This window comes from Salvelinus namaycush, chromosome 13 (assembly GCF_016432855.1).
Source record: "Salvelinus namaycush isolate Seneca chromosome 13, SaNama_1.0, whole genome shotgun sequence".
Taxonomy (NCBI): Eukaryota; Metazoa; Chordata; class Actinopteri; order Salmoniformes; family Salmonidae; genus Salvelinus; species Salvelinus namaycush.
In genome coordinates this window covers 13,328,714-13,472,892 of record NC_052319.1, presented here as the reverse complement: position 1 = coordinate 13,472,892, position 144,179 = coordinate 13,328,714, and the positions used below count along the sequence as shown (strand labels likewise).

The window sequence follows — 144,179 nt, the reverse complement described above, 5'->3', positions numbered from 1 at the left end:
GTGTCATATTTGTGCTTGCCTAAAACCATCAGCAAGCTTTATCCACATCCTGCTCAGTTGCATCCTGAATAATATTGCAGGTGGCAAATAGAAAACAATTGCATATTTGAAATGTTGTATAATAATTCCTATTGAACTTCTACAATTGATCGGATGTTGTAATATTCATTTCTTGCAAATCAAGTATTTTTAGTGAAGAACTATATCATCGTAAACTGGTTTTATGGTATCTCAAACTCCAAGCTCTTTTAAATGGCTTTTTAAATGTGTATAGTGTAATATTCAGATGTGTTTATTTTGTAAAAACATGATTTCTAAATGATTCGCAATTTAAAAAGTCGAGTCATTTTTAGAGAGAAAAAAAGCCATGCTAAGGGGTTGAATTGCCAAATTTGACTTTAATCTCAGGGTGACTTGGTCATGCACGGTAGAGCAATCCTCCCCTGTAGCCCCTAGAGATGTTGTGGGGTGTTGTGTAGAGATGTGTTATTCGATGGACCAAAAGCATAGTTGAATTATGCTGTCACCGTGTTACCTATGCTCTATAAACTGTATGTCAGGGTCCTTAGAGGACAACCCCCCTCCCTCCCCCTTACCGTTATGAAATAGTTCGGTAAAGAGATGCGTTCTGTGTCCGCGCCTCGCTCAATCAGCCCTCTAAGACAGAAGTGAAATGGTATCGCAGTAGGCAGTACTCTCTTAATAGCACTCTTCTCTTCATCTGTAGTTTGATAATTCTCTTTTTGTATAAACGTTTTTGTATACTGCCCATGTTGGTTATCATCTTTTATCTCTGTCAGTAAATGTTTCTGTCTCTGTCTTATTTCTTTTAATCGGAGTGTTATTTTGACTCCTTTTTCTGTAGTAATATATCTATGTTTTTATTCAGATGATGAAATGTAAGATTGAAGAAAGTGAATTGTGTGCGTTGTATCTGCTGTTGTAGTGACTGGTTCTGGGAAGTTGTTTTCAACTCAGAAGGCCCCCAGTGGCTTTAAGTCCACCATGATATCGTTGAAACGTATTATACCATGTGTGGTTATTAACAAAACACTATATTATACCTCACAGATTCACATTTAGAAGTGAACATGTCATTTTTACAATCTCAAAAAGTTTCAATCCAGATGTTTGTCATGAATCATTCTAAACATTTTTGTAACGTGGTATTCATTTCAATGATTTTATTCTGTTTTGCGGGAAACAATTGTACAATGTCCACTTTTTGAGGGCATCTTGTTATTTCATACAAAAATGACTAAACATTACCTGGTAGTACGTTGTCTTGTTATTATTGTACTATTATATTACTATGATGTTATGTTATACTATGAAGCGGTTAGTTCTGGGCACGCAATCTGATTGGTCAAAAATACGTTGCATATGTGGTGTTACGACTGCATTCAAGTGGCATAATTCTTAAACGAGAAATTCAGTATTTGTGAAATATGATAATGTTAAATATGATAATGTTGTTGGGGTAGTGCCAGAAGGGCCGGCAGTTCACATAGATTTTCTGCACGCTTTCATTGGTCTTCTAAAGTGTTGGCACCTCTCTGTTGGCAGTCCAGTCCAGTAGATGTCACTGCAGCCAAAGGAGCAGGAGACAAACTGACCCTCTGACCTTCCTAGAGCCCCCTGCCGTTTCACTCATCAAGCCACTGAACCCTACAGGAGGTAAAAAAGAGTTAATGTAATGTCCATGAATATGCCTTTCTTAGTATATGAATTCCAGTTTCCTGACTTTGATGTCTTTAACTCTATAGTGATTCCTCACGAAACAGGGAAGAGGGATTTTCACAAAATGTAATCCATAGAATTGTCCTTTGGAGGAAAGATTGTTGACATACATTTAACATTTGTATTTTAAAATTTCAATGAGAAATTATTTATCCAAGTAGGCAGATTTATTACATTTTGGGCTTACCCAGGCCTTTAAGACACCATAATGTTTCATCTGTAGGTGCTATAAAGCAACAATTGGTGTCATATGAAGCTTTACCTCTTGCTCTGTAATATGAGTAGTATTTTGATTTCAATAACTTGTTTAACATTTAGTTATGAATATTGAAAAATATAAACATGAATATTGAACATATGCCATTTTTGATTTGGCTCATTTTTCAATATATTGTTGAACATAATCTGCTCTACGGGCATATCAAAGTTCCAGAGTGGGATCTCTGCTACTTTTAGAATTATGATCCAATTTGCAAGCATTACCAACAGTGAATGTGAAAATGGACTCAAAATATTCGCCCTCTGCTGGTCTTTAGCAGGATGTGCAATGAAACAAGTAAAAGAAGGGCTGTGATTGGTTACGTTGCCTACTATGCCAATTTCTCTGTATAAAATGGGCCATAACTTTCTCAACGATCCCATTCTGGAACGTTGATATGCCCGTAGAGTATATTATTTTCAACATTATATTGAAACATTTACCAAACCAAAAATTGTATAATTTCTATATTCCTGTTTTATATTTTTCAATATTCATAAATGTATGGTGACATTTTTTTTATTGAAATCAAAATACTACTCATATTACAGAGCATTTTTTGCTGTGCAGCATCTACAGATGAAACATTATGGAGTCTTAAAGGAGGCCTGGCCAAAATGTCATAAAAAGGCCAACTTTGATTCATTATTTCTCAATTAGGCTTTTAGATACAAAGGTAAAATATATTTAAACAATCCTTCCTCCAGAAGAATATTGTATGGATTACATTTTGTGAAAATCCCCCAAATCATGGTATTTCTTTTGTCTGGGATTCTTGTGGAATCAATATAATAGGATAAAGGTTTGAAAGGTGTCCAAGAGGCGTTTGAAAGGTGTCCAATAGGCGTTTGAAAGGTGTCCAAGAGGCGTTTGAAAGGTGTCCAAGAGGCATTTGAAATGTGTCCAAGAGGCGTTTGAAAGGTGTCCAAGAGGCGTTTGAAAGGTGTCCAAGAGGCGTTTGAAATGTGTCCAAGAGGCGTTTGAAAGGTGTCCAAGAGGCGTTTGAAAGGTGTTCAATAGGCGTTTGAAAGGTGTCCAAGAGGCGTTTGAAAGGTGTCCAAGAGGCGTTTGAAAGGTGTCCAAGGTCCAAGAGGCGTTTGAAAGGTGTCCAAGAGGCGTTTGAAAGGTGTCCAAGAGGCGTTTGAAATGTGTCCAATAGGCGTTTGAAAGGTGTCCAATAGGCGTTTGAAAGGTGTCCAAGAGGCGTTTGAAATGTGTCCAAGAGGCGTTTGAAAGGTGTCCAAGAGGCGTTTGAAATGTGTCCAAGAGGTGTTTGAAAGGTGTCCAAGAGGCGTTTGAAAGGTGTCCAAGAGGCGTTTGAAAGGTGTCCAATAGGCGTTTGAAAGGTGTCCAATAGGCGTTTGAAAGGTGTTCAAGAGGTTTTTAAAAGGTGTCCAAGAGGCGTTTGAAAGGTGTCCAAGAGGCGTTTGAAAGGTGTCCAATAGGCGTTTGAAAGGTGTCCAAGAGGCGTTTGAAATGTGTCCGAGGCGTTTGAAATGTGTCCATGAGGCGTTTGAAAGGTGTCCAAGAGGCGTTTGAAAGGTGTCCAATAGGCGTTTGAAAGGTGTCCAATAGGCGTTTGAAAGGTGTTCAAGAGGTTTTTAAAAGGTGTCCAAGAGGCGTTTGAAAGGTGTCCAAGAGGCGTTTGAAAGGTGTCCAAGAGGCGTTTGAAAGGTGTCCAAGAGGCGTTTGAAAGGTGTCCAAGAGGCGTTTGAAATGTGTCCAAGAGGCGTTTGAAAGGTGTCCAAGAGGCGTTTGAAAGGTGTTCAATAGGCGTTTGAAAGGTGTCCAAGAGGCGTTTGAAAGGTGTCCAAGAGGCGTTTGAAAGGTGTCCAAGGTCCAAGAGGCGTTTGAAAGGTGTCCAAGAGGCGTTTGAAAGGTGTCCAAGAGGCGTTTGAAATGTGTCCAATAGGCGTTTGAAAGGTGTCCAAGAGGCGTTTGAAATGTGTCCAAGAGGCGTTTGAAAGGTGTCCAAGAGGCGTTTGAAAGGTGTTCAAGAGGCGTTTGAAAGGTGTCCAAGAGGCGTTTGAAAGGTGTTCAAGAGGCGTTTGAAAGGTGTCCAAGAGGCGTTTGAAATGTGTCCAAGAGGTGTTTGAAAGGTGTCCAAGAGGCGTTTGAAAGGTGTCCAAGAGGCGTTTGAAAGGTGTCCAAGAGGCGTTTGAAAGGTGTCCAATAGGCGTTTGAAAGGTGTCCAATAGGCGTTTGAAAGGTGTTCAAGAGGTTTTTAAAAGGTGTCCAAGAGGCGTTTGAAAGGTGTCCAAGAGGCGTTTGAAAGGTGTCCAATAGGCGTTTGAAAGGTGTCCAAGAGGCGTTTGAAATGTGTCCGAGGCGTTTGAAATGTGTCCATGAGGCGTTTGAAAGGTGTCCAAGAGGCGTTTGAAAGGTGTCCAATAGGCGTTTGAAAGGTGTTCAAGAGGTTTTTAAAAGGTGTCCAAGAGGCGTTTGAAAGGTGTCCAAGAGGCGTTTGAAAGGTGTCCAATAGGCGTTTGAAAGGTGTCCAAGAGGCGTTTGAAAGGTGTCCAAGAGGCGTTGAAAGGTGTCCAAGAGGCGTTTGAAAGGTGTCCAAGAGGCGTTTGAAAGGTGTCCAAGGTCCAATAGGCGTTTGAAAGGTGTCCAAGAGGCGTTTGAAAGGTGTCGAAGAGGCGTTTCAAAGGTGTCTAATAGGCATTTAAAAGAGGCTCACTTTAAAGACATGCTCCAAAACTTTGGCTACTACTAAGTATTTTTAAACTTCCCTTTGTCAGCTGGATGTGTCAATGTGTAGTTTGTACATGCATCTATACCTTAAGTAGCCACGAAATCCCTAGTTTGAAAGCGACTGTTTTTCTGTAGGCTGTGCTGTGCCATTTTCCCTACATTTTCCTCAACGTGGGCCAGTCCCTTAACAATTCGAGTTCTAGCCAATGAGCTTCAGCCCCTCACCATTTGAGTGACAGCTAGCAAGATGCACACAGCAGAGCGAGCGAGAGAGAGAGAGAGCAATGACATGGTGCACATATCTGCACATATGTGATGTAGTACGCAATTTTCGGGGACCACTCTTGTCTCTTGAGCGCTACTTTCAGAACTACTGGCTAAAAAGTATACAAAAGTACCAGAGAATATTTTCAATTTAACTCTGAAAGTATGCATTGTTTCAGTCACACTACACTGAGTATACAAAACATTAAGAACACATTGCATCGCCTGACCAGGTGAAAGCTATGATCTCTTATTGTCACTTGTTAAATTCATTTCAATCAGTGTAGTAGATGAAGGAGACCGGTTAAAGAAGGATCTTTAAGCCTTGAGACAATTAGGACATGGATTGTGTATGTGTGTGTGTGGGAGGGTGCAACTCAATATTAGTAAGGTGTTCCTAATTTTTTGTACAGTCAGTGTATATCTGTCATACCTCGACATGATTATTTTAGATTGCTCCACAATTTAAGGTTGTTTTGTAGTGGTTTGAATTTGAAACTTCTCGTGTGTGTGGAAAAGCTCTCCAGCATAGTGTTACAATCAAGCCTTTCCTCTGGAGCTGATAGAAAGCATATGCATTGTGTCTGGCCACAGTTATCTCACCACTGCATAGGAACATAACTGTATGAATGCCTATATTGGCAAATCAGAGTGAAAAGCACATATGATTTTAAACATTGAAAGGACACATCTATTTTGCGGTACCTTTCATTTGAATTTAATGAATTCAATACATTGTAATGCAACACCAAGTGCACCACGAACATAGAATGACAGTTTGAGTTAATGAAATGTGTCAACAGTATCATCATTTACTTGTATGTTAATTAGTCTAATTAATTTCCCCTGCTCAGTAATACGAATATTGTAATAATCTCTTGCTCCCCTGCAGGAATGAAATCTGCGATACACCGAGGTGTGGGGAGAGGACAATCTGCAATACACCGAGGTGTGGGGAGAGGACAATCTGCGATACACCGAGGTGTGGGGAGAGGACAATCTGCGATACACCGAGGTGTGGGGAGAGGACAATCTGCGATACACCGAGGTGTGGGGAGAGGACAATCTGCGATACACCGAGGTGTGGGGAGAGGACAATCTGCAATACACCGAGGTGTGGGGAGAGGACAATCTGCGATACACCGAGGTGTGGGGAGAGGACAATCTGCAATACACCGAGGTGTGGGGAGAGGACAATCTGCGATACACCGAGGTGTGGGGAGAGGACAATCTGCGATACACCGAGGTGTGGGGAGAGGACAATCTGCGATACACCGAGGTGTGGGGAGAGGACAATCTGCGATACACCGAGGTGTGGGGAGAGGACAATCTGCGATACACCGAGGTGTGGGGAGAGGACAATCTGCGATACACCGAGGTGTGGGGAGAGGACAATCTGCGATACACCGAGGTGTGGGGAGAGGACAATCTGCGATACACCGAGGTGTGGGGAGAGGACAATCTGCGATACACCGAGGTGTGGGGAGAGGACAATCTGCGATACACCGAGGTGTGGGGAGAGGACAATCTGCAATACACCGAGGTGTGGGGAGAGGACAATCTGCTCAGAGAATCATGGACTTTCCAGTCATGGCACACATCGTCTTGAAGATGTACCTATAGTATCCTTTATTATTGGTTGCAATTAAAGCATCCCTACGAAGTAATATAAAATACGTTTGCAGTTCGAAAATCTTGTAAAAGACGGGATGGTCATCCATTCACAAAAAATGACTAAGAGGAACTGGCTGGGTTTATGGTAAGTAGCCCAATATTGATCAGTTGAATTTGGACAATAATGTGGCATTTTATAAAAATCAGTGGTGTTGAGAGACTCGTCAGGTGCCATAAATAAGTTCTTCATTGTGTTCTGCACTCATTTGTCCTATGTGGGGGAGGTGGTGTAAACATTCACCCAAAACTAGTAGGTCTTCACCTGCGAGCACCTCAACACTGATAAGTAGAAGCGCTTCAGTGCAACCAAGGAGAAGACGTTTCTGCTGGACTTCCCAGATAAAAGCTGCCATCACCGAACGATCCTCCTCGGCAGCCCAGCCAGGAGGGTGAAGGAGGAGTAGAGATCGTTGCGTAGCTGAGCATGACACCGGACTATACTGGCATTCAGTTTCTACAGAAGCATTTACAGTCGTGTGAAAGTTCACTTAGTGTTCACTCGTCTTGCCTGAACCACTCATTTTATCACAGGAGTAGAAGTGTCTTGATTTACAAAAATGAATTGTGTGTGTGGTGGAAATATTGAGATTTTGTGGAGAGACAATACCTTTTTTCCTAACACAGTCTTGACCTTCATCCAAAGTTCATGAGCTATTCAAGGCTATATAAGCTGTATTTTGTAACTGTTTGACCTGAGCCATACAGGAACCATCAGGAAGGCGTGTGCTCCATCCACTGATTGTCTCAGGAGAGTTTTCAGTCCAGAGATGGCGCTGCCATTGAAGTACCTCTGTTGTTGTGAGTATATTTGAAAGCGTTGCACTTAAAGAGATGGGCACTTACTATCCTGTATCCTGAACATTTGGTGCAGGTAGGGCAATCTGCTGCTTGGATTGACTGTAGCAGACTGTAGCACCAAGTCACGAATAGGACACTTTCTCAGTGTAATACTGTAAATATCTTATGAAACATGACAATGCTATAGTGGAAAAAGTCTAAGAATCTGTGGACAAGGGAAATCTTAAGTAAAAGATGCATACTTGAAAGAGTAAAAGGAAAGATTTCCTAGCGGTTGCAATTTAGTCTGATTTAGGATATAAATATATGTGTTCATCCTTTAAGTTGTTTGTGGTTTGTAGGGCAAAATGGCTTTTCTATGATAGATTCCTCTACATGCCTACTCTATTTGAATTGCAATGTAATTGCACATGGTGCTCAACTTCAATCATTCCAATTCATGTGCAAAATACATAAATACAATAACTAGAAAGAAGGCATAGACCACATGCTATAATAATGTAATGACTTTTCCCACTGTATTTGTGATAGAATTTTGAAATACCATAGGGATTATGGATCTCTGCCACGGGGAAGGTAATGAGAACAGTTGGCAGAAATGACTTATTTCATTATTCCATCCAAAAGATACAGCACCCTTCAAAAAGAGGAGTGTTTCGTCTCTATCCATGACCCATTTTGACTAACTATGTCCCACGGTGTTGTTGAAAGATATGCCTGCAATTTGACACAATCACTACTATTCTGCTTTTCACAGGGAAGAATCAACAATGTCAAAGTACAGTGCCGAGAATCATCGAGGCACAACAGCTGTGCTCATTTTTAACGTATGCATATCTTGTTGAATTACTGTGCTGCGAACACACATAGCATTTAAAGTCCTTTTCTATTTGTTCTTTAAAAAATGTATAGGTATACGGCTGCTTTATGCTTTACATGCAATGTTGAGAGCTTGGGACTATTGGGTTCTATCTGCAATTTTGTCAAAGTCGAGTTATTGACAGAGCCCTGTTCTGTTTAATGTTCTCTACCTACAGTTGAAGTCGGAAGTTTACATACACTTAGGTTTGAGTCATTAAAACTCATTTTTCAACCACTCCACACATTTCTTGTTAACAAACTATAGTTTTGGCAAGTCGGTTAGGACGTCTACTTTGTGCATGACACAAGTCATTTTTCCAACAATTGTTTACAGACAGATTATTTGACTTATAATTCACTGTATCACAATTTCAGTGGGTCAGACGTTTACAAACACTAAGTTGACTGTGCCTTTAAACAGCTTGGAAAATTCCAGAAAATGATGTCATGGCTTTAGAAGCTTCTGATAGGCTAATTGACATCATTTGAGTCAATCGGAGGTGTACCTGTGGATGTATTTCAAGGCCTACCTTCAAACTCAGTGCGTCTTTGCTTGACATCATGGGAAAATCAAAAGAAATCAACCAAGACCTCAGAATTTTTTTTTGTAGACCTCCACAAGTCTCGTTCATCCTTGGGAGCAATTTCCAAGCCCCTGAAGGTACCACATTCATCTGTACAAACAATAGTATGCAAGTATAAACACCATGGGATCACGCAGCCGTCATACCGCTCAGGAAGGAGACGCGTTCTGTCTCCTAGAGATGAACGTACTTTGGTGCGAAAAGTGAAAATCAATCCCAGAACAGCAAAGGACCTTGTGAAGATGTTGGAGGAAACAGGTACAAAAGTATCTATATCTACAGTAAACCGAGTCCTATATCGACATAACCTGAAAGGCCGCTCAGCAAGGAAGAAGCCACTGCTCCAAAACCCCCATAAAAAAGCTAGACTACGGTTTGCAACTGCACATGGGGACAAAGATCATACTTTTTGGAGAAATGTCCTCTGGTCTGATGAAACAAAAATAGTACTGTTTGGCCATAATGACCATTGTTATGTTTGGAGGAAAAAGGGGGAGGCTTGCAAGCCGAAGAACACCATCCCAACAGTGGAGCACGGGGGTGGCAGCATCATGTTGTGGGGGTGCTTTGCTGCAGGAGGGACTGGTGCACTTCACAAAATAGATGGCATCATGAGGCAGGAAAATGATGTGGATATATATATATATGGAGATAAAGAGAGCAGAGCAGAGCAGAGGTCATGATCAGATGAGCTCCTGCATTTTTCAGCATTTTCTTAATAAAAGATAGATTTAGAGTTAGATAAACTTGGATTTTTTGTCAAGAACACATACAGGATGCTACCCTCTACAACATAACCCTCACTTCAAATCAAAACTCAAAACCTACAACCTGATTTTGGACGGAATTACGGAATCACCTGGAAGGTTCACATCTACCAAGGATTAATTATTCTATACAGCAAATTCTCTGGAAAACAACAGAAACCTGAAAACACCACCCAACCTGGAACTGAGTGAGTAATGTTTAGTCTGAAACTATATTCTATTTCCAAAAGCCAAGAAGAAAAATACATGACATTACTCTATAAGGACTGAATGGTAACATAATTCTGCCAAGCTTGATACAGCTTCAACTAGCACTTACGTGTCAAGTGAGAGGTGTCAAAGACCATTAGCCCAACAATGGCAGGAGAGTCGAATAGTCTACCCCAACCAAATGGAGAGGCCTTAGAAGCTCCCTCCTGCTGTTCAGAGGTAATTAAAATACAGTACCCTGTGTATGTAAAGAATGATAAGGCAAGAAAAGATCACAAAATGAAGCTCCTTATGGAAAATCAAGAGACACTTTTTGCTGACTATTACAAAAATGGGAACATCAGCAACCTTATCTTCCACACAAACCATCCCCTGGCATGGCACAGTGCTATATTAGCACACTACCCCTCTGTTAAGAGAGGGGGGGTTAACGAGGGGTGGAAACTCAGGATTCTTGACAACGAGGACGAGGAGTCAGCTAACATAAATCTTTATAAGTCTGGAACAGTAATGGTACAGGGCAACCCCAAACAGTTTCAGCTGGACTTTCACCTAATCAAAGAATTAGCCCAGCAGGAGAAGCTCTCCCTTGATAAAGATACCCCCACCCCAAGCGGGTCAGACCAGACCTCTTCATCAGGACCCACAGACGAGCAACCCTCAGCAGACAGTCAACCTCCCAGCACAGAGTACTTCTCCCTCATTGAAATGAAGGATAAATTCACCCAGCTGGAGGTAAGGCAGGTGGAGCTGGAACAGCAGGTGATTACACTCCAGTCAGCACAGACCCAGACAACAGTCCAGCACAACAACACCCCTTTAACCAGACCCGGTTTGCTGGAGGTGGAGAGAGACATATCTGCACTCTGGACAGTGGTGAGACAACTTCAACAGGAGAAAGAGCAGAAGCAGGAGCAGGAGCAGAACAGAGCACTAGAGGAGAGGATCAGACTGCTGGAGGAGAGGGAGAGGGGGATGGAGGAGAGGATCAGACTGCTGGAGGAGAGGTGGAGGGGGATGGCATGTGACAGAGAACAACCCACTAGGGAGGTGGCCATCCCCACAGAGACGCCAGCAGAACAGCCCACCTCAGCACCCGACAAAAGTCTCAATACCACAGCAGAACAGTCCACACCAGACCCTGACCATAGAGTCGACATCACAGCAGAACAGACAAAAGAAAAACCCCAAGCCCAGCAGCTCTCACCCCCTCTGAGCACCCCCCCTGTCAGCCACCCTGATAGCCCTCCTGACAACCCCCCCACACCCACTGAGGACAAACACAAGACACAGATTGTCCTCCTTATGGACTCAAATGGGAAATATATAGAAGAAAAAAACCTTTTTCCCAAACACAGTGTGTCTAAACTCTGGTGTCCAAACACCCAGCGCGCCCTAGACCTTCTGTCTGAGGACAAACTAGGCTCACCTAGCCACATAATAATACACACAGGCACAAACGACCTGAGAGCACAGCAGGAAAGGGTGGCCACAGCACTGAAGGGAGTGATTGAAAAAGCTTCTTCTACTTTCCCCAACGCACAAGTGGTTATCTCCACCCTGCTACCACGAAAAGACTACCACCCTGCTACAATACAGCGGGTAAACGCAAGCATTTCCCGTGACTGTGCCTCAAAACCAAATGTCTTTCTGGCCCACCACTCCACCCTGGACTTGAACAGCCTCTATGACCAGGTCCACCTCTACAAGGCAGCAGTGCCCACCTTTGCCCGGACTCTAAAGGACATCGCTCTCAAACGCAGCCCCAACACTTCACACAGGAGCAACAGATCAATAGACACCCCACCCAGACCAGCGAGACACCCTCCAAGACCTTCAGGACCCCCCCCCCCCTGGACCTACACATAGAGGACCCACGCCAAGAGGACTTACATCCAGACCACAGCACCCCCAGACACATCCACACCCCCACCCCAACCAATCAACACCCCCCCACATCAACCATGCCCACACCCAATTTAGGCCCCCTCAGATCAGACCTATGCCACTCCTGCCCACCCCATGCACCCCACCCCCGCAAAGAGGGCATCAACATGGAAGTCACACATACGCCCAGGTAGTGAGCGGGCAAACAGGCCCAACCCCCACTCTTACACTCGCCCAAGCCAACGGCATGTACCAGATGCTCAGCAGGCTCTGCTCACACTTACTGGCCTGAGGCCAAACCACGACCAACAACATTGGACACTTTATGGAACAAAAAGCCTTCACTATATCATCCTGGAATATCCAAGGCCTGAGGTCATCTGCCTTTGGCCTAAAGAGCAGGAACCCGGACTTCACCAAAGAAATCGGTAATGCAGACATTGTCATCCTGCAAGAAACATGGTATAGAGGAGACGGACCCACTGGTTGCCCTCTAGGTTACAGAGAGCTGGTAGTCCCATCCACCAAACTACCAGGTGTGAAACAGGGAAGGGACTCAGGGGGAATGCTAATTTGGTATAGAGCAGACCTAACTCACTCCATTAAATTAATCAAAACAGGAACATTTTACATTTGGCTAGAAATTCAAAAGGAAATTATCTTAACAGAGAAAAATGTCCTCCTGTGTGCTACCTATATCCCCCCACTAGAATCCCCATACTTTAATGAAGACAGCTTCTCCATCCTGGAGGGGGAAATCAATCATTTCCAGGCCCAGGGACATGTATTAGTCTGTGGCGACCTAAATGCCAGAACTGGACACGAACCTGACACCCTCAGCACACAGGGGGACAAACACCTGCCTGCAGGTGACAGCATTCCCTCCCCCATATGCCCCCCTAGACACAACTATGACAACATAACCAACAAAAACGGGTCACAACTCCTGCAGCTCTGTCGCACGCTGGGTATGTACATAGTCAATGGTAGGCTTCGAGGGGACTCCTATGGTAGGTACACCTATAGCTCATCTCTTGGCAGTAGCACTGTAGACTACTTTATCACTGACCTCAACCCAGAGTCTCTCAGAGCGTTCACAGTCAGCCCACTGACACCCCTATCAGATCACAGCAAAATTACAGTCTACTTGAACAGAGCAATACTCAATCATGAGGCATCAAAGCCAAAGGAACTGAGTAACATTAAGAAATGCTATAGATGGAAGGAATGCAGTTTGGAAACCTACCAAAAAACAATTAGGCAACAGCAAATCCAATCCCTTTTAGACAACTTCCTGGGTAAAACGTTCCACTGCAATAGTGAAGGTGTAAACTTGGCAGTAGAAAATCTTAACAGTATATTTGACCTCTCAGCTTCCCTATCAAATCTAAAAATCTCAAATAGAAAACCGAAGAAAATGAACAACAATGACAAATGGTTTGATGAAGAATGCAAAAATCTAAGAAATAAATTGAGAAACCTGTCCAACCAAAAACATAGAGACCCGGAAAACCTGAGTCTACGCCTTCACTATGGTGAATCACTAAAACAATACAGAAATACACTACGGAAAAAGAAGGAACAGCATGTCAGAAATCAGCTCAATGTAATTGAAGAATCCATAGACTCTAACCAATTCTGGGAAAATTGGAAAACACTAAACAAACAACAACACGAAGAATTATCTATCCAAAATGGAGATGTATGGGTAAACCACTTCTCCAATCTTTTTGGCTCTATAACAAAGAATAAAGAGCAAAAACATATACATGATCAAATACAAATCCTAGAATCAACTATTAAAGACTACCAGAACCCACTGGATTCTCCAATTACCTTGAATGAGTTACAGGACAAAATAAAAACCCTCCAACCCAAAAAGGCCTGTGGTGTTGATGGTATCCTTAATGAAATGATCAAATATACAGACAACAAATTCCAATTGGCTATACTAAAACTCTTTAACATCGTCCTTAGCTCTGGCATCTTCCCCAATATTTGGAACCAAGGACTGATCACCCCAATCCACAAAAGTGGAGACAAATTTGACCCCAATAACTACCGTGGAATATGCGTCAACAGTAACCTTGGTAAAATACTCTGCATTATCATTAACAGCAGACTCGTACATTTCCTCAATGAACACAATGTACTGAGCAAATGTCAAATTGGCTTTTTACCAAATTACCGTACAACAGACCATGTATTCACCCTACACACCCTAATTGACAACCAAACAAACCAAAACAAAGGCAAAGTCTTCTCATGCTTTGTTGATTTCAAAAAAGCCTTAGACTCAATTTGGCATGAGGGTCTGCTATACAAATTGATGGAAAGTGGTGTTGGGGGTAAAACATACGACATTATAAAATCCATGTACACAAACAACAAGTGTGCGGTTAAAATTGGCAAAAAACACACACATTTCTTCACACAGGGTCGTGGGGTGAGACAGGGATGCAGCTTAAGCCCCACCCTTTTCAACATATATATCAACGAATTGGCGCGGGTACTAGAACAGTCTGCAGCACCCGGTCTCACCCTACTAGAATCCGAAGTCAAATGTCTACTGTTTGCTGATGATCTGGTGCTTCTGTCACCAACCAAGGAGGGCCTACAGCAGCACCTAGATCTTCTGCACAGATTCTGTCAGACCTGGGCCCTGACAGTAAATCTCAGTAAGACCAAAATAATGGTGTTCCAAAAAAGGTCCAGTTGCCAGGACCACAAATTCCATCTAGACACCGTTGCCCTAGAGCACACAAAAAACTATACATACCTCGGCCTAAACATCAGCACCACAGGTAACTTCCACAAAGCTGTGAACGATCTGAGAGACAAGGCAAGAAGGGCATTCTATGCCATCAAAAGGAACATAAATTTCAACATACCAATTAGGATCTGGCTAAAAATACTTGAATCTGTCATAGAGCCCATTGCCCTTTATGGTTGTGAGGTCTGGGGTCCGCTCACCAACCAAGATTTCACAAAATGGGGCAAACACCAAATTGAGACTCTGCATGCAGAATTCTGCAAAAATATCCTCCGTGTACAACGTAGAACACCAAATAATGCATGCAGAGCAGAATTAGGCCGATACCCACTAATTATCAAAATCCAGAAAAGAGCCGTTAAATTCTACAACCACCTAAAAGGAAGCGATTCCCAAACCTTCCATAACAAAGCCATCACCTACAGAGAGATGAACCTGGAGAAGAGTCCCCTAAGCAAGCTGGTCCTAGGGCTCTGTTCACAAACACAAACACACCCCACAGAGCCCCAAGACAACAGCACAATTAGACCCAACCAAATCATGAGAAAACAAAAAGATAATTACTTGACACATTGGAAAGAATTAACAAAAAAACAGAGCAAACTAGAATGCTATTTGGCCCTAAACAGAGAGTACACAGTGGCAGAATACCTGACCACTGTGACTGACCCAAACTTAAGGAAAGCTTTGACTATGTACAGACTCAGTGAGCATAGCCTTGCTATTGAGAAAGGCCGCCGTAGGCAGACATGGCTCTCAAGAGAAGACAGGCTATGTGCTCACTGCCCACAAAATGAGGTGGAAACTGAGCTGCACTTCCTAACCTCCTGCCCAATGTATGACCATATTAGAGACACATATTTCCCTCAGATTACACAGATCCACAAAGAATTCGAAAACAAATCCAATTTTGATAAACTCCCATATCTACTGGGGGAAATTCCACAGTGTGCCATCACAGCAGCAAGATTTGTGACCTGTTGCCACAAGAAAAGGTCAACCAGTGAAGAACAAACAGCATTGTAAATACAACCCATATTTATGCTTATTTATTTTAACTTGTGTGCTTTAACCATTCGCACATTGTTACAACACTGTATATATATAATATGACATTTGTAATGTCTTTATTGTTTTGAAACTTCTGTATGTGTAATGTTTACTGTTAATTTGTATTGTTTGTTTCACTTTTGTGTATTGTCTACCTCACTTGCTTTGGCAATGTTAACACATGTTTCCCATGCCAATAAAGCCCCTTGAATTGAATTGAATTGAATATATTGAAGCAACATCTCAAAACATCAGTCAGGAAGTTAAAGCTTGGTCTCAAATGGGTCTTCCAAATGGACAATGACCCCAAGCATACTTCCAAAGTTGTGGCAAAATGGCTTAAGGACAACAAAGTCAAGGTATTGGAGTGGCCATCACAAAGCCCTGACCTCAATCCATTTGTGGGCTGAACTGAAAAAGCGTGTGCGTGCAAGGAGGCCTACAAACCTGACTCAGTTACACCAGCTCTGTCAGGAGCAATGGGCCAAAATTCACCCAACTTATTGTGGGAAGCTTGTGGAAGGCTACCCAAAACGTTTTACCTAAGTTAAACAATTTAACGGCAATGCTACCAAATACTAATTGAGTGTATGTAAACTTCTCTCATGAAAGAAATAAAGGCTGAAATAAATAATACTCTCTACTATTTTTCTGACATTTCACATTCTTAAAATAAAGTGGTGATCCTAACTGACCTAAGACAGGGAATTTTTACAAGGATAAAATGTCAGGACTTGTGAAAAACTGAGTTTAAATGTATTTGGCTAAGGTGTATGTAAACTTCCGACTTCAACTGTATATAGTACTCTAAATACCCCAATCCATGTTCTTAAGTTCAAAAGAATACAAGATAAAAAATCGCTGACACCATTCAAATCAATGAGTGCTCTGAACTTTAAAGCCAATTATCTCAGAACCATATTTTTGCAGATAGAACCTTATAGTCCCAAGATCTCAATGTGCTGCTCAATGTACCTCTTGTTCCGCTAGGGCACTCTGTTTCTGAGTCAGTTAGGAAAGTGAAAACTCTCTGAAAGTCTCCTGCTTGGTCTTTCTCCGTTCTACATTCCAGACACACTCTTGCCCTTGATCAGCTGCAAAAGGCAGCAGACAGTGGAGCAGATCATTTTCCCCTGGTAAGGAAACACAGCATGGATCGACTCAATAACCTGATATTCCCTGTCTACTGAATATGGCCAATTTTGCAGAAGGTCAGTGATTCTTTTTATTCCAGAGACAATTTGGTGACCTCCCTCTGGAGTCCCAGCAGCGCTATGGGAGAGAGTGGAGAGGTAGAGGAAGAGAGTGGCTGTGTTGACATTGTGTTTATGGCTGGCCTCCTCAAGGTGAACAGATACCTGTGGTTGGACAGGGGGGCTATTATGCAAACCTGATAGTGGCCACCAGCGGCGGCCATATTCTGCACTTTGTTTTGCTCCTGTTTCCTGCCATTATTTGTCATCAACGTTTATCTGAGGTGTCTGGGTGGATGTTAAATTGAAAGATGCAGACTGTGGAGGAGGGAAGGGGGTGGAGGGGGTTGTAGTTGTGGGGGGGAACAGCCCAGCTGCAATTGTTTCATCTAGCTTTCCCCAGCAGAGCGAGGTGTGTTATTCACAGGGTCTAATTAGGCGCTTTCTTGTTTCAGGAAAATTGCTGGTTTGCATCGCTGTTCTCTTACGGGAAGGAGGAATTTCAATGATATTATTCTTTGTCATCCTTGTTTGTTTAAGAGTTGTTAAGTGACATCTCACAAGTATTTTAAAGCTGTGCTTTGTGAGTGTTTTTAGTTTCTTACAGAATAGATTCTGAGAAATTTGTTATAGATTTGAATGTATTGTATTCCATGCCCCTTTAGTGTTGCCAGATGTCCTGTGGTTGGTGATGACCTTCTGTATTCTAGAGCTAAAGTATTCTTGATGCTGAAGATCAAGCATGAACATTTTTCAAATTGTGAATGCAGAGGAGCCCGCAAGCCCTCTATGTATGTGTTCTAGGTTCTCCACAAGTGGCAAGAGCTGAGCTTTAATAATATTCAGCTTGATGAAAACAATTTTAGTGTAGAACGGAACAGTTTCTTTCTGTGAAAATGTACATTAAACGGTGTCAACAATATCCCAGGGGTCAGCGTGGAGTCCCCATGGAGACAGATGGCGGCCGGGTGGCTCGGACTCAGGAGGCGGCGAGATTCGACACCCCTCTGAGTGGCGGAGCCGTGATGGCTCTCAGTATCTCTCGTCACGTCCCTGGCAGCTTTGACACAGGTAATATGCATGCAGTCTGACAGAGCCGGAGATGTGCACCGGCAACAATGATGTACATATCATTTTCCTCCCTGGCTGATTGAAGACTGTAATCTGTGCTGGACTTTCTCTCTGATTACACACGTCTCTGTCTCGGGGAGCAAAACAAGGACTCTGAACTGCCGATGGGCACCGGGCTCATCCTGGGCTTTCAGCCTTCGAGAGGACTGCTCTCTGCCTCTAAGGTGAGCTCAATTTTAGTCCCATTTACACTATTGTTACAAGTGGCGGATGGAACGCATTGCGGTGCATAGTGGTCAAACAGTGACTGTCTGCAGATGAAACAAGCACAGAGATGTATCTGACTCCCAAGGTCATCCCATTCTCTCTCATCATTACGTGTACTGCACATGCACACTCCCTCAAAGCAGCCACTCACGAGTAGGAAGAGACAGTGTAATGAATATTACATCCGTGACATTGTGTTTTGAACGGCTGAATGGTGGGTAGAGTTCTGTTCTGGGCCCACAGGCCAGAGAAAGATGACCCTGCCTCTGGCCAATAGACCAATCTACAAACAGCTGAAAAGGAGGTACAATCTCTTGCCTAATATTATGCTGATTTACTGTATTTGCAACACTGTCTTTGTTTGCCAGCAGACCTCTTCCTTTAATATGTAGTCTGAAGAAATTACAGAGGCCTGTGCCTAATATTTCATTTGTATGTAAACTACCGTACTTGGGAGCAAACTTCAGCTTTTTTCTACCATGTCTAACATGCACTTTACTGTCCCTGTAACCTTGTTTCTTACATTAGTCTCTTTAAAATGAAAGAGATTTCTCTGTTGACAATAGGTCACTCCTTTGCAGAAGGTACCTAGCACATTAGATGGTTAGTCTCCAGGGAGAAGTAATGGGTTCTGGGCAATTGACCAACCTGCCACGGTTTACTGCACCTGCACTGAGTTAGAGCTGTCATCATTACCACTTCCTCTAACGTTCCCACGGCAACCCGGGTCCTCCCACTTAAAGCCATGCAGAACAAAATGTAAAAGTATCGCAGCACTGTCGTTTTAATGCTCTCATTTGCTGCGAGCAATGCTCACCGGCCTTCTTCCTCAGGGTAGGTCTATGCTCCCTCCAAATGAGAAACAATCCAATTAACACATTGAAAGTTTATGACAAGATTTTTTTTCTACCCCCCCCCTTTAAATTGTGAAGCGTGAAAGAACAATGTACACCGGAGATTGTAAAAATGTGGTAAAAATGTGGTGCAGTTCTTATCTCTTCAGTGGCTGTCTAAATACATTTTTCTTGAAGGTAGCTAATTTGTACAGGACAAAGTGATGCCGTATTAAAGGCTTACCAGCTAACCTCATAGCATAGACATGTCAAAAATGTAAGAGAAGATTTTGGCCGACAGAGCGAGTTTGTAACTACTTCACTTTGACTTCCAGATGTCTTATATCAGTCTTTTCTGAATCCAAACGACCAGCTTGAAAGAGAAAGGAGAGGAACTTTACATTGTGCCAGAAAAGGAATAGAAAATTACGGGCAGTGTCAGATAATTGAGCTTGTCTTAAGAGACATGTTAATAACAGACGTAGACGCGGAAGACATGTCACTCCGTACCCCGGGTGACAGACTCTCTCTCCTGTTGATAAGCTGTTTAGAGGGGAAATTGTTCCACGCAAACACCATCGTTATTACAAGCTGGCAAGCTGCTTGCATGTGTACCCAATTCAGCTTGAACTGACAGAATCCAATTGACCGGCACATATTCATGCACTTTATTTTCTTTATTCTCACCAACAATGCAGATAATTACTGCACCAAGTAAAACTGAAAATAGAATTTCGCAGGGCACAAGAAAACAAAGCCGGAGCTGTCTCAGCAAGCCTCTTTTAATGTCTGCTGAAATTGCTGTGACTGGTATTCACGCTTGGTTGGGAGAAAGTATCAATCCAAGATGTTCTTGCCTAGTTAAAACATACACAACCAAATCAAATTCACAACTCCTATCATTTAGATAGCACATTATGGCGCACTAGGAAAGCATATTGATTGTAGAGGTTGAGCTGAGACAGCCAGAGACAGGCTTTAAACCAATAGCCGTACGATACAAGGCAAGTAGGGGTGGCAGGTAGCCTAGTGGTTAGACCGTTGGGCCAGTAACCGAAAGGTTGCTAGATCAAATCCCCGAGCTGACAAGGTAAACATCTGTCGTTCTGAACAAGGCAATTAACCCACTGTTCCTAGGGCGTCATTGTAAATAAGAATTTGTTCTTAACTGACTTGCCTAGTTAAATAAAGGTTAAATCAAAAATTCAAATCAAAAAGTACAGGGTTAGCATAACCCAAAATAAACAAGGGTGCACTTCCAACAAAGGCCTGAAAGACTGTGGGTCTATCTGACTGTGGGTTTTGGTGTAGTATGGTGTGAAGAAGTAATTGAATGATGTTTTTTATGACGGTTGCTAATACCATTAGGGACCAAGGGAATCAGCGGTTCTCCTGAGACAAACCTCTGTGTTACCATTGGCTCTTGTGATCCAGGCCTAATAGCATATCAAGCACCCGGCAGAGGGGAGCAGGTAACAGGCAGCGTGGGACCAGGACACTGCTGGCTTCATCTCTCTACCTCTCTTCCCCAAAGACAACTCATTCATTTGGAGAACACCTTCATGTTTTAAGTATACACCAAGTCTTGTTTTTGATGTATATAACCTTGGTCTTTTGCAACTTATTTGTTTGTCATGTTGTTCATGTCTCCCTTCCTCAGGTAATGGTGTCCGCCATACGGAGGTAGGCTGTCCAACAAGCCGTCTGTTATCAGAGGGAAATGTGTCCGTTCAGAGGTGAGGGGGGCTTTGTGCTCTCAACCAGGCCACCTCTCTGCCTTTGTCGTGGTAACAAGCTCAGCTCAGGCTCCATTGAAGCGAGAAATTGTAAACTCTCCAGAGAGGCCCAGTGGAGAGATAAGGGTTTAGTGTTTGCTGGCTGTGTGCTTGGGGATGAATCAGATAAGCTAGAGTCCCACGCCAGAATGGGAGTGATGATACCTCCCCTTCTGTGGAGTGTTATGTTTAATCCCTTTGCCAGTGTATTCACTTGCAAATCCTCCTGTCACCATTAATATGTATTAACACTCCTCAGACAGTGTTCAATACAGATTTATCAGACTCTTATTTTTTTCCTCTTGTTTCCACTGTCGTCTCACCCTCCTCTGTAACCGTGGAGCTTTCTTTTCAGTGCTAATATCGAGGCAACATGCTTTTGTTGTAAGATACCAGATATCACTGTGCACTCTCTCTCTCTATGGGGTTTCTTTGAACAGTCATTTCTTTCCTTTAAGTTCGGGTTTCTGTTCTACAGAAGACTTAAACTCCTAACATACTTTATTGCAGTACTGTATGAATATGTGGGATCCCTAAATCTCTGAAAGTATAGCATTGGCTCACTAATCAATGTTTGATTTGTTGATTATAAGGCTCAGTCACTTCACACAGAGCTAAAAACCTGTCTTTGAATTCCCCTCGGGTTGATACATTTCCACTGTATAATTAAGAAAAGCGGTGCATTAATCTATTTGATCCAATAAAATAAAGCATATTAGATAGGGATGTTTTAGGAGATTTTGTTTGCACCAATTTGTTTGGTGGCCTAATCCTCACAAAGCCCTGTGAAGCTCATTATGGCCCTGAGCCGCTAGTGGTACGGTACCGTTAGCATTAAAACAGCCCAGCAGCGCCACGGCCTGCATGCCTAGCTGTCAGCTCCCTGGCAGAGCGCAAATCAAGCTGTCAATTACCGGACGTGTTTATGGAAATTACATGTTTGTTAACATGCTGGAAAAATGTGCTTCTCGGCTCAAGCAGCGTGACTTCGGATAACAATTTAGCTCTGAAATCACCTTTTAGTCTGATATAGGTGATCCTCATCAGATCACAGACATGGCATTTTTAACACCGGCTAGCCACAGTAAGATGCATCACAAAGAGCCCTCGCATTGGATCTGCAGGCTCACTACTAACTAGGAGCTCCAGCCAAAACCGGAGCTCTGTAACAAACTGACACTCAGATACACTAATGTATTCATGTGTCTAGACAGCTATATCAACTGTCTGGATAAAAAATAAAAAATACAAGTTGTGGGGTTACTGCATAGAGAGCTTGGTGAAAGATGTTGTGTTGTGCTTCTACACAAGTATATACAGTATAGGCTAGTGTTACAAATACTCCACTATGTCAATTGTGTGATCATATGTGAGTATTTGGGACGCAACTGGACTTTCAGACACAACTGTCTGACATGTCATGCTTATTGTCGATTTCCCCCATTTACATCCTATTATTCTCTGACTGTAGAGCCCTTGATTTGAGGCCAGCAGATGCTCACGACATCGAGTCTATTGACATCCATGCCTCAGAGACGTGTGGCCAAGCTCATCACACAGAAGGTCATTTTGTCAGAGCAATTACCTGGCTAATGTATTCTACTGTCGGGGCATTTTCTGCTGCTTAGGTGAGCCGCTGACATGTTTTGATTTTTGAGAAATTGTGCCCTTCACTCTGAAAGAAGTCCCGTGTCTGTCTGGCTCTGTCTTTCTCCCTATGTATCTCCCCCGTGATGCTCCCGTATTTCACATAGCTGCTGCGGAGAAGTATACCTAATTAACTTATTGTATGTAGAAGTGCTGTATTGGAATGCCTTAGCATGTGCGGAGTGGAGTTGACAGAGCTGCAGATATGATGGGGAGTGTGTTTATGAAGGGAAGATTCCTGCTGTAAGATATACCTATTCCCAACTGCTGCATCACCTGTCAGGGATGATCACAATGTCCCAGAGAACACCACTGTGCAGTGAAACTGTCATCACACAATTACTCTCACCATTACTGCCCTACAGCTCCATGGAACGGCTGTGACACACTTTACAATTCAGATTGTATTCTCAGTCATTGGCACTTAAATGCTGCACTCCATTTTATAAAAATATAAAGATCTCTGTAATCTGCTGTGGCTCAACCAGCCCATGAAAGCTTGTCAGGCTGCATTTTGTCATTGGCTTGATGTTGTCAAACCTTGCAGCTTCACCCGTTGTTGGCCCTGTGTACATGTTTGTTTTTTGAGTGTGCTATTGTGTTGCTTGTTAATGTGATTGTACTGTCAGGACAGGAGTAAGACCTAGGCTCCTGTGTCTGCGACCACTTATCTATTTGATTCATTGTGAGGAACACAATGTATACTGCGCTATGCAGTAACCATAGTGAGGTACACTGCAAATCACAGTGAAGTACCAGGTGTCAGTGCACTTTCCTGAATCGGCTGTATGAGATCTTTCTTCGTTGTATTCAGTTCCTCACCTGGTGAAGTGGTATTTTGGTATCTCTTGGTCAAGGTTAACAGGTGATAGTCTGCTGGTTTCCACTTGGTGTAGACAGAATCTCTGGCACAAGCAAGCCTTAAGTTTTAATCCTCTTCGTCACCAGGTCTTCCAGTTGTCCTGCAGATGCAGAAGTGCTCATCGTAGACAGCAACGAAAAAAAAAAAAAACTGTGTGTGCAGGTAAGATAGCAGATTGAGTTTAACAAGCCAGATGGGTTGTAATCGTCGGATCAATCCAATGTTTGTGGGCTTTTATGCTTTTTATTATGGTTTGCTTTCCTTACGTGTAATTTCCTCTGATGATTAGTCTGCCCCTGGGTAGAGCTAGAGAGTTAATCTGCCCGGCCATCACTGCCTCTGCCAGGGTCAGGACCGTGACCTGCCCCCCTGGGCTGGTTCTGGCACTCTCTGGCTGGACTTCCAGTGGAGCAGCCCGGAGCCCCGTCCTCCATGCCTGTTGGCCATGCTGCTGCGGTTTTAATGCCCACCACAGAGAGCAACATCCAGCACCATATGGCTAATGTCCCCTCTGTCTCTGAAGCGGCTAGTTTTTGGGGCGTTTGTTTTTTCGGTCACTTTTTTAGTTCGGGAAGTTGGCCGCTCAGTCCCTGATACAGATGTTGTGAGACACAGATTGGCTTGGAGGCCAACTCATGTGTTTGGAATTGAATGCCACAAAGTAGTCAGATATCACTTCGTGACTGTGGTCTTGTGCATGTTATGGCGACACTGCGGCATAAGCTGGGAGCATAAGAGACTTGCAGATCTCACTGTGGGCTGACGTTTCAGAGGCAGCCTCCCTTGAAATAATATGATATGAGATACGGTTCTTCTTCACAGTCACACGTGAACCCTACAGGTGTCCAGCTATACAGGGGAAGGCGGGGAGAAGAACTTGACTTGAGTTGATCACTGAGAGGCAGAGACTGGCAGGTCTTCTAGGCATTGTTTGATCCTGGAACCTGTACCAGCATGCTTCCTTCTGAAATCATAGCACAAATGTTGTTCTCCTTACAGATGTGAAGGGGTTAATACTTCACTTTTAGAACCCACAGGCTGGCTTTGTCACTCCTGCTTTATCCCAGTAATTGAGTCACTTTAACAGCGCTTTTGTTTCTTTTCTTAGGTATGAAAGGAGCTGGATAGATACTCCACATGCTCAATCAGAAAGAGCTAATCTGACTATATTGTTTGACAAGTGTGTTCCTTACAGCTTGGAGTGACTGAGATGTAATCTAAAAACAATTATGTCAATTCCTGAGAACAGTATGGGGCAGGTAAGAAGCGTTTCAGCTTTCGTCAGGTTAAATGTAATGGCTTCACTCTAGCCCTCTTCAAGCCCTGAACTTCTCCGTTTGTGAATAAGGGTTGTGCTTGTGCCTGTTCAAAGTTGGTGAATTTCCGGCAACTTTTTCAAGTTGATTTTGGAGTGGATGGAATGAATTGCAGCCACTGCTGCTTCTGGAGACTGACAGCTAATGTGTGACCATTTCCTCCATCTCCTCACCCCTCCTGTGGGAGCTTGATATTTTAGGATCATGTGGATCCTTGAATCCTATCTGTGACAAGTGATCTGATCACTGTTATGTTGTCTCAGTCGTGACAGATGTTATTTTGTTGTACCACCCACGCACCCACACTATATAGTCTGCCATTACTTGACACAGCTTCCTCTACCACCATCCATCCACCATCATCTCCAGTATGTGAAGTTCATTCTAATTCTGCAGCACATCAGGTCCCTAATCTTTAAAAAAAAATGGCAAGCAAAAGGCCTTGGAGGTGCTTTGGCATTTCCGAGCTGGTGAAGTAAGAGAGAAGAAGTCAAGGTTGCAGAGGACTGCAGCCCACCTGAGCCGGCTCTTTTTAACCCCCGTTGGGCTTTTACATTTTTATCACTCCTGGTATTTGTTCTCAATGGCAAATTAACGGCCTTCCTTGTGTCGTTCAGTTTCTTTTCGGAAGACGAGGCTTAAATTTAGTCTAACTGCCTGAATTTACTACTATTCTATTATTCACACGGCACAATCAATACCAGGACTGAAGTAGAGAGGATAAAAATTTATGATATCTTGCAATTTAATGGTTGAAAAGATGCAATTTGAAAGATCATAAATTGTGAAGGAGCTTATGCTTCATTGCCCTTGATTCAGTGCTTGCTGTTAGAACTTGATTTGCGAGTGTCTGTAAAGTGTGATTAACGAGGCGATCAATGTGCGCCGCGGCACACTACGGCACTCCTAATGCTCTTCATTAGAATAAATAAAATGAATTGACTGCAGCTCTATGAAAACTCTGGAATGGTTAAAAATCAAAGAACGTCATCCTTCTCCTACGATCTAGCCCCTCTCGGCCTGTGTCCACCTTCATCACATTACTCCTGACAACCTTGTCCCCAAACCTGCAGGGGCCCCGGCGACATGCTCAGGGTGAGGGTAGTGGAAGTGGTGTCGACGGGGGTGAGAAGGGATTGTTTAGTTGACTGGTAATCATAAGTCGGGGGGGCTTTTTGCTCAGAAAACGTTGGGGGGAAGGCAGTTTGTGGAGTATTAATGAATGATAGTTGATAAACGGTTTACGGAGGGGTCTCTGTGCAGATTGCTCTTCTGCTTTGGTTTTTCATGGCCCAGGCCTATTCTCTGTAATCAGGGCCGTAACCAGGTTTTGAGTTTTAGTGATGTCCGAAAAGTCATTTACTGCATTTCTATACAATCTTTAAAAAACGTTAAAATGCTATTTGGAGAACAGGAAAAAACATGTAAAAACACCTTGGCTGCTGTAGGTTCATTCACCTCAGTCTACAAACACGTAGCCTATCAGCCGTACAATTGTAATGTCATACATCTGAAAGTGGCGTAATATGAGAAATGATTCACACTGACACTTAGCGTCTGTTCAGTTAATTGTAATGATGAATTCCAGAAAATCATCACCTCTTTACATAGATATCTCTTTTCTCAAATTACATAGCATTCACATTTGTATTCCTAGGGATTACTAATCAAGCTCCGCACAAACAGACATCAATGGAGCACACAGATGATGGTATTATCACATTCACATGAATTATAAAAAATATTCTTTCTCATTCTTTATTAATATCAGTGATCTAGTGGGGAATAAAGGTGGGTAATGGATAAGATGAGCAACCACCGATATAAACAAAAAACGTATGACATTTTTACAACTGGATTGTTTGCTACTTGATAGTATTTTAATGTAAGGCTCTATGGAAAATAGGCCCGGACCCCAAGTTTGGGAGCCGCTGTTCCCACCTCCCCCTCTCTCTCTCTCTCTCTCTCTCTGTATCCTCTGCTTCCTCCTGCATGCATTGCAGCCTGACTCAGCCTCACCACTGAGCGGCACATCACTGTCTGTCTCAGTACACTCATAGAAAAACATGTGTTACCTAGAACCCAAAAGGCTACACTCTTAGAAAAAAGGGTTCCAAAAGGGTTCTTTGGCTGTCTCCATAAGAGAACCCTTTGAAGAACCCTTTTTGGTTCCAGGTAGAACTTTTTCCACAGAGGGTTCTATATGAAACCCAAAAGGGTTCTACCTGGAACCAAAAAGGGTTCTCCTATGAGGTCAGCCAAAGAACCCTTTTGGAACCTTTTTTTCTAAGAGTGTAGCCTACTCCCTGTAAAGCAAAGTTATTATGAGAACTTAGTAGCCAATTGTTTTGCTCCTGTTGATGTAGGCTCTGTTTAACGTTAGCCAGCTAGAAGAATGAAGCAAGAAGCTAAGTAAAAATAGCCAGAGCCCTTCAACGTTACTGCAGTAGAAGTCTCTGCCGGAAGCTAGCCACCTGACTGACTGACATACAGTGGCAAGAAAAAGTATGTGAACCCTTTGGAATTACCTGGATTTCTGCATAAATTGGTCATCAAATGTGATCTGGTCTTCATCTAAGTCACAGCAATAGACAAACATAGTGTGCTTAAACTAATAACACATGATTTTATTGTTATTGTCTATATTTAATAAATAATTTAAACATTCACAGTGTAGGTTGGAAAAAGTATGTGAACTTTGCTGCCTCAGGGCAATGAATTCCCAAGTTTATCAAGACATTTTGTAGGAGAATGTTAGGCTATCTGTCCGCCAATTGAAGCTCAACAGAAGTTGGGTGATGCAGCAGGACAACGACCCAAAACACAGAAGTAAATCAACAACAGAATGGCTTCAACAGAAGAAAATACGCCTTCTGGAGTGGCCCAGTCAGAGTCCTGACCTCAACCCGATTGAGATGCTGTGGCATGACCTCAAGAGAGCAGTTCACACCAGACATCCCAAGAATATTGCTGAACTGAAACAGTTTTGTAAAGAGGAATGATCCAAAATTCCTCCTGACCATTGTGCAGGTCTGATCCGCAACTACAGAAAACGTTTGGGTGAGGTTATTGCTGCCAAAGGAGGGTCAACCAGTTATTAAATCCAAGGGTTCGTGTACTTTTTCCACCATGCACTGTGAATGTTTCAATCAAGACATGAAAACATATAATTGTTTGTGTTATTAGTTTAAGCACACTGTGTTTGCCTGTTTGTGACCAAAGCCACTCCTGAGTTGTCTTGGCTGTGTGCTTAGGGTTGTTGTCCTGTTGGAAGGTGAACCTTTGCCCCAGTCTGAGGACCTGAGCACTCTGGAGCAGGTTTATATAAAGGATCTCTCTGTACTTTGCTCTGTTCATCTTTCCCTCGATCCTGACTAGTCTCCCAGTCCCTGCCGCTGAAAAACATCCAAACGTCTTCCATTTAAGAATGATGGAGGCCACTGTGTTCTTGGGAACCTTCAATGCTGCAGAAATGTTTTGGTACCCAGATCTGTGCCTCAACACAATCCTGTCTCAGAGCTCTACGGACAATTCCTTCGACCTCATGGCTTGGTTTTTGCTCTGACATGCACTGTCAACTCTGGGACCTTGTATAGACACATTTTGTTATGTTAGTTTTTTTCTGAAATAGATTAAAGAAATTTTTTTTTAATCAATCTTCACACAATACCCAATAATGACAAAGCGAAAACAGAAATACCTTATTTACATAAGTATTCAGACCCTTAGCTATGAGACTCGAAATTGAGCTCAGGTGCATCCTGTTTCCATGGATCATCCAGATGTTTCTACAACTTGGAGTCCACCTGTGGTAAATTCAAATGATTGGACATGATTTGGAAAGGCACACACCTGTCTATATAAGGTCCAACAGGTGACAGTGCATGTTAGAGCAAAAACCAAGCCATGAGGTTAAAAATAGCTCTGCAGCGACGCTCCCCATCTAACCTGACAGAGCTTGAGAGGATCTGCAGAGAAGAATGGGAGAAACTCCCCAAATACGGATGTGCCAAACTTGAAGTGTCATAACCAAGAAGACTTGAGGCTGTAATTACTGCCAAAGGTGCTTCAACAAAGTACTGAGTAAAGGGTCTGAATACTTATGTAATATTTTCAGGGTTTTTCTGGTATAAATTTGCAAAAAAAAAAAAAAACTTGTTTTTGCTTTGTCATTATGTGTTATTGTGTGTAGATTGAAAACAATTTAATCCATCGTAGAATAAGGCTATAACATAACAAAATGTGAAAAAAGTCAAAGGGTCTGAGTATTTTCTTTTTAATTTTTAATTTATTGTTATTAAAAATGACAGAGATCCGGACTTCGGTGTCCTCATATGTATGTAGTTACTGCCATTTCTATAATAACATTTACCAGGGTATTTATTCTACTTAGGCTACTTGCCTCACGCTTTTTTAGTAAATACCCACTGAGCACACACTGGTTGAATCAAGGTTGTTTCCACATAATTTCAATTAAATTACTTTGAACCAACGTGGAATAGCCTTGAATTTACGTCAATGCCCAGTAGAAAGTGTTTAAAGTAGTCCTACTGACTCCTAGGATGGTGTTGAAGGAGGAAATGCTATTTCCTAGAAATAACTGTCATGATATTATGTTCTCTGTGCCGTTGTCTGTTGGACTTTCTGCCCTCTCCACTGGCTGACCGCATCTTCTCTGTATTACTTGAAGTCCTTCAATAGATTTTTAAAATACATTTTCCATTAGGTTGTTGAAATCAATTATCAATAAGTAATTTGACGCAGAATACAATTTTAAATTAGTTTCTATTGATATTTTCATTTTTCTCTATCAGTAGAATACCATTGACTAAGAGGTCGATAGGTCACATTGTCAACGGTGTGTCAGTGTCTTACCCTCGATTACTAAGAGGATATTAATCATACACCCACAAATCCATATTGCTGCATACTTGGTGATGACCCTGTAGGTCATGTCAAAACCAACAAGCATTTATTTGTGCTTAAGATAATGCCCCATTCATAAATGTATATCATAAGAGTAGTACAGGTTTTGTTGATTCATTGTTGATAGCTAATATAGCAAGTTAAACCCAGAGCTGTTATGCAGCGTCCTCCAGTTATTTAGCTAATAATGAACCCTTTCACATATTTTGCTCATGTAATTTCCAGACCTCCACAATGGAAAGAGCTTTATAATTTCAGAGCAGATGTATGAGGACCGGGGGTCCTGTCTTCCAAAGACCTGGTACAGCGATGGGAGATGATAAGGTGCCTAACCTGCACTGTGAGAGGGACTGCATGATGTCCACGGTCCCTTTCTGCCTGTGCGACACCTTTGCAGTGTTACAATATGGGTGACTCCCTCCCCTCCCGCCTTCGCCAACCTTTATTAGCTCTCTGCCCATTAAACCTGACCTGAGCGCTCATTCTGCATGGAGACACTTAATTGCATGCTGCCGTGGTGCCAGTCCTCCATTGGGTAACTAATAAGCGCTGGTTCCTGAGGAGACTATGCATGAACTGCATATGAACTGTAAAACTTTCCCTCTTTTTCCCTCCTCTCAGTTCCGCTCATTATCTTAATCACCTCAGAAATGATGCTCTCTGAATTAAACACACATCTGCCATCTGAAAACATTAGCCCTTGTGTAACTTTACAAATATGAATTAAAGATGAAACCATTCCTTCTTTATAAATTATTCCATTAAGTGTATGTTAAATGGTTTACAAATAATCAGTAATTACTTGATTTCAATTTTCAGAAATGTATAAATCTTTATGCGCAATCACACTTTGGGGAATTATTAAAATTGCTGGTTTTAGAAAATAGATAGACTTGAGATGTATTTCCAGTGTAATTGTTTTTCAACTTGTGCTTATTGAGTTTATTATTGAAGTTTGACATCCAAGGTAAAATATTGTGCTTGATGACATCTGTAGTTCTCTTTTGCAGATGGCCATACCCTGTTACTTTCAAATATGTTTCATACTGTTTCATAGATTCGGAATATGCCTTCTTACAGCATTAACCATTTAGTGGTCACCGGCTCCCATGCCTAAGCCTATACAGCTTACGTAAGTGATGATCCAGAATAGGGAATAGTTTGTTGGAGTAGTAGGACACCTCTGTCTAACACTTAGTGCGAAGTCTGTGTGTGTTAGTCATCTCTCTTGGGAAGAATGTGGCAGCCCACAATGGGAGTTGTTAATTTTGTCCCTTGTTTTGCCTGTGGCTTTCTTGGCACATTCAGGTCAGAACCCAGACATGGCAGCCTCACAGATATTCCATGAGAGAATATTGGATACACTAAAGTAATTATGGTAGCATCCATCTGAAAGAGGTTTTGTTCTCTTGATGATTTCCCTCGGTATTTCCTTTCAAATCCAGGACAATGTGTACAATTATTTGTTTGTTTTTCATCATCATTCAGAATGCAGTTAATAAACCATGCCCATTTTTTTGAATGGTTAACTGTAACTGGACACAGTCAAATGACCAGGTCAACATTTGAAACAAACAGATCAGGTTTATTTAGCAAATTGCCAAGCATGATAAACAGATGTTGGCTATGAAGGGAAGCCACAAACATCAATACAGGATGAACAGACTCTTTCCAAAGAGGTTTTCTGTTATGGATAATGTTACTCAACCCATTGTAGTCATTTCTGGTAATTAGTAACAATTAATGATATTCTGTAAAATGATATCACAGAATGTTGTGATGTATCCTGGTTGTTTGGAAGTTAGGTCCAGCCTGAGGGGATTTCAGGGATGGCACGTGACATTACATTTAAGTCATTTAGCAGACGCTCTTATCCAGAGCGACTTACAGGAGCAATTAGGGTTAAGTGCCTTGCTCATCGGCACAGACAGATTTTTCACCGGTTCAAAGCCCTGCAGGGCTTAGGGGAAGGGTTAGCTAACATGCTAAGTGGTTTCAAAGTAGTAAGTAGTTGCAAAGTTGCTAATTAGCTAAAATGCTAAAGTTGTCTGTGATGAGATTCAAACAAGCAGCATTTGGGTTGCTAGATGTTTGCATTGCTTTAAGTAATCTTCTGTCTTATGTAACCATTCCAAACATAACATACACTACATGACCAAAAGTATGTGGATACCTGCTCGTCGAACATCTCATTCCAAAATCATGGGCATTAATATGAAGTTGGTCCCCCCTTTGCTGTTACTCTTCTGGGAAGGCTTTCCACTAGATGTTGGAACATTGCTGCGGGTATTTGCTTCCATTCAGCCACAAGAGCATTAGTGAGGTTGGGTACTGATGTTGGGCGATTAGGCCTGGGTCGCAGTCGGCGTTCCAATTCATCCCAAAGGTGTTTGATGAGGTTGAGGTCAGGGCTCTATGCAGGCCAGTCAAGTTCTTCCACACCAATCTCGACAAACCATTTCTGTATGGACCTTGCTTTGTGCACGGGGACATTGTCATGTTGAAACAGGAAAGGGCCTTCCCCAAACTGTTGCCACAAAGCTGTAAGCACATCCATCTTGTAGCATTAAGATATCCCTTCACTGGAACTATGGGGAATAGCCCGAACCATGAAAAACAGCCCCAGACCATTATTCCTCCTCCACCAAACATTACAGTTGGCACTATGCACAGTGGCGGAACTAGAGTTTTATACATGGGGTGGCCAAGGCTACTTCAGAGGGTCCATAGACCATGACATAAAATGTGTGTGTAACCCTAACCTGGCATCTAAGGAGCATGAATGAATCCTATGATTGCTGATTAGAGGTAGAAGTGATAATTCACTTAACCCGGAGTTCTTCAATGTGGCAGATAGTGTGGTCCAAAAGGGTTACTTCACTAGAATTCTTTAACATACATACTATGAATAGTCAGTGTCTCTACCTCGGCTGCTCAATTTCTCTCTCTCTCTCTCTCTCTCTCTCTCTCTCTCTCTCTCTCTCTCTCTCTCTCTCTCTCTCTCTCTCTCTCTCTCTCTCTCTCTCTCTCTCTCTCTCTCTCTCTCTCTCTCTCTCTCTCTCTCTCTCTCTCTCTCTCTCTCTCTCTCTCTCTCTCTCTCTCTCTCTCTACACACTGTACTCACATACTGGAGAGACTTGGGTCACTCTGTTTTCATGAATATACACTGCTCAAATAAATAAAGGGAACACTAAAATAACACATCCTAGATCTGAATGAATCAACTATTCTTATTAAATACTTTTTTCTTTACATAGTTGAATGTGCTGACAACAAAATCACACAAAAATTAAGAACTGCTGACACACTCCAGCCACATGAGGTCTAGCATTGTCTTGCATTAGGAGGAACCCAGGGCCAACCGCACCAGCATATGGTCTCACAAGGGGTCTGAGGATCTCATCTCGGTACCTAATGGCAGTCAGGCTACCTCTGGCGAGGGCTGTGCGGCCCCCCAAAGAAATGCCACCCCACATCATGACTGACCCACCGCCAAACCGGTCATGCTGGAGGATGTTGCAGGCAGCAGAACGTTCTCCACGGCGTCTCCAGACTGTCACGTCTGTCACATGTGCTCAGTGTGAACCTGCTTTCATCTGTGAAGAGCACAGGGCGCCAGTGGCGAATTTGCCAATCTTGGTGTTCTCTGGTAAATGCCAAACGTCCTGCACGGTGTTGGGCTGTAAGCACAACCCCCACCTGTGGACGTCGGGCCCTCATACCACCCTCATGGAGTCTGTTTCTGACCGTTTGAGCAGACACATGCACATTTGTGGCCTGCTGGAGGTCATTTTGCAGGGCTCTGGCAGTGCTCCTCATGCTCCTCCTTGCACAAAGGCGGAGGTAACAACAAAATCACACAAAAATTAGGAACTGCTGACACACTCCAGCCACATGAGGTCTGGCATTGTCTTGCATTAGGAGGAACCCAGGGCCAACCGCACCAGCATATGGTCTCACAAGGGGTCTGAGGATCTCATCTCGGTACCTAATGGCAGTCAGGCTACCTCTGGCGAGCCCATGGAGGGCTGTGCGGCCCCCCAAAGAAATGCCACCCCACATCATGACTGACCCACCGCCAAACCGGTCATGCTGGAGGATGTTGCAGGCAGCAGAACGTTCTCCACGGCGTCTCCAGACTGTCACGTCTGTCACATGTGCTCAGTGTGAACCTGCTTTCATCTGTGAAGAGCACAGGGCGCCAGTGGCGAATTTGCCAATCTTGGTGTTCTCTGGCAAATGCCAAACGTCCTGCACGGTGTTGGGCTGTAAGCACAACCCCCACCTGTGGACGTCGGGCCCTCATACCACCCTCATGGAGTCTGTTTCTGACCGTTTGAGCAGACACATGCACATTTGTGCCTGCTGGAGGTCATTTTGCAGGGCTCTGGCAGTGCTCCTCATGCTCCTCCTTGCACAAAGGCGGAGGTAGCGGTCCTGCTGCTGGGTTGTTGCCCTTCTACGGCCTCCTCCACGTCTCCTGATGTACTGGCCTGTCTCCTGGTAGCGCCTCCATGCTCTGGACACTACGCTGACAGACACAGCAAACCTTCTTGCCACAGCTCGCATTGATGTGCCATCCTGGATGAGCTGCACTACCTGAGCCACTTGTGTGGGTTGTAGACTCCGTCTCATGCTACCACTAGAGTGAAAGCACCGCCAGCATTCAAAAGTGACCAAAACATCAGCCAGGAAGCATAGGAACTGAGAAGTGGTCTGTGGTCACCACCTGCAGAACCACTCCTTTATTGGGGGTGTCTTGCTAATTGCCTATAATTTCCACCTGTTGTCTATTCCATTTGCACAACAGCATGTGAAATTTATTGTCAATCAGTGTTGCTTCCTAAGTGGACAGTTTGATTTCACAGAAGTGTGATTGACTTGGAGTTACATTGTGTTGTTTAAGTGTTCCCTTTATTTTTTTGAGCAGTGTATAATCTGGGTCTATAAGTGTTGAACATCCAAAATATTTTCAGAAAATAAAGCTCAAGCACCAAGGAGATAAGATAGCATTTGTGTGTTACATAAATTGCATAGTTAATTTACAAAAAAGTACATTTACAAAAAAACACTGCAAGTCCTCATTTATGACATCTAACATTGATGAGTTGCTGTCAATAGACCTTTTATGCTGATTCCAAGCATACATAGCATTGATATGATGCTTACCTTCGAATCGAGCTTAAACCCAGAATCTTTGAACAGCGCCTTTTTTCAGTTACAAAAACCTGACTGTGATGTGAAGACAGATTCAGGTGTATTGGGCAGAGAAAAATGCCTACAGGCTTACAGAATATTAAAGCCATGAATTGTCCTTATACCACGAGCTGTTGAAAGCCCTTTTCCTAGTACCATGCTGAGTTCCGGGAAATGTTTTCAAACACAGCTGTACAGGACCCTTTTCTCTGGATCTTGAAATGTCTAAAATACACGTTAAATAATGTGTCATATCTCTATGGAAATGTATAATTTAAGGGATCCACAAGATTAGATACTAACAGCTGCAAACTAAAATGTGTAGTTTAAAGTATAGGCCTGGCCTACCATTGGGTCCTTTTGGAACAGAAGTCTGATATCTCTCCCTTTCTTTTCATGTTTAATCGATCCTATGCAAAAATACGAGAGTCTATGGTTACATCTAAGCATCCAATTACCCACATTTTAGTCCAATCTCAATCTTAATTACAAATCCCCTTTATCATAACTGTACCTTAAAATAAACTACCAGCCTAAGTTACTAGTTAGATCATGGCTAGCCCTACTTTGCAGTAAGTAACTTAGCTAGCTATAATTTCTCACACCTTTACGATAGCAAACAGGCTATCAGCAAATTGGGGTAATCTTTTGAGTAACGTTAACAGATTGATAATAACAATTGTTAGTTTTGAGTTCAAGTACGAAAATCTAACTGAGTTAATGGATTTCAAATTGCTGAATGTTAACTTGCTGAACACTGACAGCTGTAGCCTACTAGTTACCTCACATTAGCTAAACATTCGTATACTGTAACTTACGACACTACACTGTATATGCGTGTATTACTACCACAGATTTAAATATAATTTTAGGCTAAATTGGGAACCGATCTCTCTTATCTGATTAACTGTCTGTTAATGGAGCAAAAGGTCTAACGTTAACTTACATAGAGACTCAACTTTCGTAAAAGTTGTTCAGGAAACCTACACCCGATGCTAAACCTTAAAACTTACTTCAAATATGATGCTTTTGCCAATCGCGAAAAGAGCTTGTGAAGCTGTGGAAATATTCTCTCTTCTTCTTCTGTATGTTATTTTTATTCTTCTGTATCTCGCAACCAACATTAATATTCTCTCTTCCTCGTCCTTGATTTGAAAAATGCGCCTCCGAACGTCAAAAGAAATGTTTCTTTCAACAAGAGGTGAAATGAGATGTTCATCAGCATCAAACTGCCAGTAGCGAATTACATTTTGGGGTGGCACCCGGGGTGGCCAATCAGATGTCAGGGGTGTCCAGTGTCACCCCGGACACCCCTCTGGCTCCGCCCCTGACTATGCATTGGGGCAGGTAGCTTTCTCCTGGCATCCGCCAAACCCAAATTCATCCGTCGGACTGCCAGATGGTGAAGCGTGATTCATCACTCAAGAGAACGCGTTTCCACTGCTCCAGAGTCCAATGGCGTCGAGCTTTACACCACTGCAGCCAACACTTGATTGCGCATGGTGATCTTAGGCTTGTGTGCGGCTGCTCGGCCATGGAAAACCATTTCATGAAGCTCCTGACGAACAGTTATTGTGCTGAGGTTGCTTCCAGAGGCAGTTTGGAACTCGGTAGTGAGTGTTGCAACTGAGGACAGACGATTTTTCAAACCAAATCAAATGTATTTATAAATCCCTTTTTACATCAGCAGATGTCACAAAGTGCTTATAAAGAAACCCAGCCTAAAATCCCAAACAGCAAGCAATGCAAATGTAGAAGCACGGTGGCCTGGAAAAAAACCCTAGAAAGGCAGGAACCTCGGAAGAAACCTAGAGAGGAACCAGGCTATGAGTGGTGGCCAGTCCTCTTCTGGCTGTGCCGGGTGAATATTATAAGAGTACATGGCCATTAAGGCCAGATCGTTCTTCAAGATGTTCAAACATTCATAGTTGACCAGCAGGGTCAAATAGTAATCACAGTGGTTGTAGAGGGTGCAACATGTCAGCACCACAGGAGTAAATGTCAGTTGGATTTTCATAGCCGAGCATTTAGAGGTTGAGACAGCAGGTGCGGTAGAGAGAGAGAGAGGGAGGGAGAGAGATAGAGAGGGTCGAAAACAGCACGTCCGGGGCAAGGTAGCACGTCCGGTGAACAGGTCAGGGTACCAAAGCCGCAGGCAGAACAGTTGAAACTGGAACAGCAGCACAACAAGATAGCACGTCTGGTGAACAGGTCAGGGTTTCATAGCCCAGTGGCGATTTTATCATGTAAATCTTGGTGGGGCAAAAAATAAAAAATTGCCAACACAGCCCTTAACAATACATAAATTGAACCATAACGGTGACAAACGTTGCCCACAAACTGTTAGGGCCTACATAAAGCTGTCCCAACTGCAGAGCTTTCTTTTCAGGACCATGGAATGACTACCTCTACACCTGGCTATCAGCGGAGCCTTGTCTGGCAGCGAAACAGTTCATTCAGCCTCATTTACTGCCTTTTAAGAAAACATAGCTGATATGGCTGCCTTGCTTAAACAAATGGGGTTTCTACTGACAATTGAGATGCACAAACTATGGCATAAGGGAACGGCGAACGCATAAGAGGCAATCCGTAATTTTGTTTAAGACATTAATGAGCGAGCAAGGACGGACATAGTCAATATAACTATTTGTTCAGCACTTTCAGAATTCAGAAGAAGTCAGAACCGTAGGATAAAAAAGGGGGAATATAAGCAGACAATGAAAGCTCTTACAATATTAAATGATTACATTTCTCTCTACATGTGCACAACAAAGTCAGAACAGTAGGCTAAGTTATGAAGGGGAAAGGGACCAAATTATTAGAGTGAGGCACATGGGCTACTAACAGCTTACTACACAACATACACTTAGTATTACTTTCTTAGCTGCAGTATACTGTACATACCTCCCTAGCATATTACATAATTTATGCAGCAGCATACAAGACATTTTTGGACTCATCTTGTTGTGCAGTGCTCACTTGAACAGGAAGGTGGCGCGGTGGTCCTTCTTGTGGGCAAATTTTGTCATCAAACTTCGTCATCAAAGTCTGACATTCTCTGGATTATGGTGCTTTCAAGACAACTGGGAACTCTGAAAAAAACAAGGTCAAATCATGACGTCAGTGATCTTCAGGTCGCAGCTCTAGAAGGAGGCCTGAGTTCCCAACTTGGAATTCCTGAGTTGGATGACCATTCAAAACGTATTTTCCCAGTCAGAGCTCGTTTTTCCAAGTTTCCAGTTGTTTTGAATACGGCAGAAGTCATGCTGGATTGACAGCATGGACAATATATTCAACCTTTTCTGGCCCATGGTGTGTTGCTTGGAAAAGAGACCCTTAAACCCAGACTTGGACCACATACCCTCTCCACTGAATAGCAGGCTAGTGATTGCTTTGCAAAGCTTGAAGTTAGCCACTGATTCCTTCCAAACCACACATTGTTGAATTTACAATTTCCAACATTACACTTGTTGTGTAATGTTTATGTCCAATGGCCGATAAGCACTGATATGTTTTATCTATAATTTCTCTTCATATGACAAGGATTGAAAGGGTTTTGCCAGTAGATTGTCGACCTGATTCATGATGATGACTGCTTGCTAGCTAAGATTTTGAAACTATGATGTTGACATGATCAGTCCAATCAAAGCTGCAGTAGATATAACATGATTTGATGTCATTTTATCTGTGGCCAATGACCTTGAGCCTTCTTGGATGGGCACTTCTAATGTAAATCTATGGCAGCACCCAAGGGGCTTTGCATTTTGAGCTCTCCCTGTATATTTTGCAGTGATGCAGTGTCCCCATGAGTGACAGAACACTGAGCCAATAAAGGCACAACTAGAGAACATTACCAACCAGTACGCACCATATTTTCTGCTGGCTGCCCCACTAGCACAGAAAGCACTGAGCTGCCTTACTCAAGAAAGCAAAAAAGAGACCATGTTTGTATGCGGCTTTATTAACTCTATTATTATTATTTTTGACATTGTTTGCAAACTGATATGTGACGTGCATTAATGCCAAAATAATATGCAAAACAGGGGTCTCTGCCCCACCTGTCCTGAATGAAGGGTCGCTACTACCATAGCCACATGCAAAACAGCAGAAATTGGATCAGCAGCACGACCAGGTGGACTGGGGACAACCAGGAGTCATCAGGCCAGGTAGTCCTGAGGCATGGTCCTAGCGCATCCGACGATACCCCCGGATAGGGCCAACCAGACAGGTCCAACCAGGCAGGATAGAACCCCACCCACTTTGCCAATGCACAGCCCCCACACCACTAGAGGGATATCTACAGACCACAAACTTTCTACTTTGAGATAAGGCTGAGTATAGGCCATGAAGATCTCCTCCACCGCATGAGCCCAAGGGGGCGCTTCAGCACTCGGCTACGCGCTTCAGCACTCGGCAGTCCCGTTCTGTGAGCTTGTGTGGCCTACCACTTCACGGCTGAGCCGTTGTTGCTCCTAGACATTTCCACTTCACAATAACAGCACTTACAGTTGACCGGGAAGCTCTAGCAGGGCAGAAATTTGACGAACTGACTTGTTGGAAAGGTGGCATCTTATGATGGTGCCACGTTGAAAGTCACTGAGCTGTCCATTCTACTGCCAATTTTTGTCTATGGAGATTGCATGGCTGTGTGCTCAATTTTATACACTTGTCAGCAATGATGGGTGTGGCTGAAATAGCCGAATCCACTAATTTGAAGGTGTGTCCACATGCTTTTGTATATATAGTGTATCATACTAATTTCAGTGTCCCAAATTTTCGTTTTCTATGTTACATCTAGTCTATGAGACCAGCCTGGTACTACAGCCCCCTACACAGAGTCTACAAGTACCACCGTCCTCCTCCACACCGATGGCCAGAAGCAGCAGTGCCTAATCATTACTTCTCAGCACTCTGTAAAGCCATCTCCAGGTATGGGGGGGTGAGTGAAGGGTTGAGAAGGAGAAGGGGGGCTCTGGAATAATCACACCTCGTTTGAAAACTTTGACAAACACACTCCTCATCACAGTGAAGTGTGGGGAGCCGGGAGGGGGCACAGGTCAGTGGAGCTGTGAATAGGCCTCATCAGCGAGGGTGAGGGATCAGATCCTCATATTAGTTACACTGCAGTCACCCTCAGCGACCCAAGCCGCTTTACGCAATTATTTGCAATCAGCAAATGTGGGATTCATTATAAAATATTTTTTACCCTGACATAATTTGCTATTGTTCGTGTAAAAAAGCCACACAAAAGAACAGTTTTAAGTGTTATTGTGGAGAGCAGGACCTCTGTTTAAGACACTTTCACATTGCAGCTTTGAAAGTCTGATTAAACTTTCAAATTGTGAGCAAATTATGCACTGACCCTTGCTGAGAGAGAAAGTGGCAGGCTTCTTGAGCACCTGTTCTATTGGGCTGATTTGTAAATATAAGCTTTTGAAATATTGTACTGTACAAGCTCATGAATATTTCATTTTGTTGCGTCTCATGGTGCCATAGTAATCCTTTGCATCTTGTGTGTTAAGGATAGACAACACTGACCTAGCTAACTACAATCTCCATATATTCTATATTGATGGCAGGAAGAACTCAGTGTAGGCCTTAAACTGCTGCTGATACTCTCATAATGAGATATACTTTAGACTTCCAAATATAACCTGGATTCTAAGAGGCAATTAACCGCTCGAGGTGTTTGTCTGTACATCTGTGTTTGTCTTAGTTTCATTTGTTGACAGGAAATATATGGAGCCCAAACTCTTCAGCATGCTGCTATCTGTTTTGGTTGGACTGTGCTAGTTAGTAATGCCAAAGAAATATCAGTCTAATTAGCAATTTCCTCACGTTGCTATACGTTGTTTCGCTCTGCATATTTCTGCCTTCCAGATAGTAATGCAATTAGGCACACAAAAAAAATTCTCCCAACAAAATTGCTTAAGTAGATGTAATTACGAAGTACATGCAGTGATGAGGGGAACATAACTTAAAGAATATAGCCATAAACCTCTATAGTGTAGAATCTCCACATTAGAAAAAATCTCTCTTTTGTTTCGCAATTTGTTCTTTAATCCTCTAAAAATGTATTGTATGTTAGTATAATGCATAAGGTTATGGACACCCTGTTTATATGGATTTGGAGACATTTTTCAACATAGTCAATTGAGTTTCACACCAGCTTGAGAAATTCATTCTGAGTGAATGTGGGATAACTGTTGTCCACTAAATGTGAATTCCTATGTTTGAGAGTCAACCTCCTGGCTTGTCACAAAAAACCCCACAGCATATGGTATACCATTTCAAATTGGTTGTTTGACAAGAAGATAACTAATTATGTGATAGCATAGACTGCATTGTTTTCTATTGTTTAATTAACATTGTGTCGTGACCTAATCTCAGCGCCCAGAACCAAAACAGCTACTCAATGTTAATGCAGTTGTTGGAGACTAGTGACCAAACCACACCAGTTATTGCATGAAGTGTTTTTGTGTTTTGTACAAGTGGGAATACTCAATGAGCAAACAATTCACTCAGGTATGGAACGCCGTTTGGGTCTTTGCGTGTCAAAAACTATACATGTCAAATAACACTATTTGACACGTCAAATAAGCTTTTCATTTGACACGTCAAATAATACAATTATATTAATGCAGGGAAACTTAAATCCGTTTTACCTAATTTCTACCAGCATGTTAAATGTGCAACCAGAGGGGAAAAAAACTGTAGACCAGCTTTACTCCACACACAACGCCTACAAAGCTCTCCCTCAACCTCCATTTGGCAAATCTGGCCATAATTATATCCTCATAATTCCTGTTTACAAGCAAAAACTAGAGCAGGAAACACCAGTGACTCGGTCAATAAAGAAGTGGTCAGATGACGCAGCTGCTAAGCTACAGGACTGGAATATGTTCCGCGATGGCATTGAGGAGTACACCACATCAGTCACTGGCTTCATCAATAAGTGCATTGATGACGTCGTCCCCACAGTGAATGTACGTACATACCCCAACCAGAAGCCATGGATTACGGGCAACATCCGCACTGAACTAAAGGGTAGAGCTGCCGCTTTCAAGGAGCGGGATGATCAGAAATCAGAAATCCTGCTATGCCCTCCGACGAACCATCAAACAGGCAAAGCATCAATACAGGACTAAGATTGAATCGCACTAAACCAGCTCCGATGCTATTCGGATGTGGCAGGGCTTGCAAACTATTACAGAATACAAAGGGAAGCACAGCCGCGAGCTGCCCAGTGACACGAGCCTACCAGACGAGCTAAATTACTTCAATGCTCGCTTTGAGGCAAGCAACACTGAAGTATGCCTGAGAGCATCAGCTGTGTGATCACTCTCCCCGTGGCTGATGTGAGTAAGACCTTGAAACAGGTCAACATTCACAAGGCCGCGGGGCCAGATGGATTACCAGGACGTGTACTTTGAGCATGCGCTGACCAACTAGCAAGTGTCTTCACTGACATTTTCAACCTGTCCCTGACCGAGTCTGTAATACTCACATGTTTCAAGCATACCACCATAGTCCCTGTGCCCAAGAACACTAAGGTAACCTGCCTGAATGACTACCGACCCGTAGCACTCACGTCTGTAGCCATGAAGTGCTTTGAAGGGCTGGTCATGGCTCACATCAACACCATTATCCCAGAAACCATAGACACACTCCAATTTGCATAGTGCCCCAACAGATCCACAGATGATGCAATCTCTATTGCACTCCACACTGCCCTTTCCCACCTGGACAAAAAGAACACCTATGTGAGAATGCTATGCATTGACTACAGCTCAGTGTTCAACACCGTTGTGCCTTCAAAGCTCATCACTAAGCTAAGGACCCTGGGACTAAACACCTCCCTCTGCAACTGGATCCTGGACTTCCTGACGGGCCACCCCCAGGAGGTAAGGGTAGGTAACAACATATCTGCCACGCTGATCCTCAATACGGGGGCCCCTCAGGGGTGCGTGCTCAGTCCCCTCCTGTACTCCCTGTTCACTCATGATTGCATGGCCAGGCACAACTCCAACACCATCATTACGTTTGCAGACGACACAACAGTGGTAGGCCTGAGACAGGCTATAGGGAGGAGGTCAGAGACCTGGCCGTGTGGTGCCAGGAAAACAACCTCTCCCTCAACGTGATCAAAACAAAGGAGATGATTGTGGACTACAGGAAAAGGAGGACAGAGCATGCACCCATTCTCATCGACGGAGCTGTAGTGGAGCAGGTTGAGAGCTTCAAGTTCCTTGGTGTCCACATCACCAACAAACTATCATGGTCCAAACACACCAAAACAGTCGTGAAGAGGGCATGACAAAGCCTATTCCCCCTCGGGAGACTGAAAAGATTTGGCATGGGTCTTCAGATCCTCAAAAAGTTCTACAGCTGCACCTCTGAGAGCATCCTGACTGGTTGCATCACTGCCTGGTATGGCAACTGCTTGTCCTCCGACCGCAAGGCACTACAGAGGGTAGTGCGTACAGCCCAGTACATCACTGGGGCCAAGCTTAACTAGCTAGCTAGCTAGCTACTTAACCCTGTTGTCCAACAGATAGCGGCCAGATAGCTTCCTCTGGCTAGTGAGGATTGACCAGACCGGATATGTGTTGTGAAGCTAGCCACAACAAGGAATAACCACAATAGTAGAATTTGAGATCGGCCTTCAAAGTCCCTCTTTGTTTATTTATTTATGTAACTTTTATTTAACTAGGCAAGTCAGTTAAGAACAAATTCTTATTTACAATGACGGCCTACCCTGACCAAACCCTAACGCGGACGACGCTGGACCAATTGTGTGTTGCCCTATGGGACTCCTAATCACGGCCGGTTGTGATACAGCCTGGAATCAAACCAGGGTCTGTAGTGACACCTCTAGCACTGAGATGCAGTGCTGTAGGGCGCTGTGCCACTCGGGAGCCTTTGAAAGGGACGCAGAACATTACAATTGGTGGAATCATGCCATATTTAGACTAGATAATGTTAAACAAGGTTGGAGGGTTGTAATGTGGAGCAATGAAATGTGGTATCAGTCTGACACCCGCAGAACACAACTGTGAAGGGTTTACACAAATATTAGCGTCGTAGCTCTTATCAGGGACTTTGACTGAGGGAAATCACCTGCCCTGTCAGCCTATTGTGCGTACTGACAATCATACAGCACTGTACAGCCTTACCTAAGGATTGGGGATTAATGAAATGGGGGTATCAGTCTACTCAGTACCTAAGTGCTATTTTCCCAAAGTCCTCCTCAGAGTTATCAGGCTCCAAAACATCCATGTTGTATTGTTTTTCCTCTGGAATAGTGTTCAATACACATAGAAGGTTGACTGGTACAATAAAGGTTCTCTGGGTGTCACCGACAAGACTGATACCCCCATGTCATGGATCCACAATCCATAGCTAAGGCTGTACAATGAAATAAGTATGTGTCACGGATCCCTCTGGAACTTTAATTGCGCACACCTGGCCCCTATTCCCACTGATTGTATTTGTATATATGTGCCTTTTGTTCACCATGGTGCTGTCGATTATTGTTACATTGTCCGTTGGTGCATGTGAGTACCTGTGCTGTGTGTTTTGGCTTTCGTGCCATTGTAGATTGCGCAGATGATTACGGGTCTCGTCCCGTGTGTTAATCATTGTGCGCGTGTGTTATTTATTCGAGGTACTCCTCGCTCTTTTGTTTTGGGTTTCTACCCTGTGTTTTGTTACGTGTCTTCGTCCAGTGCCTTTACGTGGCACGCTGTAATTTGGGTACAATAAAAAAAACTATTACGCATTCCTGCACCTGTCTCCCGAATCATTCATGCCGACGTGACAGAATAATCGACCATTAAGGGAGACAGCGGGAATGGCCCGTTCGACGACGCCACTTCAGCAGCCACAACTGGCCCGTCCGTCGCCACTGCTACTGGTCCGTCCGACGCCGCCGCAACTTCGGCAGCGGCAACTGGCCGGTCCGACCACGACGCAACTGACGCAACTTCGGCAGCTGCATCGGGTCCTGATCGACCCGCACTGCGTTCCTGTGATCGTCCTCGAGGCCGGTGTCATTGCGCTGCTGGTCTTCGTCCCCGTGCCTTTACACGGCACGCCGTAATTTGGGTTCAATAAAAAAAACTATTACGCATTCCTGCACCTGTCTCCCGAATCATTTATGCCGACGTGACAGTATGCCCCCAATACAATTCTAAAGTATAATACATTTTATGTTTTATTAATTTAACTAGGCAAGTCAGTTAAGAACAAATGCTTATTTACAATGACGGCCTACCCCGGCCAAACCCTAACCCGGACGACGCTAGGCCAATTGTGCTGGAACTCTCAATCACGACCGGTTGTGATACAGCCTGGAATTCAACCAGGGTCTGTAGTGATGCCTCTAACACTGAGATGCAGTGCCTTAAACCGCTGTGCCACAATCCAGTGTGATTTCAAAAGATTTGTCAGATTAACAAAATTATTGTCTTTTGTTGAATTGATATAACAACATTCCAACCTCGTTTAGCATGATCTATTAAGTTATGGCATAAATCCACTATTTTTATTAATTTGCTTCACCGTCAATGACAGACTTTTATTTTGAAGGCGAGCCGCAAATTCCACTAGTGTGGCTAATCCTTCTTGTGGCTAGCTTTATATAGGTGAGTCCTTCCACCGTTAATCAAATAAGAACTGTCTTATAACTTAGGGGTATTTTAGATGACACCTAGCTATATAGTAAGCTAGTTAACTATAGCTACTGAAACAGATTATGTTGTTTTGCTATGTTTTTGGGAAAGAACATTGTTTGCATCCATCAACTTGCTAGCTTTTTTTTTTATAACCAGCACTGTAGGTGCGCGAGACAACTTGACCAGCATCATAGCATATGTATCGGTGAATCGTTGTGACATATGAAATACGAGTGATAGTGTAATGTGTAATAACGACGTAAAAAAATGAATGAACCTGTTAAATTATAATGTGACGTCCAGTCATATTCAGGTCCTCATTGGTCAACAAGCTTATTTGACGCATCAAATAGTGTTACTTGACGTGTATCTTTTTTGACACGCAAAGACCCATACGGCGTTCCATACTCAGGTTCTAAAACATAGCTCCCTCTGGTTCCCTTTCCCATATCATGCATAGTGAACTCCGAGGCATGCAGAGAGTTCATGAACATGTGTTGGCATGTGCATGCATCTGTGTGAAACCTGGGTGCCGCAGCAGGATACGTTACCATCGCCCATATATACGATCCGTTACAATGGAAATAAATAATTCATGACGGGGAAATTAGTCTAATTAGCAGGCAGTTTTGGGTCCTTTGATAAAGTTGAGGACTAATTCTGTGAAGGGCAGGAAGCTCTGTCATCAGTCAGCCCTGAACAGATTAGCATCTATTATGAATGAGGGACGAGCACCCTGGTGAAACCAAGTGTGTCCTAGAGACAAACTTAATAGCTCCTGCAATGGGACAAACTTCACCTCCCCCTTCCCTCCTCCCTCAGCCAGCTCCACACACACTAGTGAGTCCCCACAGGGCTATTGTGTGCAGGTAGGAGCATGCTGCTACTGTGGAATTCCCAGCCTCCCTGTCCATCATTTTGACAGCTGTGGAAATACATTTTCCAAGCAGTATTTAAAAGCATCCGCTGTGTTCAACAGCACTTTAAGCACAAAAGGAACCTATAATTCAAACTCTGCCCTTGGGGTAACTATGCATGTGTCCAATTTAAGAGTTTTGGCAATGGATTCTCCAGCATTTAAAATATTCGGGAAGGTGTTGTGATGTTTTGTAGTTCGTTTTTATTCCACAGGATGTTGGCACGTGTAAAGGCCTGATATTTAGTCGTAGTCCCGTGTGGCTCAGTTGGTAGAGCATGGCGCTTGCAACGCCAGGGTTGTGGGTTCATTCCCCACGGGGGGACCAGGATGAATATGTATGAACTTGTATTGAATTTGTAAGTCGCTCTGGATAAGAGCGTCTGCTAAATGACTTAAATGTAAATTTAATCTAAGAGTAGTGTATGTGATAAAGTGTGTTATTTTTGGTGAGAAGTAGAAGTAAAACTTTCTGAGCTGAGCGATGTCATATTTATTTTCTCTGATGAGAGCCCAACATAATGAGGGCCAATTAGAAGCTGGTGTCGTGGCGTGTGTGAGGTGCTGGGGACAAGTGAGGGCCCGGTGTCAGGGGGACACGGGTGGGCGTGGTATGCCTGTCAGGAGTGCATTGGGAAAGATAACAATAAATGGCTAGTAATGACACTTAATGAGCTTGATTAAGTTGATTTGTTACTGGAAAAAATGAAGTAGCAAAGGGTGGATGTAGGCGATGTAATAAGAGATTCATTTTAATAGATAGCAAATTCTGTAGGGCTTTGAAACACAATGGGACTGGAGGGGAAATTAGTGTAGGGTACAAAGGGATGCTAAATTAATTCTTACCAGACATATTTAAGATAATTACGAAAAATGAATATCATCTCTCATTTAGCTGAGCACACTAGCTCTGTTTATACCTGGTTCTAACATGTGGCCTTTGTCCTGATCTTGTCCTCATTCTGATTGTGCCCACATTTTTAGACAAGTGTAGAGAATCAAAAGACGCATTGTGACCTGATTGTGATCATATCAAATAAGTGTAAACAGACAGAATCAGGTCAAGATCAGGACAATGGACGGACGTTAACGGCAGGTATAAACAGGGCTGTTGACTGAGTTATGCTTTCAGGTGTACTTTTTCAACATATTTCATCGTATTTTCCAGATGTCCTTGGGTTTATTATTTTTAAACACATTTTTCTTGAGAGAACAAGTTGAACATTTTCCCATATGAATATATCATACTGCTATTATGGATATGCTGATGACTGTCAGGTAATTATCTCACCCACTCACAGTGTTGAAGGCTGTAGGATTCCTTTCATTCCATCTGATAATTGACTATGAATGGGTGGGAAATGTTATATACAGTTCATATAAGCTCACTTTCCCTTACACAATACCAGTGGAAATTATTACAGCCTATACACGTTTCTGAATGAATCTGTAAACAAAATGCCATATTATACAATGTTTTTCACTGCTTTTGAATATGCCTCTCCCAATTTTCCTTTGAAAGCGTCAGAAAGTCAGATGAAGGGAAGTTTAATTAAGTAAGAACCTGTTGAGGAAGATTTCCAATCATGGTCTTCAGAATGAGTGCATTCACCGTATTCATCTCCAGGCGATATCCTCTCTCTTTATCCAAGTGTGCGCTGGAGTTCTCTAGAGGGACCCCAGTTAATTGAATACATTAAAGGAGAGCGCCGGGAGCTTTATTTATTTTCTACTTTTCTTAGACTTGTTTAAATGAGACCAACTGCTGCTGTTTGGTCCCTTCTAGAGTCTAAAGGGTCTCTACACTGGGATTGGTGGGTAGCAGTGGCTAGAGCACAGGCTCAGTGGAATCCAAAGTGTTATTTATTCATGTTGGACCCCTGAGAAAGACTATCTCAATCATTTGGCAATCATTCAAAGATAGTAAGGCCATTGCCAAATGTCCCATATAGCTGCTGTATGAAGTGGTATGAGGTGTTGAAAACATTAGGCCTTATATTTGATCTGTCTGACCCTCTATACCTCTAAATTGCAAAGTTGTGTGGAACTTTTGTCAAGAATACACAGAGGTGAGTTGTTCTCCTCTTTGTCCTTTATGTTGATATATTGTTGGTATTATTCTCCTCTCTAGGACAAAGCTGAGCACCATCCATCTCCTCCTGGCCTGGTTGGCATAGCTGCCCTCTGTGGTTTCAGACAAAATGTAAGATTACTTGCGTAACCCCGGTTCTCTGATATTGTGAGTGAGATATGGAGGTTCACTAGGACCCCCCTCTCTCTCGGAAGGGGAAAGGTGATACCTAGTCAGTTGTACAACTAAATGCATTCAATTGAAATGTGTCTTACTCATTTAACCCAACCCCTCTGAATCAGAGAGATGCGGAGGGCTGCCTTAATCGACATCCATGTCTTTTGCACCCGGGGAACAGTGGGTTAACTGCCTTGCTCAGGGACAGAACGACAGATTATTACCATGTCAGCTCGGGGATTCAATCCAGCAACCTTTATGTTACTGGCCCAACGCTCCTACCCACCAGGCTACCGTCCGCCGTACCTTTCAAAAGAGTCTGTTGGATACAGACAGGTAGAGTGGTGAGTGGCGAATAAGGTGAGACCCTCACTTTCCAAACCTGTAAAATGTCATGTAAAAAAAATGTAGATTTCCGCCTAAATAGACATACCCAAAAGTATTGATTTATCATAAGAAAGCCATAAACAATACCCAGTAATGCTTATACTGCCAGAAATATTAAAATCTCACCTTTCTGGTAAATATAGTTAGCAATATATCTGCGGTGTAGTCACTTTTGAGGACACAAGCTCAAGTACACTGTACAAATATGATAAAATTATGAAAATATGAAAGATCTGCAACAAAAGTGGGGGAATACGGCTTGACATTATTTAAATGCTTTCTAAATATAGTAACTATCAAATCATAAACTACTTACTATAATATTTCACCTGTCTTATAACTGTAAAATAAATAGGATCATACTTAACAACATTTTCTGCCCAGGGTCCTGTGAGCGACACACAGATGCCATTCAAATGCCTGCTGACTTGTTACTACTTCAGCTTTAAGCACAAGTGGATGTCCTCCCTCTGTGACCAAGAGAAAGTGGTCTTGTTTAAATTCTACAAGATTGTTTTGTATTTCATTGTCACGGCCGTTGGAAAAAGAGGACCAAGGTGCAGCGTGGTGAGCGTACATACGTTTAATAGTAGATGTCGCCAACAAAACAATAAAAAATACCAAAACAAACCGTGAAGCTTAAGACAATGTGCCATCAAACAAAGTTAACTTCCCACAAAGACAGGTGGAAAAAAGGGCTACCTAAGTATGGTTCTCAATCAGAGACAACGATAGACAGCTGCCTCTGACTGAGAACCACACCCGGCCAAACACATAGAAATAAAGAAACTAGAATGCCCACCCTAGTCACACCCTGGCCTAACCAAAATAGAGAATAAAAGCCTCACTATGGCCAGGGCGTGACAGTACCCACCCCCAAAGGTGTGGACTCCGGCCGCAAAACCTGACTCTAAAGGGGAGGGTCCGGGTGGGCTTCCTTTACGGCGTCGGCTCTGGTGCGAGACGTAGACCCCCCTCCGCCTCTGGCTCCCCCCACTTTGGTGGCGCCTCTGGTGCAGGGACCCTCGCCGCCGACCCCGGACTGGGGACCCTCATAGCGGGCCTCGGACTGGGCACCCTCATAGCGGGCCTCAGACTGGGCACCCTCGTTGCGGGCCACGGACTGGGCACCCTCGTTGCGGGCCACGGACTGGGCACCCTCGTTGCGGGCCCCGGACTGGGAACCCTCGTTGCGGGCCCCAGACTGGGAACCCTCGTTGCGGGCCCCGGACTGGGAACCCTCGTTGCGGGCCCCGGACTGGGAACCCTCGTTGCGGGCCCCGGGCTGGGAACCCTCGTTGCGGGCCCCGGGCTGGGAACCCTCGTTGCGGGCCCCGGACTGGCAATCCTCGATGGCGACTCCGGACTGGAGGCCGTCGCTGGAGGCTCCGGACTGGAGAACATCGCTGGAGGCTCCGGGCTGGAGGCCTTCGTTCCATGACTCCTCACTGGAGGCTTCTTGCCATGGATCATCACTGGAGGCTTCTTGCCATGGATCATCACTGGAGGCTTCGTTCCATGACTCCTCACTGGAGGCTTCTTGCCATGGATCATCACTGGAGGCTTCTTGCCATGGATCATCACTGGAGGCTTCGTTCCATGACTCCTCACTGGAGGCTTCTTGCCATGGATCATCACTGGAGGCTTCTTGCCATGGATCATCACTGGAGGCTTCTTGCCATGGATCATCACTGGAGGCTTCGTGCCATGGATCATCACTGGAGGCTTCGTGTCATGGATCATCACTGGAGGGAGGAGATGTATGGGCAGTCTGGTACGTTGAGCTGCCACAGGGCTCACCAGGCTGGGGAGACATACGGGAGGATTAGTTCTAGGCGCAGGCACAGGACTCACCAGGCTGGAGAGACATACAGGAGGCCCTGTCCTAGGCAGAGGCACCGGATACACTGGGCCGTGGAGGCGCACTGGAGGTCTCGAGCTAGGAGCCTGCACAACCCGTCCTGGCTGGATGGTTACTTTCGCCCTGCAGATGCGGGGCGCAGGCACAGGATGCACTGGGCTGTGCAGACGCACCGGAGACACAGTGCGCAGAGCCGGCGCAGGATATCCCTGGCCGTAGAGACGTACTGGCGGCCAGATGCGCTGAGCTGGCATCCTCCGACCTGGCTGGGTGCCCACTCTAGCCCGGCTGATTCGGGGAGATGGAAGGTAGCGCACAGGGCTGTGCACGCGCACTGGAGACACCGTGCGCTCCACCGCATAACACGGTGCCTGACCAGTACAACGCTCGCCACGGTAAGCACGGGGAGTTGGCTCAGGTCTCCAACCTGACTAAGCCACACTCCCCGTGTGCCCCCCGAACATTTTTTGGGGAGCTGCCTCTCGGGCTTCCTTACTAGCCGTGTCCCTTCGTAACGCTGCAGCTCTGCTCTTGCTGCCTCTAGTTCCTCCCGTGGACGGCTATACTCCCCAGCCTGCCTCCAGGGTCCCTTACCGTTCAGGATCTCCTCCCAAGTCCAGGAATCCTGGACACGCTGCTCCTCCTTACCACGCTGCTTGGTCCGTTGTTGGTGGTGGGAAGTTCTGTCACGGCCGTTGGAAAAAGAGGACCAAGGTGCAGCCTGGTGAGCGTACATACTTTTAATAGTAGATGTCGCCAACAAAACAATAAACAATACCAAAACAAACCGTGAAGCTTAAGGCAATGTGCCATCAAACAAAGTTAACTTCCCACAAAGAGAGGTGGAAAAAAGGCTACCTAAGTATGGTTCTCAATCAGAGACAACGATAGACAGCTGCCTCTGACTGAGAACCACACCCGGCCAAACACATAGAAATAAAGAAACTAGAATGCCCACCCTAGTCACACCCTGGCCTAACCAAAATAGAGAATAAAAGCCTCTCTATGGCCAGGGCGTGACATTCATGTTGAGAGCTCTAAATCCTTCTGAGAACATTATGGCGAGATTAAACTTTTTTTCCTGCAATCGCTAGTCTCCCATTCATATGCCATATTGTAAGCCATATTGTAAGCCGAGCTGTGAGGTTGACAGACAGGGAAGGTCGATCTTTCATCTAAAATGCAGAACGTGACGTGTCGCTCCTTATGCAAATTAGGTTTTCGATTTTCCATAATGTATTTTAGATGAGAACGGCTTGCGAAGCGATCAGAGCTGTCACGGAGTGCACAGCAATTGATGTTGCTCCATTCACACAAACCTTTTAGTTGGAACAAGTCCCCCAAAAAGGACTATGTTTAAGTTAAAAGGACAACTCTCCCGCCTTCTGTTTATTATCAAGCATGGCTATCTTCTTCACGCTCTTGTGAGCAGGGGAATGCTGAGAGATACCTCACTCACAATATCAGAGAACCGGGGTTACGCAAGTAAGCTTAAGTTCTCTTCAATTTTACGTTTTGATATCTCACATGGGGGGATATGGCCAACTCCCGTATCGTAAGACATGCTCTCCGAAGCCAGGGTTGTCCCAACATCAGCATCCCTTAGAGGTCCCGAAACAAAGGGAGTACGCATCAAATGTTCTGAGACAACCCATCAGAAAACACCTCATTACAAAGTGAGGGGAAGCCCAATACAAGGTGCACACAATCTTAGTTTAATGAGATATGTCCCAAAAACAGTGCCCAAGAGGTAAATTCCTCTGTAGGATTGGGCCCTTCCAGTCCCCTCCGAAGGTTATCACCCTCTCGCCATTATAAATCAATATAATAGTCCCAATGATCCGGCAGGATAACGTCAAAAAGAGAAATGCCACCGTTGCCCAATGATCTAAGAGCATAATACCCTTGCACGAACACGCCTACAATCCAAGTAGATGTGCACTGCACGTACTTGACAACGACAGCCTTCTAGGGAAGGTGACAGCTGAAAAGCCTTAGGCTCCAAGGTGCAACAATAGGAAAAAGTTGACTCGGGCCAAAGATTGGGTTAGGTATATTAACCTGGGGGAAAAAAAACAACCAGGGCAACCTGTGGGCGTGACTAGTGGTTGGTAGAGCACAGTCCACACATACAGTTAGGGACGCCAAGGGCAGTAGCAAAGTGAAAGATCAAGGAATTTTACATGTTCCCACTTTTCAGCGGCTAGTAGCTGCTGAGAAAAGACCTTAAGCACAATAGACATGCTCCAGGACGAGCTAAATGCCTAGAGCAGGGTTCCCCAACTGGCGGTATACGTGATCGTATACAAATGTAAAAAGGGTTTGAAATTATTATGTTTTAGTCAAATTTGATATCTGTTTGGGCTTCTTGCGGTCAATTTGTAGTCTACAAATTATTTGGAATCATGTTCCGGCCCTCCACCCGTCTACTTAAGAAAAAATCAGCCCGCGGTTGAATCTAGATGATGATCCCTGGCTTAGAGACTGTTAAGGTCCTTTAGCCGCTTTTTCGGCCAGCAATGCCCCAGACAGTATTATGGTTTACCCGTAACTGTTGTGCCCCCTTAAGAGACAACACAACAGTTATGGGTAAACTGTATCACTGTCTGGTCCTATGCACCTTGCAGGATCACATCCTGGGATGTGTCTATTGTGCTTAAGATCTTTTCACAGCAGCTACTAGCCGCTGAAAAGCGTGGAAAGGTAATATTCCTTGATATTTCGCTTTGCTACAGCCCTTGGCGTTCCTAAGCGTATGTGTGGACTGTGCTCTACCAGCCACTGAGCAACAATGAACCTTCTCTCCGTCCAAAAGATCCTGCAAGGAGCATTGGACCATGGAAAAAGTGTAGGAAGAAGTGTAGGAAGAAACATAGTCACACCACTTTTCCACAAAAAAACACACCAACTAAAACAGAGAGTGTACATAATGGGCTGGCACTCTTTTCCAAGAGTCGTGGTCTTCTCTTTCTTTTTTTCTTTCTCTCTTACTGGCTATGCCCCGAAGGCTAAAGCATCCAGGTGAGGATAGAGAGTTGCTTCGTTCGCTAGGGTATAAGTCCTGCATGACGATAGCTGCCAGGACTGGTCGTAAGCAGGGTTGACTGGAAACCAAAATTTCCCTTGGTGTGTCAGCTCGTCCACCCCAAATGGCGTGGACCCTGTGTTTTGGGCCCTCATAGGGTCGTCACTTCTACCAGGCTGCAGCAAGTCAGTCTGGATAGATGCGGGACGCTGGCTGTCTCGGGACAAAGCAGCCAGCGCCATGACGTCAGACGTCAGGCAATACAGGACAGCAGTATTCCTAATCCTGGGCAGTAGGACAGCTACGTAACTAGTATGTCCTGGTCCTGCTCCGTGGAGGACTGCTGTCAAGAGCAAAGATAGTTCCTCAGCCGCTCGCTCCTCCATGGGGAGGCAGACCAGGCAGTGGTCTGGCTAAGTGAACCAATCGCAGTAAAACATGGGACGAGGAAAACCAAAGCTTTGTGGACTCAGGAGTACCAGATAGCTGTCTGGGGGTCTGATGCCTGATTAGGGAATTACTATACTTACTGATCTCTAGCTCAATGGAGAGTGTTCTCAAGAACAGAGCCAAGTTCCGCCACTCAGAATCCTAAAAAGAGCTGAGGCGGTTTCAGAGTGAGCCCTGGAAACCTGTCCTCCAGTAGAATAAGGGAGCGGAATGGTTATGTTTCCCCTGCCTTGTTGTATAAAGTAGCAGTGCCCTCTGGCAGGAAAACCGGAGTGGCGCACACAAGAACTTGCTTGACTGTGATAGCTTGCGCCATAGCAGTCAGAAGCAAAAGGCCATAGACACTGGGAAAATGGGCCACACTAGATGGCGAAAGACAGATTGCCGTCCTGCTCCATGTGTCTGTGGGACCGGAGGGAGGGCTAACATGCTGACTTCTGCCCCTGACTCAAAACCTGAGGGGAGAGCCTGAGGGAGGGAGGCATCCGGGGAAACAAAAAAGTGCATCTCCTCCAGGAGTAGCAACCGTTAAATCCGAAAAGAGAATGTAGGGGAGAGAGCCCTACTATTCTCCTCAGCCACCAGGGCTACGCCCTAGGTTAGCTGACCCGTCTTAACTCCCTTAAGAGGGTTAGAGGGGCACAAGACTGCTTCCCTACAAGTTTGGCCTGGTTCAGGGGCCTAACCTTGGTTTTGGCAGACTGCTGAGTCGCCGAGGATCTTAGTCCCCCAAGGCCAGCTTGTTGTCCCCTCCCTAAGGCTGGGGCGAGATGCAGAAACCAACAGGCTGTCACGGAGCAGGGATCTGCATGGCAGGCAGAAGATGAAGGCTTCGTCTTCTTTTTTGTTTGTCACACTTCTGCCGAATGGCAGCGACAGTCGGCCCAAACAACTTCTTGAGTGTCACTGGAGCATCCAGGAGGTCCACTTCTTCTTTGTCTGTTAAACTGGATGAGCTCATCCAAAGTGCCCTTTCTCCCACTCTCAGTAGGCTCATGGTACGTCCACATCCTTGGATGACACTATGGGAGGCATGGAGGTTCAGGTCTGTAATCCCACAGATCTCCTAAGCATCTGGGTCTAGGGTGTCGAAGTTCATTTGCTTCCCCACCACCTCCAGTAACTCAGCCTCATATGCCAACAATAAAGAGGTCACATTCAGAACTCTAATTGCTTGGGCTGAGGCCTTGTACATCTTCTGAAAAAACGGAGGCAGTAAAGTGCTTCCCCTTCCCAGGGATTGAGGCACTGGTGTCGTTAGCAAAATGGTACAAGGGGCTGAGGTGGTAAGAATCTTTCTAGTGAGGGTTTTTTCCCACAAGCTCCGAGCTTCCCTGAGGCAAGCTGGTACTGCTGGGAGTAGTTCCTAAAACGGAGCTGTATAGGACGGGAGTATTTTCCCGTCATATAGGTCTCTTGACAGGCCCTGAGCCCCTACAGGAGACGGCCACTCGATACCGATTCTTGCCACGGCTCGTTTGCATACATTAGGGAGCCCAAACTCCACTGGAGGAGGGGCAGCTCCCCATGTTCTCGGGACTGTCAGGCCTGCAGGCCTGAGAGGTTGGGAGAACGGGGTAGTCAGTCCCCATCTCTTGCCCTATCTCAAAGATATCCATGAGATTAATCCCATCATCATCCTTGTTATCCCTAACTAGCCTTCCCCTGACACTACATCGTCAGACAGTGAGGGGAGGGAGTCGAGGCTATCTATGACCTCGACCCAATTGGGCTCGGTTGCGGAGAGCTGAGCCTCAGCTTTCGCTGTTGGCTCTGAGGCAAGAGGGGCTATCGAGATATAAGCATGTATAAGCCTCCTCTTCAGACCTGCCCTCATCAGCAGTCTGCAGTGCTCACAGAACTCAGGGTCCTCGAGCGCCTCTAGGGCATGTACCTTAGCAAAGCAATTGATGCATAGAGGGTGGGAATCGTTCCCTGCAATCATGGAACCACAAGCACAAGAACGTGGGGATTAGAGTGCTGGGCTAGGCTCGTCCTGGGACGGGATAGCAGTAGCCATAGTGAGGAACAAGGCTTGCTAGGGGGACCGAACAATGCCTGTCGTAGGAACAACATGTAGACGGTGTATGTTGCAAAAAATGTGGCAAAGAAATTAATTTTATGTCCTGAATTCAAAGTGTTATGTTTGGGGCAAGTCCAACACATCACTGAGTAACACTCTTCATATTTTCAAGCATGGTGGTGGCTGCATCATGTTATGGGTATGCTTGTCATTGGCAAGGACTGGGAGTTTTTTAGGATAAATATAAATGGAATAGAGCTAAGCACAGGCATAATCCTAGAAGAAACCTGGTTCAGTCTGCTTTCCAACAGGCACTGGGAGACCAATTCACCTTTCAGCAGGACAATAACCTACAACAAAAATATACACTAGAGTTGCTTACCAAGACCACATTGAATGTTCCAGAGTAGCCTAGTTACAGTTTTGACTTAAATCAGCTGGAAAATCTATGGCAAGACTTGAAAATCGCTGTCTATCAACAACCAACTTGACAGAGTTTGAATAATTTTTTTAACAATAATGTGCGATTCAGGTGTGCAAAGCTCTTAGAGACTTACCCAGAAAGACTTGACGCAGTAATCACTGCCAAAGGTGATTCTAACATGTATTGACTCAGGGGGTTGAATACTTATGTAATCACTTAGCATTAGTGTTTTAGTTTTCATCATATTTTACAAATGTTAGAATTTTTCTTCCATTTTGACATTAGAGTATTTTGTGTAGATCGTTTACAAAAAAGGACAATTAAATCCATTTGAATCCCACCTTGTAACACAACAAAATGTGGATAAAGTCAATAAGTGTGAATACTTTCTGAAGGCACTGTATGCACATTAATAACACCACGCACAATTAATCTTACAAAAGCAAAATGATCTTCTCTCCTATTGCATAATTGTTCATTTTTGTCACTTGACTTTTGATTTTGCCCAATATTCTGTGTTCCTACCTTGCCACCAGATTTCAAAGGTCTATGCACAACAAGGACGTCATCATAAAATTGGTCCCATGTTTCATGAGCTGAAATAAAAGATCCCAGAAATGTTCCATATTCACAAAAAAAGCTTATTTCTCTCAAATGTTGTGCACAAATTAGTTTACATTCCTGTTAGTGAGCATGTCTCCTTTGCCAAGATAATCCATCCACCTGACAGGTGTGGCATATCAAGAAGCTGATTAAACAGCATGATCATTACACAGGTGCACCTCTAACATGTGCAGTTTTGTCACACAACTCAATGCCACAGATGTCTCAAGTTTTGAGAGAGCGTGCAATTGGCATGCTGACTGCAGGAATATCCACCAGAGCTGTTGCCAGAGAATTTAAGGTTAATTTCTCTACCATAAGCTTACTCCAACGTTGTTTTAGAGAATTTGGCTGTACGTTCAACCGTCCTCACAACCGCAGACCACGTGTAACCACGCCAGCCCAGGACTTCCACATCCGGCTTCTTCAGCTGCGCGATCGTCTGATACCAGCCACCCGGACAGCTGATGAAACGATTGGTTTGCACGTCCAAAGAATTTCTGAACAAACTGTCAGAAACCATCTCAGGGAAGCTCGTCTACGTGTTCATCGTCCTCACCAGGGTCTTGACCTGACTGCAGTTCAGCGTTGTAACCAACTTCAGTGGGCAAATGCTCACCTTCGATGGCCACTGGCACGCTGGAGTAGTGTGCTCTTCACGAAAGAATCTCGGTTTCAATTGTACCGGGCAGATGACAGACAACTGTGTTGTGAACAGAGTGCCCATCGTGGCGGTGCGGTTATGGTATGGGCAGGCATAAGTTACGGACAATGAGCGGAATTGCATTTTATCGATGGCAATCCGCTGCCATCACCTCTTGTTTCAGCATGATAATGCATAGTCCCATGTCGCAAGGATCTGTACACAATTCCTGGAAGCGGAAAATGTCCCAGTTCTTCCATAGCCTGCATACTCACCAGACATGTCACCCACTGAGGATGTTTTGGATGCTCTGGATTGTCGTGTACGACAGTGTGTTCCAATATCCAGCAACTTCGCACAGCCATTGAAGACGAGTGGTACAACACTCCACAGGACACAATCAACAGCCTGAGATGTGTTGCGCTGCATGAGGCAAATGGTGGCCACACCAGATACTGACTGGTTTTCTAATCCACGCCTCTACCTTTTTTAAATGTATCTGTGACCAACAGTTGCATATCTGCATTCCCAGTCATGTCAAATCCATAGATTAGGGCCTAATGAATTTATTTCCATTGACTGATTTCCTTATATGAACTGTAACTCAGTAAAATCTTTGAAATTGTTGCGTTTATATTTTTGTTCAATGTAATTATCCTTGAAACATTACTTTTAAACAAATCATATGTTTGTCTACTAATGTATTTAGTACCTTTTTTACTACCAAGTAAGTAAACTAAGCCTATAGGCATTAACAAGTAAAATATTCATCTTTGGCTGTTGAAAGATGTCTTTGAACATGAATCGACCTGGCCACAATTCCTCACTGAATATGTAAAACACTATAATTTGTGGATTGAGATCCCTTTTAATAAAGAGACTAAAGCAAAGATTTAAAATGAACATGATGATTAAGAGCAAATGTGCCAGGCATTTATATAGCAAGACTGCAAGATAATTAATAAAGATTCATGCTTTAGACCAAAATTTGAATTTTGAACAAAATGTGCCTGATGTGGGCAGCATTTAATCACCTTACTGACAGGAGTAACTGCTTTCATTTAACCTTGACTGAAGATCATGAATTCTAACGCGTTTAATTGGATACATCATTTAACAGAATGAACAGAGCAAATTTCCCCCAATTCAAAGGCTCTGATTGACAGACAGTGGCAGTAAGACCTGCTACAATTAAAGCTGATCTGTATTCACTGCCCCCGTCAACCAGCTCCATAAGTGATGTGACTCTGTTTGATCATCGCTGCAGAGAAACTTTGCTGAACTTCACCTTGTTTTGAAAGGGCTAGACGCTGAATGAAAGGGGAAGGTTGGGGGGGGGGGGCCCTCAAGGGTGGAGACACACACAAGCCCCTTGGGTGCCAGCGATGCCTCCCACCTCTGGCCCAACAGCAGTTACCCTCCTGATTCCTGGCAGTGACAATGACAGGACAAAAGACAAAACTGGAAGTCTCACACCATTATGTTTATTATCACCATCAGCAGCTTAATTGAAATGTTTCAAAATCAGGAAAATGACAATGCCATCTTTCCGAGACATTGGAAATAATGACTTTGTCTCATAGCCCTCTGCAGACAATTGCCCCAATGATGTGAAAACTGTGTTAAGTGGCATACAGTGAAATGTGTTGCAGACACTTAATTGTTTTCTTGCCTTTGACTCTAGAGAGAACAAATTTAATCTGTGAGCCAGACATTTCCTCAGCGACGAAGCCTAACCAGACAAAGCATGTTTGGTTAAGCAACCATGCTCCAGGGTTAAATTTCATATTTTGCAATTACAGGGTTTATTTTTTTCGAACAAAAATGTAATGCATTATTTAAATGATCATAGCTTTGGGATGTTTCAAGGATCATGCTTCCATGATGTTATATTAGGGAGCTTAAACTGTCAATATGTGAATCAGTGGCATATAGGCTACTGGCTAATGGATGTATAACCCTGTCAATTGAATTATTCATTTATTTTGACGTTTGTGTTGGAGAAAGACCCTTGGTATGGTGCTAAACCGTCTCTTGTTGTTGCAGCATGTGATACAAAACAGATGGATGTGTAACAGTGAATCTCTGAGTCAAAGTGAATGTTTAACTCACTGACTCATAGCTCCGAAACATGTACTACCTGATCTGATCAATGAGAGTGTGTGTTGTTTTGGAGATAAGCAAGGTTACGACATGTTATGTGGACAACAAATCTCTCACACTTGTTCTTGGGAACAATCGTTGGATGTTGCAATAGACTAACTGGGGGATGTTGACACAGTGGTTAGGCCAGCTGGGTCAGATCAACACTGATATTAAGGAACAGAAGACAAACATGTTAAAGGGGAAGCACATTTAGGGGATCAGATCCAGTCGAGTGTTGTTCATTCTGTTTCCCCACAATAATACAAACCATCTGTGCTGATTTTAAGTGGTGAGAATGATTTTAAGATTATTGAGTGGCTTCTGGTGCTAATTATCTAAGAGCTCTTTTCTTTCTCTCAACTTTAGACTGACTACCTAAAATGTTTTCGCTGTTTCTTTTGTCAACTGATAGCTTTGTGGAGATATTGTTTGAAAGTTGGCTAACAACCATGACAGATCCATTATTTCAGCATGTGTGGTGAAACAGATGTCACATGATGTTCTTCAAGGCAGCAGTTCTAAATACTTTGAAATGCAGAAACTTTAGACGCCTGTACTGTCTCTCCAGAAGTCTACAGACAGCCAATGCTTTATATTTGCTACTTTTACTACCACACATTATTTCAAGTCTGACTCTTTCCTCATTCTCCAGTATTAGACCATATACCAAGTCAAGCGTCAGATCCAACACTAGTAAGACTTGTATGTCCAGCTGTTGTACTTAGCGGTCAATCTACAAGGTCACGCCTGGGTGAATTTGAAAGTCACCCCCTATTGCTGCCCCGCCTCCACCCGTTTCCTCGGCGCTGTAAACCAGTATAGTCAACCACCATGGGTTAATAGAGACAGTAGATGTTACAGGGCAAAGAAGCATGCAGGTGCTTTCATGATTGATTGATATTGTTGGGTTTAAGACTATAAGACTATAATATTAAACAAATGGTCCATTGAAAAGTAGGAGGTGCCATGGCAATGATTGAAATCCTTGCTGAGGGAAAAGGGACCGCTAGATGTCAATAGATGTTTTAGAAACAGAAGAGTAAACCAAGAGAGCTCATGAGATACTTGACTTTGTGTGTCTTTCCGCTCTGCGCGTCCACAACGTTGAATAAACAGTGGTTCATACATGATTCATTCATTAATGTACTGCTTTTTCTCGGTCAAGGCAAGAGGGCCTTTTGACGAGAATGTCTATGATGAAATATTTTGACGTGGGAACAAGGGTCTGCAATTTATTGATGTAACGTCATCGTGACGCAATTTAGTTCACAAACATGCAGACTCCTCTGCCAATTATCAAAGTGTTTAACTTTTAAAAACATGGAAAATGACTTTTGCTCCATTTTAACCTCCACAGAACAAACGTACAGTAAATTACTGGATATCAATTCCAGACAGAATTTATGCTTAACTTCAGTCCCTAGACAAGTCCTGGGATTGTTTCTTAGCTTTTGTTTTTGGGTCCTCACAGCACTGCGGATATAAAGGAGCGTTCACAATATGATTTATTTGAGACATCATTATATCATTTCTGCAGTTTAATTTAAATGCTTCATTTAACTAGCTAGAGTAAAGAATGCTTTGTTTTTCAGACATGTTTTCCAAATGTGAAGACATTGATCAAATGTAGTGACCTAACTCATAAATACCAAATGCCTCTGAGGTTCTGTATTTTGCATGTGTTTGTGATTTATTTAGACTGTGTTAGTCAGTATATCCATTGCATTGTCTTGTATGTACAGTTGAAGTCGGAAGTTTACATACACTTAGGTTGGAGTCATTAAAACTCGTTTTTCAACCACTCCACAAATTTCTTGTTAACAAACTATAGTTTTGGCAAGTCGGTTAGGACATCTACTTGTGCATGACACAAGTCATTTTTCCAACAATTGTAAACAGACAGATTATGTCACTTATAATTCACTATATCACAATTTCAGTGGGTCAGAATTTTACATTCCTTAAGTTGGCTGTGCCTTTAAACAGCTTGGAAAATTCCAGAAATGATGTCATGGCTTTAGAAGCTTCTGATAGGCTAATTGACATAATTTGAGTCAATTGGAGGTGTACCCGTAGATGTATTTCAAGGCCTACCTTCAAACTCAGTGCCTATTTGCTTGACATCATGGGAAAATCTAAAGAAATCAGCCAAGACCTCAGAAAAGAAAATTGTAGACCTCCACAAGTCTGGTTCATCCTTGGGAGCAATTTCCAAACGCCTGAAGGTACCACGTTCATCTGTACAAACAATAGTACGCAAGTATAAACACCATGGGACCACGCAGCCATCATACCACTCAGGAAGGAGATGCGTTCTGTCTCCTAGTGATGAACGTACTTTGGTGCGAAAAGTGCAAATCAATCCTAGAACAACAGCAAAAGACCTTGTGAAGATGCTGGAGGAAACAGGTACAAAAGTATCTATATCCACAGTTAAACAAGTCCTATATTGACATAACCTGAAAGGCCGCTCAGCAATCCAGACTACGGTTTGCAACTGCACATTGGGACAAAGATCGTACTTTTTGGAGAAATGTCCTCTGGTCTGATGAAATAAAAATAGTACTGTTTGGCCATAATGACCATCGTTATGTTTGGAAGAAAAAGGGGGAGGCTTGCAAGCCGAAGAACACCATCCCAACCGTGTAGCACGGGGGTGGCAGCATCATGTTGTGGGGGTGCTTTGCTGCAGGATGGACTGGTGCACTTCACAAAATAAATGGCATCATGAGGAAGGACAATTATGTGGATATATTGAAGCAACATCTCAAGACATCAGTCAGGAAGTTAAAGCTTGGTTGCAAATGGGTCTTCCAAATGGACAATGACCCCAAGCATACTTGCAAAATGGCTTAAGGACAACAAAGTCCAAGGTATTGGAGTGGCCATCACAAAGCCCTGACCTCAATCCCATAGAAAATGTGTGGGCAGAACTGAAAAAGCATGTGCGAGCAAGGAGGCCAACAAACCTGACTCAGTTACACCAGCTCTGTCAGGAGGAAATGGCCAGAATTCACCCAACTTATTGTGGGAAGCTTGGGGAAGGCTACCCGAAACATTTGACCCAAGTTAAACAATTTAAAGGCAACGCTACCAAATACAAATTGAGTGAATGTAAACTTCTGACCCACTGGGAATGTGACAAAAGAAATAGAAGCTGAAGTAAATCATTCTCTCTATTATTATTCTGACATTTCACATTCTTAAAATAAAGTGGTGATCCTAACTGACCGAAGACAGGGAGTTTTTACTAGGATTCAATGTCAGGAATTGTGAAAAACTGAGTTGAAATGTATTTGGCTAAGGTGTATGTAAACTTCCGACTTCAAATGTATCTGATACTGCTGTCCATTTTGCCAGTGCTCTGGATTCATGACCAGCAATGAATTGTGTGTTGTAGGCTCTGGAGGAGACAGTTAATTAAGTAAATTAATGAAGCACGTGAGCACCACCAACTCACGGCGGTAAGCTCCTTCCATGCTCCTTTCGTAATGTATGATCTCAATTCAATCAATCCAATGTACCAGTTCTCGTTTAAGATTAGATTTACACATTACGGCCCAGCACTTCCCTACATCATAATTAGCCCCTCCCTCTGCTAGGGACATAGTGGCATGCTGGACTCCCCTCATCTCCCTATTGCTACTCACAAATTTAATGAGAACTTTCACAAGGCTGTGCGCACTGACAATGTCATCACCCTCTCAGGCCCCAGCTCTAGGCCCTGCCTGTGTGAAGCCCTCACTAGTGGGACAGAGTGAGGGACAAAGAACCCAGACTAGTCCTCCTCAGCTCTCTTGTTCTCCTCAAGTCTCTCCTAAATCAGTCTCTCGGGGGAATAAGCTGCAGTAATGAAATGGTACTCTAAATGAAGCACTATGCTAGCTACAGTATGTACTTAGCCTACATGGATTGGCGACACATCTGTGAAAGTACTACTCTCATTGACTAAAGACGAATGAATCTGTAAATTTCCTGTAGTTGCGGGTTAAATCATTACCACAACCTCATTGATAAGATGCTTCTGTTTCTCCACCAACTCTGTGGTAGGGTCACTGAAAGTTGCAGCTGTCAAGATGAGGCCCTGTATAGAGTTTCCTGTATTGGAGCTCCCCCTTCAGGAACAGCGTATTGGGTATCTACCATCAGATGAGGTGATAAGATAGAAAACAAGCATTCAAAATCTGGTGATGGTGTGAGAAGCCATGCTATGTCTGTCCAAACTGCCCAAAATCAGGTATGTATGTATGGTTAAGAGTGTGGAGCATGCAGCACTGACCACCAATGATCATTTGTGTTTGACCACGGTGGTGCATGTGTGATCACAGAGCAGTTAGGGTTGCTGTGGTGAGGAGAGGGTCAAAGGTGAATGTAGTAGAGGTAGTGCATTGAGTCATAGCCTAGCTACGGGAGATTAATAACCTTGTTACTCCTCAGAAATTCCCTTTCAGATGTATCATTTATAATCTCAGCAAAAAAAGAAACGTCCCTTTTTCAGGACCCTGTCTTTAAAAGATAATAATAAACAGTATTTAAACCCCATTGTAAAGGGTTTAAACACTGTTTACCATGCTTGTTCAATGAACCATAAACAATTAATCAACATGCACCTGTGGAATGGTCGTTAAGACACTAACATCTTACAGACGGTAGCCAATTAAGGTCACAGTTATGAAAACTTAGGACATTAAAGAGGCCTTTCTACTGACTCTGAAAAACACCAAAAGAAAGATGCCCAGGGTCCCTGCTCATCTGCGTGAACGTGCCTTAGGCATGCTGCAAGGAGGCATGAGGACTGCAGATGTGGCCAGGGCAATAAATTACAATGTCCGTACTGCGAGACGCCTAAGACAGCGCTACAGGGAGACAGGACGGACAGATGATCGTCCTCGCAGTGGCAGACCGCGTGTAACAACACCTGCACAGGATCGGTACATCCGAACATCACACCTGCGGGACAGGTACAGGATGGCAACAATAACTGCCCGAGTTACACCAGGAACGCACAATCCCTCCATCAGTGCTCAGACTGTCCGCAATGGGCTGAGAGAGGCTGGACTGAGGGCTTGTAGGCCTGTTGTATGGCAGGTCCTCACCAGACATCACCGGCAACAACGTCGCCTATGGGCACAAACCCACCGTCGCTGGACCAGACAGGACTGGCAAAAAGTGCTCTTCACTGACGAGTCGCAGTTTTGTCTCAGCAGGGGTGATGGTTGGATTTGCATTTATCGTCGAAGGAATGAGCGTTACACCGAGGCCTGTACTCTGGAGCAGGATCGATTTGGAGGTGGAGGGTCCGTCATGGTCTGGGGCGGTGTGTCACAACATCAGCGGACTGAGCTTGTTGTCATTGCAGGCAATCTCAACGCTGTGCGTTACAGGGAAGACATCCCCCTCCCTCATGTGGTACCCTTCCTGCAGGCTCATCCTGACATGACCCTCCAGCATGACAATGCCACCAGCCATACTACTCGTTCTGTGCGTGATTTCCTGCAAGACAGGAATGTCAGTGTTCTGCCATGGCCAGGGAATAGCCCGGATCTCAATCCCATTGAGCACGTCTGGGACCTGTTGGATCGGAAGGTGAGGGCTAGGGCTATTCCCCCCAGAAATGTACGGGAACTTGCAGGTGCCTTGGTGGAAGAGTGGGGTAACATCTCACAGCAAGAACTGACACATTTGGTGCAGTCCATGAGGAGGAGATGCACTGCAGTACTTAATGCAGCTGATGGCCACACCAGATACTGACTGTTACTTTTGATTTTGACCCCCCCTTTGTTCAGGGACACATTATTCCATTTCTGTTTGTCACATGTCTGTGGAACTTGTTCATTTTATGTTTCAGTTGTATCTTATGTTCATACAAATATTTACACATGTTAAGTTTGCTGAAAATAAAGGCAGTTGACAGTGAGAGGACGTTTCATTTTTTGCTGAGTTTAGTAGAGGTAGTGCATTGAATCAAGTAGCCTAGCTATGGGAGATTAATAACCTTATGACTCTTCAGAAATTCCCTTTCAGATGTATCACTTATACCTGAAATATCCAAATAATCAGACAATTCGACTGTTTATGATTTTGAACATATGCTTTAAATGCTCCCCAACAAGTTAGCTTTAAGGAAGCATGCAAAAATAAAAGAATTGACAAGTTCAGTTGCATGATGTGTTTTTCCCCCCTCTGTGAAGAATTCTGTATTTATAACGTCATTTTGTCACGCGTTCTTTGAAGGCGGCAGCGAGTGCACTTATGCCTTCCTTTGTTAGGGTGAGTTGGCAATTTCCTCAGAGATGGAGCAACTGCAGGCAGCCTTTTTTCTTGGATAATGTCCCTAACACCTGGACCAAACTGCTGTTTCCATTTGCTCACAGTCTGGAGTCGGTGGTAAGATACATGTCATAAATCTCCTGCCACCCAGAGTCACTCAAGGCTGTTCCTCAACAGCAGCACACTCTCTCGCCAGTCTACAGGACACAGAGGTCTGGGGGAAAGGAATATTATTATCTAGAAGCTTCTGTCCAACCTGCACAAGAAATCACAGAAAAGAGAGTACTGAAGACGTCTTCGTCCCCCTGAATGGGCTCTCCTGGCGTTCTTTTTGTGCTTGTGTGATCCGGGCCTTACAGTAGCTCCTAACATGGAACGACATGACAATCCAGTTATGTCGTTCCATGGCAGTGAGCTGAAAAGGGTGTTTATTGCGGAGATCTGACAGGTGTATTCTACATTGTAATTAATCTGTTGATTTTGAACTACAGATCCCATTGTGATCATGAATTGTGTGTTCCATTTATTCAGCTGTTATTCCTCTGGCTTCACAACAATCACTAGACACCTGCAGGACACTCTAGGAAAGTAAAAGCAATTTTGCAACCCTGCAGCCATAATGAAAATATCAATCAATTAAACTGGAGAAGAAAAAAACCTGCATGAAAAATGCTTCTATGTAATCTGAAAACTTGCATGCTAATAGCTATGCAGTTCAACCAGCACAATATCACTATCATTATTCATGTAACATGATTGTCATCATTACTACTCTAATTCCTCCAGCCCTGGCAGAAGAGGGCATTGTGGGAGCTGAGGGCCCATCTGTGTGCGGTCTTCAGATAAAGTGATGTAGTGCTGGTGGCTGGACAGACAGGACCAAGGAAGGGCTGTGGCTCTGTGTTGCTCAATGTGGCATGGCACTCAGGGCACTTCAACCCCCATTCCCTCCTTACAGGTACCCGACAGCCCACCACCGTGCGCTACTCATTTACTGCTACACTGGTTTTCATAATTAGCGCCGCAAGGCCTCATTAAATCCGCTCTAATGAATAAATATTGTATTTCATAGCCTGATTACCAGATCAGCTCAATGCTTGCACGTCGTAAACAATTATTTCCCTAAATATTCATCACCTCAAAGTGGATGATCATTGGTATTTAATACCAGTATTTTCAAGTGCATGTTTATTATGCTAATAATAGATTTTTAAAGATTTGTTTCTGGGGGAGAAAAAGATGATCCCAAAAATATTGAAGTGTGATATAAATGATGTAGGGAACAGAGATGACGAACTCAACACAGCATCACTGTATGGATTTGTGGAGAACAGCTTTTTAAAGCAGTAGAACTTGCTTCTTTCTTTGCACATCTCCAGATGTCTACTTTTATAAACCGAGAATGCTATTCAGACCAAATCTGTGGCATGCCTTGATCAGCTTACTGGAAAAGGTCTCCAAGATTTCCCCCAATGTCAATGCAAGCCAGAGCCATTTTCTACTGCATATGACTAGTAATACGACAGAAGGCAATGGACTACTAACAAACTTGTGACCAAATATGTATCCTTTTGTAAACCCAGCAGGACGAGCTCCCAACTGTTTTCCAAAAAGAGAACAAAGCAGCGCACTCTGAATTAGAGTAGCTACTCCTGTAATAAGAGAAAGTCTTCCACCAAACACACTCAAGTGTTGACTGTAATTTAAAAGGTAAGTGTCAATGAGAGCATGCTCACTGGAAACGGTGCAGGTCAAATGTAGTACATTTTCAAAGGCTTAATAGCAATGAACCACCAGATTCCCTCACATTTCCTGTGTGGTACCACACTACTGAACAGAAAATACAGGCAATAACTTCATTGCTACTTGAGTGACACCTGAGAACATTGGCATTGTAAAACATAGCTGGAAAATGAAAGGAGAGAAAGAGCAGAGCGAGAAAGTGCTTTAATAGAATTGATTTACAGGTATGAGATTCCCATTAGACACTGCTAATTGTTTCCACACCATTAGTGACAGTTATCTAATGAAGGATATAACCAGGCACTGTAGGATATCAGTCCCTCTCAGCCCGGGGGGGGGGGGGGGCAATGGCTCACTGTGCCCTCCACCTCAGGGGCATGGTGGGACAACGACGGACTACTAAATAGTCAAGAGTAACCGTGACAACATTTTTTACTTTCCAACAGCTGAGACTAAAACAGCAGATAAGCCTTATTGAAGTTAAAAGCAAATTTTCTTACAGAAAGATTGATGAATCTTGAGTACAATTACCGTAGAGACCAACTAACCTTTACACATTTAATATATTTGGTTTTATCAGAACTTGCAGGTTAAAAGTGAGATCACAAGCAAACATAACTATAAACATTGAAGATATTCATCCTAACAGTATAAACAGTGAGGAAGACTCATCAAATTACGTCACGTAATTGATGGTAAAACTTTATACATTTAAAACAATGTAAGAAAAAAAATACAGAATCAGGAGCAATAGAATAATTAACTGTTTTGCATTATGGAATATAGAGATATTTAACATAACGCTGTCAATCAGGTCCAGAATCAGGTGACACCCTCCGTGGTTTACTGGCTCTCGTCCATTTCCTTTTTAAGGCTGCAGAGAGAGAAAGAGCCATGTTTGACTTCCCAACACCGTACCAATCACAGTACTTATACGATTGAAATGCTTCAGCGGAAAGAGCATTTACCTTTTTAAGTAGGCATGGGCGTTGTCATAGCCGTGGTATTTAGCCAGGTAGACCAGGACTCCAGTGGCACAGCGACCCTCTCTGGCTCTACAGAAACTGCAGTTGCAGATCCCTCTGCACGTCGGACACTCCCACTCCTGCAACATACCAAGGCGAGTTCAACCAAGTCTGCAGTCTCTTAACACAACAGTCAAAGAATGAGTCAGCGTTTCTTGATGGCTCGGGAGTAGAACAGTGCAGTACTTACAGGATCCAGCAGGGCATCTCGGACCTCCTCTCCGTAGCGGTTACGGAGACATGGGCCACAGAACTGACCCCTCACCCCCACACACTCTGGGTTACGGCAGTTGGTCTTGGTGTCGATCGTCTTCTGGCGGCACTGGTGGCAAGTGGATCCCTAGGTCAAGCAAAGCAGAGGGGTGAATTTACCGAACATGGCAGTACGAATGTGAAACCTTGCGTTTGAGAACCACTGTGGGAGAATGGGAACTTACAGTGGAGCTGTTGTACACCTTCTCCCGCACGTTGTTGGCGATCAGATCCAGCTCCATCTGGGAGATGTCCTCCACAGGCCGCACCACATGAGGAATAGCTAGCACCCTGTTGTAGTTGCGCTGATGGGGCGCCTTCTATAAACACATTCACAAATATATCAACCGAACTGACAACTCCTGGAGTTCAGATTCACTATTGTTGAACGGACAGATCAGGAGACATCAAAATATTTAACTTTACTTGACACTCATCGTCACCAACCAAACAGGTGACGATGAGTGTCAACAAGGGTATGGGTGTGCCACTCACCGCCTCATCCACCTCCTCATAGTAGCGACTCCTGCGCACCAGGTTGAACTTGTCCTCCTCTTCCTCTGGAGCGGGGCTGGGGGGGCCGTCCACCAGGGTGCGGGAGCGAGTGTGGGGCCGAGAGGTGCGTTCAGGGTTCCTCCTACGGGGTCCTGAGGCTCCCAGAGACTGGCGGGGGGCACGGCGAGGCTAGAGAGGAAATTAAAACATACCCAATCAAATACAGTCCAAAAAACATGGTAGCTAGACATCACATCAATAGTCAAATCTTCGGTTTCCTGATATGCGTTTTATAGTACAGCCTCATCCTCCATCTTGTCCCACTTACCGTATTCATCATAGGCAGGGATGTTCTTCTGGGGAAGCCAGGTATTTTGTTGAGTTCTGCCATCAGCTTTGCAAGCTAAACAAAATAGTTGAAAAAGAAAAATGAGCACTCAGATGTCACTCAGCAGGCGACTGCCAGAATGACTCCTGTGAATGAGCCCGTCCTACCATTGCTTTGTTCTCCTTAATGTTAAGCGCTCTCTTGTCCATGAAGTTGCCTCCCTCCTTGGAGTCAGACTCTTTTATGGGCTGTTTAGATGGCTTTGCTGCAATAGTCTTCTGGATGGCCCTCCTGGTGGGGAACTTCATGGCCACCTTCAGGGTCTGGGACCGACGGCCCTTCCTCCGAGGCCCCAATGACTCCTCCGAGTCCACTCTCTGAAATGCATATGAGCAACATTCTGAGAGGTTTTTGTTTATAGTAGCCACCATTGTGTAATAAAATTAAGCTGGTAATATCAAGACCAAAAAAATAATCACCATGGCACTCATTTCACTGCTGAAAGCATTCTCGAACCCAGTGAGAGACTCTTCCTCCGAGCTAGCCTCAAATACCTTGGCTCTCTCCGCCACCTTCTTAGCTCCTCTGAAGCTACTTTTCTGCACAAAGTGAAACCACAACATTCCGTTTCATTAACAACGAACTCATTCAATGAGTGAATATGGTAAAACATGAATTGTAACTGAATGGTAATGTAACAATTTGGCTTACCGTGTTGGCAAAGCCACCGTCAGAGCCAAAACTATCACAGCTGTCATCTGAGGAGGAAGAGGATGTCTCCATGGGCACGTTACGGAAGCTCCGCAAACTCATCCTGATGGAAGGAGGCTGGGGGGCCTGCTGGAGCTGGAGAGACAGGCGGAAAAAGTTAGGAAAACCTGAATGGATAGAAACTCAGACCATAGACAAATACAGTGAGTACTATTCGTTTTAGAAACTGCCTGCACACTGCTGCCCTCCTTGACAGGGAGAAGCAGCAATACCTATGGTGGTAAGGGTGTGACTGCAAGATTAATTCCCGGACACCACAAGGTAAGTTAGCTAATGTACAGCTATATCACGGCTAACACAAATGTATCTTACAAGGTCATTGAATCTAGCTATAGAAAAAGGAGTAACGTTAGCTAGCTAGCTACAGTAGCCAAGTAAGATTCACTAACTTTGATTTAGGATACAACCAACATTTGAAATGACAAAACTTGTCAGGATAAAATATGAATCTGAGTAGCCAAAACTGTGGTGTAACTAGTTAGTAGCCACTGAAATGGTTGATTAAAAACATAACTAGTTAACATTACTTAATTTAAAAAAAAAAATGTCTAGATGCACACATGGTAGCTAGTTAGCGAAGCAGGACACTTGATTTGAAGCAAAGGCAAAGTAACGGTTGCATTGCAACTCCAATGAGACTGCAGGCAGTCTGCAGCAGCTTTTACGGGAAGTATGCAACAGCTTGACTAAAATGTGAGCAAGAAACTAGAAGAGTTAACGTTAGCTAGCTACAAGTTTACCACAGCAGAATTGTAGGTAGCTATCATTCTCTGCAGGTATCTAGAAGTACCCTGTAACTTTTTGATATAGCTATTCAAATAAATATGTAATTATACATTCCTTACCTTAGAGCGAGATGGACGCATTTTGGTTTCTTGAAAGTTTTCTGCAAAGAAAGTCAATCAAAACTCGTGTAGACGTTTCTGCAGTCCTTTAATGAATGCAGAGAAACACCTCCAGACTTGCAGATGGAGCCGAGAAATTTCCCGCGCCGGGAAAGTGTCCTAAAAGGTATATAAACTCTTTTTTAAATACGAGCTAAAAGGAAAATAGAACACACAAATCTGCGACCCAACAAATTAGAAAACATATATTTCTTCAAAATACTGCGGTGAAATACATTTTTAGTTTTACACATTTGAAAATATTATGCATTATACTGATCCACCAACTTGTAACCTTTCAAGTACTACGCCCTGGCGCGAAATCATAGCGGAGAACTGTGCATAAAGGGGCGGGTTTATTGAAAAACTCCCGCGTCCTTGCCACCAGGTGTGGTGGTCGTGTTCTTGGATAATGAGAGAATCATATGAACTTCATGTATGTTTATCTTTTTTTTTTACTCTACATATAGTTAAAACCTATATAAAACATCTATTTTTAAGCATCAATACGTACATTAACTTTTCTATATTGTAATAAAAGGCACAATTATCTCTCATAAATAGAAATATTACAACAATGTAGTCAATACAATTTACAAGAGCCTTATATAAAACAGTTCACATATACAACTACAAATTATATGTAGGCTTACATGTTAAATATTAAAGATATTTGAGTGCATACAGTGCAATTCAGAATTCAGCCCTAAAAGACTGAATTGTGTGCATTCCCTAAATCACAATTCTCACAAGCTCAAATGACTCCTAAAAAGATTCCTCAAGAGAGAACGTTTTAAAATGTATATTTATGAAGTAGTGTGAAGGATAATGTTCAAAGTAAACCTGCTGTCCAGTCTGTTCAGACATGTAAACAGTTTCAAACAGCAAATTATCCTCAGCTTCGACCACTACAGCCACCTCTACCCCCTCTCCTCGGTCTTCCTCTGACCTGTTTATTGTCCTGTCGCGGTAACCTTTTCTGGCGCTCCACTTTGATCCATCCCCCCTCACTGACTTTAGCCCCCTCTTGCTCTGTACTGGGGTTTTCCACCGCTGGTGATATGCCCGGTATCACCCTGGGCCGGTTCTGAGCTACTACACTGTAACTATGGGACCGAGGCCTCCCTGTTTGCTGTGAGGTTCTGCTAGACTTATTCTGTGTGTAGTTGCCCCTTGTATTGGACCATGCACCTCTGTTGTGGCCCCCTGTCACAGTCAATGAGTTTTTAAAGTAGCTGCTGTGCCTGCGGTAACCTTGCACTGCCCCAGCACTGAGCGGGCGTTCACGCTCCAATGCGCTCTCTGAGGTGGTGCTGGAGGGGCTGCTGCCCTTTGACCCCAGGTAGAGGGGGGAGAGCATGGCGGACAGGCCGGTGGTGGGGGATGAGCTGCGGGAGCACCAGGGAGAGAGGGAGCTGCGGTTGGGAGACCTCCGCACTGCTGCAGCGTAGGAAGAGGCCTGGTCTCCATACATAGACAGGAACTGAGACAGGGTGCAGGTCTCTGAGCCACCGGTGGGGGTCCGGGCACCATGCTGCTCTGCTGCTGACTGGTTCTTCAGCTGCCTCTGTCTCAGGTTGTACATCCATCTGGGATCCACATCTGGAACAAGAAAGAACATCCACTGTTAGGATTGGCTACATAGAAGTGCTCATACATTTGTTCATTCTGTATTTAAGACAGCTTTAAATGCACCACGTGTCAATGAAATCTGTATCCAAAGCACAATAGAAAAGAAAGTTGACCTTTTGAATCTGATCGGCTTCTGGGGTTCCCTTCTATGTTCAACTGGGTTGTTTCTATCAGCAGCTCCACAGTCTTGATCTCATCTCGTCCACCGGTGGGGTTCCACATCACTGCATGGCTATATCTCGTAGACCTTGGTGATCTCACATCATTCTAGTGGCAAGTGTAGAGACACAACAATCACTGTAGGCGATTTTAAACATCAGATCACATTTACACGTCAAATTAAATTCACAATGTATTTCATTTTTTTAAGACGTACCATACAGTACACTGTGAACCTACATTTTACTGTAGAATTCTTATTATTGGTAATGACTAGCCTAAAGGTGGTGTAGTGTAGGCCTATGTAGTGCAATGGTTAGGTCATTGTAGGACTGTCTCCCTATAGGATATGTTTTGAATGACTCACCTCATAATTAACAATGCAGTCAACAACCTGATTGTCCCGTAGTCCAACTACCCATTTGTCCATCACAAATGGGGGCTGCAAGGAAATTGTTTGATAAATGGTAATTAATCATCATGCATAAGCTAGCTAGCACTGTGTATCTTCAACACTGCAATGACATCAATTCAAGGAATAATTACATTTATCTGGAGATACAAAGAGGGACTTTAAATGTCATAACATTTAGCAAAAGGGTACGCTCCTTCAATGGTCATAAAAACCGTCAACAAAGAAATGTAAAGGACAAGTGACTGTTGATTTTAAGTCCGGATGCCCTTTCAGCACATGGCATGGCGTAATGCTTATGATCACACCTTGGTCATCTTCAGGACATCCACATCCTGTCTGTTGGCATCAAAGGTTACATCCTTGATGTACGTTATTGCAACTTCATCTCCGTCAAGTTCCATGTACATTTTCCATTTGCAGTCCTAAAAAAGAGAGATTGTAGGTCTTACAGTATATTTATTTATCCCTGGCTGGTTCCAAACTATGTTGCTTTCTGCAAAAAAATATAAAATAGAACTGCTTTCAGTTGAGAACCTAACTTCCTTTTTTCCTAAACCAACAGCACAGCCTAGAGGTAATTCCTTAGAACTGAACATTTCTGTAATGTGAATGTACTGTATATGAAATTCGGATCAAAATTGACAGAAGCACAAGTTATGTTGTACTTTTAGATTTGAATTCTGCTTTCACCTAGTATCCAGTGTGAGTTGCGTTCAATTAAGACAAAATGTTTGAAGATTAAGTGCTTTCCCCACACTGATGTGCGCTCAGAATCAGAGGATAGCATGTCTCTTGAATTATCATAGCATGAAGGATGACATAACAAGTGGTCAAACATTAATAATAATAATGAGAATATTAACAACCTATGCTTGCAAAGACATTTATTTTACTTCAGGGGTAAACATAAGTTGCTATGGTGGATATCTAGTATTATTTCCTGTAGTGGATATGGTTTGCAGAATCTTGACACATGGTGCTATTTTTTGTGAAAAAATACAGTGTAATGCTAATGTTATTCCAGTTAGCTGAAAATCAACTCAGTATTTCAATATTTTCTGCTCAATGGACATAGAGATCAAATCCTCACTAGGAAATACAAATCTGAGCAAACCCCAACGCCATACTCCTTCTGAATATTGCATGCTGACAAAGCAGTAATGATTTTGCCATCCCCAAAAGCCAGCCATGAAGCCACAGGTCACTGCTTAACCACACAGGGTTCACGGTGTGGACCAATCTATTGTGTGGAGGATCACAGAAGAAGACATCAAAGAAGTGCCACTAACACACTCGTCTGAGGAGCCTCAGCCCACTCCTGCACCGTCCCCAGGGACTGGCCGGGGCTCAAAGGGGGAGCAAGTGTGAGGAAGGCTCTGGCTCCGAGACACACCAGGCAGCGGCCCTGTGTCGGCCCTGGCCAGTCGCACCAGGGCCCCCAGGTCCACGCTGGTCTAATCACTCCAGCAGAAACAATGTCTGATAATGATGCCCAAGACCGGAGTGCGTCTGCTCTAATGACAACTCATACATAATTCAGCACCTTTCTCTTGGCTGCGCGGTGATATCCTCATTAGTAGGGGACCCTCAGTGGTTGTCAGATGGTGGCCGCACAATCGCAGGCCCTCATTTTGTCTTTGAGAAGTGCAGCTGCTACTATGACACCGCCAGCAAAGAGAGGCGGGAAAAAAAGCAGTGCGGGTTTGTTTTATTTAGTGCAAAAAAACCTTCCAGTTTGTAAAAACAAGGCTGACACAGAACCTGACACCAGGCAGGGGGAAAATAATTAGCTCTCATTTTCTCAGCCTCCTGTTTCCTTCTCCCTGCTGTGTTTTCTACCCACTAAAGCACCACATGTCAGAAGAAATGGGAGGCAATTAGCAGGCTCGTTTCAGCCCCGCCGAACTCACTGAAAGGGGACTATTTATGATGGGACAATGAACAGCTGAAAGATTAAATAACATTTGCCTTTTAAAAAGAAAATGACTTCTGGCTAAATGGGCTATTTTTTATGGAATTCAAAAAGCAAGTGGAGAAGCAGCCTCTCTCCAGCGTTTGAGACCCTAACAAAGGACGATGAGCAAGTGGGGGTGGATGGGATGCATGGCTTTATATGAAATATTTATTAATCTGTTTCTCTTGTAAGGATATGTCTTGAAGGCAAAGCAAGCTCAGTGAAACAGTGGTCAGTGTTTGCTTGAGTTTGATGGGGAACATATGGGCATCTTTACCTCGAGAAACAGCATCTCGAAGATGACCATTTCCATCTTGACATACCAGTTTCAATCTTATCTGACAACAAGTTTGCTTTGACTATATGCATTTGAACCAAACCAGAACTGAGACTAAATTATTTTACAGATACATTTGAAAATGCAGGGACAAAATATCTAAAAAAAGTACCAAGACATCTTGGTTATTTGTCATTGAATATTTTCAGTGTCCATTGAAAACCTACTGAGTGACCTGTTCCTGCTTTCCAGTGGTACCCAAACACCAGCTCCAGATTAACGATCTTCCTCCTCTCCTCCTCCTCCTCCTCCGCCCACTCATCCTGTGGAACAGAGATTTCCAGACTGAACATATTGTAACAGTAAACAATGCCAACCATTTCATAACATTAAAGAGAAAGGACATACAGTACCTTCATTAGTGGAGGGAAGTGGAAGAGCCCAATGTAGTCATTGGTCAGCTTCTCAATTTCACTCTGTTGGAGAAAGCATGTTATACATAGACTTCAAACGTCAAAATAATTTGTATGAGCATATTGCTCAATTTCAATAATTATACCATATAGACACATTGTGAAATGGCTGGCTAGTTCATGCTAGTTTGAAAGGTAATATGGTACCTTGAGGTGCATGATGTGACCTTTGGACCTGACCCCCAGGTCTCGCATGTCTGTTTCCGTGAGCAGCAGCAGCCTCTTGCCAGTGATGTGGTTTTCCTTAAACAGGTCACCATACAGCTGCATGCCATATGCCCCCTCTTCTGAGAACACGGAAAACAAATGCAAATTAAAACACATACACGCCAAAATGATGGGTTTATTCATATGGTGACTTTGAACATACCCGCCCCAAATATCTGCTCCATCCAAAAGTACTGTGGGGATGGAATTGGAAAAGCATTATTATTCATAATCAATGGAGGCATAATGGTTATTAATGGTTAATTAAACAAAATAAGTAATCGATTGATATGTGTTGATACTGACCACATGTTCCTCTGTCCAGGAATGAATATGAAGGTTGGGAAGGAGCTGCGTGAAAAAAATACAAAACTGAATTAGTACTAGGGAATACTGCTCTAATGGTCACGTAACACAAATGTGTACAGCTCAAAGAAAGAAATGCTGCCTATTCTTTATGTTTGGACTCTAACACAGATCTTGCATTCATGTGTACAAGTAAATAATTATGAACATCGGTGCATTACATACAGTATACATTATATATAGGCTTACTTCATTCCAAGACATGTTTACCATGTCTTATAGCAATGGTTTTTGAAGCTATTGTTCTGCAATTAAGATTACTGGGTCCTAAATGTCTAAATCAAACTAAAATATGTCCAATGCCCATCTGACTGGTCTTTCATGATGCATTTTAATGATAAATCATTTACTGTTCATTAAGTGTAAACAGGCAGAAAGTAGCCAGACAAAATACAAATTTCATCATTATGATCACGAGGCTGCTATGCACCGGGAGAATTGAGGGGAAGATGACTAAATTAATTACTAATCGGAGCATTCTCTATTTGCTTCCCACGGAATCGTATAACAGCCCAGAGCCTGAGATGAATGGCAATCTCAACAAATCGCATTCAAAGAGGGCCGTTTTAGAATTAGCGCGATACACTTCTTTGCAGCCTCCTTCTAAAGTCCCTCACCCCCAGCTGCATTTTTCGTCTACTCCAGTGGTATGGTTCGGAAGTAATCACATAAAAAAACACCACCCCTACCCTACTGCCACAGTTCCATTACAGATTTTGCCTAATTAAAGTGACATAATATCAAGATTACAGGAGCCATATTGTATTTCACAAATTACTTCAAATCGTTTAATAAAATCCTAAGCATACTGTTGACAAACGGAAACAGATCTTAATTGATGACAGGAGGGGAAGGATGGGGGGGGGGGGGGGGGCATCAGTAGAAATTGCTCAGCCTTTGGGATTCCTTTGGCAGGGAAGAGGAGTTCAGTAGTTCACACAACTCTGCCCCCATGTGGAATGGGAGTATACTGTAGCAAGTTGATTACACTATAGAGGCGGACAAGCATTGGAAACCTGTTGGCTAGTGGTTACACCACAAATTCAACTAAATTCAATACGACTTTGTCAATCCCCGCAGGTGCAATTAAGCAGGCGTTGTCGGTAAGTGTAACATATACAATACAAATTGATGTTCTGCGCCAAGTATGAGTGGTGCCCAGTTAGCTAATGATAGAAATCCCACCATTGACTATATCTTTTTTTGAAGCCTTGAGGACTACAGTGTGAACATGGGTCTAATGCAAATCAATTAATGTAATATGACTGATTTCAGGTCTTACATGTTAAAACATAGAAATATAACTTCAGATGAGTTCTGGAATAACTAACACCAGTCACATTTTGTTCATTTTCTCCCAGCACAAAATGTTTATCTTATTTTCTTGGCCACATTTGGAATTTTGTGGCTAACAAACCTTTGTTGTGACGTTATTGTAACGTTATTGAATTAGTTGTTAGATTCAAGGTAAAAAAAACTGGGAAAACCAAGAGGAAATGTGAGAAGACAAAGGTTGAGAATGATAGTGGGAAAATGGCATCCCTTAAGAGGGCAAGAATGAGATGAATGTTAGGAGAAGTACAATATTACCATAACAATACATATACGGAGGAGGAATGGAGGGAAAAAGAGAGGCAGAGGAGGTCGAAGAGAGAGACAGAGGAAGAGGGTGAGCTTGAGTCAGGTAAACACTTTGGAAAAAAGGGAGATGGTTTGTCAAAGAATGGCAGAAAGTGTAAGCAGTGTGAGACCTATGCCAGATTGAAGACAGGAGGAGAAATGGAAGTGAGTGAGTGCGAATTATCGGAGGTGGCAGGTGTGGTGAAGTCCTCGGAGCCTGAGGCTTGCACTGATGGTCAGGATAAAGACGAGTCTGTGACTGTAGGAGTGACATTTTTGGAGGAAGTGGACCCCTGCCTTTTGGCTGATCCATTTGTGGTTTCAGTGTGTGAAAAAGGTGTTGGGTACTGTGGAATCGGTGAAGGTAACCCGAAGTGGTCTTGTGATAATTGTTTGTGTTTCTGCTGGTCAGAGGGAGCAGAGGCTTCGCGCCAAACTAATTGTGACAATAGATGTGACTTGAATTGCTCCCAAGAAAAGGGCGCCGTTGAAAGGAGCGATTACTGGGGTAGCAGTAAATGTGAAGGTTAACCAACTGAAGGGTAAGATCCCCGGTGTTTGTGATGCTCGTCGTTTGGACAATGCAGACAGGGTGGCGTGGGTGGTGAAACAGAAAAGTCATTGGCTGTTCTTTAGAGTTTTGATGTTGAGTCTCTGCCCAACAAAGTGATGTTAGGATATTTCAGTTCTCGTAAAAGCTTGTTACAGGTTGTTACGTTGTTACAGGTGTCAAGCTTATGGGCATGTGGCAGCAGTGTGTAGGAGGGAGGGTCCTTGGTGTGAGAAGTGTGCAGAAGGGCATGAGACAAAGGAATGTGTAGCATTGGGGAAAGAAGCTGTATGTGTTGATTGTAGGGGTGCCCATGGGGCTAGGGATCAGAAATGTCCGGTGCAAGAGAGGCAGGTTGAGGTTACCAGGGTTAGAGTAGAGCAGAGGGTGTCGTATGCTGAGCCAGTGAAGAAAGTTGAGGAAGATGGGTCAAGGGGGAGGGATCCTGAGAGGATTTGTGTGAGTAGTAGATCTGTATCAGTACAGAGGGATAGGCCAAAATATGATATATGCTTCAGTAAGAGTAAGCGTTACAGGGTTAAAGGGTTTGTCGAGTTGTAGTGTACCGTCCTTTCAGGCTGTTGGCCTGAGGTAGGACTAGAAAAGTTTAAATAGTGGAGTAGGGTGGTTGGTTTTTAATGAGTGTAGGGTTAGATGGTAGGGTATTTTAAATATATTTTACTTTTTCAAGCAAAGTATAAAGGGAGTTATACTACAGTCTAGTTGGTGGCAGTAATGCAACATTGGATGCCAACCGGCGTTAAACCTCATCGAAGAAGAAGGAAATGTAAGAAAACAGGGAGAGTAAAGAACCAAAGCAGGAAGTTTAATGAGAAAATGTTTATTGAAAAACAAGGAACAGTAGAGGTTGCAGCAAAATATGTTCATATCAAAAAGCTAAAAACGGTCTAATAGAGTTATGGTACACCATTAAAGAGACACTATCGGAATAATCCAAGGAATTGGACTAATCCAAGGTGCTGAAGTTTGCATAGATCATATTGCAACTCTGGGTATTCGATGTCCTGAAAATACCTTACAAAGTGGTTGACTTTCACATCAGGAAGTGTATCGGTTGGTTATTGTCTATGTCAATGGATGTGTTTCGGAGTGACTAGGTTTAATAACTACACAACAGAATACAAAAACATACATCAACTAAGTAGAAATAGGTGAAACCTGCAGGGCCAGAGTCAGACAGAAATATCCTCCATATTGGATATGTTTAGAAGAGATGAGGTCCCATATGACCATAAATAGCAGACTTTACAGGGCATTTGGGGATGGCACTTGTTAGGTGAGCTTCAACAGGCTCACTTTGGGGGTTGTTAAAAGGTTGTTAAACACACTTTGGTCTGTGGTAAAAACTGTTGGTGCAGATGCAAACATGTTTAGTGATAGATAATCATTAGCTTAGAGAAGCCATCTAAAGAGTATTTCATATCATCTCTCCAAAGAAATACTGTTATTACTTCCTAAATAATTGAATGAAAGGCCAACCTACCACTGAATAACAGAGTTAGTGGAATAAAGGTCCTTAATAGTTGCCTTTTGTCTAGGAGAACTTACCCCTGTCGAGGTGTTGTAGTCTAAGGTCTATGGTACTCCTCACAAACATCCTGATTATATGCATCTATAACATGCAGCTGTCAACCAGCACACAAAGTGAGACTACACAAACCCCTGTAGTGCACTTTACACCAATAAGCCATGGTATGCGGGCCTGAAATCCAAATATTCCAAACACTGTGTATATACAGAAAAAGGGCACAGGAAGTCTGTAGTTTAACATGGCTATCAGGAAACTTTTTCTCTCTCTCCTGCCTGACATGAGTCAGGGTCAGCTGAGGGACACAACATGTACTTTCTCGTCCTGGTGAGAGACTCAATCAGAGCAACTGCACTCCACCACATTCAGAACAAATTGGCCAATCTTAATGTCAGCAAAATGTCATAAAAGCTTTGCCTCCTCAATGCAAGTTGCTCACATGACTCTTTACAGCATGGCACTATACATCCAGTACATTAGGCATTAATGACATCCATGTGAGCCATGTAGGAGGAAGGTTTCTAATACATTGTGTTCATACGGCGAGAAGAACATCTCTGTGCTACAACAAGTATTGTATCTTTGGATATGCTTTATTGTTTTTCAAAAGAACGTGTGCAAAAGAAAATTGATTGTTCGAACAACAAAAAAACAGTCAAGGAATAAAAAGCTATTAGTAATGAATGATCTAATGTACGAAGATGGCGTCCATAACACCAGTAATGTGAAAAGGAATATGCATGGGAGCTTGCTGCAAGACCACAGTTTAGACACAGGCCAAAGTGATTGATTGACAGATGTTACGGATGCTACCAATCAGGTTGCTCTAATCACTGTCGTCTGACATCCCCAAGGCCATGTTGATTTTGCGGCCCTCTCTGACACTGCTGGACTTGGAAGAGTTCTGCTTGGCCAGCATGTTGCCCTGCATGCCAGAGTGCAGGACGGGGCCCCCCATGTCCAAGGCAAACATGTCCCCAAAGCCCTTCATCATGGCCTGCAGACTCATCCCCTCCACCTCCCCGTTACTGGAGGATGTGATCTGACACGTCATCTCCGAACTGTTCGACTCCTCCATCTTAGACTCATAGAACGACTCAGTGCTAATCTGAGCCTCCACGGGTAGGAACAGCAGAGAGGGAAAGATGGGGGAGAAAGGATAGGAAGGGAAGAAGAGGGAGGAAAAGAGGACGGGAAGGAAATCAGTCTTAGACCACACACTGTACACCAAGACAAATGATTAACTGTGATTTTTTTAATACCCATTATAAAAAGGTGACTGTCAAACACTAGAAGAGTAGAGTTGAGAGATATAGTAAATTGGATTATCAGAGAAGGCTGGACTGAAACGATTGGAGTCTACAGGACAGATTAAGGTAGGAGAAAGGGAGAAAACAAAGAATAAAGAGATAGCTAACATGGTAACATCTCTCAGGATGACGGTACAGATTCTTACCCAATACATCAGTAAATGTCAAATTGATACCAAGGCAAAGCACTGTAAGACATTCCCAATGCATGGCTGTATAACGCAATCATACAATGGACAAAACAAAGTATTAGTGCCACAATGTGGAAGTGCGGAAAACAAATCCAACCAACTAGAAAGGTAATATTTAGGTTAAATGTGTTGCATACCAAAGCAACAACAGAAACAGGAGGCCAAGGCCGAGTGGGGTGTCCCTTTGAAAGCTTCACATAGAAAAGGTAGTATAGGCAAATACACACAAGCAGCGAAGACTCCTATATCAGCGTGACAACATTGGCATTACCAACGTTACAATCACACTGATCTATAATTATCACTGATGGCCAATGGGAGCTCAGTGACATAGTCCCACACAGAGTAGCATGATGAGCTAATACCTCTACTCAACACAACAGCCCATCGGTGAGACTCATTGAGCCTAGCAAGAGCCTTATTTATATATTTTCCCTCCATTCCAGACAGACATCGGTCTGAAGTAAACTGAATTCTTTGCTTCCCCTTGTGACAATGTGGCCAAGAACATAGGCTGTGACACATGGACCAACACAGTGAAGGTGGTGCTAAACTGGGGTGCTGTTCATGTTCAGGGACTAGACAGTGTGTGGGGGTTGTCCTGAGGGTGTGGGGTGCAGTGGGTATTGGCTCCTGAGGAACTTACCGGGGTGTTGGACTGCTCGATGAGCTTGCGCTCCCACATCTTCAGGCGACGTTCTCTCTCCTTCAGTTCCTGCTCTTTGGTGCTCAGATCCCTCTCCAACTTCTTCAGTCTCTCGAGTGTGGCCTCGATCTCACAGCTACAGCACAGACAACATAGGGATGCGTTTCAGTGGCGTCAGTTTAGTTAAACCTAGGGTATGGCAAAGTGAGGTGGGGTGTACGAAGTTGAAGCTCATTTGCTGCATTTCTACAGAATTTAAAAACTCTCAAATGCTATTTGGAGAACAGCAAAAACAAAATGACCCCAGCAATGAATTATTATCTGCAATATTAGTTTTAAAGGTCTGTGGAACGGCGTGTACAATGTCAACCACTACTCAAGTCCAACTCATCATTAATTGACTAATTTATTTGTGGAACGGCGCATACAGTACAACATGAAATAGATGCATAATACACGCTATGAAGTCACAACCAGGCCGACTTCAAATGCAGACGTCAATGTGAAAGTAACTAGTGCATAAAACAGCTGACCGCGGATGCAAACTATGCCAGATAAATCATACACACGCATTGAAATGAAAGGCATAGGTCTACATCAAATTACTTACTTACAATCGACAAGGACGCATGAAGACAAACAAACTCGTTCAAAGAATTACAAAATACAAAAGGAAAATCTACAGCTAAGGCCCCTTTAACTGTCACTTTGGCAAACCTATGCGTTTCGTGTAGTCAAATTTCCTTCTGATTGCCTAAGCTAGTTTTTGCATTTGCTTGTCTGCATTATTCGCCAGGGAAGGGAAATATTATGTGACTATTGAAGCATTGTATCAACAAGGCTGTTCAGAGAATATTGAAACGTTTTGTGTCAACAAGGCGGCTCCGAAATATTAATACAGCCAACGAGGGGGCGGCCCGCAAAAAAGTTTCCCCGGGCCATTTTTGTCTCCTTCTGATATTATTGTGTTGCCTACAAAACAGTTGCGATATCTGACTGCTCATTCTGTCAACAACAAAAAACAGCCCTACAGCTACACTATAGCCAGTACTTGACGTGGAATGAAATAGGTGCCGGTACTGTTTAGGAGCTCCACAGTATTTTTGAGCTAATATTCTATAAGATGTGCAAGACCTCTAGCAGTAGAAACATAGACGTTGGTACTCAGCTCCAGTGAGCTCCTGCCCAAGTCAAGCACGGACTATAGCTAAATAACTTAGCAATACTTAATGACGTTTTGCAAGCAAGATTGATCTGTTAGAATATCCCATTTTAATTCAGGAAGATGGACAAACTAGACTGAGAGGTGGAAATGCATTATATCAGAGACAGGTAGGGATTATGGATGAAGGCTGAAGATGATGATGTAGGCCTAAGTAATCATTCATGATTTGCATTATCTGAATATTAGCATTCTGTCACTTCATGAAAATGCACATTTGTTGTTGCCTACAATTGTTATTGTCTTCGAAGGCAAAAACAGGACATGTATTTTGGGCAAATGCTCTAAATAGCAAGTTGTTCAATTGTGTCTATTTTCATACATGAAACCAAAATTGCACTAGCCTACTGGGCAAATGAATGAAAATATCAATTAGGCCTAGAGCTATCACAACCTATATTTTAATATCAATAATATACACTGAACAAAAATATAAAACGCAACATGTAAAGTGTTGGTCCCATGTTTCATGAGCTGACATCCTTTATTTCAGCTCATGAAACATGGGACCAACACTTTACATGTTGCCAGAAATGATCCCAGAAATGTTGCATACGCACAAAAAGCTTATTTCTATAGAATTTTATGCAGAAATTTGTTTACATCCATGTTAGTGAGCATTTCTCCTTTGCCAAGACAATCCATCCACCTGACAGGTGTGGCATTTCAAGAAGCTTATTAAACAGCATGATCATTACAGGTGCATCTTGTGCTGGGGACAATAAATGGCCACTCTAAAATGTGCAGTTTTGTCACACAACACAATGCCACAGATGTCTCCCCTACTTTTCTTTTTTAAGGTATCTGTGACCAACAGATGCACATCTGTATTTCCAGTTATGTGAAATCCATAGATTAGGGCCTAATGAATTTATTTACATTGACTGATTTCCTTATATTAACTGTAACTCAGTAAAATCTTTGAAATTGTTGCATGTTGCATTTATATTTTTGTTCAGTATAGGTTTTGGTTGCGGATGATCACCAAAAAGGAGGGCTCCCACAACTCCCAATTCAAATAATCCCTGGTTATCAGATTACAGCAAGGTTTAAAAGCACGAGTTCAAATGCCGACATTAAATTCAAAACAATCAGCGTACTGCCTAAAACGGCTGACAGGCAAAGCAAACTCACACTCTCTGCTTTCTAAAAGTGAGAGAAAAGCCTGCAGGCTGGCAGCTGCTCTCCGAGTGATGTTCTGCATGGTTCTAAAGCCCTCCAGCCACCCAATACGCTGAACAGCCGTTGCGTTTTAAATCGGGATTTTAGTCAACTTTGTTGTTGTTGTTGCCTACTTTATATTTTTGGTCTTGAGCTAAGGTATGACACCCCTGATGTGTTTAGTAACCAACATCATCCACCTCATCACATACAACACTGGTGTTACACTGTTGATTTTAGGTACTTGTGCTTAACTCAGATTCCAACTCATATCTCTCCCTGACATCCATGCAATATACACAAAAGTTCAAAGTTCTGCATGTTTCTCAAGTTTGGATTCTGCTCTTTTAGTGACAGCTCTAAGCCCACAGACAGTAAAGGAACACTTACCTTCCAGTGTGTTTGCTAATGCGGTTCACCCACTGAGTGGACGGTTCTGCTTTGCCCAGCAGGTGGGGCTGTGTGGTGCACCATGGGTAGCCATGCTGAGTCAGAGGCCAAGACAATCAGCTCCCAAAGTAACTATTTATAAACAGGCATGTGACACAGACAGGAACTCCTGCCCTGTTCCTGCATCCTCCCACTCCCCCTCCCATCCCCTCAAAGACTTTCCACTAATACTTGAAACTTCCCTCATAATTGATTCTCTTGCTTGTCGCTTTCCTGACAAACACTCTCGGTATTTCTAGTCCTACCCTGCTCATATACAGTTTTTCTAATACGTCTCACATTTCCTCCCCCTTTCTTTCCCTCCCCAACTAACTCCCCCTCTCTGCTCCTCCTCCCGGATCTAGACAGGTGCCAGAGAAACAGCGAAAAGAGGAGTCCCTTCATGCTCTACTGGACCATGTGCAAACTGCCTTAATAGACTGCAACAAGAGCCCTCTGAGCCATCATTACAGAGCAGTGAGCAGCTTCTAACTGACACTATTACACAAATGAGTGCATTGATAGCTAATGAGACAGAGAGCCACTGTTCACTGGACTAACAGTCTGATAAGAGAGAAGAAACATAGCATGAGGCCAGATTTAATATAGCCAACACCAGGAGCCATTTGTCAGTGGAGGCTACCAAGGGAAGAATGGCTCATAATAATGGCCAGAACAGAGCAAATGGAATGGCATCAAACACATGGAAACTATGTGTTTGATGTATTTGATACCATTCCACTGATTCCGCTCCAGTCATTACCACGAGCCCGTTCTCCACAATTAAGGTGCCGCCAACCTCCTGTGATGCAAATACAGGAGACCTACTCCTAGTTTGACTTTTTTTCAAGCGCCAGAATTGACAATACCATTGAGCCTTCATCAGTGGGACACTTACTTATTATAATAATCATTTGTTGGGTGCTTATATATGTACAAGTTTGTATTGTACACGTGTGAATTGGAAGAGTGGGGTCACGGCCAGGGTCAGCCAATACCAATGGCGACACTGGAGCAATTAGGGTTAAGTGCCTTGCTCAAGGGCACGTCGACAGATTTTTTAATCTTCTCGGCTCTGGGATTCGAACAAGTGACCTTTCGGTTCTGGCCCAACGCTAACTGCTAGGCTACCTGCCACCCTGAGAAACTATAACACACCACTCCTGCAACCTGTTTGCCTCTGATGCAAGAGGAGCTCAGGCAGCACCACTCCACTCTTCTCCCGCTTCTTACTAGCGAGATACTACGACTGTACTTGGTGTGCAACATTTCCCTCACTCTAACGCACATGTTCTTGATCGACTCTCACTACTGAGCTGCTCACTTGCAGATGCCTGCTTGGACACGTCTCTATGAAGAGTTGTGAGCATAGAAAAGCCCAAAGAGAGAGAAATCAGTAGCAGCTGACACCAAGGCTGTGCTGAACATCACTAATCCTCCAGCTGCTCATACAGGCCAATTAAACACTTGGACTTGAAAAAGATGTTGATTATTTTTTAGACCTTATGGGTATAGAGAGGAAGGAGATCCAGATGGGGGATTCTTTAGATATTTGATGCCTTTATGTTATCAGTGCAATTATAAAAGATCTGTATGCACACTCCCAAAAATCCCTTCAGACATTTAGTGGCCCACAAAAGCAGCACTTGCGCATAGATGGGCCTATTGATTTGAAACAGTTCTGGCATATCCTTAGAATATAGCGGTGTTGGTCTAGAAGAGATGGAGAGGATTGCAGTCGTACAGTATGATCTCAGTACCTCCATTCTGCCTTGTTGTGTAGGAAGGAGTTGCACTGCTCGGGAAGCTTGCTGTCATTGGACATGGACTCCAAGGTTGTAAGGATAAGTTTGAACATTGGTCTTTCCTAGGTGGAAACGAAACAAAACAGTGTGATATTCATAAGCAGACATGTCGTATTTCTATCTACTCAAGACTATTGGACTGGCCTCGTAACTGTATGTAACATAACATTACTGTTTAGTATTATCCATTGTAGTACTGACTTGGGTGCTGAGTCTACTGTGCACAGTGGCTATGTGTGAGTATGCACAGTTGAAGTCGGAAGTTTACATACACTTAGGTTGGAGTCATTAAAACTCGTTTTTCAACCAGTCCACAGATTACTTGTTAACAAACTATAGTTTTGGCAAGTCGGTTAGGACATCTACTTTGTGCATGACACAAGTAATTTTTCCAACAATTGTTTACAGACAGATTAATTCACTGTATCACAATTCCAGTGGGTCAGAAGTTTACATACACTAAGTTGACTGTGCCTTTAAACAGCTTGGAAAATTTCAGAAAATTATGTCATGGCTTTAGAAGCTTCTGATAGGCTAATTGACCTAATTTGAGTCAATTGGAGGTGTACCTGTGGATGTATTTCAAGGCCTACCTTCAAACTCAGTGCCTCTTTGCTTGACATCATGGGAAAATCAAAAGAAATCAGCCAAGACCTCAGAAAAAAATTGTAGACCTCCGCAAGTCTCATTCATCCTTGGGAGCAATTTCCAAACGCCTGAAGGTACGACATTCATCTGTACAAACAATAGCACTCAAGTATAAACACCATGAGACCACGCAGTTGTCATACCGCTCAGGAAGGAGACGCGTTCTGTCTCCTAGAGATGAACGTACTTTGTTGCGAAAAGTGCAAATCAATCCCAGAACAACGTCAAAGGACCTTGTGAAGATGCTGGAGGAAACGGGTACAAAAGTATCTATATCCACAGTAAAACGAGTCCTATATCGACATAACCTGAAAGGCCGCTCAGCAAGGAAGAAGCCACTGCTCCAAAACCGCCATAAAAAAGCCAGACTAAGGTTTGCAACTGCACATGGGGACAAAGATTGTACTTTTTGAAGGAATGTCCTCGTGTCTGATGAAACAAAAATATTACTTTTTGGCCATAACGACCATCGTTATGTTTGGAGGAAAAAGGGGGATGCTTGCAAGCCGAAGAACACCATCCCAACCGTGTAGCACGGGGGTGGCAGCATCATGTTGTGGGGGTGCTTTGCTGCAGGAGGGACTGGTGCACTTCACAAAATAGATGGCATAAGGAGAAAGGAAAATTATGTGGATATATTGAAGCAACATCTCAAGACATCAGTCAGGAAGTTGAAGCTTGGTCGCAAATGGGTCTTCCAAATGGACAATGACCCCAAGCATACTTCCAAAGTTGTGGCAAAATGGCTTAAGGACAACAAAGTCAAGGTATTGGAGTGGCCATCACAAAGACCGGACAGCAATCCTATAGAAAAGTTGTGGCCAGAACTGAAAAAGCGTGTGCGATCAAGGAGGTCTACAAACCTGACCTAGTATCACAAGCTCTGTCAGGAGGAATGAGACAAAATTCACCCAACTTATTGTGGGAAGCTTGGGGAAGGCTACCTGAAACATTTGACCCAAGTTAAACAGTTTAAAGGCAATGCTACCAAATAGTAATTGAGTGTATGTAAACTTCTGACCCACTGGGAATGTGATGAAAGAAATAAAAGCTGAAATAAATTATTATCTCTACTATTATTCTAACATTTCACATTCTTAAAATAAAGTGGTGATCCTAACTGACTTAAGACAGGACATTTTTACTAGGATTCAATGTCAGGAATTGTGAAAACTGAGTTTAAATGTATTTGGCTAAGGTATATGTAAACTTCCGACTTCAACTGTATGTGTGCGTTAGCATAGAATTACATATAATTTAATAGGATCTCTGTGTGCGTGACGATGCGCGTATGTTTGAGGATGTCGTACCTTGGGATCAGTGACCCAGCACTTCCTCATCAGCTCAGCGAAACTGTCTGGGCAGCGACTGGGAATGGTTAACCTCTGGAACAGACAGACAGTCACACGCACAATCACTAAAATGATTGCAGTAGTCTCAGCTTTCAGTTCTGAGGTCAGAATATGAATTTAGAGCATGTCAGGAGGCAGGTTAAATATACAGATGACTTATGTGACTGAAGACCTGGTGAGTGAGACATGCAAGAGATGTCCATATTTTTTTATTTTATTTCACCTTTATTTAACCAGGTAAGCTAGTTGAGAACAAGTTCTCATTTGCAACTGCGACCTGGCCAAGATAAAGCATAGCAATTCGACACATACAACAACACAGAGTTACACATGGAATAAACAAAACATACAGTCAATAATACAGTAGAAAAATTTGTCTATATACAATGTGAGCAAATGAGGTGAGATAAGGGAGGTAAAGGCAAAAAAAGTAAAGTAAAACATTGAAATGGTAGATTTGCAGTGGAAGAATGTGCAAAGTAGAAATATAAATAATGGGGTGCAAAGGAGCAACAATAAATAAATAAATACAGTAGGGGAAGAGGTAGTAGTTTGGGCTAAATTATAGATGGGCTATGTACAGGTGCAGTAATCTGTGAGCTGCTCTGACAGCTGGTGCTTAAAGCTAGTGAGGGAGATGAGTGTTTCCAGCTTCAGAGATTCTTGCAGTTCGTTCCAGTCATTGGCAGCAGAGAACTGGAAGGAAAGACGACCGTGTCCAAAGAGGGGCCAGAAGTATACAGAATGGTGTCGTCTGCGTAGAGGTGTATCAGAGAATCACCAGCAGCAAGAGCAACATCATTGATGTATACAAAGAAGAGTCGACCCGATGATTGAACCTTGAGGCACCCCCATAGAGACTGCCAGAGGTCCGGACAACAGGCCCTCCGATTTGACACACTGAACTCTATCAGAGAAGTAGTTGGTAAACCAGGCAAGGCAATCATTTGAGAAACCAAGGCTGTCGAGTCTGCCAATAAGAATGTGGTGATTGACAGAGTCGAAAGCCTTGGCCAGGTCGATGAATACGGCTGCGCAGTAATGTCTCTTATCGATGGCGGTTATGATGTCGTTTAGGACCTTGAGCGTGGCTGAGGTGCACCCATGAACAGCTCTGAAACCAGATTGCATAGCGGAGAAGGTACGGTGGGATTCGAAATGGTCGGTAATCTGTTTGTTAACTTGGCTTTTGAAGACCTTAGACAGGGTAGGATAGATATAGGTCTGTAGCAGTTTGGGTCTAGAGTGTCACCCCCTTTGAAGAGGGGGATGACCGCGGCAGCTTTCCAATCTTTGGGAATCTCAGACGATACGAAAGAGAGGTTGAACAGGCTAGTAATAGGGGTTGTGTCACGCCCTGGCCATAGAGGCTTTTATTCTCTATTTTGGTTAGGCCAGGGTGTGACTAGGGTGGGCATTCTACTTTCTTTATTTCTATGTCTTCTATTTCTTTGTGTTTGGCCCGGTGTGGATTTCAATCAGAGGCAGCTGTCTATCATTGTCTCTGATTGGGAATCATACTTAGGCAGCCTTTTCCCACCTGTGGTTTGTGGGTAGTTGTTTTCTGTATAGTTTAGTTACCTTACAGAACTGTTTGTTTTTCTCTTTGTTATTTTTGTTCAAGTGTTCTGATTAAATAAAAAATCATGAACACGTACCACGCTGCGCTTTGGTCCAGTCATTTCCAGGAAGAGGAAAGTGACAGGTTGCAACAATTTCGGCAGATCATTTTAGAAAGAGAGGGTCCAGATTGTCTAGCCCGGCTGATTTGTAGGGGTCCAGATTTTGCAGCTCTTTTAGAACATCAGCTATCTGGATTTGGGTGAAGGCGAAATGGTGGGGGCTTTGGCGGGTTGCTGTGGAGGGTGCCGGGCAGTTGACCGGGGTAGGGGTAGCCAGATGAAAAGCATGGCCAGCCGTAGAGAAATGCTTATTGAAATTCTCAATTATAGTGGATTTATCGGTGGTGACAGTGTTTCCTAGCCTCAGAGCAGTGGGCAGCTGGGAGGAGGTGCTCTTATTCTCCATGGACTTTACAGTGTCCCAGAACTTTTTTGAGTTAGTACTACAGGATGCAAATTTCTGTTTGAAAAAGCTAGCCTTAGCTTTCCTAACTGCCTGTGTATATTTGTTCCTAACTTCCCTGAAAAGTTGCATATCACGGGGGCTATTCGATGCTAATGCAGAACGCCACAGGATGTTTTTGTGCTGGTCAATGGCAGACAGGTCTGGAGTGAACCAAGGACTATATCTATTCCTAGTTCTACATTTTTTGAATGGGGCATGCTTATTTAAGATGGTGAGGAAGGCACTTTTAAAGAATAGCCAGGCATCATCTACTGACGGGATGAGGTCAATGTCATTCCAGGATACCCCGACCCATTACGGATGCAGGCAATGAGGCAGTGATCGCTGAGATCTTGATTGAAAACAGCAGAGGTGTATTTGGAGGGCGAGTTAGTTAGGATGACATCTATGAGGGTGCCCGTGTTTACGGATTTTGAGTTGTACCTGGTAGGTTCATTGATCATTTTGGCTCACACCATACATGATACATTCATTATCATGCCCTCTCTGTGATCAGAGTCAGGACTTTTGCAGTACGTTTCATCTTGTGCACAGATGTAGTCAACAAGATGTAGTCAACAAGATATAGTCAACAAGCGTATCACCTCCGCTCTGAGAATGCGGATATTGCATAAGCGGGATCAATTGGCTTTGGCCCATATGACGATCCCCCAACTAGCTATACTGGTGTGTGATGACTGAAATGATTCCTGTAAAGATACACTGGCTCATTAAGAAAAACTGTCAGGAATCTGTCTCTTCACAAAATCTATTAGCATAGATAGAGGAAGCTACAGTACATCTACAGTCAATCTGTTCCTAGAAGACTGCATAATGAGGAAAAAGGAAGTGCAGCTGTACCTCACTCTTCTCCACCACCAGCCAGGCGACTTGTAAACCCTCCAAGCCTTTAAAGGGAATCTCCCGGGTAAGCATCTCCCACAGAACCTGACACAGGGAAACGAGAGGGGTCATGGTCAGTCAACGAGCAAATGCATCTAGGTCTTTCTATAAACTAGGGTACCAGTGAGGATTTCCTAAACTGGATAACTTATTACAGCTGATGATAAGTCATTGATAATAATCTGCCAATTTTCTTCATGTCATTACATTAAGATCAGTGGCGGTCGGTGCCGTTTAAGATGAGGGAGGACGATTCTTTTTTTTATGAGCATGGCCTTATTTCTATTACAGCATATTGGATGACAGTCATTCATATTCCATTCACCTAGCTCAATGTAGCATCGATAGGTATAGGCTACTTCATGATACTCAAATGTTCCCTATACCCATCATGAGGTTGCTACAACCTAGCTTATGAATTACATTTTTGTAGGTGCACAGTTCGAGATAAATTTGAGTAATCAAGGTCACAGACAGTAACACATTCAATACCACCTTACACACTCTTGCCTGCATGTAGCTGATCTATAATTCCTTCTCGTATATACAGTATGCGCTCTCCTCTCAACCTTTCCCTTCGCTTGTGAACTTCAGTGCACAACACATCAGCTGTCTGTGACCAGGCGAAAAAACTTTCCAAGCCAAACCTTCATATCATAACCGCTAACCTCTACACACAGCCTACACCATTGTCACCATGTTAGCTAACGTTATAGTCAAAATAGCTAATAGAACTAACGCATTAGTAAACTTTCTACAATCATGCAGTACAGTGTACAGTCAGCAAGCAGTTTAGCTTACCTTGACTTGGAAGAATTCCAGTGTTGGATAGCCAAAGCCAGCTAGCTAACATAATGTAGCATCCCTCTCCGAGTGTTTCAGTAGGCTAAACTAGCTAGCTGCATTCACTAAGGGAAAGTGAAAAAAATACAAGGAAATCTCTCTCTCTTACTTCTCCATCATTTTTGAGGAAATTAATTAGTTCAATTTTTTTTAACTATTCTCTTTCTCTCTCTGAGTAAACTACTCACCACATTTTATGCACTGAAGTGCTAGCTAGCTGTAGCTTATGATTTCAGTACTATATTAATTCTCTGATCCTTTGATTGGGTGGACAACATCTCAGTTCATGCTGCAAGAATTCTGATAGGTTGAAGACCGTCCTCTGGAATTTGACATAATTACTGTGTAAGTCTATGGAAGGGGGTGAGAACCATGAACCTCCTAGGTTTTTGTATTGAAGTCAATATACCCAGAGGAGGACGGAAACTATCTGTCCTCCGACTACACCATGGTGCTACCCTACAGAGTGCTGTTAAGGCTATTGTAGATCTTCATTGCAAAACAGTGAGTTTTAAATAATTATTTGGTGACATGTAAACATATTTTGTATAGTTCTATCTAAAAAGGATAACTTTATTAATGTTTCACTATTTTTATTTGTATGAAATGCACTGAGGAGGATGGTCCTCCTCTGAGAGATAATAGCTATTTTCAATCAAATTCAAGAATTCATTGAAATGTTTTATGCTTTATTATGGTTGGTGTCTTGACAAATGTGTTCATAATCCTGCGACATAAAACATAACTTTTCTGTCCTTGCATTTATGCCCGTGTAAATTGTCGTTATATCATATATTAATCAGTTAAAATAGACATTGGGCCTCCCGGGTGGCGCAGTGGTCTAGGGCACTGCATCGCAGTGCTAACTGCGCCACCAGAGTCTCTGGGTTCACCCCCAGGCTCTGTCGCAGCCGGCCGCGACCGGGAGGTCCGTGGGGCGACGCACAATTGGGCTAGCGTCGTCCGGGTTAGGGAGGGTTTGGCCGGTAGGGATTCCCTTGTCTCATCGCACTCCAGCGACTCCTGTGGCGGGCTGGGCGCAGTGCGCGCTAACCAAGGGGGCCAGGTGCACGGTGTTTCCTCCGACACATTGGTGCGGCTGGCTTCCGGGTTGGAGGCGCGCTGTGTTAAAGAAGCAGTGCGGCTTGGTTGGGTTGTGCCTCGGAGGACGCATGGCTTTCGACCTTCGTCTCTCCCGAGCCCGTACGGGAGTTGTAGCGATGAGACAAGATAGTAATTACTAGCGATTGGATACCACGAAAAATTGGGGAGAAAAGGGGATAAAATTTATTAAAAAAAAAAAAAAAAAAAAAAAAAAAAAATAGACATTGAACTTGAACTCTGTAAGAATCCTGAACTCTGACAGTTTTTTTATATAGAGATCTCAGAAATGCAGTGTAACTACATAACATTTCCTGTCTCCTTATGTTATGGGGTGAAAACAGATGTCATCGGCACACATATCCAAATGCATTGGAAAATCGAATGCTTCTAACCAAAAGAGTCACCTCACCTTAATACTTAAAACCTAAAATCGGTACTGTCATTAACGTGGTTCTTCAATAATTATGCATAATACTTGTTGGATTTCATTTGGTGTCCAGCTGATTAGTTGTGCTTTAATATTTTCACACATCATCATCTGACCCAGAAAGGAATTTTCTGAATGACAGTCAAGTGGTGAACAGCTGTTGTGATAGCGCATGTGATGCGACAACAGCCCAAGTGCTGGGAAAAAAATGTGTTTGCAAGGAATGTCCAGAATATTTTGGTGTCTCACTCCTTACGCCGGTGAAGACAGTTGTGCCGGGATCCATGTTGGATCTAAGATCCCTAGCGAATTGATGTTGAATCATCTATTGTTGTCTGGTTGATTTATAGCAGGATCTCATTAAATTTTTTAACAGAGAAAAAAAAGCATCAAGGTAACGAGTTCATGTTTTCCTATGTTTTTGTGCCTCGGATTGGACACAGTCTACTGTATGCAGTTGTGTAGTATTGACTATTGCGCAACACCCAGAGCTATTTTTATTCATTATTCTGGATATAATGACAAATTACTGTACACAGCCTGTACAATATCATCTGGTAATGAAATAACATGACAAATACATTTTGTTTTCCATGTTAGACCTGCATTTTTAAACAATACAAGGGGCTTGAAGGAGCCTACTTGAATTTGAATTTGGAGCTCAGAAATTCAAGTAGACCCCTGGAATAGGCCTACCTTGAAAATCAGACATTTTCTCAATGTGATGCTTGAAAAGTTATTCTAATTATTGTAGGCAATTTATATATTCTCCTGGTCCCTTATAATTATCTGTGATTAAAAAAAAATCTGTTTTTGTGAGAGATGTTGCCACATTCTCTTGCCGCAGCTTCAAATGAAGGGTGTTGCGCCACGCGGTTGCGGTAAAACCACGTGTGGTTATTATGAGGACAACATCTAATGTTGGCTTCAACTTGGCTTTCCATACAAATCCTTACATTAAAAAAGGAACCTGGTTTTTGGTCACTTTCTCATTATAAAAAGAGCGACGGTGAGATTCAAATGGTGAGATTAATGCTATCGCTACTCATGTGTGCCTGCGTCGACCACATAGGATACAGAAAAATCACCATGCATCCAATCGATTTAGTCAGGCAATGTCCACATTATTCTCACATACTGTATTTTAGAATGTAGTAATAATTGAAATACCAATGTATTGGCAAGGCTTTAAAAAAGCATTATTCTTAAAGTGGTAATGGCCTACTTTTTTGACACTTTTTGGGGTCCTATATCAGGCCCTAAATGTACAATTATTTAAATTTTACAATTGTATAACATTGCGGTCATTGAAAATTACAATTAAGTGCTTGAAAAAGTCCCTGAAAGTCTTTGAATTTGACTTGCCAATGTCTGTATGAACCCTGCTTAAAGGATGTATAGTCCTAGGCCTATTTTGTTGAATACTATAGGTGGAGATATGGGCCAATTTGCATATATTCACTTGTATTCCTCTAAGTGCACATGTGGAATGCATGAAAGTCCTTTTTATTTTAATCTTGAAGCTAGGGGGCAGAATTTTTATGTTTGGAAAAATAACGTTCCCAGTGTAAGCTGCCTATTTCTCAGGTCCAGATACTAGAATATGCATATAATTGATAGAGTAGGATAGAAAACACTCTAAAGTTTCCAAAACGGTCAAAATATTGTCTGTGAGTATAACAGAACTGATTTTGCAGGCGAAAACCTGAGGAAATCCAACCCGGAAGTGACTCTTATTTTGAAAAATCACTGTTCCATTGCCTGCCTTTCATCCACTTAAAGGGAAATCAACCAGATTCCTTTTCCAATGGCTTCCTCAGGGTGTGAACAGTCTTTAGACATAGTTTCAAGCTTTTATTCTGAAAAATGAGCGAGATTTATCAAAACGCGTCAGTGGATAGGCGGAGGTCCTTACATTAGTTCATGCGCTCGACACTGGTTGCTCGACATTTTCTTTCTCTCCAGTATTGAATAGTTTACAGTCCGGTTGAAATATTATCGATTATTGATGTTAAAAACAACCTGAGGATTGATTATTAAAAACGTTTTACATGTTTCTACGAACTTTACGGATACTTTTTGGAATTTTCGTCAAGCCTTGATGACCTGCCTAAGGCTGTGGAATACTGAACATAACGCGCCAAACAAATGGAGTTTTTTTAATCTAAAAATAATCTTTATCAAACAAAAGGAACATTTATTGTGTAACTGGGAGTCTCGTGAGTGCAAACATCCTTAGATCAAAGGTAAGCGATTCATTTTATTGCTTTTCTGGCTTTCGTGACCAATATACATTGCTGCTAGGTGTTCTTAATGTTTTGTTTAGTGATCGATAAACTCACACAAAAACGCTTGGATTGCTTTCACTGTAAAGCATATTTTCAAAATCTGACAATCTGACAATTTTTTTTGAATTTGGCGCTCTGCAATTCAGCACTCTGCAATTCAGCGGTTGTTTACGAAAATGATCCCGCTAAAGGGATCCGTGCGTCAAGAAGTTAAAACCATTCTGAAATGTTTATCCAATGTCACACATCGGACCCATTATTTATAGAAAGACCAATCTACACCACAGAATGCATGGTCTGGTCAGAGTCTTCCACTGAACTGAGATACAACACAGACTAAGACTTTAGTTATACATTAGTTACCATATTCAGAGAGTAAAAAAACCTTGAATGAAGGGCAAATCATACAAATCACTACACATAATACACATTTATAACAATACAGTAAATGACATTGTGTGTGGTAAATACACCCCAGTTTAAGTGAAAGCCAGGTGGATTGCAATAGAGAACAGTGTGCCGACCCAGACGCTGGCTGACCTGACCTCAGGCCCTATTCTTTGTTCACTGACTGTTTATGTCACTCATGAGTCAGGCCCTTGACTGGCTGGGTGACTCAGAGCATCCCCTATATACACTTCACACCTTCTCCATCGCCATGCAGGAATGTAGCGAGCAGTCACACACGCAGACAACCGCAGACAACCACACACGCACACAGCCACACACAGCCACACACAGAAATATGCCCAGGCGTCAAACTCTCTACTCAGGGATGAAAGATGATAGAAATGAGGCAGAAAACGTATGGAACTGCTGCTAGCACTTCTACAAAAGGTCAATAATGCCGCTCACGACTACTTTTCCAGTGGCAGTAATGAAGGCATGAAAATGTCATCTCTGAAAAGTCTGTTATTTCAAGTGCTAGGTACTTATTGATTGACAGTCTATTCTCTCAGCCATGCAGTTGCAACAGTGACATTAGAGCTTTTTCTTAACCATACTTGTTATTTGGCTTCCTCTACAAACTAAGCAACTTCCTTACCAAGCTAAGTCAAACAAGTCTCTCTCTGATGGTTTCTGTACTTAGTAAATAAAAGTCTATGTATGAGCCGATACATATGAACATCACAAGCAGATTGTCTCGCAGAATCAGCTGGAGAAAAATAGCCCAGTCTCAGTAACTATTGGATTGAGTATCAACAGCTGATCTGTGGTCAGTGTGTGTCCTATGTGTTGGTCACTCACCACGCCGTAGGAATAGGTGTCACAGGTCTCAGACACGGGCAGGCTCTGGATGACCTCCGGGGCCATCCAGGGGAACGTGCCTACCAGGGACATGTGTGTGGTGTGGGAGTGGAACCGGGACGCCCCAAAATCACAGATCTACACAGGGAAACAGGTACTGGTGAAGGCCCGGGTTTTAGCAAGGGTTGGGAGAAAAAGGTTTTGTGTAAAACCAGTATGCAAACGTAAGATCCCATGTATTCAGGAATGTGCAAACAAATGTACCTTAAGAACTTTGTCTGCCGTCACAACCACTGCAATAGAAAACATGTCTTTCAAGTCAGGAAAAATATGTATATTCAGGTTTCTTCTAATTCAGCTTATGTAATATTTGCCTCTGGCTATATCCGTTAGACCAGAGGTGTCTTTTGTATAGACTCAGACACATAACAGAAGGCTAGATGATGAAGATGAATCTGAAATCTTACCATTCCTGGACTTCAGGTCTCTGTGGATAACCTTGACCGGGGCCTCTGAGTGTAAATAGTGCATGCCTGATGGGGAAATAAAGCACATTTCCTTTGACCAATCAACGGGCAACCAGGCTGATATAAACAAGTCTGTGTTCATCTGTGCTCTCCTAAATGCCTCATCCATGCCTTCCTCACAATGCCCATTACTTATGTAAACTAAGGACACAGATTAATCACATGTAGGCCTTCATGTTTTGACTTCACTTGTTCTCAATGAGACCGTATTGTTCTCAATGAGTTGGAATAGACTGAGCGGACATATCTGAAATATATTCTACTGCTGAGTTGCTAATGAGCTAAAACAAATGTGGAATCTCAGTCAGTGTTTTAGTTTAGTCAAATGGCTTTGCAAAAATTCGACAAGAACATGTACCCTTGCATGTTTTAAAGGAGCTAAGACAATGAATCATGACTGTACCTTTGGCAATCTCCATGGCCCAAGTCATGACCTGTTCCTGGTCCATCTCCTCACTCTCTGCACTGGACAGGTAGTCATACAGGGACCCTCCACTGGCATAATCTGTGGTGAAAACACATTATAAGACTCCCAAAATAGCATTTACATTGCTCTGCACTATCAAATATGTCTTTATACTATAGTTAAAGGTCCAATGCAGCTGTTTTCATCTCAATATCAAATCATATCTGGGTAACAATTAAGTACCTTACTGTGATTGTTTTCAATTAAAATGGTCAAAATGAAACAAAAATAGCTTCTCAGCAAAGAGCAATTACTCAAGCAAGAATTCTGCTAGAACTGTCAAGGAGTGATCTGAGTGGGGAGGGGAAAACTGAAAACTAGCTGAAATTTCAGGCTCTCTTTTAGAACAGCTCTTAAATGCTGACCAAACCGGCCGCATTGCATCTGCGTAACCAGGCGCTAAAATATAACTTGGTTCTAGTTTAGATGCTTGACGTGCTGCAAGTCCCGCCCCTCCCATCTACTCATTGGGTGATTGAAAGATGAACAAGGTCCACGCTTCAGCCCAGTTTGTGGCAGTAATTCCCCTTAAAGTTGGTTGCCAACCACCATATAAACTGAACAAAAATATAAACAGATATGCATCTGTTGGTCACAGATACCTTAAAAATAAGGTAGGGGCGTGGATCAGAAAACCAGTCAGTATCTGGTGTGACCTGATTTGCCTCATGCAGCGTGACACATTTCCTATGCATAGAGTTGATCAGGCTGTTGATTGTGACCTGTAGAATGTTATCCCACTCCTCTTCAAAGGCTATGCGAAGTTGCTGGATATTGGCAGGAACTGGAACACGCTGCCGTACAGGTCAATCTAGAGCATCCCAAACATGCACAATGGGTGACATGTCTGGGAGTATGCAGGCCATGGAAGAACTGGGACATTTTCAGCATCCAGGAATTGTGTACAGATATTTGCGACATGGGGCCGTGCATTATCATGCTGAAACATGAGGTGATGGCGGTGGATGAATGGCACGACAATGGGCCTCAGGATTTTGTCACGGTATCTCTGTGTATTCAAATTGCCATCAATAAAATGCAATTGTGTTCGTTGTGTGTATCTTATGCCTGCCCATAACATAACCCCACTGCCACCATGGGGCACGCTGTTCACAATGTTGACATCAGCAAACCGCTCGCCCATACGACACCATACACGCTGTCTGCCACCTGCCAGTACAGTTGAAACCGCGATTCATCTGTGAATAGCACACTTCTCCAGTGTACCAGTGGCCATCGAAGGTGAGCATTTGCCTTCTGAAATCTGTTACGACGCCAAACTGCAGTCAGGTCAAGACCCTGGTGAGGATGACGAGCATGAAGATGAGCTTCCCTGAAACGGTTTCTGACAGTTTGTGCAGAAATACTTTAGTTGTTCTATCCCACAGTTTCATCAGCTGTCCGGGTGGCTCATCTCAGATCATCGCGCAGGTGAAGAAACCGGATGTGGAGGTCCTGGGCTGGCGTGGTTACACGTGGTCTGCGGTTGTGAGGCCGGTTGGACGTACTGCCAAATTCTCTAAAACAACATTGGAGGCAGTTTATGGTAGAGAAATAAACATAAAATTATCTGGCAACAGCTCTGGTGGATATTCCTGCAGTCAGCATGCCAATTGCACGCTCCCTCAAAACTTGAGGCATCTGTGGCATTGTGTTGTGTTACAAAACTGCACATTTTAGAGTGGCCTTTTATTTTCCCCGGCACAAGGTGCACCTGTGTAATGATCATGCTGTTAAATCAGCTTCTTCATATGCCACACCTGCCAGGTGGATGGATTGTCTTGGCAAAGGAGAAATGCTTACTAACAGGGATGTAAACAAATTTGTGTACAGAATTTGAGCAAAATAAGCTTTTTGTGCATATGGAACATTTCTGGGATCTTTTATTTCAGCTCATGAAACATGGTACCAACACTTTACATGTTGCATTTAAAAAAACTTGTTATGGGGTATTGTGTAAAAATCACAACAAAATGTGGAATAAGTCAAGTGGTATGAATACTTTCTGAAGGCACTGTACATAGTCTTAGCAAGATTTTTGGCAGCAAGTTAAACCTATTATAATATTTAGCTACCTACGTTAGTTTAGCTAGCTAGCTACCGGTCTCAGCCTCCTAGTTTCCTAAGTGACAGTGGCCGAAGAATCTAGTGTAGGCAATAAAAAAAATGTCCGTAAAACCAGCTCTAGCTTAGTTTACAAGAAAGACTGATGTTTATTTTCTACAGGAAAATTTATTTTTTATGCACATGTAGTGTACAGCAGCAGCGAAAAAACGGAAACAGTCATTTCCAGAAAGTCCCCTGCAATTTGACCCCCCTTGTGCGAGAGAAAGGCCTATACAGGGCAGGCACTTGCTAGCTAGCTAATCATAGGATGTAGCCAGCTTGCTTTCAATAATGTTCAACTTGAACTGGCAAAGTAACGTTAGCTAGCTAGCCAACTAATTTCAACTCAGACAAAAATATAATAACTAACTGGGATTTGCAAGTCGGGGGCTTCGTTTGCTAACCCAAAACAACATGCCTGTTCTTATAAAAGTTTGTGTATTTTCTAGGGCAAAAATAAATGAAGGATGGTACTTATCTACTAAATATATAGCTATGGCTCTGGCAGCATAGCAAAACATATCAGCAAGCATTCAGGAACGTACACAGCTGGTTGCATAGTAACAGCATCAGCGTCACTGAATCGATTCTGTAGTTGCAGTGCCTGTTTTAGCATAAAAAGTACTTTTTAAAATTCATTTTTCTCGCTATATGTTTATTGCGTGATTATATTTGATTTCCTTCTATGTACAAAACCTGATGGATTTGCTGTTCAGCAGCATCATGGGAGCCCCCCTACCATATCAGGAATTGTTACAGAAGGCTGAGGCAGTGGCTAGATACCAGTCCCGCTTCAGAGTAATGGAGGACACTTGAATCAGGTTGGTCACATTTGATCTGGTCAATTGTCAAATTACTATGTCCTGGAATTCACTTAACCAACTGTGTCTTGTATGCTGTAAGGAGGTGCCCCCTTCCACTGTGCCAATGGACTACTCCTGAGCCAGAGTGAGTAATGCCAACCAGTCAGTGCCATGCTGGCATGTGTCCCTTGTGAATTAGCAGAGAATCAGGAACTCTGACTGGCTATGTTCAACCGTATAGTTACTGTTGGCTTCCATGACTGTGCGTGACAGTCTTTCTCTCTCTCTCTCTCCCTCCCTCTGTGAAACAGGAGCTGTGTTGAAGAAGCCAGGCTCCTTCATGACTAGTATCTGTGATGAGAGGTCTGGAGCAAACAGGTCAGGGAACACCCTACAGGAAGGTATAATATTTGCACATTGTTATATTAGCAGAACACTCCTAATATACTTAAGGAACAATGGTTTCTTAAGTATTATGTGAAGTATGCTTTTTTTCTACATGGAACTGTTACACTTGAAAGTTATCAAAACACTTTTTTCAAAATAGGGCTACTTAATGTTAGATTCCTCACTTTGAAGGCAGTTACAGTCAATTAACTAATCACTGATTATAATCTTGATGTGATTGGCCTGACTGAAACATGGCTTAAGCCTGATGAATTTACTGTGTTAAATGAGACCTCTCCTCCTGGTTACACTAGTGACCATATCCGTGCATCCTGCAAAGGCGGAGGTATTGCTAACATTTACGATAGCAAATGTCAATTTACCACAACAAAAATGACTGTTTTTTTATATGTTTTTTCACAATCTCTTTCAATAATGACAGGAATGGAGGTCTTTATTTCAGTGAGATTGCTAAGGCGAACACAGCCATGTTTAGTTTTGCCCAACCTAGATTGAGGCACAGACATGGTCTCAATGGGGATAGCTGAGCTGACTACATTGACTATGTTAGTGAAGAAAGTCCACTAAGCTGGCTGAAAGCAGTTTGCAACCAGCGATTGAATTGTGAGTGCTGTAGAGCAGAGCTTCTAGTCAGGAAATCTATGCAGCGTACTCAATCACTTTTTATAGCTACTGTTTACAGGCCTCCTGGGCCGTATACAGAGTTCCTATCGGACTTGTAGTCATGGCAGATAACATTCACATTGTGGGGTACTTTAATATTTCATATGGAAAAGTCCACAGACCCTCTCCAAAAGGCTTTTGGAGCCATCAACGACTCAGTGGGTTTAGTCCAACATGTCTCTGGACCTACTCATTGCCACAGTCATCCCCTGGATCTATTTTTTTCCTGTGGAATAAATATTTTGGATCTAAAAGGTTTTTCCTCATAATCCTGGACTCTCAGACCACCATCTTATTACGTTTGCAATAGCAACAAATAATCTGCTCAGATCCCAACCAAGGATCATCACAACCCAAAGATTCCTAGATGCCCTTCCAGACTCCCTCCACCTACCCAAGGACGTCGGAGTACAAAAATCAGTTAACCACCTAACTGAGGATCTAAATTTAACATTGTGTAATACCTTAGATGCAGTCGCACCCTTAAAAACAAAACAAAAATTGTCACAAGAAACTAGCTCCCTCCCTGGTATACAGAAAATACTCGAGCCCTGAAGTAAGCTTCCAGAAAATTGGAATGGAAATTGCCCTCTACCAAACTGGAAGTATTCATACTAGCTTGGAAAGACAGTACCGTGCAATATCGAAGAGCCCTCACTGCTGCTTGATCATCCTATTTTTCCAACCCAATTGAGGAGAATAAGAACAATCCAAAATGTATTTTTGATACTGTCGCAAAGCTAACTAAAAAGCAGAAACATTCAATGTTGTCTTGGTAAGCAACTACAGTGTATATTTGGCCTTCTGTTTTAGGTTATTGTCCTGCTCAAAGGTGAATTTTGCCTGTGCTTAGCTCTAATCCGTTTCTTTTTATCCAAAAAAACTCCCTAGTCCTTGCTAAAGACAAGCATACCCATAACATGATGCAGCCACCACCATGCTTGAAAATATGAAGTGGTGTGTTGTTGGATTTTCCCCAAACATAACACTTTGTCTTCTGGACATAAAGTTAATTTCTTTGCCAAATCTGTTTTCAGTTTTACTTCAGGGCCTTATTGCAAACAGGATGCATGTTTTGGAAAAGTTTTATTCTGTACAGGCTTCCTTCTTTTCACTCTGTCATTTAGGTTAGTAGTGGAGTAACTACAATGTTGTTGATCCAGCCTCAGTTTTCTTCCATCACAGCCATTAAACTCTAACTATTTTAAAGTCACCATTGGCCTCATTGTGAAATCCCTGAGTGGTTTCTTTCCTCTCTGGCAACTGAGTTAGGAAGGACAGCTGTATCTTTGTAGTGACTAGGTGTATTGATATACTATCCAAAGTGTAATTAATAACTTAACCACCATTTGGGGCATAAAATCATCGAAGCTCTGCAGATTTAGTTGTGAGGATACAATCTCTGCAGATTTTGTTGTGAGGATACAGAATCAAGACCATTTATTTTGGTATTGCCCTTAGGTAGCCTGTTTCTGGTCTCAGAAATGGCTGAAAATGCATAGCATTGATCTAAAATTTACCCAAGAAATAGTACTGTTAGGAGATCTGGAGAGACCGGGTCAGTCAATTACTAATATACTAATACTCTTAGTAAAAGTATTTATCTTCAACACGCAATCTGTAGATTCTATTCGATTAGATAGATTGAAATTGTACGTTGAACATTATAGCATAGTTGAAAGATACAGTGGGGAGAACAAGTATTTGATACACTGCCGATTTTGCAGGTTTTCCTACTTACAAAGCATGTAGAGGTCTGTAATTTTTTGTCATAGGTACACTTCAACTGTGAGAGACAGTCCATGCAACACCTCCTTATAAAAAGGCCACAAGCACTGCCAATAATCATTGTTAAATCACTGAGACACTTCAGTACCGGGGAGACACAGAGACAGACAGACACACAGCTCTCCTGTTGCTCCATGAACTATAGAGTGGCCTCACCTGACAAAGACAGATGGCTAAAATTGACATTATCTGATATTAGCTAGACTAGTGGGAGTCTGATGTTTGCACAACATACATTCCTATCTCACCACAGATAATAGTGCAAACAAGAATCACGGTTGAGGGAAGGAACCAGGCCTGTACTTGTAATTAATAATATGAATTGACCTGACCATATTATGCCCTAATATAAATCCAGGAAGGATGTAGGTTATAGATCTAATCTTTTACATTATGTGGTTTAGATACGAACACCAAGACCTCCTACAGATTTCATTGTGGTCTTAAGGGTTACTCTCAACCCCAATTTCAGCCTTTGCCTAACCCCTTCAAATATTTTTTTATACAGGTGTGAATTGCTCATAAATATTAATTTTGGGGGTGGGTAAACATAGTTGTACCTGATCCCAACACTTCCTCACTAAAGCCTACTTACCAGAAGTCCACTGGCACTCTGATAATAAAACTACAGTATGTGCATCGTTAGCAAATGTGGCTCTGGACAGTTAGCTCACAGTGGTAATGTCACGTCGGTATGAAGAGATCGGGAGACAGGTGCAGGGATGTGTAATAGGGTTTTTTATTTCCCAAATTACAGCGTGCCGTGAAAAGGCCCCGGGGTCGAAGACCAAACAAACACGTATATAAAACACAGGGTAGAAACCCAAACAAAAGTGTGAGGAGTACCTCGAATAAATACACAATCGCACAATGATTATCACACGGGACGAGACCCGTAATCATCTGCACAATATACGTGGCACGAAAGCCAAAACAACATAGCACAGGTACTCACACGAACCAACGGACATTGGAACAATAATCGACAGGACAATGGTGAACAAAGGGCACACTTATACAATTACTAATCAAAGGGAATAGGGACCAGGTGTGCGTAATGATAGTTCCGCAGGGATCCGTGACAGGTAAGGCACTAAGTTCCTAACATCTATTGCAACAGGTCTTCTGTTTGCCCACATTTATTGATTCATTCATTTCCCATCATGAAAATGTATCCCCATTCCCAAATCAAATACCTTCATCGATACCACAAAAAAAAAAAAGACAAACACAGCTTTTTACTCCAATCTGGTAACCCTCATAAAATCCGACATACCACCAGTATCCCAAACTATTAAGCGAAAACAAGCATAGAAAACAGAATTGGCATTAATAGAAATTCAAAATTCAAAATGAAGGCTTATTATAAGTATTTCGGTGACAACCTGGCTTATTAACAATATTGGGTTGTTAAAATACACTGCTCAAAAAAATAAAGGGAACACATAAACAACACAATGTAACTCCAAGTCAATCACACTTCTGTGAAATCAAACTGTCCACTTAGGAAGCAACACTGATTGACAATAAATTTCACATGCTGTTGTGCAAATGGAATAGACAACAGGTGGAAATTATAGGCAATTAGCAAGACACCCCCAATAAAGGAGTGGTTCTGCAGGTGGTGACCACAGACCACTTCTCAGTTCCTATGCTTCCTGGCTGATGTTTTGGTCACTTTTGAATGCTGGCGGTGCTTTCACTCTAGTGGTAGCATGAGACGGAGTCTACAACCCACACAAGTGGCTCAGGTAGTGCAGCTCATCCTGGATGGCACATCAATGCGAGCTGTGGCAAGAAGGTTTGCTGTGTCTGTCAGCGTAGTGTCCAGAGCATGGAGGCGCTACCAGGAGACAGGCCGGTACATCAGGAGACGTGGAGGAGGCCGTAGGAGGGCAACAACCCAGCAGCAGGACCGCTACCTCCGCCTTTGTGCAAGGAGGAGCACTGCCAGAGCCCTGCAAAATGACCTCCAGCAGGCCACAAATGTGCATGTGTCAGCATATGGTCTCATAAGGGGTCTGAGGATCTCATCTCGGTACCTAATGGCAGTCAGGCTACTTCTGGCGAGCACATGGAGGGCTGTGCGGCCCCACAAAGAAATGCCACCCCACACCATGACTGACCCACCGCCAAACCGGTCATGCTGGAGGATGTTGCAGGCAGCAGAACGTTCTCCACGGCGTCTCCAGACTCTGTCACGTCTGTCACATGTGCTCATGTGCTCAGTGTGAACCTGCTTTCATCTGTGAAGAGCACAGGGCGCCAGTGGCGAATTTGCCAATCTTGGTGTTCTCTGGCAAATGCCAAACGTCCTGCACGGTGTTGGGCTGTAAGCACAACCCCCACCTGTGGACGTCGGGCCCTCATACCACCCTCATGGAGTCTGTTTCTGACCATTTGAGCAGACACATACACATTTGTGGCCTGCTGGAGGTCATTTTGCAGGGCTCTGGCAGTGCTCCTCCTTGCACAAAGGCGGAGGTAGCGGTCCTGCTGCTGGGTTGTTGCCCTCCTACGGCCTCCTCCACGTCTCCTGATGTACTGGCCTGTCTCCTGGTAGCGCCTCCATGCTCTGGACACTACGCTGACAGACACAGCAAACCTTCTTGCCACAGCTCGCATTGATGTGCCATCCTGGATGAGCTGCACTACCTGAGCCACTTGTGTGGGTTGTAGACTCCGTCTCATGCTACCACTAGAGTGAAAGCACCGCCAGCATTCAAAAGTGACCAAAACATCAGCCAGGAAGCATAGGAACTGAGAAGTGGTCTGTGGTCACCACCTGCAGAACCACTCCTTTATTGGGGGTGTCTTGCTAATTGCCTATAATTTCCACCTTTTGTCTATTCCATTTGCACAACAGCATGTGAAATTTATTGTCAATCAGTGTTGCTTCCTAAGTGGATAGTTTGATTTCACAGAAGTGTGATTGACTTGGAGTTACATTGTGTTGTTTAAGTGTTCCCTTTATTTTTTTGAGCAGTGTAGGTTTTTTAATATAAATACATTTAGGATACAAAAAAAGACAGCTCCAATAACTTTCAAAATATTGTTCCCGAAGTTTGCCCGCCAAAAATGTATTTTCCTATGAATGTAGTCGCACAAAGAGTTGTGTATTTTCCTATGATTTAAGTCACACAAAAATGTGTGTATTTTCAAAGGAATTAAAAACGCACAAAATCTGCTGAAATACTTTTTGTATATATTTGCACGAATTGAGTGTGAGATTGTGTTGCACTTGCAGAGTAAGTTCGAATCCCCCATGGAGCACAAAATACATCTTTGAAATGTGGACTCACATTTAATAAGGTATTCACATTTATTGCGGTATTGTGTTGGGAAGAAAAGTGCAATCATCACCTTGAAAATGAAGATCAGGGGCTCAATTCAATCCAACCCACATTGCAGTATATAAGCAGTAGCTTTTTATCCAATGGTCAAATTAACTCACAGATTTGTCTTGGGTACTGTATAAAAACTATACTACACTCTTAAAAAATGGGCTATCTAGAACCTAAAAGGGTTCTTCAGCTGTCTCCATAGGAGAATCCTTTGAAGAACCCTTTTTGGTTCCATGTACAACCCTTTCCAAAGAGGGAAACCTCAAACCTACAACCTTTCCAGGTATAACCTCAAAAGGGTTCTAACTGGAACCAAAAAGAGTGATCTTATGCGAACAGCCGAAGAACCATTTTGGAACCCTTTTTTCTAAGAGTGGCAAATTTAATAGATAATACAACTTCCTGAACTGCTTTTATCATACAAAGTTTTGCTGTCCATCACAGTATAGCCCCCTCAACGTGAGTATGAATCATAAACTCAAAGGAATAACGATATAAGGTGTTATGACATAAAAAAGTTTGCTTTCCTCCAGTAAATGTAGGTAGTTATTGACAAACACGATGTCACGTGGGTCAGCCGAGACAAATGTCATCTCCTGATAGACATTGTTTGTTAGATAGCGGAGACACCAGCCCCTGATATATGAGCAGACAGGAGAAATGTATAACTGAGCTGATGAATGTGGAAATGGCATGATCAGAATTGTCATAAAACACTTTCCTTTATCTGGTGCTAATTAGATTCTGCTTTGATAAATAGAGACAGCAGCTCCTTGACAACCAGCCGACCCACTGTTTCCTTTGGATATTGCGGGGGCGTGGTTGTGTATAAGAAATGAAAAGTTCTGGTGACCTTTTAAAATAACATTCTAATCCAAAGCTGACACCATGTAAAATGTAATTTCCACCTCTAGAAATGAGCCCAATAGCATATTGGTAAAATGATTTGTAAAAATAATTTTAACATATTGGACCATGCATATTATCAGGTATGCTATTTGCAGTAAGCATTATCATCAGTAGCCCAACTGATGCAGCATAGTGGCTATAGATAAAAAGGCTGAAGCATGGGGTTGCCTATCTACATTTAGCCCATCAGGCTAATCTTTAGCCAGATGTCAAATGTGATCTTTTAAATAGTTAGCATCCTATTGATTGATTTTATGTCCCAAAAAACTTGCATAAACAGTGAATATAATATAATGGGGTAATCCTTGCCACCGGGCGAGGCGGCAATGACTTTGCCATGGAGCAGAGCCACAGCAAAACGACTGCAACAGAAACACTGAGCCAACCCCATCTCTCGCACTTATGTAACACTGGCTGGAGGAGTGAAATGCAAAGTCGGAGAACACTGTGAAAGATTTGAACATTACTGCCTCGTAGCGACTAAAGGGCAAATGTGGCTGTATTATAAGACATAAACAGACAGAGAAAACATCAAAGGGGCATCTGTTTTCCTGTCTGAGCAATACCTGATTTTAACAAAGATATTTTCCAATTCATCAATCCATGAAGTCGCACAATGCTTATACAATGTGATTTCTTTTTTTTTCCAACTAGGGCTGCATGTTTCCACACAACAACGTTCCACGATCTATGGGAGAAGAGCAAGAGCAGGTGGAGTAAGCATGGGAGTGGGTGGCCTGACATTGAATGGGAAAGAGTACATGTAGTTAAATGTCATTTGTGGAAATCATCCTAAAAGTAGTGGTTGGACACTTCCAAAATAACCTGATTGCTTACGTCACTTTAAGGCCAAACTGCAAAAACTTAAAGGAAAATACCACTTTTGTTTGTTTCATTAGTCCACTGTTGATACAGTCCCAACATGTTTTTCATGTCAGCAATCAAGTTTTCAAGATATATAGCTCTCAAAACACAGAGTGTGTTTGGACACATCATCACTTTCTGTATTTTGAAAGTTCTATATCTTGAAAAATGTGTTAATGAAACAAATACCAAAATATTGTTTTTGAGTGTTATTGTCCTTCAAGCTTGCCCCCAAAAATTATCTATAGAGAACAAAGATAGAATCATGTCTGAGGCAAGGCTGCAGACAAGAGTTCACCATAAGTGCAGTTGCATGCTTAAAAACCCCTAAGGAAGAGATAAGGGAGGAAATGGAGGCGTACACTAAGTAGTAAAACTCCTATTAGTAAATGAAAGGTGAAAATCCACAAAGTATAAATCAATACAGTAAATAGATATCTAGTGAGCACTATTTCTATCAACGGCAGTGTCATTCACCACTCAATGGCTGAACAGTTAATAGCTAACATCCTAACCATGGGAGTATTGAGTCTGCCAATGACTGCCATGTGATGTGATACTCAGAATATGCACCGGGAGGGGTTTCCCATACCACAGGGTGAGGACTGTCACATGGTATGAACTCTAAAAACATCAGTCGCTAACATGAACAAAAAGCCAGCAACATGTAATCTTACTGAACCATAAAGCCATCTACTAACTAATGTGTTAATATAGACCACAGCACCATTCAGTTCTAAGCAAACAAAATAGCTGTGAAACAAGTATGAACAGATGGTGTTTGTTGGTTTTCCATTAAACACGATAGATATAAACGTGGTCTGAATTTGCTGAGGAGATAATAGCTGTGGTTACTATTGCATGACAAACTAGCAAGATTAGGGTTGTAGAGACCTACCAGTGACAATTCCATAGTTGGGTGCTTCAAGGATCGCCCCATAGAACTGAATGATGTTCCGATGGCTCAGTACACTGAGGATTTCAGCCTGAACAGGGGACACACAGGCAAACATAGAATTCACAAACAAAATATACTGAAGATTTACAATGACTTCAGAAATTATTCACACCCCTTGACTTTTTCCAAATGTTGTTGTGTTACAGCCTGAATTTAAAATGTATTAAATTGAGCAGGGATGTTTTCCAATGCCTCAAAAAGAAGGGCATCTATTGGTAGATGGGTAAAAAAAATAAAAAAGCAGACATTGAATATCCATTTGAGCATGGTGAAGTTATTAATTTCACTTTGATTGGTGTATCAATCCACCCAGTAACTACAAAGATACAGGTGTCCTTCCTAACTCAGTTGCCGGAGAGGAAGGAAACCGCTCAGAGATTTCACCATGAGGCCAATGATGACTTTAAAACAGTTACAGAGTTTAATGGCTGTGAGGCTGGATCAACAACATTGTAGTTACTCCACAATACTAACCTAATTGACAGAGTGATAAGGAAGCCTGTACAGAATTTAAAAAATCCAAAATATGTATCCTGTTTGCAACAAGGCATTAAAGTAATTCTGCAAAAAATGTAGCAAAGAAAATTAAGCAATTCACTTTTTGTCCTGAATACAAAGTGTTATGTTTGGGGCAAATCCAATACAACACATTACCGAGTACCAATCTCCATATTTAAGCATTGTGGTGGCTGCATCATGTTATGGGTATGCTTGTCATCGTAAAGGACTGGGGAGTCTTTCAGGATAAAAAAAGACACGGAATGGAGCTAAGCACAGGCAAAATCCGACAGGAAAACCTGGTTCAGTCTGCTTTCCACCAGACACTGGGAGAGGAATTCACCTTTTAGCAGGACAATAACCTAAAACACAAAGCCAAATCTACACTGAAGACAGTGAATGTTGCTGACTGGCCGAGTTACAGTTTTAACTCAAATCTGTTTGAAAATCTATGGCGACTTGAAAATAGTTGTCTAGCAATAATCTCCATTCAATTTGACAGAGCTTGAAGAATTTTGAAAAGAATAATGGGCAAATATAGGACAATCCACATGTGAAAAACTCTTAGAGACTTACCCAGAAAGACTGACAGCTGTAATCACTGCAAAAGGTGATTCTAACATGTATTGACTAAGGTGTGTGAATACTTATGTACGTTTATTTGTATTTAATTTTCAATTTATTTGCAAACATTTCTGAAAACATGTATTCACTTTGTCATTATGGGGTAATGTGTGTAGATGGGTGAATTCTTAAAATATTTAATCCATTTTGAATTCAGGCTGTAATATTACAATATGTGGAATAAATCACTTGGGTATGAATACTTTCTGAAGGCACTGTAGCTGTCATCTAAATTGTGTAGAATTGTGTACGATATCGGTGAAAATATTTCTGCAGGCCCCAAAATAGGCATATTAAATAGAATACGTATGAAAGGGTACACCATATATACAAAAGTATGTGGACACCCCTTCAAATTAGTGGATTCGGCTATTTCAGCCACACCCGTTGCTGACAGGTGTATAAAATCGAGCACAGAGCCATGCAATCTCCATAGACAAACATTGGCAGTAGAATGGCCTTACTGAAGAGCTCAGTGACTTTCAACGTGGCACCGTCATAGGATGCCACCTTACCAACAAGTCAGTTTGACAAATTTCTGCCCTGCTAGAGCTGCCCCGGTCAACTGTAAGTGCTGTTATTGTGAAGAGGAAATGTCTAGGAGCAACAACAGCTCAGCTGAAAAGTGTCAGGCCACACAAGCTCACAGAACGAGACCGATGAGGGCTGAAGCGCGTAGTGCGTAAAAATCATCTGTCCTCAGTTGCAACACTTACTACAGAATTCCAAACTGCTTCTGGAAGCAATGTCAGCACAGGAACTGTTCGTCGGAAGCTTCATGAAATGGGTTTCCATGGCCGAGCAGCACCACACAAGCCTGAGATCACCATGCGCAATGCCAAGCGTCGGCTGGAGTGGCGTGAAGCTCGCGAGCTGTGGAAAGCCTTCTCTGTAGTGATGATTCACACTTCACCATCTGGGTTTGGCGGATGCCAGGACAACACTACCTGGCCCAATACATAGTGAAAACTGTAAAGTTTGGTGGAGGAGGAATAATGGTCTGGGGCTGTCTTTCATGGTTCAGTCTAGGCCCCTTAATCTTAACGCTACAGCTTACAATGACATTCTAGACGATTCTGTGCTTTCAACTTTGTGGCAACAGTTTGAGGAAGGCCCTTTCCTGTTTCAGCATGACAATGCTCCCACGCACAAAGCGAGGTCCATACAGAAATGGTTTGTCGAGATCGGTGTGGAAGAACTTGACTGGCCTGCACAGAGCCCTGACTTCAACCCCATCGAACACCTTTGGGATGAATTGGAACGCCGACTGTGAGCCAGGCCTAATCGCCCAACATCAGTGCCCAACCTCACTAATGCTCTTGTGGCTGAATGGAAGCAAGTCCCCACAGCAATGTTCCAACATCTAGTGGAAAGCCTTCCCAGAAGACTGGAGGATGTTATAGCAGCAAAGGGGGGACCAACTCCCTATTAATGCCCATGATTTTGGAATGAGATGTTTGACGAGCAGGTGTCCACATACTTTTGGTCATGTAGTGTATATCAGATGTATTTTTGTCACTTACAAGACATCTCCAGAATCAGAATAACCCATGCTTTAATTGGGCCTAATATAATCCCTCATTTGGCAATAGTCGTTCTTTAAAGCATACAGCATGTGAAAGTCTGTGCACAAAGCGAGGGGGAGTATAACGACTATGACTGATGGGTACCAAAAGTCACCACAACCCACTAAATGGGGTAGCAATTAAAATGATTACTATACCGACAATTAAAAAGTATATGAAAAGCCTCAGCAATTAGGACTCCTACCTCATTTTCGATCTTGAGCAGCTTTTTCACCGCCACCTCTTTGTCCTGAGGGATCCACCTGGCTCGGTACACACTCCCGAAGCTGCCGCCGCCGCAGTTCTCGTAGAAGTGGATGTCATCAAACTTGATTTGCACGAAGGAGGCACTAAGAGGCAACATCTCATAATAACACTCAGCCCCAACTCAACGTCTGTCTGGAGGACCACAGGGAAGGAGATAGCGGAGGAGGTAAAATAAGCAGAGTTCACTAAAAAGCATGCTCAAATCTGTCATAGGCTTGTCCCCCCCCCCCCAAACTCTGATTCCTCAAAGTAAAAGTCCTGCACCAGTGACACAACTGAGAGCAGCTGTACACTTGAGGACACCATTAGAGTGTGTGACTGGGAAGCTGGATGTGCTGCGAACAGTACCCCAGGGAGGCCTCTGTGTCATTGGCTATGTCTGCCCGGAGTGGCACCGTGATATCCCTGATCTCAGCCAGTGATTTACGGGACATTCAACGAGCCCGCCTGTCCCAGACCTACGCCACACAGTCACCAGTACGCACTAAGTGAGTGTCCCAGGATCCTCTGCTTGTATAAGGACTATGGATGGCATCCCTGGCATGCATTCTCCCTCTACTGTGATCACTTTGCACAAAATATACACGGCCAAAGTCACCGACTGTTCCAGCAGAGTCTAGAGTGGTCTGTGCAGTACATGTAAGGCTACAAAGCTAGACACAGCAGAGGTCTTAAAGGGATTGCATCCTGTAGTCTCCCATGAATCACTGCAAACTTTTCATGACACACTATCACTACACACCTGTTTAAAAAAAAAAAAACAAAGGTGCTACACACCTCTAATTCTATATTCAAATAACAGGGACTATGTCTTCCTAATGTATATAAATTAAAGTGCAATAATAGGTAGAGGGAACACCAAACCAACTTCTTGCCCACAGACAACAATTAACGCACACTTCCCTTTGTTTTTAAATATCAACCTAAATGCATCTTGTAAAGAAAGAATCCCTTCATTACAGGAAATTGTAGCTCGGTTATTGTTCAGAAGTTTCCCATTTACTGCTCAGCAATTATGGCTTTTAAGAGGCTGTTACCTGGACCTAAATCAGGATTGCTATCTAGCCCAGCAGGAAATGCCTCCATTGTCACAGAGGGGAGGCAATTCTCTCTACTGATTTACGGCTATTGATGCTATACTTAGCTTCACACCAATCTTTTCAGTACATGAGCAGCTCCGACATTTTCTGTAGACACTTAAGCATGAAGGGTTACAGGGATATTGGAGCTCGTTTTTGCCTGTCCTCACTGGAAAGTAAACACTCTGCCCCAGACACTGAAATAATGGGCCAATACCCATGTGAACACATACAGGCAAGTGGATACCTGCCAGAGCTCTACAGATGAAAATGTACAAATGTAGCAGAAATAATCAAATGTATTGAGTTAAACCTCGTCTGCTTTACCCATTCATATCATCCCGGTGGCGGATATGATTACATACTGTGTCCCATCAGGAAGTACAAACTTCAGCTCCAGAGAAGCTGCAGTGTTTAAACTACCACCCGAAGCAAAACTAAATAGAAGTCTCACTGCGGTTACTTACATAATCAAAATGCCTCCAGGCATTTACAGTAAATAATTCAACAAGGGAATGGTCTATTGTTTATGCTGCATACATACACCACACACAAAATATGTATAGGCTAGTGTCAATTGTGTTAAATATAATTTTGCCAGATTAAGACACTTCAGCAGCTCAGGATCAACAGGAGTTTAAAGCAAGAATACCCATTTCCTCGATGACACGCATGTTGCGATGACACGCATGAGACCAAAGCTTTTGCCAAACAGACAACTAAAACAATGGAATTTGTTATTCACAACTTTCAAAAAAGTATGTAATTTAAAACATGTAATGGCGCGTAGGCCTACTCACTGAAACATAATGCGATATTAGTACATAGCCTACCTTTGAATTGTGCAACAAATAATAGAAACGTTCAGTTTGACAGATCCAATGGGTAGCTTAACTTCTGCAGATAAACATAGAACTACTGTAAAGAACCCACTTTCCTGGAAACCGGGCGTGACGTGTATGATTTCCCCACACTGGGATTTCTAGTTACACAACTTCTTCCTTGACTCGGGCTGAGTGCTGAACGCTATAGAGAAATAGCCATAGACATTAAAACCAGGGAAGTATCCCAACATCTTTCAAAGAGCTTCACAAATTCTGATGACAACAGCGCCACTCAATGGGCAAAACCGGTACACCTCCAACGACACCATTAAATTGAAGTAGCAGTCTATGTTACAACAACCAACACCTGCAATAATAGAGAATTGAATTCGTTTTCCTATTATCAAAAGACATACTATGACAGCATAAAAGTGTATTTGAAATATTATTTCGGGCTACTGTAAAAAAAAATTCAGCTCATAATTATTTATACTAACTAATTATTAAATGAATCAATGGACAATCAAATGGACAGCATCATCAGCAGATACATCAAATTCATTTTTAATATTTACAGAATACACATGGCTAAAATGTTTGCAGAAAACCATAACCTTAGAGACTTTCAAAGAGGAATGTTCTCACATACTGTATATCCCAGCCCAACATCTCAAATCATTGCATGCTGAGGTCATAATACATATATGAACACATTGTACAACATGTGTAATAAAAAGCATCAAATCTGATTTAGAAAAAAGATTGGAAACCACATCTGAATATCAGGATTTGGAATTTAGGAGGTTAGAGAGTGAAGTAAGAGCCAATGTTTCCATCTGGAAAAGTGATCTGTTTAACAAACCTCACAGATTATTATACAATAATCAAATGGATGATTATTTCCAAACAATAATTTGCTTTATAGATTGTGTCCTTTTCATGGGGCTGGTGACTTCAAAGAATCAAATAGAGCTTCAGGGACATGAGAATGAGATGAATTTGGAAATGACTTGGTGAAATTTAAAGCAGAGTGACTGCTGCCCATTGATAACAAAAATGAAAACAATACACAAAAGAAAACAAGAAGCAGAAATTATACTGACATTTGAAATACAGTTAAAGGTGTAGCTGATGAACTCTGCAGCTTACGTGACTATACTGTATAATAATGTAAAGTTCCATGTAGCAGAGTGGATATGTGTGTGTACTGGTACAGCATATAAAGCAAGCTTATTGTTGGCAGTGGAGCAACAGCATGTGACATGTCCAGTGTCCGTCCAAGCTTCAGGTCCTGCGTGGTTCCAGTCTGTGGGAGAACTGAGATAGTGTTCTCTGGTTGTCAATCACAGTCAGCTGGCGCACATAGCTCCTCACGTCCGGGTGGTTCTTACTGGTCTGAGATGGTTCTGCACCTGAGAGACGATGGGAAAGAGAAATACCATCTTTATTATAAACAGTGTCCTGTACGCCCAAGCACTTAGAAACGTTCCCAGTCAATTGAATACTTTTAAGAGACAGTTATGTTTACTTACTGAATGGCAGACTTCTGCAGTATCTCACTATTCTCACTGTATTAGCGATCATTCGCTGAAAAACAAAAAAACACATAGATGTTACCATTATGATTTTAGACTTCCAATATAATGTCAAAATCAATATCCTCAGGGAGGGCCTTACCATTTTCTCAAAATTGACCAAACTGTCAATGAACGTCTTGTTTCCATCATGAGTGAAAGTCATGTCTGGAAAGATAATAGCAATATGATTGCACACATAGAACATAGACAAAAGAATATGGATTGGAATTGACAAGAGCAAACAATATAGAAGCTAGTTACACTGTCGCAGGCTGACACTCCAAAAAGAGATCAAAACTTGCTGATAATAACTTCTTCACACAAGAGGCAGTGAGGATAAACCTCTCAATAGGTAAGATAATGGGTAAAACAACATGGAGTGTCATACAGGCGGTGGGAGAGAGCTGTGTTGGGTAAAGCATGGAGTGTCATACAGGCGGTGGGAGAGAGCTGTGTTGGGTAAAGCATGGAGTGTCATACAGGCGGTGGGAGAGAGCTGTGTTGGGTAAAGCATGGAGTGTCATACAGGCGGTGGGAGAGAGCTGTGTTGGGTAAAGCATGGAGTGTCATACAGGCGGTGGGAGAGAGCTGTGTTGGGTAAAGCATGGAGTGTCATACAGGCGGTGGGAGAGAGCTGTGTTGGGTAAAGCATGGAGTGTCATACAGACGGTGGGAGAGAGCTGTGTTGGGTAAAGCATGGAGTGTCATACAGACGGTGGGAGAGAGCTGTGTTGGGTAAAGCATGGAGTGTCATACAGGCGGTGGGAGAGAGCTGTGTTGGGTAAAGCATGGAGTGTCATACAGGCGGTGGGAGAGAGCTGTGTTGGGCTGCACTGACCTTTGATCAGCAGCGGCATGAAGGGAATGATGGGCGGGTCCAGCTTGGCCACAGTGAGTCGGTACGCCCGGTGGTTCCTGGACGGGTCCTGTGGAAATACTCACACTGTTCTGAGATCTGCCACAACCATGTTACGTGGGCACATCACAGTCACAGCCAAGGGTGGTGCAGCTCAATACATACATTGTTAGATGACAAATGACCATGCAAGAATGTGACGTTTGAATTCAATATTTGAATAAATTAAAGCTTTAGAAAGCAAGGCTAGAGACTATGTGAGTGGATGAATGGTTGATGTGGGACTAAAAATAGTTTAGAGTACTCACCATTAAGCTTTCAAATTCGCTGTAAAACTTCTTAAATTTGCTGGGTAGTTTCTGTCAACACAAGTAACAGGGAAAGTTAACAGATAGTTGAAATCATTATATTCTTGGGCAGGTGCTAAACACATGTGAGTGTTGTTGGACAGACAGATGCACAATGTCAGACAGACATACAGTGACAGACAGAAAGACAGTGGGACAGCCACCCACCTCCCAGGTCTGACTCAGTCTGCTCACGGCTGGGTTGCTCATGCCCATGATAATAGCAAAGAAGGAGTTGAGGTTCTTATACTCCTTACAGCTGTTAGAGAGAAAGTAGTCCAAAGATTTATCAGTATTAGGTAACATGTTACGTGTGACTAATTTAAGTCATCACAGGGGGTCATGAAGGAAACACTTGTCATTACCAAAATGATACATGTACAGGTCATTCGGAAAGTACTCAGACCCCTTCCCTTTTTCCACATTTTGTTACGTTACAAATTGATCAAAGAAAAATAAAAAAAAATCTCAATCTACATACAATACTGTCACGTTCCTGACCTGTTTTCTTTTGTCTTGTATTTATTTAGTTGGTCAGGGCGTGAGTTGGGTGGGTTTGTCTATGTGTGATTTTCTATGTGGGGATTTTGTGTTCGGCCTGGTATGATTCTCAGAGGCAGCTGTCAATCGTTGTCCCTGATTGAGAATCATACTAAGGCAGCCGGGGTTTCACGTGTGTTTTGTGGGTGTTTGTTTCCGTGTTTGTATTCGTGCCACACGGGACTGTTGTCGGTTGTATTCATTTTGTTATTTTGTTTCATGTTAGTGTTCAGTTTCGATCTAATAAATTATCATGAGCACTACCCACTCTGCGTGTTGGTCCGATCCATGCTCCTCCTCGTCTGAGGAGGAGAACGACTATGACGACCGTTACAAATACCCCATAATTAGAAAGTGAAAACTTGTTTAGACATTTTTGCAAATGTATAAAATAAAAAAAATAAACAGAAATACCTTACATAATATTCAGACCCTTTGCTATGATACTCTAAAATGAGCTCAGGTGCATCCTGTTTCCATTGATCATCCTTGAGATGTTTCTACAACTTGATTGGAGTCCACCTGTGGTAAATTCAATTGATTGGACATGATTTGGAAAGGCACACACCTGTCTATATAAGGTTCAGCAGTTCACAGTGCATGTCAGCGCAAGCACCAAGCAATGAGGTCGACAGAATTGTCCGTAGAGTTCTGAGACAGGATTATGTCAAGGCACAGATCTGGGGAAAGGTTCTAAAACATGTCTGCAGCATTGAAGGTCCACAAGAACACAGTGGCATCCATCATTCTTAAATGGAAGAAGTTTGGAACCACCAAGACTCTTCCTAAAGCTGGCCACCTGGCCAAACTGAGCAATTGGGGGAGAAGGGCCTTGGTCAGGGAGGTGACCAAGAACCCGATGGTCACTGACAGAGCTCCAGAGTTCCTCTGTGGAGATGGGAGAACCTTCCATAAGGACAACCATCTCCGCAGCACTCCACCAATCAGGCCTTTATGGTGGAGTACCCAGACGGAAGACACTCCTCTGCACATGACAGCCCGCTTGGAATTTGCCAAAAGGTACGTAAAGCGCACTCCGACCATGAGAAACAAGTTTCTCTGGTCAGATGAAACCAAGATTTAACTCTTTGACCTGAATGCCAAGTGTCACATCTGGAGGAAACCTGATACCATCCCTACGGTGATGCATGGTTGTGGCAGCATCATGCTGTACAGATGTTTTTCAGCGGCAGGGACTGGGAGACTAGTCAGGATCGAGGGAAAGATGAACGGAGCAAAGTACAGAGATCCTTGATGAAAACCGTCTCGAGAGCACACAGGACCTCAGACTGGGGGGCGAAGACTCACAGGACAACGACCCTAAGCACACAGTCAAGACATTGCAAGAGTGGCTTCGGGACAAGTCTCTGAATGTCCTTGAGCATCCAGTCAGAGCCCGGACTTGAACCCAAAGCCACTCCTGCATTGAACCATCTCTGGAGAAACCTGAAAATAGCTGAGCAGCAACGCTCCCCATCCAACCTGACAGAGTTTGAGAGTTTCTGCAAAGAAGAAATGGGAGAAACTGCCCAAATACAGGTGTGCCAAGGTTGTAGCGTCATAACCAAGAAGAGTCGAGGCTGTAATCACTGCCAAAGGCACTTCAATAAAGTACTGAGTAAAGGGTCTTAATACTTATGAAAATGTGATATTTCAGTTAAAAATTTTTAATACATTTGCAAACATTTCTAAAAACCTATTTTTGCTTTGTCATTATGTGGTATTGTGTGTAGAATGATAAGGGAAAACAAAACTATTTAATCAACTTTAGAATAAGGCTGTAACGTAACAAAATGTGGAAAAATTCAAGGGGTCTGAATACTTGACGAATGCACTGTACATTCAGCCATTCACACATTTGTTAATCTTGACATTTAAACCTTTCCTTTAGGGATTGATTGGGAGGGTGACAGTGACACAGGTATGCAATTCTACTACTACAGCTCTGCAGTCAGTGGAGACAGTGTGTGCGCAAACGTGCGTGCATGAGAGAAAGGGCGACAAGGCAAGGGCCACTCACTGGGCAGCGATCTTGATGAACTTCTTGAGCAGCTGAACACGCTTGCTGAGCTGAGCACACAGACAGATCTCTGTGATCACCCACAGCTGAATCTCATTGAACCTCCTGAGGAACAGGTCCATGTTGGCCGTGGTCTTCTTGAAGTTCTTCCTCCCAAATGTATAGTAGATCAGCTCATGCTGTAGAACAGGGCAAGAGAGAAAGTCAATGACCGTGTCCCTGATAGTTTCCATTATAATGTATCAATATATTGGTTTAATAGTTGATTGATACACTCTTAGAAAAAAAGGTGCCATCTAGAACCTTCTGAAGAAACCTTTTTGGTTCCAGGTAGATAGGGTTTTACATGGAATCCAAAACTTTCTACAGGGTGTTCTACATGGAACCCAAAAGGGTTCTACCTGGAACCAAAAACGGTTCTACATCCTATGGGGACAGCCGAATAGTGTAGGAAGACAGCCTGCACCCAGAATGGTACACTATTCCCCATTAGGCAGGGGTCGAAAGTAGTGCACGAAACATGTATAGGAAATAGGGTGCAATTTAGGACGCAGCCATAGAATCAAGTAATTCCTCATTGGTCTGAGGCACCTCATGTACACAGTGGAAGAGTTCCCAGTCGTAGAGAGTCATCTGGTAGGCCAGGTCTTTAGAGCTCATCAACTCAAAGCTGCCCATGGAGCCTGTGGAGGGTCCTTCCTGCTCTGGTAAGGGCATCTGAAATATTGCGCAAACGTAATATACTGTATAATTTACAATTGTCTGTATATCATTCTTCATCATACAACTAACACTGATATGAAATACAGGACTGTTCTGATAGCTACAATGACAGTTATACAACTATAACAAGTCGAATTGCAACAGTAGCCTCAGGCCAGTGAACATATGTCAGTCGATTAAAACAAATATATTCCATTAGAGAAACACAACATGAGACGCAACATGCTTCATAGTAACAGCTGCATGAGATGTAGCTTGTAGGAAAACCTCGGAATTAGTTGCGTGGGTCTGAATGCTTGTTTTTCTGCATTGTTCATTTGTTGGGCAATATGTTTTTGAGGGGTATTTACGCACCAATGAATCCAGTTGATCCCTGGGACAGACAAATAGACGGCCGTTGATGCTGAGTGTGGAGAAGACGGAAATATCGTTGGGTTTTAGCACCACTTTATCTGAAGGAAAACAACAAACGAGCGATAATTAAAACATGATCATGTTAAATACAGTACATTAGCATGTTATTATGGTCTGTTCTGAAGTCGCATAACAAGGGTATTGACGCTGCAGTGGATATCAGCCGTTTTACGGGCTCCCGACCAATTCAAATCAAATCTTATTAGCCACATGCGCCGAATACAACAGTGAAATGCTTACTTATGAGCCCCTAACCAACAATGCAGTTTAAAAAAACTACGGATAAGAAGAAGAGATAAAAGTAACAAGTAATTAAAGAGCAGCAGTAAAATAACAATAGCGAGACTACAAAGTCAATGGGCGGGGGCACCGGTTAGTCAAAAAGTTTTACAGCTGCACCACTGAGAGCATCTTGACTGGCTGCATCACCGCTTGGTATGGAAACTGCTTGGCAGCCGACTGCAAGGCGCTACAGAGGGTGGTGCGGATGGCCTAGTACATCACTGGGGCTGAGCTCCCTGCCATCCAGGACCTCTATACCAGGCGGTGTCAGAAGAAGACCTGGAAAATTGTCAAAGACCCCTACCCATAAACTGTTCACTCTCCTACCTCATGGCAAGCAATACAAGAGCGCCAAGTCAGACCAAAAGGCTCCCGAACAGCTTCTACCCCCAAGCCATAATACTGCTGAATAGTTAATCAAATGGCTACCCGGACTATTTGCATTGAACCTTTTTTGCACCGACTCTACGCACACTCACAGGACTCTACCCACAAAACACACACATATGCATATTGATGCCACACACACAACCACACACTGCTGCAACTATGTTAATTTTCAATCCTGATTGCCTAGTCACTTTTACCCAGAGTCGTCCTCTAACTTTATTATCAAAGAAAATGGTCAAAAACACTAGGAAGAGGATGAATTTATGATCGCATTAGAACTGGCAATATTGCATTGATCATGACAGACGGGGACATCCATCTTCCTCTGAGTCCTCAGCAGAGAATTGGGCCCAGATTCTTAGCAGCAAAACAAATGCTAGTAAATAACAGATGTATGGGCAATATGATTAGGATCTCAGAGACAAAGGAGCAGCGCTTATGGCTTTATTTACTACTTGGTACGGGTGAAGCGCAGTTTAAACATAGGCCAGAGAAAGAGGTGGATTAGTACACCCTGGCAGAGACATTGGAATATCCATACAGCAAGTCCCAGGCGATGGCGGCAACATGCAGGTGTAGAATCTTATGAGTTGAAGCAAGCCTGCAGCAATATTGCCCCGACCTTTTCTCTATGCTGCTCTACTGCAGGCCATGGCCCTCCTGTCCCTATATTGAGCATATACTGGGTAACTGAAACAGACCAATCCAGCACCAACACCCAATCATTTCTAGTAAATCAGGCCTGATTAATGAGCTTCATAGCATCTGTAAATAGCAGGCCATGTGTGGAAAGACTGTCAACCACCATCGTTTGATTAGCGTATAGCTGTGGCCCTTTTCACCTCCGGCCGAACTGAGGTTGACCAGGAGAAGGTCCTCCGCTGACCCCAGCTTGTCGGCCACTGCGCTGATGACCTCTCTGACCGAGGCGGCCATGGGGACCCGGATGGTGGTGTAGGTGTGGTCGCTGCAGTACACTTTGAACAGGACTGCATGGGGAAAGAGCACAGAGCACAATGCAGGTCCCTTAATATTTAGGATTGAGGGGTGGGTACTGGGAAGACAGATCAGAGGCCAAGTGCATCAGCCTTGTCATGGTAGAGGTTCAAAACAGATTAGAAAACACTGTCACTCCTGGCTGCAAGGCCAAAAGGCTCATGACTGCTAAACTGTGCTTTTCTATAACTTATAGCTAGCTCTTTTCTAACGCATATCCTGCATGTTTTCACACACACATACACACTGTATATATATATTTTTTGAATTTTCATTGTTGGACATAAGACTGTAAAAACACCAGGAAATCAGCTCCAAGTGATATTAATTTTGGAAATCTGTTCCCAAGTATTCCCACGCATAATAGAGAGACGTGATCATCTAAAAATATAAACAAAGGTTTGAAATGATTGTTTTAGTCAAATATTATATACTTTTGCCAAGTTGGAAAACCCTGCACTATGCCATACTTACTCTCATCATTAGTCTTGATGGCCTGTCGTTTCTGCAGCTTCTCATCCCCCATGCTGAACTGCCTCAACAGGACTTTGTGCTAGAACAGAACAGGACAGACAGAAGTGTGTTGGTTCAACAACATGACAACAAAACCATGGGTGGTAGTAGGATGTAGCTTGGGGAAATGTAGCTCGGGCTGACAATGAAAACAAAAGCACAGAATATGACTGCAGTGCTTGTGTCATAGCTGGGTGACATACCTTTTGTTGAGAGGATCTGGCGTCATCAGAGCTGAGAAGACAAACAAAGTGAGATTACATCATGCTGAAGCAAGGGACACTAAAGATAAGTACAACACAGTAACAATACATTCACACACTTACTTGTTTTTAACTATCTTCTCTAACTCTGGGAGTTGATCTTTCAGAGCAGGAATCAGCCTGGCATCATCAGATACAGACACAAAGAACTCCTGCAGCACACAACGCACTCTCAATGAGGAGAGATTAATGAGCCCAAACTAATTTGGATTATCAAATGACAAATCACTAATACTATTACAGCAAACGGTATATTTTTAAGCAACAAGCTGAATAAGAGCGCCTATTAATTAAGGTTTGTGAGGAAGACACTGGTTACATCTGCAATGGCAACCTATTCTCGTCATAGGGCACTCATTTTGACCAGGGCTCTGTGCCCTATATAGGGAATAGGGTGGTACTTGGTATGCATCCACTGACCTCTAGGAAGGCGAGGGAGGCATCCTCCTCCTGCAGGTGGTCTCCATGTACTGAGGCCCACTGCAGCACCAGCCTGATCACCCTCCTCTTGTTGTTCAGGGTATAGTCAAGACGCTCCTGTTCTGAGCCCTGGGACGCCTCAGCATGGTAGGTGCAGGGCAGTTAAGGACAGAAACACATCTGCGCTACATCTTCACTGACTCACATCTAGTCCAGGGGCCTAGCAAGCGTCTCAGAGTAGAAGTTCTGATTCAGGATCCATTTTACAATTTAAGTCACAATGAATATGATTATTTGGCAAGGCAGACCGGATCTGTCACGTTCCTGACCTTGTTTTCCTTTTGTATAGTTGTGTTTAGTGGGTCAGGACGTGAGCTGGGTGGGCAGTCTGTGTTGTTTGTTCTATGTTAAGTGTCAGTGTTAATTGACCTTGTATGGCTCTCAGAGGCAGGTGGTTGACGTTTTCCTCTGATTGAGAACCATATATAGGTAGGTTGTTTCACATTGTTTGTTGTGGGTGGTTGTCTTCCGTGTCTGTATGTCTACCACACGGGACTGTTTCGTTTGTCGTTCGTGTATGTAGTCTGTTCCTGTTCGTGCGTTCTTCGTAGTTTGTAAGTTCTCAAGTCAGGTCTGTCTACATCGTTTATTTGTTTTGTAGTCTGTTATAGTGTTTTCGTGTTTCGTCTTACTTTAATAAACTTCATTATGTCATATAACAACGCTGCGCTTTGGTCCAATCCCTACTCCTCCTCTTCGGACGAAGAGGAGGAGAACGACCGTTACAGGATCCTAGATCCTACTCTGCGATTTTAAATACATAGAAGGGATACTGATACTCACCAGTAGAAATACACACAAAAACATACGGTAATTATTTGCTATTTTCAGTGACTGAAAGGATATTGGGCCATGAGCACCGGACACAGCTGACTGTTAGGGATGAAGACGCAGTGCATGAGCACAAAGTCATCCAGAGCTGGATCTGAGCAGACAGAGAGAGAGAGAGCGACAGAGAAAAAGAGATAGAGAAAGCATGAGAGAGAGAGAGAGAGAGAAAAAGCATGAGAGAGAAAGGGGGGCACCTGTGATGTCAGATGAAAGGATGCCAGACCAGGCCAGCAGGCTGACAGTACTACAGGCCTGATCACACATGGCTGCTGGCTCTGTCACCGCAGACGGCTGGGACATGAAAGCAGCCAGGAGTCCAAGCGTAATTAGATCAGCCCTGTGATGCGCTGCTAATTATAAACATGAACAAACAGGTCAGCAGCAGCATGGAGGCCGGATGCTCGCTCTCTCTCTGATACAGAGACAATCTAAACACGACAGCCATGACGAACACAACACATTCATCTACATTACAGTCAAATAAAATCTTATGTCACATGGGCCGAATACAGATGTAGACCTTACAGTGAAGTGCTTACTTACAAGCCCTTAACCAACAATGCAGTTAAAAAAATTCCCCAAAAAGTAAGAGATAAGAATAAGAAATAATTAAAGAGCAGCAGTAAATAACAATAGCAGGGCTATATACAGGGGGTACCAGTACATAGTCAATGTGTCAATGTGCAGGGGGGGGGCACCGGTTAGTTGAGGTAGTATGTACATGTAGGTAGAGTTATTAAAGGGACTATGCATAGATGACAACAGAGAGTAGCAGTGGTGTAAAGAGGAGGGAGGGGGCAATGCAAATAGTCTGGGTAGCCATTTGATTAGCTGTTCAGGAGTCTTATGGCTTGGGGGTAGAAGATGTTTAGAAGCCTCTTGGACCTAGACTTGGCGCTCCGGTACCGCTTACTGTGCGGTAGCAGAGAGAATAGTCTATGATTAGGGTGGCTGGAGTCTGACCATTTTTAGGGTCCTCTGACACCGCCTGGTATAGAGGTCCTGGATGGCAGGAAGCTTGGCACTGGTGATGTACTGGGCCGTACACACTACCCTCTGTAGTGCCTTGCGGTCGGCGGCTGAGCAGTTGCCATACCAGGCAGTGATGCAACCAGTCAGGATGTTCTCGATGGTGCAGCTGTAGAAACTTGAGGGTCTGAGGACCCATGCCAAATCTTTTCAGTCTCCTGAGGGGGAATAGGTTTTGTCGTGCCCTCTTCCCAACTGTCTTGGTGTGCTTGGACCATGTTAGGTTGTTGGTGATGATGTGGAGGCCAAGCTCTCAACCTGCTCCACTGCAGTCACGTTGATGAGAATGTGGGCGAGCTCGGACCTCCTTTTCCTGTAGTCCACAATCATCTCCTTTGTCTTCGTCACGTTGAGGGAGAAGTTGCTGTCCTTGCACCACACGGCCAGGTCTCTGACCTCCTCCCTATAGGCGGTCTCATCGTTGTCAGTGATTAGGCCGACCACAGTTGTGTCATCGGCAAACTTAATGATGGCGTTGGAGTCGTGCCTGGCTGTGCAGTCATGAGTGAACAGGGAGTACAGGAGGGACTGAGCACACACCCCAGAGGGGCCCCCCCGTGTTGAGGATCAGCGTGGCAGATGTGTTGTTACCTACCCTCACCACCTGGGGGCGGCCCGTCAGGAAGTCCAGGATTCAGTTGCAGAGGGAGGTGTTTAGTCCCAGGGTCCTTAGCTTATTGATGAGCTTTGAGGGCACTATTGTGTTGAACGCTGAGCTGTAGTCAATGAATAACATTCTCAGATAGGTGTTCCTTTTGTCCAGGTGGGAAAGGGCAATGTGGAGTGCGATACTGATTGCATCATCTGTGGATCTGTTGGGGCGGTATGCAAATTGGAGGGGTCTAGGGTTTCTGGGATGATGGTGTTGATGTGAGCCATGACCAGCCTTTCAAAGCATTTCATGGCTACAGACATGAGTCTTACTCACATCGGCTGCGGAGAGCGTTATCAGTCATCCGGAACAGCTGATGCTCTCATGCATGTTTCAGTGTTGCTAGCCTCAAAGCGAGCATAAACGTTATTTAGTTCATCTGGTAGGCTCGTGTCACTGGGCAGCTCTCGGCTGTGCTTCCCTTTGTAGTCTGTAATAGTTTGCAAACCCTGCCACAGCGTCGGAGCCGGTGTAGTACGATTCAATCTTAGTCCTGTACTGACGCTTTGCCTATTTGATGGTTCGTCAGAGGGCATAGCGGGATTTCTTGAAAGCGGCAGCTCTACCCTTTAGCTCAGTGCAAATGTTGCCTGTAATCCATGGCTTCTGGTTGAGGTATGTACGTACAGTCACTGTGGGGGCGACGTCCTCGATGCATTTATTGATAAAGCCAGTGACTGATGTGGTGTACTCCTCAATGCCATTGGAACCGGAACATATTCCAGTGTGTGCTAGCAAAACAGTCCTATAGTTTAACATCTGCTTCATCTGACCACTTTTTTTTTTTATAGACCGAATCCCTGGTGCTTCCTGCTTTAATCTTTGCTTGTAAGCAGGAATCAGGAGGATAGAGTTATGGTCAGATTTGCCAAATGGAGGGCGAGGGAGAGCTTGGTACGTCTCTGTGTGTGGAGTGGTCTAGAATGTTTTCCCCCTCTGGTTGCACATTTAACATGCTGACAGAAATTAGGTAAAACTGATTTAAGTTTCCCTGCATTAAAGTCCCCGGCCACTAGGAACGCCGCCTCTGGATGAGCGATTTCCTGTTTGCTTATGGCGGAATACAGCTCATTGAGTGCGGTTTTAGTGCCAGCCTCGGTCTGTGGTGGTATGTAAGACAGCTACGAAAAATACAGATAAACTCTAGGTAGATAGTGTGGTCTACAGCTTATCATGAGATACTCTACCTCAGGTTAGCAAAACCCTGAGACTTCCTTAGATATTGTGCACCAGCTGTTGTATACAAATATGCATAGGCCCCCGCCCCGTGTCTTATCAGAGGCAGCTGTTCTGTTCTGCCGATAGTGAGTATAACCCATCAGTTGTATGTTATTAATGTCATCGTTCAGCCCCGACTCTGTGAAACATAAGATATTACAGTTTTTAATGTCCCGTTGTTAAGATCTACGTGCTTTCAGTTCGTTCCATTTTTTCCCCAGTGATTGAATGTTAGCTAGCAGAACGGAATGCAAGGGCAGATTAGCCACTCGTCGCCTGACCCTCACAAGGCATCCTGATCTCTTTCCGCAAAACCTAAGTTTTTTTCCAACGAATCACGGGGATCTGGGCCTGGTCGGGTGTCCGTAGTATATCCCTCTCGTCCGACTCATTGAAGAAGAACTCCGTCCAATTTGAGGTGAGTAATCTCTGTTCTGATTCCCAGAAGCTCTTTTTGGTCATAAGAGGCAGTAGCAGCAACATCATGTACAAAACAAGTTACGAACAACGCAAAACAACAAACAAAATAGCATGGTTGGTTAAGAGCCGATAAGACGGCAGCTTTAAAAAAAATATTAATAAAAAAATATCTATATATATCACATAGGGTTGAAATATTTGTCATTGAAAATAAGAATTTGTTCTTAACTGACTTGCCTAGTTAAATAAAAGGTACAACATTTTTTTTAAAGGCTCCTTACACAGAAATACAATGGTCCACAGTGGCGAGAGATGTTATGAGTGACAGAGTGCACTACTCTACCTGATTCGTTAAGGTGAGAGTCCAGTCGCATCATTTCCAGAAAGTGCTCCAGAATCTTCTCCGGTGTCCCGTACATCACAGTGTATCTGGAATGGCAGTGTCAATCAATCACCTACTTCATTAATCAAGTTTACTGCTAGTGCTCACTACTGTTCCTATGCCACACTTCAATGACCTGTGTCCTCTGAATACCTGGCTGTGATTACTACATTAGATAACAATCCACAAACAGTCAAAGAGGTCCTGACCACTGATGTAGGTTTTAGGGGGATGGCTGGGTGAGAAAGGGTGTGGAAGGCTCTCCATAGGTAAAAACAGAGGAAGAGACCACCACTCGACCATAAGAATCAACACGCTACAGCCAGGCTTGTTGTGATTGGCTAGTTAAGGGGAGAGAGGACGAGCCGTGTCTGTCCCAAATGGGACCCTATTCCCTATAGGGCCCTGGTAAAAAGAAAGTAGGGAAAAGGATGCCGTTTGGGACGCAGGCGGTGTGTGCCAGGCACTCCACGGGGGAAGGAGAGGAGCTTGACACCCTCTTCATATGTGACTGGCGCTGTAGTTGATTAGAGGCCTACCCTGGCGGAGTGATTGTGACCCGCGGGGCCTGCCTTCTCCCCGGGAGCCCATCTCTCAGTCATTACCATTAATGTGTCTCTCTCCATTACTGCAGCCGCGGTCACTGACAGCAGCTGCCATTAAGACTAGCTAGTAGCTAACAGACGTCTGCAGCCTTGTAGCCTCAGTCTTGGCTTCACACTAGAACTTCTACCCCCGGCAACCAGATCTACACTACTATACACTCTTTAGCCGAGGGTAGCTCACAAACTCACCCACTTTTTACACTCACTCTGTGCAAATTTCAAGAGCCTCTCACACTAACCTCACTCCATGTTATGAATCTAACGTCAAGAGACATTATCACACACACACGACCCTCCCAACAGGAGAGAGTATCTCACACACCCACAGTCCCCTTTAACTTCCTATAGAACTCTACCTCTATTGAACAGTGCTGCTACAGAAAGTAGTTCAATCATATTGTGAGGGGATGACTGGGCGAGACAGATAGAGAGTTAGCTCAGTACTTGTAGTGTGAGGAGGAGGTGGTGGTGGTGGAGCCATGGGTGGAGGCCTGGCTGTTGCTGCTGGGGCTCTTCTCCAGGACCAGAACATCCTGATACTGCTCTTTCAAACGCACCGTGTTGGCCTCCACATCCTAGACACATACAATTGATCATTATGTCATCATAAATCATTGTACTGTAGTTATGTTTTATTATGAAATGACATGCCATTCCTAATGACTACAAGTGGTTGTTATCTGGATTACAAGATTTTGAAAATGAATAAATACATTTCCGACTGAATAGTACTGTAGCAAATCCTGCAGAGTAGACCATCCCCCAAAATGTCTGGGATGACTTCTCTCTCCGACTCTAGTGGCATCTGGTAGTTAACATGGAGGCTGCACTACATTACATCGTCCCATCAGAACTATGGTACTGTAAGCATGGTGGATTAGTCTGCTAGTACAACTGACGGGGAGACTGGGCGGTCAGCATTTTGACTGAGGTGGAGTCACAAATGGCACTCCATTGTCTATGTAGTGCACTACTTTGACCAGGATGTGCACTTTATAGGGAATAGGGTGCCGTTTGGGAAGCTCATCAGTCCAAAGCCAACAGGAGATTTACAGGAGGAAGACTCAATGAGCCGCATACAAAGGGTCTGCCTCTGTGGATCACACAGATGTTCATCATCCATCCGCTTTTCAGTAGACACAATCAAGACCATGATGTCCTATCAATGTCCAATGCAAGCTGCATGTGGGAGGAGCTAAACAATAGGCTGTGGAGGGAGAATGTAGAGAGACTGATAGCCCAAACGCAGGCAGATGTCGATATTGATCTAGTATTGATGGTTCGTACCTAAAACATTCTCCACTCAGGCTGCAAAGGCGTCGATTTCCTCCTGAACTAAACTCAGCAAAAAAAGAAACGTCCCTTTTTTATTACCCTGTCTTTCAAAGATAATTCGTAAAAATCCAAATAACCTCACAGATCTTCATTGTAAAGGGTTTAAACACTGTTTACCATGCTTGTTCAATGAACCATTAACAATTAATGAACATGCACCTGTGGAACGGTCGTTAAGACACTAACAGCTTACAGACGGTAGGCAATTAAGGTCACAGTTATGAAAACTTAGGACACTAAAGAGGCCTTTCTACGGACTCTGAAAAAAAACAAAAGATGCCCAGGGTCCCTGCTCATCTGCGTGAATGTGCTTTAGGCATGCTGCAAAGAGGCATGAGGACTGCAGATGTGGCCAGGGCAATAAATGTCCGTTCTGTGAGATGCCTAAGATAGCGCTACAGGGAGACAGGACGGACAGCTGATCGTCCTCGCAGTTGCAGACCACGTGTAACACCTGCACAAGATCGGTACATCACACAGGTACAAGATGGCAACAACAACTGCCCGAGTTACACCAGGAACGCACAATCCCTCCATCAGTGCTCAGACTGTCCGCAATAGGCTGAGAGAGGCTGGACTGAGGGATTGTAGGCCTGTTGTCTGGTGAAGACCTGCCTTACATCGCCGGCAACAACGTCGCCTATGGGCACAAAACCACCGTTGCTGGACTGGAAAAAGTGCTCTTCACTGACGAGTCGCGGTTTTGTCTCACCAGGGGTGATGGTCGGATTCGCATTTATCGTTATAGACTCGGCCAGGGCACATCTTTTAATACATTTATTTTTTCGCGTTACACCGAGGCCTGTACTCTGGAGCGGGATCGATTTGGAGGTGGAGGGTCCGTCATGGTCTGGGGAGGTGTGTCACAGCATCATCGGACTGAGCTTGTTGTCTTACCTGTAACGCACAGCGTTGAGATTGCCTGCAATGACATCCTCCCTCATGTGGTACCCTTCCTGCAGGCTCATCCTGACATGACCCTATATCATGACAATGCCACCAGCCATACTGCTCGTTCTGTGTGTGATTTCCTGCAAGACAGGAATGTCAATGTTCTGCCATGGCCAGCGAAGAGCCCGGATCTCAATCCCATTGAGCACGTCTGGGACCTGTTGGATCGGAGGGTGAGGGCTAGGGCCATTCCCCCCAGAAATGTCCGGGAACTAGCAGGTGCCTTGGTGGAAGGGTGGGGTAACATCTCACAGCAAGAACTGGCAAATCTAGTTTAGTCCATGAGGAGGAGATGCACTGCAGTACTTAATGCAGCTGGTGGCCACACCAGATACTGACTTACTTTTGACCCCCCCCCCCCTTTTGTTCAGGGACACATTATATAATTTCTGTTAGTCACATGTCTGTGGAACTTGTTCAGTTTATGTCTGTTGTTGAATCTTGTTATGTTCATACAAATATTTACACGTTAAGTTTGCTGAAAATAAACGCAGTTGCCAGCGAGAGAATGTTTCTTTTTTTGATGAGTTTAGATTTATTGACACGGAGGAAAAAAACAGGGGAAAATATGCGTGCTTTCTTTATGGCTAATGCTACTTCCTGATGTTGCGCCCTGCATGCAGAATGTTGCAGCCTGATTGGCTGAACGTGATACGCAACATCCAGAACTAGCGTTCCTTCCTAGGTATTAACCACTTTAGCATGGTGGTGGAAAATGGTGTTTCATAAAGTATGCATATTTTCCCAGTTTTTTCCCACCTTCTCACCATCAAATCTAGTTCAGGAGCAAATTGATGCATTTGCAGCCTGAATGGAGAATGTTTTAGGTACGAACCGGTCCACGGGGATATGAGTGTATTGCCAGCTGCATACAAGCATTTGGACGGTAAGATGGCAACGACTCAATATCGCCATCTGCCGGCCATTGGGCTAAGAGACTGACAGCTGACAGTTTGGCTTTAGCGTTTATACCGTACCTCGCCACCAGACAACTGTCCATTGAACCACAAAGTTGATAGTAGTCTATCATTAAAACAATTATATATGAAAACAGGGACTTGACTCTTAACTGGTACAACTGGTTAATGTATGCATCATTCTGATGAACGTTTACACCTCTCTTTTTAGAAGCTGCAATGTTGAATCCGAATCTCAAACAATAGAGGCGACTATACCATTGAATACAGATAAAGTGGAATTTCACTTAGTGGACAGAGAGGTGGAGGGGGCCATGCCATCTCCTGTGAGGACAAACAGGACTTCCCCAGATAACTCACTTTGAGGATCCGATTGAAGTCCTCCTTGTCCACACGTAGGAAGTGGCAGTTATCCTCTCGTAGGACAATGGAGGCGGCGCGGGGTGCATCGTTGACCAGGGCAAGCTTCCCAAAGTCATCTCCCTCATGCAGCGTGCAAACCACCCCCTATGTGAAACAGGACAAGAATAAGCAAACAAAGAATGGCTGTGCCTTAAAGGGCATAAGATGACCATTTGATCATTTCAAAAGTTCCAAACAGTCAACACACCAAATCAGAAATAAAAGTGCTTCTAAAAAGAAATAGATGGCTTTTATCACATAAAAAAAAAACAAGTTCAGCGGACAATACTTTTACATCTGCTACGTAATTTATCCACTCTCATATTTTCTATAATTGGCTATAGTGATTAGCTGAATACTGATCAAATGGGGATGAGTCGTATGAGATGCCAGATTCAAATAACATTTGAACAATCTTTTTTTTTTTTTACCTTTCCATAAATGACAACGTTTATGGAGCCCTTTAGAATGATGTACCACGATGTGCCTTCCTCCCCTTGATTGAACACTAAGTGAAAATGATAACAAAACTGATATTTTCCAACAAAACATTTCCAAGAATGCATCTCAATGCATTAACTTACAGAAACAACTACGAAGGATTTACTATTTAATCCGGGATTTTCTTTCTGCCTCCATATAGATGATGCATTTATAAATCAATGAATAGCGTGCAAAGTTGATCAAGTTAAAAGGGGTTGAACTCTGGTCATGGAGGCAGTGTTAAACTACTTACACACGGTTCCTGCTTTGGCATGGGACTCAAAGATCAGGACTCCAGCTAACTCCTTCTTTACCTGTAGAAGCATGGGGGGAAAACACAGCTAGGTTAGAGGGTTGACATCATACAGTGCCTTGCGAAAGTATTCACCCCCCTTGGCCTTTTTCCTATTTTGTGTCATTACAACCTGTAATTTAAATGGATTTTCATTTGGATTTCATGTCATGGACATACACAAAATTGTCCAAATTGGTGAAGTGAAAAAAAAAAAAAAGTAAACTGAAAAGTGGGCTATGAAGCCCCTAAATAAGATCTGGTGCAACTAATTACCTTCAGAAGTCACCTAATTAGTTAAATAAAGTCCACTTGTGTGCAATCTAAGTGTCACATGATCTGTCACATGATATATACACCTGTTCTGAAAGGCCCCAGTGTCTGCCACACCACTAAGCAAGGGCACCACCAAGCAAGCGGCACTATGAAGACCAAGGAGCTCTCCAAACAGGCCAGGGACAAAGTTGTGGAGAAGTACAGATCAAGGTTGGGTTATAAAAAAATCAGAAACTTTGAACATCCCACAGAGCATCATTAAATCCATTATTAATAAATGGAAAGAATATGGCACCACAACAAACCTGCCAAAAGAGGGCTACACACCAAAACTCACAGACCAAGCAAGGAGGGCATTAATCAGAGAGGCACCAAGGAGACCAAAGATAACCCTGAAGCTCCACAGCAGAGATTGGAGTACCTGTCCATAGGACCACTTTAAGCCGTACACTCCACAGAGCTGGGCTTATGGAAGAGTGGCCAGAAAAAAGCCATTGCTTAAAGAAAAAAATAAGCTAACACGTTTGTTGTTCGCCAAAATCAAATCAAATGTATTTATATAGCCCTTCGTACATCAGCTGATATCTCAAAGTGGTGTACAAAAGGCATATGGAAGAAGGTACTCTGGTCAGATGAGACTAAAATTGAGCTGTTTGGCCATAAAGGAAACCGCTATGTCTGGCGCAAACCCAACACCTCTCATCACCCCGAGAACACCATCCCCACAGTGAAGCATGGTGGTGGAAGCATCATGCTGTGGTGATGTTTTTCATCGGCAGGGACTGGGAAACTGGTCAGAATTGAAGGATGGCGCTAAATACAGGGAAATTCTTGAGGGAAACCTGTTTCAGTCTTCCAGAAATTTGAGACTGGGACAGAGGTTCACCTTCCAGCAGGACAATGACCCTAAGCATACTGCTAAAGCAACACTTAAGTGGTTTAAAGGGAAACATTTAAATGTCTTGGAATGGCCTAGTCAAAGCCCAGACCCCAATCCAATTGAGAATCTGTGGTATGACTTCAAGATTGCTGTACACCAGCAGAACCCATCCAACTTGAAGGAGCTGGAGCAGTTTGCCTTGAAGAATGGGCAAAAATCCCAGTGGCTAGATGTGCCAAGCTTAGAGACATACCCCAAGAGACATGCAGCTGTAATAGCTGCAAAAGGTGGCTCTACAAAGTATTGACTTTGGGCGGGTGAATAGTTATGCATGCTCAAGTTCTGTTTTTTTGTCTTGTTTGTTTCACAATAAAAAATATTTTGCATCTTCAAAGTGATAGTCAGGCTGTGTAAATCAAAAGATACAAACCCCACAAAAATTCATTTTAATTCCAGGTTGTAAGGCAACAAAATAGGAAAAATGACAGGGGGGTGAATACTTTCGCAGGCCACTGTATACAGGCCGACAATGAATTATGAATGTAACCGAATCTGTACTCACAGTGGTGGATAGGTGCGATAAGGCTTTTATATGGAGCAGCTCCTCATAAATTATCTCCAAATCATCCGCTGTCCTCTGTCCTGGCCTGGGGAAGGGGAAACATGCACCAATAAAACAAATAATTTTAAAACGTATTAACTTTAAACAGGACCTTCGCATCAGCTTTGCACTTTGCTTACATATCTTATTTATCTTCCCTAACCCAAACTTTCCAGACCTGCATACATCCTACCCGCAGGTGGTGATCTCTGATCTTACTGTTTCCTCAGGATCATGCGCATGTGTGCGTCAGGGCCTATTTGGGAGAGGAGGAGGAGGGTATCCTGCAGCTCCTCATCGCTCTCCCTGGCCTCCTTCTCAGTAGGCAGGGGAGTGTCCTCCTGCTCATCATCCAAGAAACGGTAGAACAGATACTTGTCCTGGAAGGTCAGCTCCTGGTCCACTGCAACCCCAACAAACAGAACACAGACGGGTTGAGAAATGGACCGGCTTTCACATGCACACAGACAGACAGCGAGGTTACTCTTAGTACGGTCTACTGGACTGTTCTGGCTCACCGTGGTTGAGAACTCCTTCCTCCAGCAGCACCTGCCACATGCCCACTGCTTGAATGCGAGAGTGAACACAGGAGCTCTGCTGCATCTGCCAGTCAACCAGCTCTGTTCCCACACAGCATTGCCTGCAGGAGATACACACATCACATCAGGAAATACATACAGCAAAAAACAAACATTACCAACACACAAACAGACAGACGTACACGTACTGTGATATGAGTGTGCCAGGTGTACATGGTACAGGGGATATTCCAACCCACCTGTATGTCTTCAGGTGGTACTTCCTGTCTCGGATGATGTGGGGAGCTCTGGAGAGGATGGCATCACGTAGAACCTTCCCTGCTCGCATGATCTTCTCAGATGGGACCTGTGGGGAGAAAATGGGCCTTATACTAGAGGAGAGGCCATGCCTTATAATAGAGGAGAGAAAAGGAGATCAATGGACAGATACAGATGAGATGGCCTCTATTGGTGTGATGGCCTTTACTACCTGAGAAATGGATTTAGGATGAAGTTTGGCTGGGCTTTCTGTGAAGGATTTATGAAAAGTAAAATGACATTGACTGAAAAACGCACACACACGTACACACGGAAACATCATGGATTTCAAAAACTCCCTAAAACACTTCTGCGAGCAGGCCTTTCTAATCAACCTGGCACGGGTATCCTGGAAGGATATTGACCTCATCCCGTAGGTAGAGGATGCCTGGTTGTTCTTTAAAAAGTGCTTTCCTCACCATCTTAAATAAGCATGCCCATTTCAAAAAATGTAGAACTAAGAACAGATATACCCTTTGGTTCACCCCAGACTTGACTGCCCTTGACCAGCACAAAAACATCCTGTGGCATACTGCACTAGCGTCGAATACTCCCCGCGATATGCAACTTTTCAGGGAAGTCAGGAACCAATATACACAGTCAGTTAGGAAAGCAAAGGCTAGCTTTTTGAAATAGAAATTTGCATCCTGCAGCACTAATTCCAAAAGGTTTTGGGACACTAAAGTCCATGGAGAATAAGAGCACCTCCTCCCAGCTTCCCACTACACTGAGGCTAGGAAACACTGTCATCACCGATAAATCCACAATACTCGAGAATTTCAATAAGCATTTCTCTACGGCTGGCCATGCTTTCCATCTGGCTACCCATACCCCGGCCAACAGCTCTGCATCCCCCGCAACAACTGGCCCAAGCCTCCCGCACTTCTCCCAAATCCAGATAGCTGATGTTCTGAAAGAGCTGCAAAATCTGGATCCCTACAAATCAGCTGGGCTAGACAATCTGGACCTCTCTTTCTAAAATTATCCGCTGCCATAGTTGCAACCCCTATTACTAGTCTGTTCAACCGCTCTTTCGTATCGTCAGATTCCTAAAGATTGGAAAGCGGCCGTGGTCTTCCCCCTCTTCAAAGGGGGAGAAACTCTAGACGCAAACTGTTACAGACCTATATCCATCCTGCCCTGCCTTCCTAAAGTCTTCGAAAGCCAAGTTAACAAACAGATCACCAACCATTTCGAATCCCACCGCACCTTCTCCGCTATGCAATCCGGTTTCCGAGCTGGTCACGGGTGCACCTCAGCCACACTCAAGGTCCTAAACGATATCATAAACGCCATCAATAAAAGACAGTACTGTGTAGCAGTCGTCATCGACCTGGCCAAGGCTTTCGACTCTGTCAATCACCGTATTCTTATCGGCAGACTCAACAGCCTTGGTTTCGCTAATGACTGCTTTGCCTGGTTCACTCATGCTGCCAAACATACCCTCGTAAAACTGACTATTACATTTACATTTTAGTCATTTAGCAGACGCTCTTATCCAGAGCGACTTACAGTAGAGTGCATACATTTTATTACATTTTTACATACTGAGACAAGGATATCCCTACCGGCCAAACCCTCCCTAACCCGGACGACGCTATGCCAATTGTGCGTCGCCCCACGGACCTCCCGGTTGCGGCCGGCTGCGACAGAGCCTGGGCGCGAACCCTACCGAGATCCTACCGATCCTTCGGCGATGTCATTTACAAAATAGCCTCCAACACTCTACTCAGCAAATTGGATGCAGTCTATCACAGTGCCATCCATTTTGTCACTAAAGCCCCATATACTACCCACCACTGCGACCTGTATGCTCTCGTTGGCTGGTCCTCGCTACATATTCGTCGCCAAACCCACTGGCTCCAGGTCATCCATAAGTCTTTGCTAGGTAAAGCTCAGCTTCATCTCAGCTCACTGGTCATCATAGCAACACCCACCCGTAGCACGCGCTCCAGCAGGTATATTTCACTGATCATCCCCAAAGCCAACACCCCCTTTGGCCGCCTTTCCTTCCTGTTCTCTGCTGCCAATGATTGGAGCGAATTGCAAAAATCACTGAAGTTGGAGACTTGTATCTCCCTCACTAACTCCAGTGTTAATTGCTAAATTGTAATTACCTTTCCCACTATGGCCTATTTATTGCCTTCCCTCCTTACTTAATTTGAACACACTGTACACAGATTTTTCTACTGTGTTATTGAGTTTGTTTATCCCATGTGTAACTCTGTGTTGATGTTTTTGTCACACTGATTTGCTTTATCTTGGCCAGGTCGCACTTGTAAATGAGAACTTGTTCTCAACTGGCCTACCTGGTTAAATAACATTTTTAAAAATGGATTTCAAAATTAAAGCACAAAATGAAGGACAGGGATGATAAGAACATTTGAGATTGTATGACACACGATACAGACTTTAGTGAATGGTCACAGTTCCCTCCCTATCAATGATGACAGAGATTAGGCCCTTGTGAAGATGTAGCCTTTACCACTATCAACCAAGGGCGTACTTTCAGATAAACCTAGGGTATGGCAAAATGACAGCTGTATAGATGCAGTCTCCAAAAAGCCAGCCAGCCATACCAACAGCCTTCCCTCCCGCTCCCAGGCATTCCCATGGTCCTAAAGTCAGCCTGCTAATACTGCTAAACTGCATCTGCCTTTAAAAATCAGGATTGGAATGATTTCAGTAGCCCATTTTCAATTGTTGGTGTTGGGCCATACCCAATTGACAACCATGCTAACAACCTCCACTGTCAACAGGGCCCTGTTAAATCGGAAGTTAAATCAACAGCTGGTGTCTGCTGTCTGTGCTTACATCCCAACCCTTGGACCCACAGCACAGAAACCACCTTGAACAAGTCATGTATGGATGTGGTATTCATGAGTTCTACAGCAGAGAAGAATCAAACTGAACTATACATACAGCAGCACTCTATACTATAAAGTGGACATAACGACTGTTCAAACTCTATAACACCTCCTTTCTAACTTCATTTCTCTCACAGCCAAGAACAATACTTACATAGATGCTTAAAGGGATACTTCAGAATTTTGGAAATTAGGTCTAGTATGAAGGAAGTTAAGAGATAGTGTCGCAAGCCAATGCTAACTGGCTTTAGCACAGTGACTGGAAGTCTATTTGTATCTGGGTATAACTGAGCTCAGGTGCATCCTGTTTTCATTGATCATCCTTGAGATGTTTCTACAACTTGATTGGAGTCCACCTGTGGTAAATTAAATTGATTGGATATGATTTGGAAAGGCACACACCTGTCTATATAAGGTCCCACAGTTCATGTCAGAGCCAAACCAAGCTGTGAGGTCGAAGGAATTGTCCGTAGAGCCCCGAGACAGGATTGTGTTGAGACACAGATCTGGGGAAGGGTAAAAAAAAAGTGTCTGCAGCATTGAAGGTCCCCAAAAACACAGTGGCCTCCATCATTCTTAAATGGAACAGGTTTGGAACCAATAAGACTCTTCCTAGAGCTGGCCGCCCGGCCAAACTGAGCAGTCGGGGGTGAAGGGCCTTGTCGGGGAGGTGACCAAGAACCCGATGGTCACGCTGACAGACCTCTAGAGTTGCTTTGTGGAGATGGGAGAACCTTCCAGAAAGACAACCATCTCTGTAGCACTCCACCAATCAGGCCTTTATGGTAGAGTGGCCAGACGGATGCCACTCCTCAATAATAGGCAAATGACAGCCCGCTTGGAATTTGCCAAAAGGCACCTAAAGGACTCTCAGACCATGAGAAATAAGATTCTCTAGTCTGATGAAACCAAGATTGAACTCTTTGGCCTGAATGCCAAGCGTCACATCTGTTGGCAACCTGGCACCATCCCAATGGTGAAGCATGGTGGTGGCAGCATCATGCTGTGGGGATGTTTTTCAGCAGCAGGGACCGGGAGACTAGTCAGGATTGAGGCAAATATGAATGGAGCAAAGTACAGAGAGATCCTTGATGAAAATGCGAAAGTTCACCTTCCAACAGGACAACTACCCTATGCACACAGCCCAGACAACGCAGAAGTGGCTTCGGGACAAGTCTCTGAATGTCCTTGAGTCTTGAGTGGCCCAGCCAGAGCCCAGACTTGAACCCGATCGAACATCTCTGGAGAGACCTGAAAATAGCTGTGCAGCGATGCTCCCCATCCAACCTGACAGCTTGAGAGGATCTGCAGAGAAGAATGGGAGAAACTCCCCAAATACAGGTGTGACAAGCTTGTGGTATCATACCCAAGAAGACTCGAGGCTGTAATCACTGCCAAAGGTGCTTCAACAAAGTACTGAGTAAAGGGTCTGAATACTTATGTAAATGTGATTTCAGTTTTTTATATATATATATAAATTAGCAAACATTTCTAAAAAACTGTTTTTGCTTTGTCATTATGGGGTATTGTGTGTAGATTTATTTAAAAAAAAAATGTTTTCCCTTAATCAATTTCAGAATAAGGCTGTAACCTAACAAAATGTGGAAAAAGTCAAGCGGTCTGAATACTTTCCGAAGGCACTGCACATGAATTACATAAGTCACTGCATTTTTTTGTTGTTGTTATGACTACAATATGTAGAGCCTTCGAGTTAGGCAAATATTTACCAACAATTCAACCGCAGGGGGGATTTGCTAAAAAACAACAAAATTACAATTATCATTGTAGTTATTTCTAGTGCACATGTTTTGGCTGGTCTGGAGAGAAATAAACAGGAACAAAGGCCAAGCCGTAATAAATCATGAAACCCCAGAGTAGCACCATGTTATCTGTATGGAGGTAAGGAAGTCCCAACGGGGTTAAGGTGGAACGGGAACTATTAAGGACATGCTGCACACTAACGGAAGCTTGGTCTCAGCTGCCATCTTGTTTATATTTAGTCAAACTTTAAACAAGCTCGATATTCCAGACTTATTTTGAGCTTCTGGTAACTAAAGAGGATGTTGTTAGATCAGGGCCCACGCAAGCAGCATGTAAATAGGAGTAAATAACTGTCCCTTTACCACCCGCTGTCACTCTTCCATTCACAACAGTGTTCAATCTGGATGATATTCACTTCACATAAAGTGGTTACTGATCTCTTGTACACAGATGAGTAGCTGGTCATTTACGTTAGATTTTGTCTCTGGGTTGCCAAGATCACATGGTTACCGCCATAGTCACACAATGCTTTTTGAATGTCCACTATCATCATCCAAAAAATCAATGTTTGATGGTGAAACTAAGTCATTCTGATATGTAATGATGAAGTCTCAGTTTTGCGTTCAGGACGTTCTACTGTACCTTACTCAGATGTTTAGAGATGGATCCAAAAGCGTTGTTGCTTATGTTCTCTTTGTCCGGCATTCCTGAATGAAAATGTTTAAATGTGTAGTCAATCATCGGTAAAAAGTTGAAAGCCAATACGTCACTACTTATTTCTCTGCAACAATTGGTGCATTTTCACAAATATACTTTGATGTTAATACATCATCTCAATGATATGTTGAATGTAGATATGTGTCAACTAAAATCTCCTTGAGGAGTGAGTTACATAACGTCATCAGTCGCCAAGGGAGATTTCTACAGTAAGAAGAGGATGATGTTTTTCCCCCCTCAGGAAAAACACAATTAGTTATTACACTTCAAAACCTTTTCCGGAGGGGAAATTACCCCAATTCTTAGACATGACTTTCAGACTGCTGATATCACTTTTTCCATAGTAAAGGTGAGAGGTAGGCCAGTAAGGAGCATCGTAGATGGACATTGCTGACGGCGCTGTAGTCTTGTACTCACTGTCAGGGCTGGGTCCACCACTTTCCATAACTCCATAAGATGGGGCTAGCAGTCCAGCCATGCACTGACGATATTTCTACAGAGAGACAGAAGAGCAGTCTTATTATTAGACATGGTAGAACAAGCCACAAGCCAAATCCTCAACACTACAAGGTTTATTATACAGTGTGTCGATGCAATTCAATTCAAGATAACGATGTAATTCATTGTGAACTACGGTCACCTGTTTATGTCAGGTGATAACCCATGGAATCATTTGGATTGTAGTATTATGCGTCTCTCCCCTATACTCGCTTCTCTTAATCAACGTGTCTATTGAGGACTATGTAAATACACAGCTGAGACTCCCAGCTGGCAGTTATGAGTATTCAGAAGCGTCACAACTGCTGCAGTCTCATTTAAATGATCCTTCATCTCACAAACCAGTGCATTTCAAAGGGCAGGAACAAAATACACGTTTCATGTAGCTTCATTTGAAGTAAAAGCCTATTGCTGTAGGCCACAGTACCTGGCGTGTATACAGGACAACATGCTTCCGAAACTATAGC

General features: G+C 43.3%; 3 protein-coding genes across 6 annotated transcripts; all 3 read right to left on the bottom strand.

Annotated features, from left to right (window-relative positions):
* Positions 1 to 68,259: 68,259 nt before the first annotated feature.
* On the bottom strand, positions 68,260 to 70,999 carry LOC120058255 (cell division cycle-associated protein 7-like). The gene is made up of 9 exons (XM_039006782.1): positions 70,876 to 70,999; positions 70,644 to 70,763; positions 70,332 to 70,541; positions 70,165 to 70,239; positions 69,837 to 70,025; positions 69,527 to 69,661; positions 69,280 to 69,429; positions 69,033 to 69,169; positions 68,260 to 68,938 (listed from the first exon to the last, which is right to left on the bottom strand). Exons 1-9 carry the CDS (start codon positions 70,975 to 70,977, stop codon positions 68,908 to 68,910), a joined length of 1,149 nt encoding a protein of 382 aa, XP_038862710.1. The 5' UTR covers positions 70,978 to 70,999; the 3' UTR covers positions 68,260 to 68,907.
* Positions 70,902 to 116,497, bottom strand: LOC120058253 (mitogen-activated protein kinase kinase kinase 20-like). Of its 4 annotated transcripts, XM_039006778.1 has the most exons (22): positions 116,368 to 116,497; positions 114,394 to 114,587; positions 111,442 to 111,529; positions 99,596 to 99,697; positions 99,133 to 99,198; positions 98,930 to 98,958; positions 98,666 to 98,803; positions 92,714 to 92,800; positions 89,744 to 89,818; positions 87,741 to 87,847; positions 83,169 to 83,304; positions 77,243 to 77,287; positions 77,100 to 77,130; positions 76,877 to 77,016; positions 76,670 to 76,732; positions 76,484 to 76,579; positions 74,331 to 74,447; positions 73,978 to 74,052; positions 73,565 to 73,718; positions 72,769 to 73,421; positions 71,781 to 71,939; positions 70,902 to 71,010 (listed from the first exon to the last, which is right to left on the bottom strand). In XM_039006778.1, the coding sequence occupies exons 2-21, from the start codon at positions 114,550 to 114,552 to the stop codon at positions 71,838 to 71,840; spliced, it is 2,463 nt and encodes an 820-aa protein (XP_038862706.1). In that variant the 5' UTR covers positions 114,553 to 114,587; positions 116,368 to 116,497; the 3' UTR covers positions 70,902 to 71,010; positions 71,781 to 71,837. The 4 variants fall into 4 exon arrangements, with proteins under 4 accessions (XP_038862706.1, XP_038862707.1, XP_038862708.1 ...); XM_039006779.1 differs by lacking the exon at positions 116,368 to 116,497 and having other exon boundaries at positions 76,877 to 77,013; positions 114,394 to 114,552; XM_039006780.1 differs by lacking the exons at positions 70,902 to 71,010; positions 71,781 to 71,939; positions 72,769 to 73,421; ... (7 more) ...; positions 77,243 to 77,287; positions 116,368 to 116,497 and adding an exon at positions 80,318 to 82,135 and having other exon boundaries at positions 114,394 to 114,552.
* Positions 116,498 to 116,917: 420 nt separating this feature from the next.
* On the bottom strand, positions 116,918 to 143,713 carry LOC120057870 (rap guanine nucleotide exchange factor 4-like). The gene is made up of 26 exons (XM_039006341.1): positions 143,632 to 143,713; positions 143,140 to 143,204; positions 137,812 to 137,918; positions 137,552 to 137,673; positions 137,253 to 137,436; positions 136,995 to 137,079; positions 135,238 to 135,298; positions 134,933 to 135,009; positions 134,460 to 134,606; positions 131,341 to 131,471; positions 130,253 to 130,338; positions 126,606 to 126,684; positions 125,700 to 125,850; positions 125,343 to 125,431; positions 125,220 to 125,250; positions 124,978 to 125,056; positions 124,350 to 124,496; positions 122,776 to 122,873; positions 122,290 to 122,415; positions 121,699 to 121,877; positions 119,307 to 119,397; positions 119,100 to 119,150; positions 118,774 to 118,861; positions 118,036 to 118,100; positions 117,891 to 117,945; positions 116,918 to 117,770 (listed from the first exon to the last, which is right to left on the bottom strand). The coding sequence occupies exons 1-26, from the start codon at positions 143,690 to 143,692 to the stop codon at positions 117,643 to 117,645; spliced, it is 2,583 nt and encodes an 860-aa protein (XP_038862269.1). The 5' UTR covers positions 143,693 to 143,713; the 3' UTR covers positions 116,918 to 117,642.
* Between the last annotated feature and the right edge of the window lie 466 nt (positions 143,714 to 144,179).

Excerpts from the sequence above, each read along its gene's own strand:
- LOC120058253 (XM_039006778.1), bottom strand. The coding sequence starts at position 114,552 with ATGTTGCCTCTTAGTGCCTCCTTCGTGCAAATCAAGTTTGATGACATC. Across the intron at positions 89,819-92,713 it reads TGGTGGTGGAGAAGAGTGAG|AGGTTAACCATTCCCAGTCG; the intron begins GTACAGCTGCAC and ends TGTCTGTTCCAG. Across the intron at positions 83,305-87,740 it reads CACAACAAGGCAGAATGGAG|CTGTGAGATCGAGGCCACAC; the intron begins GTACTGAGATCA and ends TCTGTGCTGTAG.
- LOC120057870 (XM_039006341.1), bottom strand. The coding sequence starts at position 143,692 with ATGGCTGGACTGCTAGCCCCATCTTATGGAGTTATGGAAAGTGGTGGA. Across the intron at positions 135,299-136,994 it reads TATCGCACCTATCCACCACT|GTAAAGAAGGAGTTAGCTGG; the intron begins GTGAGTACAGAT and ends ATGCTTCTACAG. Across the intron at positions 121,878-122,289 it reads TCTTCCACTGTGTACATGAG|CATGAGCTGATCTACTATAC; the intron begins GTGCCTCAGACC and ends CCTGTTCTACAG.
- LOC120058255 (XM_039006782.1), bottom strand. The coding sequence starts at position 70,977 with ATGAGTTTGCGGAGCTTCCGTAACGTGCCCATGGAGACATCCTCTTCC. Across the intron at positions 70,764-70,875 it reads ACGGTGGCTTTGCCAACACG|AAAAGTAGCTTCAGAGGAGC; the intron begins GTAAGCCAAATT and ends CACTTTGTGCAG. Across the intron at positions 68,939-69,032 it reads GCCCATGCCTACTTAAAAAG|CCTTAAAAAGGAAATGGACG; the intron begins GTAAATGCTCTT and ends CTCTCTCTGCAG.